General features: G+C 33.0%; 9 protein-coding genes across 17 annotated transcripts; 3 read left to right on the top strand and 6 right to left on the bottom strand.

Moving 5' to 3' along the window:
• Positions 1–9,593: 9,593 nt before the first annotated feature.
• LOC103501968 (putative respiratory burst oxidase homolog protein H) lies at positions 9,594–12,435 on the top strand. The gene is made up of 5 exons (XM_051079285.1): positions 9,594–9,768; positions 9,857–10,022; positions 10,527–10,689; positions 10,976–11,776; positions 12,313–12,435. The coding sequence occupies exons 1-5, from the start codon at positions 9,594–9,596 to the stop codon at positions 12,433–12,435; spliced, it is 1,428 nt and encodes a 475-aa protein (XP_050935242.1).
• A 5,874-nt stretch (positions 12,436–18,309) lies between these two features.
• LOC103501892 (WUSCHEL-related homeobox 3) lies at positions 18,310–19,476 on the bottom strand. The gene is made up of 2 exons (XM_008465635.3): positions 19,070–19,476; positions 18,310–18,689 (listed from the first exon to the last, which is right to left on the bottom strand). Exons 1-2 carry the CDS (start codon positions 19,433–19,435, stop codon positions 18,477–18,479), a joined length of 579 nt encoding a protein of 192 aa, XP_008463857.2. The 5' UTR covers positions 19,436–19,476; the 3' UTR covers positions 18,310–18,476.
• Positions 19,477–33,300: 13,824 nt separating this feature from the next.
• Positions 33,301–35,111, bottom strand: LOC103501893 (embryo-specific protein ATS3A-like). The gene is made up of 2 exons (XM_008465636.3): positions 34,893–35,111; positions 33,301–33,971 (listed from the first exon to the last, which is right to left on the bottom strand). The coding sequence occupies exons 1-2, from the start codon at positions 34,983–34,985 to the stop codon at positions 33,522–33,524; spliced, it is 543 nt and encodes a 180-aa protein (XP_008463858.1). The 5' UTR covers positions 34,986–35,111; the 3' UTR covers positions 33,301–33,521.
• Positions 35,112–66,116: 31,005 nt separating this feature from the next.
• LOC103501895 (uncharacterized) lies at positions 66,117–70,210 on the bottom strand. Of its 5 annotated transcripts, XM_051079151.1 has the most exons (4): positions 68,952–70,210; positions 68,702–68,750; positions 67,803–68,310; positions 67,234–67,593 (listed from the first exon to the last, which is right to left on the bottom strand). In XM_051079151.1, the coding sequence occupies exon 1, from the start codon at positions 70,138–70,140 to the stop codon at positions 69,082–69,084; it is 1,059 nt and encodes a 352-aa protein (XP_050935108.1). In that variant the 5' UTR covers positions 70,141–70,210; the 3' UTR covers positions 67,234–67,593; positions 67,803–68,310; positions 68,702–68,750; positions 68,952–69,081. The 5 variants fall into 5 exon arrangements, with proteins under 5 accessions (XP_050935111.1, XP_050935109.1, XP_050935108.1 ...); XM_051079154.1 differs by lacking the exons at positions 67,234–67,593; positions 67,803–68,310 and adding an exon at positions 66,117–66,709; XM_051079152.1 differs by lacking the exon at positions 67,234–67,593 and adding an exon at positions 66,117–66,709 and having other exon boundaries at positions 67,803–68,750.
• On the top strand, positions 67,322–68,575 carry LOC103501894 (chitinase 2-like). The gene has a single exon (XM_008465639.3). The coding sequence runs from the start codon at positions 67,601–67,603 to the stop codon at positions 68,573–68,575; it is 975 nt and encodes a 324-aa protein (XP_008463861.2). The 5' UTR covers positions 67,322–67,600.
• Positions 70,211–71,168: 958 nt separating the features above from the next.
• LOC103501896 (phototropin-1) lies at positions 71,169–85,071 on the bottom strand. 2 transcript variants are annotated; one of them, XM_051079157.1, is made up of 23 exons: positions 85,012–85,071; positions 82,171–82,905; positions 80,925–81,107; positions 78,968–79,059; positions 77,961–78,282; positions 75,919–76,135; positions 75,755–75,825; positions 75,534–75,640; positions 75,351–75,400; positions 75,106–75,210; positions 74,897–74,956; positions 74,728–74,817; positions 74,428–74,504; positions 74,219–74,303; positions 73,819–73,899; positions 73,540–73,643; positions 73,272–73,321; positions 73,084–73,190; positions 72,837–72,959; positions 72,681–72,732; positions 72,011–72,123; positions 71,740–71,880; positions 71,169–71,664 (listed from the first exon to the last, which is right to left on the bottom strand). In XM_051079157.1, the coding sequence occupies exons 2-23, from the start codon at positions 82,896–82,898 to the stop codon at positions 71,557–71,559; spliced, it is 3,066 nt and encodes a 1,021-aa protein (XP_050935114.1). In that variant the 5' UTR covers positions 82,899–82,905; positions 85,012–85,071; the 3' UTR covers positions 71,169–71,556. The 2 variants fall into 2 exon arrangements, with proteins under 2 accessions (XP_050935114.1, XP_050935115.1); XM_051079158.1 differs by lacking the exon at positions 85,012–85,071 and adding an exon at positions 83,180–83,313.
• A 3,417-nt stretch (positions 85,072–88,488) lies between these two features.
• On the bottom strand, positions 88,489–91,144 carry LOC103501898 (uncharacterized). Of its 3 annotated transcripts, none has more exons than XM_051079143.1 (3): positions 90,634–91,144; positions 90,175–90,345; positions 88,489–89,156 (listed from the first exon to the last, which is right to left on the bottom strand). In XM_051079143.1, exons 1-3 carry the CDS (start codon positions 90,896–90,898, stop codon positions 89,032–89,034), a joined length of 561 nt encoding a protein of 186 aa, XP_050935100.1. In that variant the 5' UTR covers positions 90,899–91,144; the 3' UTR covers positions 88,489–89,031. The 3 variants fall into 3 exon arrangements, with proteins under 3 accessions (XP_050935100.1, XP_008463865.2, XP_050935101.1); XM_008465643.3 differs by having other exon boundaries at positions 88,489–89,153; positions 90,634–91,137; XM_051079144.1 differs by having other exon boundaries at positions 88,489–89,074; positions 90,634–91,134.
• A 165-nt stretch (positions 91,145–91,309) lies between these two features.
• Positions 91,310–95,919, bottom strand: LOC103501897 (probable serine/threonine-protein kinase PBL5). Its single transcript, XM_017047614.2, has 5 exons — positions 95,782–95,919; positions 94,384–94,640; positions 93,236–93,425; positions 92,495–92,886; positions 91,310–91,729 (listed from the first exon to the last, which is right to left on the bottom strand). The coding sequence occupies exons 1-5, from the start codon at positions 95,861–95,863 to the stop codon at positions 91,517–91,519; spliced, it is 1,134 nt and encodes a 377-aa protein (XP_016903103.2). The 5' UTR covers positions 95,864–95,919; the 3' UTR covers positions 91,310–91,516.
• A 12,378-nt stretch (positions 95,920–108,297) lies between these two features.
• LOC103501899 (uncharacterized) lies at positions 108,298–115,449 on the top strand. 2 transcript variants are annotated; one of them, XM_051079043.1, is made up of 11 exons: positions 108,298–108,635; positions 109,024–109,170; positions 109,273–109,505; positions 109,669–109,753; positions 109,884–110,078; positions 110,216–110,346; positions 110,498–110,749; positions 110,875–113,363; positions 113,463–113,568; positions 114,212–114,292; positions 115,154–115,449. In XM_051079043.1, the coding sequence occupies exons 1-11, from the start codon at positions 108,437–108,439 to the stop codon at positions 115,226–115,228; spliced, it is 3,993 nt and encodes a 1,330-aa protein (XP_050935000.1). In that variant the 5' UTR covers positions 108,298–108,436; the 3' UTR covers positions 115,229–115,449. The 2 variants fall into 2 exon arrangements, with proteins under 2 accessions (XP_050935000.1, XP_050934999.1); XM_051079042.1 differs by having other exon boundaries at positions 108,299–108,635; positions 113,460–113,568.
• Positions 115,450–116,563: the final 1,114 nt, after the last annotated feature.

The following is a 116,563-nucleotide window of genomic DNA, read 5'->3' on the forward strand; positions in this document are numbered from 1 at the left end:
ATCAAGGGAACATAGTTTTTAATAGAATTTCTTTCTTAAGTACCATCCACACCTAAAAAGAAACTTGAATTTTCTCAATCTTATTTCTTTAATTAGCTTTCTAATATGAATGAGCCTACCTTGGCTAGCTCACTTTAAATAATAATAAGAAAAGACTAACACTATACTACCTAACAACCTACAAAACTAAGTCTTTGAATGAATACTTCTTTATTATTGATGACTTGACTTAACTATAACTAGAACTTCCATGGTGCTAGAGGTTGATTAGATTTTGTTCAAAGCTATAAAATAGCATTCCTTTGGAGACTTTTGTTCTTCTTTTAATGTTTCTATCTATGTGGTGCTGAAAATTTCATCATCCGATGATACTTTATGGCATTATTGCTTCCAACTCATGCAAAGTTGGTACATTATAAGATGAGGAAAACAATTTAATTACTATCAAGAAATTCACTATTTTTATTATCAATCTTGGATCTATGTCTCTAAAAGTTACTGGGATTTCTATGCTTTCATTGTGGATTCACCTTTTTTCCTTCAAAGCTTCTTAACTGTCGTTATTTATTTAATCTCCTCTTGTTTAAAGCTTTTAAAGTAAGAACACTTGTATGCATAATTTCTTCCCTCAATTGGAACACAATGAATAAGGGTTTAATAACTTTTTAAATGTTTAAGAGTATTTTTAAAACAAAAATTTAACGGTCTCTATCTAAAGTTAATAGTAAAGAATTTTTTTTTTTATCTATTTTAATATTTTAAGAGCATTTCTGAAACTTTTGAAAGTTCAAAAATATTTTTGACACAAAATACAAAGTTTGGTGATATCTTTTTTATAATTTAACCTTATTTTTAAAGTGTTTGAAGCATATCACTTTCTTGAACCTTTCAAATAGGAGACAACAACTCTTTTAATATTTTGCCCAAAATCCAACAGAACAATCTATCCATGGAATATATGCAATACCAAATGAGAAAAAAAAAAAAAAAAACTCTGGCATCTAATGATTCAATGGCCTCTCAAGACAACCCCACAAACTCTTGGGTGAACACAAAGCCAACGAACACCATGCGGTCACAATAGTTCAAGAAAAGTAGAGAAAGAAGAAAATCACAAAGAGGAAGGTGACACAAATAAACTGAGGATATTTTGGTAGTGTTGGTTCATGGCGATGCAAGTAAAATCACAAAATTCTTATATTTCAAAAAGTATGGGAAAATCCTTTTTTTTTTTTTGAATAGTTTCGATTTAAATTGAAACAATTATTAATTTAAAGTTTAAATCAATATCATCCAAACTTTTTGGATATAAATCAATATTTTCTTTATAAACCTTTTGGATATAACTTTATAACGTTAATAAAAATTAACAAATATGCCATGTCATTACATTTGCATCGAATATTCAAATGGTAATATGATAAATCCATTAGAACTAATTTTCAAGAAAGACTAAATAAAATATCAATAAAAAAACATTTTAAACTATTAATAGCAAAATATAATAAAAATTTATTTATCAATCACTTCTAATAAAATTTAAAATTTTGTTATATTTTATAAATTTTTTTTCATCTATTTTACTTTTTATATGAAAAGTATTTTTTTCACTTTCCAAAAAGGTTGGGAAGAAAATAGGAAGAGGCTCTTCAATGCTCTTCTTTAAAAATGTCACATTCACATAGTTTCAATGTTATATTTTTTTTTCTTTTTCTTATATATATATATATATATATATATATATATATATATATATATATATATATATATTTTTCTTGTAATTCCATATTTCTAAACTTTGAAAATTACATTTATTAAAAAATTGAAATAATAATTGTATCAATTTAAACGTGTTAAACTTTTATGGGTGTATCAATTTTTAATCACCTCCAAATTTTATTCAATCAACTAAATCTATAAGTTAATTAATTTAGATCATTCATTATAATTATATTTAGAAATAATCTACTGATTAAATTCTATCTTTTCATATGTGAAATTTTAGAAAATAGATGACAAATTAAAATTTGAAAGGTTAGAGGCTTTAGTTGATATAATGATAAAAATATGAAATTTATGTTTTATTAACTTCTAACACGTTCGAAACCATCGTTTAGATGCTGGAGATCTAACCATAAAAGTATTGAAAATGACTTATTGAGCTTGACCCAAATAGCAAAACCATCAAGTTTGTCCCACATGGATAAATCTTGTAGTAGGATGAGGAAATATAAACTCCTATCTTTCAAGAGGACTACAAACCAAGTTTAGTGGTGATAGCATAACCCTGTCACACACGCGCGCCGCCGTCGCCGTCCGTTCGGTCGGACGGGCTCAGGCAATCGCGAAAGATGGGAATATAATTTTATTTTTTACTCTTTGACCGCTAAGGGACACGTGAAACGTGTCCCCTCTCTTCCTCTCATCCGTCCTGTGTTCTGAGCCCTTATAAGCCTTTTGTTTCTATTCCCTGTACTTACGAGTGCACGTTCGTACCAGGGAAGCTGTGTTAACCTTGGGGAGCAAACAGCATAACGATTAGCACCACGGTCAGCCGAAATTGCTTTCAGGGCAGTGGTTCGTCACGGCAGAGCAATAATTCTGATTGACCTTATCTTCTAACAATCTGAAAGCATATTATGTCGATCAAGACTTCCAACAAAATCCTACCGGACCTGTCTAAACTTGAGCCACTCGACGGAACAAACTACCGCCGTTGGTCCCAAAAGTTGCTAATCTTCTTTGAGCAACTAGAAGTCGATTATGTCCTCACCACAGATCCCCAGACATCTGACCCCCCAACTACCACGTCAACATCCTCTGATCCAGAATCATCTACGGGGCCTCTTACAACTGTTGCTGTCACTGATCAAGTAAAGAAGGACCAAGTGATTGATCCTGAAAAATATGCAAAGAATAACAAGACCGTTCGAGGACACCTGTTAAACCATATGTCTGATCCGATGTTTGATCTCTTCGTAGTCCAAAAGTCTGCCAAGAACATCTGGAGCACCCTGGAATCACGGTATGGAGGAGATGATGCTGGACGGAAAAAATATGTAGTTGGAAAATGGCTACAATTCCAGATGACTGATGACAAACCAGTCGTGGAACAAATTCATGAGTACGAGAACTTGGTGGCAAATGTCCTGTCTGAAGGCATGAAGATGTGCGAAATACTTCAAGCAAATGTCCTGTTGGAAAAATTTCCTCCATCCTGGAATGACTACCGTAATCATCTCAAGCACAAGAAGAAGGATCTAAAGCTTCAGGAACTCATCAGTCATATGCGCACGGAAGAAGCCAACAGACTGAAAGATAAGTTAGCCTCCCAAAATTTAAATTCAGTTAATGCTAACTTAGTCGAATCATCCTTTGTGAACAGAGACAGAACGAAGCAGGAAAAAGGACATAAAGGGAAAAACTCTGAGAAGAGACAATTCAAGACTACTGGGGGACAAATTAAGAAGAAAAAGCTGGTCTGCTACGTGTGCGGAAAGGAAGGGCACAAATCATACCAGTGCAACCAGAGGAAAGGGAGGCCAAGTCAGAAACCAACACCTCAAGCCAATCTAGCAGAGCAAGACAGTGAGATCATAGCAGCCATAGTAGAAGCCAATCTGATAGAAAACAAGACGGACTGGATTCTCGACACTGGAGCCTCGAGACACTTCTGCACCAATCGTGAACTACTCCATGACTACGAAGACACTGCTGATGGAGAATGCGTGTTCATGGGAAACTCAGCCACTGCAGGAGTAATCGGGAAAGGGAAGGTTATTTTAAAGTTAACTTCTGGCAAAACTTTATCTTTAAGTAATGTTCTATATGTCCCTTCCCTACGTAGGAACCTGGTGTCTGGGAGTCTGTTGAATCGGGCCGGGCTTAAAATTGTGCTAGAAGGTGACAAAGTTGTCCTCACCAAAAATGGAGATTTTGTCGGTAAGGGGTATCTGTCTAATGGTCTGTTTGTGCTAAACACGATTTCTATGAATGCAAATGCTTCCAGTTCTGCTTACTTGATTGAATCTGCAAACTTATGGCATGGTAGACTAGGACATGTGAACTTTGCATCAATTAGAAAACTTAAAGACATGAGACTCATTAATACCTCTGAGACGCATGAAACTGGTAAATGTTCTATTTGCATAGAAAGTAAATTCCATAAGAAGCCCTTCAAACCAGTTGAATATAGAACTACTGAGCTGTTAGAATTAATTCACTCAGATCTAGCCGACTTTAGAACCACTGCCAGTAGAGGTGGTAAAAACTACTATGTATCCTTTGTTGATGATTACTCTAGATTCACTAAGATATACCTGATAAAAACAAAAAATGAAGCTGTCAGTATGTTCGTAAAATTCAAGGCAGAATCTGAGAATCAGTTAGGAAAAAGGATAAAAAGATTAAGATCAGATAGAGGTCGTGAGTATTCCGATAAAACTCTTAAAGAATTTTGTGAATCAAATGGTATCATCCATGAATTTACTGCTCCCTACTCACCACAACAAAATGGCATAGCAGAACGAAAAAATAGAACTCTTAAAGAAATGATGAATGCCATGTTATTAAGCTCCAGTCTATCTGATAATATGTGGGGGGAAGCCGTGTTGTCTGCATGTTTTATTCTTAACAGGATTCCCCACAAAAGGCTAGACAAAACTCCATACGAACTCTGGAAAGGACATGCACCAAATCTTTCCTACCTAAAGGTCTGGGGATGCTTGGCTAAGGTACCACTTCCTGCATTGAAGAAAACTACGGTAGGACCTAAAACCTTTGACTGCATTTTTATCGGGTATGCTCAAAATAGTGCTGCATATAGGTTTATGTGTTTAAATGACAAAACTATAAACGAATCTAGAGATGCAGAATTCTTTGAGCATGTTTTTCCGTTAAAACAATCATTGTATGCTCCTAGCCTATCTAACAGAATGCATGATCCTGAAATCGTTAGTGAAACACTTGTTTCTGAAACTGTTGATACTCCAAACCTAAGTTGTGAATTAGAACCTAGGAGAAGTAAAAGACAAAGAACTGAGAAAAGTTTCGGTCCAGATTTCCTAAGCACCTTCCTAGTGGAAAGGCGTGATGAAATTGACTGTAACTTCACAAACTTGTTCTTAATAGATGAGGATCCTAAAACTTACCAAGAAGCGCTAAACTCTGTAGATTCAAGTATGTGGAAAGAGGCCATTAAAAGTGAATTGGACTCACTGGCCATGAATCATACATGGGAACTGGTGGATCTTCCTATGGGAAACAAGCCAATTAGATGTAAGTGGATCTTTAAAAGGAAAACAAAACCAAATGGATTAATAGAAAGATACAAGGCTAGATTAGTGGTAGTAGGATATACCCAAAAACAAGGTGTTGACTATTTCGACACCTATTCCCCTGTAACTAAGATAACCACAATTAGGGCCTTGATTGCTTTGGCCGCAATACATAATCTTCTTATTCATCAAATGGACGTAAAAACAGCCTTTTTAAATGGTGACTTAGAAGAAGAAATTTATATGACACAACCAGAAGGCTTTAAAATCTCTGGGCAAGAAAACAAAGTGTGTAAACTGAGAAAGTCCCTATACGGTCTCAAGCAAGCTCCCAAACAGTGGTACGAAAAATTTAACAACACGTTGATAACCAATGGATTTAAAATAAATTCCTCTGACACGTGTGTTTATTCAAAGATGGTTGGAGCTGATTGCATATTAATATGTCTATACGTTGACGACATGTTAATCTTTGGAACAAACATGGAGCTAATAACTGACACTAAGTATTTTCTCTCGTCACACTTTGAAATGAAAGACCTGGGAGAAGCAGACGTAATTCTAGGTGTTAAAATCAGGAAAAACAAAACCAGTTTGTCTCTATGTCAATCTCATTACGTAGAGAAAATACTAAAGAAGTTTGACTCCTTTGATGTTTCTCCTGTGAGAACTCCCTTTGACGCTAGTAAACATCTTAAGAAGAATAAAGGAGATAGTGTGTCTCAACCAGAATATGCAAAGATCATCGGCAGTGTGATGTATTTAATGAACTACACTAGACCAGATATTGCATATGCTGTCAGTAGATTGAGTAAATATACACACAATCCTAATAGATACCACTGGGATGCCTTGCGCCATCTGTTGAGATATCTTAAAGAAACGATAGATTACTGTCTACACTTCAAGAAATTTCCTGCCGTACTAGAAGGATATTGTGATGCAAACTGGGTCACAAACAATGATGAGGTTAACTCCACTAGTGGGTATGTATTTTTACTCGGAGGTGGAGCTATATCTTGGAAGTCTACAAAACAGACTTGTATAGCCAGATCCACGATGGAATCCGAGTTCATAGCACTAGAGTTGGCAGGACAGGAGGCTGAGTGGATCAAAAATCTACTAGGAGATGTACCATTGTGGGGGACATCTGTACCGGTGTCCATACAGTGTGATTCGCAAGCCGCGATATGTACTGCCAAGAACAGTGTTTATAATGGTAAAAGTAGACACATACGTCTTAGGCATGCAGTAGTAAAACAACTGCTAAAGGAAGGAACCATCTCCTTGGAATTTGTTCGATCTGAGAAGAACTTGGCTGATCCTTTAACCAAAGGACTAACAAGGAAAATGGTATTAGATTCCTCTGTGAACATGGGCCTGAAGCCCTTCGGAGATCCATAGCACTTGATAAAAGGGTGGTATATTGCAATAGACTTGATGGTCCATAGCCCCTTATTGGGTGGTCTGTTGCGATAGACTTGATGGTCCATAGCCCAGGGTGTGGACAGTCCTTAAATGGACTAGATGGATAATCCAAAACCTGTGAGTTCATAATCAGTATGGACAATGAAGTCTCCATAGCTCTTTTGAGTGGTTTGACTTGACAAACTTGATGGAGCATATAACGTGACAGTGAAGGTGGGGCCGCCTTCTATGAAAGAGTTTAAAGGTCTCTTTCTAGAGCTCTCACGACGACCCGAGGTTCGGTCTATGTGCATGGCCAAAAGGCACAAGTTTATGATTGCAGAAACAAAGGCTTTTCCCTAGAGATAAAGCGTGTCGTAAGGGTCTCAACCAAGGGTTACAAGGAGTTCAAGATATAATTCACTCCCTCTAACCAAGGTTGTTGCCTTACTTCACTACGCATCAATTCAAATCTTCGGATATTGGTGCCTAAGCTTAATATCTCCTCTATGCTCAGAACACATCTCATTCTTTTCACTTACCCGAAAACTTTTGCTATAGCAGTCATTTGTGGGGGATTATTGGAAATGACTTATTGGGCTTGGCCCAAATAGCAAAACCATCAAGTTTGTCCCACATGGATAAATCTTGAAGTAGGATGAGGAAATATAAACTCCTATCTTTCAAGAGGACTACAAACCAAGTTTAGTGGTGATAGCATAACCCTGTCACACACGCGCGCCGCCGCCGGTCAGACGGGCGGGCTCGGGCTCGGGCAACCACGCTTGCGCGAAAGATGGGAATATAATTTTATTTTTTACTCTTTGGCAGCTAAGGGACACGTGTAACCTTTTCAACGTTCTGCCAGACTTTTGCGAAGTTCACTCTCGTCCCCTTCTTCCCGTTAAAGACTCTCATCCATACACTTCCTCCCTCACCCCTCTATAAATTGGAGAGCACTCATCCATCAAAAACACAATTTACTTCAATCCTCTCTTCCTCTCTTCCTCTCATCCGTCCTGTGTTCTGAGCCCTTATAAGCCTTTTGTTTCTATTCCCTGTACTTACGAGTGCACGTTCGTACCAGGGAAGCTGTGTTAACCTTGGGGAGCAAACGGCATAACGATTAGCACCACGGTCAGCCGAAATTGCTTTCAGGGCAGTGGTTCGTCACGACACAGCAATAATTCTGATCGACCTTATCTTCTAACAAAAAGTAAACAATTTTCATGGCTATATCCGCTACGATGATTTAGAAAAAAAGAAGGAAAAAAGTTCACTTTGACTAAATGGAAATGAGGTTATTAGGCCTCAAAGGGAGCTCTTCTAGCAAAGAATAGTGGAGGGTTTGAACCAAAAAACAGAAAGAAAGAAAAGAAAAGAAAAGCCAAACTCTCCATTTTAAGTCCACGGTTGTAGAAAGCAAATACTTTTGTCCACAACTCAAATTTGGGGAGTGAAGAAATAATGGTAAAAAGATGACAATGTTTCTCCCAAGCTAGACCACCAACTTTTTCATCAAACCATGATTTCTTATTTAACTTACTATTTAAGATGAAATGTCAAATTGTAATTAAGTAGGTGTTTGGAAGAATGAATGACTTATTATAGTCTTATGCTATTATAGTTTAAATAAAATAATTTGTGTTTAGGGTGTAGTTTATTTTAATTTGATAGGCAAATAGTAAACATTGTAGTAAAGAATAAAAAAGGATGAATATCAAATAATAAAACTAAAATTTTCTAAATAATCTTTACCCAAAATGGTAAAAAAGATAAGGTAGGATGCCAAAAATCTTCTAATGGAATAGTTAAATTATTGAGAAAATTTTGAAGTTGACTTGTAATAAATTTGCCCATTATAACAAAATGAAAGAAAGAAAGAAAAAAAAAAAAAAAAGAATACTATTCATCTATTCATTGTTTAGTTGTAGTTTTAAAATTTGACTGACTATTTATTTTTTAAAAAAAATAAAATTTCAATTCACTCTTTTTCTTTAGGTCTTCTTTCTTTCTCAGAAAAAAGCACAATGAATGGTTAGTAAGAACTTCAATTATAGGAAATATATATATTGAAAACTAACTTTAACAAAATGAAACTTAAAAAATTATTAGTCTAACGAATAGTTAAAGAATTAAAGAAAAAAAAAACTAATTTAGCTCTGATTTGTTTTAGTTTTCTTTAGTAAATATCTATTTTTGGTTTTTGGACATAAATGGTTTGGTGAGCAGTCATATCTCCAACTTGTTTTGATTTTTCTAAATATAATTTTTTAAAAAATAATTACAATTTTTAATAAAAGCTTAGATTGCTTTGTCATTTGATAAACAACTTTTTTTTTTTAAAAAAAAATGATATAATCTTGTAGTACAATTTAAGAACAGAAAATTTGAATTTATTAATACGTTCAACCCAGGCAACAATTTGGCATTAGCTTTAGTCTAAGTGTATAGAGTAATTAGTGGGGATAGATTTTTTCTTTAAAAAAAAAAAGCCACTAAGTTTTAAAAGATTTGTATATTTTAATTTAGTTAAAATTATAGATTTTTTTTTTGCTAAGATCCATACATGAATACATGATTTAAAACTTAAAAATTAATCCTGGAATCAGTGGTGAGAATCCATAATAGAGAAACCGTAAAGTTCAAATGGGGAGATGGAGATGAAACTTGTTTATTAAATAGAAAAAGGAATGTCGCTTTGCTTAATTGCTGCAGCTATCCATACAAAAATATTACTCTTTAAATTTTTGCTGTCCTTCTTCTCCGATAATTAATTTCTTTAACAAGAACTAAGCAAGTAAGCAATATATTCCTAAAAAACAATTCAAGTTTGGTATAGAAAACTAACTGTTATTTAAGCTCACACTTAAATCTTTTCAATTCATCATCATCATCTTCCAAGATCAAATGGCCAATGAAAATTTAACACAACAGCCTTCTTCACCATTTGATCGAAATAAAACTAACCTTTTGAGTTTTCTGGATGGTTCTAAACTCAAATCATGGGATGATGTTGAGAAAAAATTCCACCTACAGATGGTCAATGGAAAACTTTTCAAGGAACATTTTGGAGCCTGCATTGGTGAAAATTGAAATTCTTTCTTTTATCTCTTTGATTAATCTCCATTTATTTTTCATTATTGTTGAATTTCTGTTGTCTGTGTTTTTAGGCTTTGAAGAGAGCTCTAAAGATTTTGCCTATGAACTGTTTGATGTACTGTCAAAGAGAAAAAAGATCAAGTTTGAGGATGGGATTACTCGGCAACAGTTGAAAGAGTTTTGGGATGAATTGAAAAAGGATGATCTGGAAACTAGGCTTGACATTTTCTTTGACTTGTAAGTTCTCTTATGCATTCTCCCCAAAATTCGGTTTAAGTTACTTTTGATATGTTGATCACCGCATATCTACAAAATAGTATGATTTTATCTGCTTTAGTATATAGGCCGTTGCGGGTTTGATTTTGTTATCATTTCTATTTGTTAGAATAATAATCCTCCACATTTCTTTTAAAATATGTCATTCTTGTTCGATTAATATTGATAGTTGTTGGAATGCCTTGAATTTGTTATCTGGCACAACAAACAACCAAGTATAGAGATCTTGTTAACTCTAGTAGTGTCTTTTGGTATTAAGAAAACATATTCTCTCTAATAAAACTACTTTTCCTTTGTCCCGTGGACATAACTAACATATTGGTAGTAAATTGCATGTATCTATATATATTTTTTTTACGTTTTTATATTCTTGACTCATTGATTACATAACAACCATTAAGTTATCGAGTAAAAGTAAGGAAGTGTCAGATGTATGAATTAAAGATAATTTACTTTGTTTTCAAGGTGTGATTTGAATGATGACAATAAGATCTCAAAGGAAGAGATTGAGACCATACTGAAGTGGACTGCTTCTGCCAACAATTTGAAAAGTATTGAAAACCAAATTGAAAACTACGCATCTCTGATCATAAAAGAGTTTGATCCAGACGGCAATGGTTCCATTGAGGTACTATAAAATGAAAATTAACAATAAAAACTTCCATTTTGGTTCGTTTTTAAGATTGTTTCTCTTTAGTTTCTAACTTTTAACATATATCTGTTTCTGTAACGCTTGAATTCATCAAGGATTCATAAATGAGTCGAAAGTCAGGAAGTGTCTGATCATCAAGCGCTGAATCCTTGTCAGTTTTGATTCTTGTAGGTTGAGTGATTGTATTTTTTAAAACAAAAAAGACAAAAAGGGTAATTTAATTAATTTAAACCTAATGAAAAAAATTGATGTTTTCAAACAGAAAAAGCACTTGGAACTTCTAGTCAAAGAGCTAAGCAAATCTAAAGAGGCCAACGTGTTGAAGGGGGAAGTTGACGAAGAAGTATCACATTGGCCAGATGTTTGCACTCTTGTAAGAGAAACATTAGAAATGATCAAACAGAACAGAAAACAAATCTGGTTTTCAACACTGTGGTTAGCCATAAATGTGAGTCTGTTTATTTGGAAATTCAATGAATACAAGGAGAAGAAGCCATTTGATTATGAACTAATGAATTATTGCATTGGTATTGCAAAAGGATCAGCTGAGACTCTGAAATTCAATATGGGTTTAATTCTGTTTCTTGTTTGTAGACGCACATTAACAACACTTAAATCCACATTTCTCAGCTCCATATTCCCATTTGATGATTATATTTTCTTTCACATGATGGTTGGTTTAGCCATTTCCATAGCCACTTTTATTCATATGGCTATGCATTTGGGATGTGGGTTCCCGTTATTATCAACATTATCTTTAAGCTACAAGCTCAAGGGAATTATTGAGCCAAGTTTTGATCACTCCAAAAAACCAAGTTATTTTGATTTGATTTTGAGTGTTCCTGGTGTTACTGGAATCCTCATGTTCATTATAATGGCCTACACCTTCATACTTGGAATTCCTTGTCTTAGAAAACGTAGTAGGGCTACAAGGATATTCTTTCGCCCTTTAAAAGGTTTCAATGCCTTCTGGTATGCACATCATTTGCTTTTTCTTGTCTATGCCTTGCTGATTCTTCATGGCTACTTCGACTCGCTAGCTTCGGACTGGTTGAACAGAACGGTACGTAGTTCTATCGCTCTTGGTCTGAACTTATCCTCTTACCTTCATTCATTCTGTTTTTTTACTATAACAATCTCGAGGAAAATAATATATGCCATATTATCATTTTTTTATCAGAAAATCAAATCTTTAACTTCGAAATTGATAGTACAACACCGTACCAATTGAACTATGCTCATTTTTTACGTACATCAATACATTACGTATTTTCAAACCGTAAAGCCTCTCAACAATAAGTTTTTCTAATTTCTTTGTATGCAGACATGGAAGTACATTGCAATCCCAATCCTTCTATATACAAGCGAGGGAATTTATACAATAATCAAGAAACAAATATATGAAGTAAAAGTACTAAAGGTACAAAGAAAATGTCAACTTTATTCTACGAAAGTTCATTATATACTATGAGGCTTCATCACAGAATTAATAGGTTCCAAGAGAATTAGCTAATGCATCATATTAAAACCGTGAGGTCTCTTAATTTATTTGTTGTTTTTGTTGTCGTCGTGTATATGTATCTTTATCGGATTTTGCAGGCAGCAGTATATAGTAAAAATGATCTAGTAGCACTACGCTTGGAAAAACCTGAAAGATTCAAGTACGAAAGTGGGAGTTATCTGTATGTGAATTGCAAGGATATAGCACTATGTGAATGGTAATACATCTCATGTTTTAATTACTTAGCCATGGGAATGATATAAGTTGGAAGAAGTTTAATTTGATTGAGTTGAACAATAATTGGAAGTATTTTTCTTAGATTTTGTACAAATGACTTAATTCTCACTTCTGTGTATAAAACCTAGCATTATGTACGCTTTTTATACGCTTTTACATTAGAACCGATCTGTGTATCATAGTCTAATTACATAATGGTCTTGTCTACCGTGATCCTTATTTTGTCAACTCAAGTGTGATATTAATGATGAAAGAGCACAATAAAGTGTGATAAAGCTAAAAGTCGCAATAGTCTTTGAATCTTGATCATGACGTTGGGGTTACACGATATACACGGTCATCTCTGCCACGATAATGTATAAAAAATGCTAGTTGGATCTAACATAACGAGAATATTAAATTTCATATATTTTTTTTAGAAAGAGGCATTAATTATACAGATATCAATACAAAAAGGCTCAGGTTTATTTTTTTCACTTGGAATGATATTATGCAGGCATCCATTTTCTATCACTTCAGCACCAAAAGATGAGTATTTAAGTCTTCATATACGTAATGCAGGAGATTGGACAGAGGAGTTAGTAAAAAGATTTGAAAAGGTATATTTTTACACTTACTTTCTGCTTGATTAATTAAAACTTATTTTCCAAATTAATCCCAAGTTCTAATGTAGAGTGTGTGTGTGTGTGTGTGTGTTTTAGAGGACATATACCTTAAAGAGTTGGAATAAGGCAATATAACACTAATTCTTTATTGTAATTAGTTTTTATTAATTACTTCTGAAGGATAGCAATTTTTATATTATTTTAATAGACAATATATATTACATAAAAAAGCGAAAAAACAATGAGATAGAAACATAATATGCTAAGAAATAATACTTATTATCTTTGTTTAAAATATGATATGTTAATAATAAATGAAGTAATAAAAATTAACCACAATAAATCATTAACTGATTATAATTAATTATAAAAAATAATTACACGTTCCTACTGAATTGATTATAAATAACCAATAATAACTATACGTGTTCATAATAATTGATAATATTAAAATTAATGTCAGTAAATAACTTTTAATTATTAGAAATATTATTGCTGAAAAATGAATTATTGTACTAATTAAATATATTTAGTATGTTATTAGCTAATTAACTAATACTTTTAATTTGCATTCACACGTAATAGTTTTCTTATAAAAAATAAGTTAGTAAATATTTTAATAAATTATTATTAATTTATTGAAACCAATAATTATATTAATTTTGTTAAAATAATGTTAATTAGGTAACTATATTCAAAACTAATCATATATAAAATGAAAACTAGAGGAAGCTAGACAGAGAAAAGAGAAAATAAAACTCTTACTTGTGAAAAAAAAAAAAGACAAAAAGAGAATGTTTGAAAATAGCTTAATATCAATCAACCAAACGTTTTACATGTCTATGCCAATTTTCGTGACCAAATGAAACAATCTCGTATTTGTTTTTTGTTTTCTTTTGCCTTCTTTTTTGGGTTTTTATCCATTTTTAGATACTAAATGCAGGCGGTTGAAGGAGGAAAAATTACAAGAATAGGTGGAATACCTAAACAAGAAAATATAAATGATTCCAGGTGAGTGAATTACAATACATTTCGTTTGGTAATCATTTAATTTATTTAAAATATTATTTTTATAAGTTTGTTGAATTTGAGTTTATGCATTTTTAACATTGGGAGAATCGGTGTTTTGAACCTACAATTTTTTCATCACATAAAACTAATAAATATTTTTCTTTGAATTATCATTTTGTTTCTCATATATTTAAACTGTTTTCTCTAATGCAACTTTTTAAATCCAACTTCACTTTTAAAGCATGAATTTCATTTTTCCATTTTGTTGTTCATCATGTTTTTTTCTTCTTCTTCTTTTTTTTTTTTTTTTTTACAAGTTTAAATCAATATTTGTGATAGGTATGTTGTTATTTTTTAAAAAAAAATATCCCTGCAAGAATACCCTTAAATTTAAGTTTTTTAAAAAAAAAAACTTAAAACACATAATTAAGGAAGAAGATTCAAATTGGAATTTGGTAAAAGAAATAAGTAAATGCTAGAGCTTATGTGAATTAAAAAAAATATCCCCTTGCAAAGAATCCCTTAAATAAAAATTTAAAAGAAAAATGGAGTTTTTTTTTTTTTTTTAGAAAAGGTTGCTTTTAGTGTTGAAAATTGACTAAAAACTTAACTGATTGAGATGAAATAGATTTAGTGATAAAAATTAAATTAATGAATTGATGTTTGTATATGTAGTGAGAAATATCCAAAGATTTTGATAAAAGGACCATATGGAGCCCCAACCACATTCTCTTGCTCATAGGCTTTGGAACAGGGGCCACCCCAATGATTAGTGTCTTGAAAGATGTATTAAACCAAATCAAAACAAAGGTAAGTGCAATTATCTTCTATCTTCTAACTATGTGTGCATTACGATTCATACTATATCAATTTCTTTTTTTATTTGTTATAATATTTATTGTTCGTTACGGTTTAATGACATATTTATAATTATTTTTTTTATTATAAATATATAATAATTTAATAATCGTAAACTTATATTGCAGTCAGATGAAAAGGATGCATCGTTAAAGATTCCAAAGAAAGCTTACTTTTATTGGATAACACGTACACAAGAATCATTTGAATGGTTTAAAGGGGTCATGAATGACGTGGCAGAATATGATAATGGAGTATGTTGTAAATTATTCATCCACTGTTACTTTGTGTTTATTTGGAATAACTTAAAAGTAAAGAAAGGCTTTATAAAAAAACCCATTTCTTTAGCATATATATATATATATATATATATATATATATATATATTTGAAAAAGATTAATAAATTAAGGAATGTTACAACTAAAATTGTTTTTTTTATATATATATATAATTTTGATAAATAGAAAAACAAATTGTTGGTAATATTTTGTCTTTGCTTTTTTTTGCTTTTTAAAATTAAGCATATAGACATTTTTGAATGTAAGTTAAAAATTCAACTTTTATATTTAAGAAAAACATCAATCATTTCCAAAATTTGTAAAGAAATAGATTTAATTTTCTATGATCAAACGATGCCTTTGAAACCATTTTTTTTTCAATAATTCATCTTTTAAAAGCCTCTTAACAACAAATTTTATAGCTTTTAAAGTGCTTTTTATTTATCAATGTTTCTTTTAAAGAAAAAAAACTATACTAAACACGCTTTATAGTATTAGAGAACATTTATAAAATATAGTAAAATTTTAGATTTTGTGAATCTAATGAACTGTAATATAAATAGAGTACATTTTTAACAATTTTGTCTTTTAAAATAATTATAAAAAAAAAAAATATTTCATATTATATTCCAACGCATATATCATAGCTATTGTATATATTTAAACCATTCTCAGGAAGAGAGAGTGATCGAAATGAACAACTATTTAAGTAGCATCAAAAGGGAAGGAGATCCACGCTCCGCCTTCCTCACCATTTTGCAAAATATACAAACTGAAATCGCTGAATTTGATTTCATCTCTCGAAGTCGGGTAATATACTTAGTTGTCTTGAATTTTTAAACCATTAATAGAATAATGTAGATAACAAATGAACGAAAGTTAAAAAGGTAACTCAATCTCTATAATTTTCGTTCAAAGCATTATAATAAACTTTTATCAAACCATAAGACTGCTTGCGAAGATTGTGTATTAAACTACAGGGGAATTATCGGAAGAGTGTTTTAAGTTAATTATAATTAAATTGATGATAGTATCGTAATTAAATTATGACAGATAAGGGCTCGCTATGGAAGACCGGATTGGGAAACTGTTTTCTTAAAGTTGAAAGAGGAACACAATGGTACTAAGATAGGTGAGAATTAATTTAAATTATTAATTAAACCCATTTTTAAATAGTGAAGATAGAAATCAATAATTTATTAATTGTTTTTTGTTTGGGAATTTGTAGGTGTTTTTTTTTTGTGGAAACCCTGCTTTTAATGAAGTACCTATCAAATGCAGAAAACATAGCGATGATTCTACACAATTTGAGTACCACCATGAAAACTTTTAGCAACGTACTTCAAATTCTTTCACGTACTACAACCCCTTCATAAACATAAATAATTACTATCCAATAAAAATGGATTTCTTCTTAAGAAAAGAAAAATAAATTAAATGTGTCCGTATCTATATTTGTATAAGTATTCTATATATATATATATATATATATATATATATATATATATATATATATAATAAAATATCATATGTTCTTCCTTTGTTAAAAGGTGATTTAAATTCAACCAAAAAAAAATATTCATGCAAATAAATTGAACTTAGTAAACAAGAAATTACTAATTATATAATACTTTAAACCATATTAACACGCATATAGAAATTTAAGAACCACCAACTAAAATAAACAAATGTGAGCAAACAATTTGAGTAATAACTATTGTAAAATCAATTTAATATAATAGAAATTAATCATAAAATTAAATATAAGAATAATAGAATAATATTAGAAATTTTATTGTGATTCGATCCAAACAATCTACTTCACTTCTTAGAAATTTCAATTTCGCATACTCAACTTTCTACATGTTTTTGCTCCCATCTCTTACACCAATTTTTTTAAAGTTTGAAGACCAAACTTTATCAATTTCACGTATTATAATCAAACGTACGGTTACAACACTCTTATAATATGTTAAAGAATAACGTAACCCCTTGCGATATGTTTGAAAATAAACAACATTGATGAGAAAAGCTATTTCAAAAAAGTAAATTTACGAATTATAACTCTCAACGGATCAACCATTACACAAGATAGATATGTGTGTGGGTGTGAGTCAGAAGTGTCAAATCAGATGGGGGGGGGGGGGGCAATCGTAGAAAATAGAAATGGGTATGGAAGGGATATTATTATCATTATTATTATTATTTGTCAAAAAAAAAAGGCAGATATTGACTTTAAGCTCAGCTCTCTCTGAAAGATTCTAAGTCATTCCAAAGCCTTCTTCCCATTAGCTAAGCAGCACTTTGTTGCTGCTGTTTGTTTCTACACCCTTCATTTTATCACTTTTCTCGAATGTCATTCACTCACTTCTTAAATTTTTATTCACAACTCACTTCGCACACATATATATGTTAGGATCTTTCCTTTTCAGACTGAAAAATCAAATAACCAAAGTTTCTTTTGTACTACTAATTAATCAAAATTGAACTTGCATCATCTATTTTGTTTTAGGTGTAGTTTATGGGGAGCGGATGTGTTTTGTGAGTTTAGACTTGGTCAAAAGATTATATTTACTTGTTTTGTAAATAACTTAGTCCATAGTGAAAAGTCATTGACTTGGTTAATAAGAGATTATTCGAGATCGAGACTAACATATAGGTTAGTACTAGTTGAGTGAAATGTCCTTTAATATATGTTCAAAGTAGACAACAATCAACACATGAAAATATAATTATGAGACTTAATACAATAGTTCAATCTTTACTCACATTTCTAATACGGTCATTGTCGTTTAGAGTTAAAATACATTTTGGAAAAGATAAAAGAAAAGTATTGTGTTGATATCTAACCTAGAAATATATTAGGGGGAAAATTTTGGTAGAAGGATAGGGTTTTAGGGTTTCTTCCCCCACATTTATCAATAATATATATTTCTCCAAATATTATTTTGACTATTTATTAAATATTAATAAGGGGTATTTGTGTTTTGTAAATTGATATAATGAAAATAATAATATACTATTCATAATAATAAAAATATTTAAGAAAGACACCATTAATGAGAGAGAGATTGGTTGAGGCAGGCAGAATATAAGTAATGGAAAAGGTGAAACTGCAAATCAGATTTTTCTCCTTCTAAATTTTTACAATAACAATTATTATGACACACCCAATTTTAAAACCCTAACTACTACTTACCCTACGCCTGACCCTACCCTATTTTTCCCTTGAATATTTTCTTTTTTCTTATTCTTTTTTAATTTAATTTCCATTAATTTCCCCATCCACCGTTTCCACTCGTCCCTTCTTCCTCCTTCACCCAACTCCCTCTCACCGGAAACAACTCCAACGTCCTTAAACTCCCATTACCACATGTCGTTTCTCCATCTTCCTCCGCCACCGTCGTTCCGTCATCCCCGCCCAACCACCTCCTCCCTCCACCACCCTCCACCTCCGTCGCTGCCTCCTCTTCTCCCAGCTCTCTCTGCATGAACAAAATCTCATTAATTCATTACACTGCATAAATAACCTTGGGGAGCAAACATAGCATCATTAATGTAATAAAAACCATAAAAAAAAAAAAAAACATTTACACATTAATATTATAAGAAGAATACTTTTGACTTTCTATACCTCCAACCACACTTATCTTTGCATAGTTTTCAATAATTTATACATATATATAAAAGAACAGAATACAATGAAGATGAGTGCAATTAGAACTTTCTTGTGTCATCAGTATGTATTATTTCCCTTGACTTTTGAAATTACTCCAATTTTTCTACCTAAGTTTAATGTACTAAAAAAAACTTAAAAGTCAAACATTTGAATATGAATAAAGTCAACAAAGAAAAGAGTAAGTACCTGAAGAGAAGAGGGAGAAGGAAGCTGTGGGAGTAGTTGGGGATCATGGTGAGGAAGGAAATATTGAAAGAAGTGATGATGATCATGATCGTCGTCAAAACGTTGTCGTTTCATAAAGAAATGATGTTGTTGAAGCTGCTTATAGAGTTTCCTCCTAAGCTTTTGGCGATCTCTAGCCTTGTGATTTTGGAACCAATAGAAAACATTTTTGCCTTCAATTTTACCATAGAAAGAAAGATGAGAAGTAATATGTTGAATTTGAGTGGCATTAGGAGTTTTAAGCCCATTTCTATAAATCTCTTCCAAAATCATCACTTGTTCTGGTGTTGGACACCATCTTGAAGGAGTAATACTTGATGGAGACATAACTTTTGTTTTTGTTTGTTTTTGGAATTTGGAGGTGAGAGTTTTGTGTTTTGTGTTTGTGTGTATATATAGAAAGATTTGTTGACAAAAATGGTCCAATGGATAAAAGGGGAGAGAGGGACAAGGAGGAAGAATGATGATAAAAACAAAAAATAAAGTGGGAAAAGGGCTAAAAAGTCATAATGAAATTTAGTGGAAATTAAAAGGGAGTGATAATGAAGGAGTGTCATGCTATGTTTCCTTTGGAGAGGCATTCATCTCTAGATTTCAGGCCCTACTTAGTACACACAATAACAGAACACAACTTACACAAATCAAATATTTTATTACATATGTGTATATATATATATATATATATATATAAATACATTTATTCACCAACAACTCTAGTTATTTGGGTTTGATTATTGATATGATATTAAATTTATCTTTATCTATTAAGTTTTTCTTTTGATTCAATCGATGATTTGACATGGTATTTATTGGAAAGTCTTTGAATATAATATATGTTACGTTATTTGGGATATCTATATTACATATGATTTTTCCTAGAACCGTAGAAAAATTCTCTATATATACTCTCTAATCTTGGAAGCATCACTACTAAGAATAAATTGTTCTTCTTTTTTCTATGGACATAGCTAATACACTATTAGTGAATAATATGTGAATTTCTATGTCAGTTTTCTCTATTGTTTTATGTTTTCTGTTTCTTAATTTCTTGTTAAATTGGTGATTTCATATGAATCCACAATCACCATTTTTACCCCAATAATGAAGACCAACACAAATGTGTATGCTCCCTCTTCCTTCTTTAAAGAAATTTTGCTTCAAAACTAATTAGCAAGTAGGAATGATAAGTCGTCTATCTCTTAACTTAGTTATCTTTTTGGTTGGGTTTATCATTTTTTTAATTGCTGGATTTCAATTCTTTACCCCATAATAGTTGAAACATAAGCTATAGAGAGAAAGCTAAGGCTATACTTGTGCCTTGTGATGACTACATTTATGCATTAAAACTTGTATACCTATCGAGTCATACTAACTTTCACCAAGAAGTTGTGATCAATAATTATAATATTTCATTTACCCATGTGCTCAAATAATGAAGATCGTATCTATTTAAACCGTAAACCTTGTATAAGTATATATTTAAACACTCCTTTAAATGAATAATTTTTACCTTTGCAAGTACAAAGAATTAATGGCATAGATTAGGGAAATTTTGAGAGAACAAAGAAATGGCGTTTAATAAATTTTCATTAAGCTCATACTGCTTTATTTCTCTCTACTTATTCTTTTTAAAAATGTTATCATATAGTTTTTCTACTCTGGTGAGTTTTGAAGGACAAACTTATTTACATGTAGTTTGAACTGATTTTGTAACAATATTACTATTACAAACAATATTAACTTTAAATTCATCTACTCGTAAAAATTTGGAGAATTGGGCTATTGAAGTCCACATCGGCTTTAATTTGTTGTTATAACCGAAAGTTAACAACAATATTACTATTATAAATAATATCTATATTTGTTGTAGGGTTCAATAATTGTTATAGCATTTACTAAATACTTTTCTGCACATCCCTCTTCCACTCTTTGTTAGCGTATTTACTATTTTCCTTCTATGTTTGTTTTTGTTGTATCTACCAAACAAAAATAGTTTACATTTCAAAAAACAATTTAATATTATCTATGTTAAACTAATTTGATCCTCGAATACAAACAAATATAATGCTCATTATCTCATATGACTTATTATTATGGTGTAAATTGAAGTTGGATTTTGGATTCATTATTAAAATAATGAATACAATTGTTTATTTAAATGGAAACGTTAATATATATATATATATATATATATAAAATAATAATAATAATAATAGAAGAAAGAAAGAAAGAAAGAAAGAAAGAGGAGGAGTGTGAAAATAGGAAAAAGAAAGAGGTATTAGAAGATGATTATGTCATCATCACCTCGTAATATGGCTACTACTTTCTCAACGGAATGAACAAGACGGCCAGTCCCTCCCTTCTACTGTCAATCACTCCACCTCTGCAACCAATAGTAACACGCCAACTCAGATCGTCTTGCCAACTCCTCATTAAATTCAAATTCCACCTCATCAAACATAGTAGTTATTTTGTTTTACTTTTCCCCGGTGGAAATTGGAAAACTTCGCCTTATTGGATAAAGCGGTGGATCAAAATTCATTAAATGCAAGAGGGTCCACACTAAGCAGCGGAGCTTCTCTGTCTGTCGAATAATCACAATCGTCCGTTTGTCGCCACTTCACGACGATCCTCAACATTAAAATTTGTGGGGCTGCCGGCCCTCTTTTTCACTCCTTAAAAGCACGGTAAAAAAATTTTGACTCTGCAAAAAAAAAGAAGAAGAAGAAGAAAGGAAGAAGGAGAACCCAAACGACATCGCAGACTACATTATCTTTTTCTCCTTCTTCTTCTTCTTCTTCTTGTTTGTTTTTTGTTCTTTTTTTTTTTTACTGTGGATTAATATATATATTTTTCTTTTAAACAGACATTGGTCGGCCTGGCTCTGGGAAAACGACAAGGGCAGAAATTCAAATCAATTGGACAGAACGGTAATTTCTCTCCACTGAACTATAGACAATGATCCTGGTCGAGTTACGTGGGCCCGGGCCCACTCATGCGATTCCATGGGCCCCACGAAACCTACCCTTTCGTGTCTCTTCACAAATTTGATTAAATGTGGGTTTTTTTCTTTTTCTTTTTCTTTCTTTCTTTCCCCTTTTTTTTTTTTTTTAAGAAACAGTAAATTTCGATACTTCTCTTGAATTTTTCTGCCTACGCTTTTTTTTTTCTTTTAATTCATTTGGGTTTATTTTACTTTTTACAACATTCATTTTCTCCTATATACTTTTGTAAGTCATCTGGGTCATCGTCTTTCTAACTTTTATTTAATTTAGTTCATATTCTTCTCTAAAAAGTGATAATTTTAATTCATTAAAAATAAAATAAAAAAGATTATGTCAAATTTTAAAAATATAAAAAGCTAAAATAAACATTTTGTAAGAATATGGATCAAAATAAATCAAATTTGAAGTAGAAAGACCACGATGTTGAGTACAAACAATGACGTGGTTTATAACATTTATAAAATTATAGGTTTTAAAAAAATGGATTGGTAAATGAGAATTAATTTTAATTGAAAAAAGATGGTAAGAAGAGTAAGATAGGAGGAGAGGTATGGTCTAATCAAAAAATGAAGGAGTGGGGGGTCGTGTGTTTTGCATGAGACTAAATTGGATGATTGGACGGTTCATTATGTCAATCAGGCTGTGGTCGTCTCTTTCTGACCATTACCACTCCCCCTCCCTCCCTCATCATTCCCTAATTATAATCTTCTATTCCTTTTTTTTCTTCTTTTTTATTATTATTATTATTATTATTATTATTATTATTCCAATCATATTTATATATCGTCTTTTTTAAGTTTCAACTTGTATATAAAATTCTCCATATATAAAATATATTTTTTTCTACATTACAGATTTAGTTTTTACTAAATTTTGAAACTTATTTTAATGTTTATTTTTTTTAACTAAACTCTCACTCATAGTCTCTTGTGTTGTTTTTTGGTAATTAATTTTGTGAAAAAAATATAATCGATTAAGTTTTACTCTTTTTCTAATCCTATTTTAAAATTAATCTTATAAATTCACTTCATAATTATTTTAAATTAATTAATAAATATTATTGTAAAAAGTTCAAAAGTAATTTTTTTAATTTAAAATTAAAGTTAAAATTTGAATTTCGAAAACGAGAGATATTTAGAATAAAATAAAATTCTAAAAGTAAAATTATAACAATTTAATATTTATGAATTAAATTATAATCAAACTAAAAAACTAAGAATCAAAATATATAAGTGGGAACACCAAATGGAAACTAATCAAACCTAAAACCTAGAGGAAAAAAAATGCTTTTCTCTATTTAAAATGGATAATGTTAGATGTTAACTTTTGAAAATAAATAATATTACTTAGAAAAATAGACAAAATAGCAAAATAAATAAAATATTCACTTCATTGAAAATTATTTGTCTGTCCTAAAATAAATAGAAAATATAGCATATAAATAAATATTTCTTATTAAATTAAAAAAAAATGTGGATTTTGATAAATTATGCAACATAGTGAATAGCAATAGTAGAATTGAAAGAGAGGAATTAATTAAAACCAATAACATATATCGTACAATGTATTTACTGTAATATGTCATGTCTTAGCTTTCATGTTAATGTATAGCTCTGTTGGGTTAATTATGACCATGCAATATTACATACACAATAACACTAGACATATCTATAGGTCTACTAACATTTTGACATAAGTTCTAACTTATAAAAATGTTTGTTGCATTATTCAATTCAAAAAACTTGTACGTGTCATTTTTTCATTATTATTGTTTGTTTTAAGACATAATCTTAAGGTTTTTCCTAATTTTTGGGACAAGTCATAAAATGCTTAAATTTACTAATATACAATTTTTGTGTATCATTGCAATGCCAAGTTCATCTAAGACTTTGATATTATCCTCTCTTAAATGTGAATTTATCGATTGTGAGTTAAAGAAAGGTTAGACCTTGCTCAATATAACTATATGGATTTTTTATTATATTGCTTTCTTTTTTAAGAAACTAAGCTGATGAACACCAATTTCTTTCAAGATAGATTAATTTTTTTTTTTTTTTTGTTATGTTTTGTATATATGTTAAATCGTATTGCCATTTACAATAATTAATCTATTAAAAAACCAACATAATTTTTAGAAGGCAAAAGAAGATAGAGTAGCAGTAGTAGTAGTAGTAGTAGAGGTACATAAAGAAAATAAGGTAGGGTAGAAAAAGGAAGAGATTTTGGGGATATAACTGAGGTTGATAAGACATTTGTTACTATTGAAAAAGTGAAATTGATATTTTATATTCCTAGGGTAGCAGCTAGAATTGATGATCTGAAATGGAAAAACAATAAGAAATAAAGTTGAGGTGGGCATGCATGGAGTGATTGATTGGGCAGGACGGGGAAAAAAGAAGTTGGTCAGTTGAGCTCAATCAACACAGAGCCGTACTCCGGTCATGCCCAAACCCATGCTTACCGCTCCCTATACCCTAAACCCTTCTACTTCTCTAATCTAATACCTTCCCCCCACCACCTACTTTAGTTACCACCCATTTATATCTATATCTATATCTATATCTATATATTTGTTTCCTATACCAAATTTTCATTTATTTCTTTTACTCTCTTTTCCAATAAAATTCTTTAAATTTTTGTCTCCTCTCCATCTTTTCTTAATTACTTTTTAAGGGTATACATTTACTATTAAGTTAATTTTAGATCATTATATATAGGTGGTTTTGTCTATGTGAAAGTTACTCTTAGATAAATATATCTGTATATGTATATAGGAAGCGTTTGGTACAAAAAGTTTGTTATTATGATTCTATGTTATTATAATTGGATTATAATAATTTATATTTATTGTGTAAACAATTTTAATTTGAGTTATAATAATATGTGTTTGAGTTGTAAATGATTTAAGTTTGAGAATGAAATAGTAAATATTGTTACAAATTGGGGTTTGAAACAATAAGTATTGACTATAGCTAGTTAATTAGAGAACACAAAATAGCATTTGTTAGGAGAGGTGATTGTTAGGAGTTGTTTGGAGTGCTGAGTTGATATAAAATGTCTAGAGTTCATATTTTTTGTGTTTGAGGGTGCATAGTTGTTTTGTCTTAGTTCATATATCTATGACTTTGTGTTTGCGAAGTAGAATTGAATTTATGTTAAAGCCATATGATTTTATTTTGTGAACTCTTCATAATTCGTTTTCATAATCACTTACCAATCTTTATTTGAATAAGATATGAATTACAATTTTTTAAAAGTTTTTATTTGTTTGATTTTTTTAAGGTAACGAACAAGAACAATAATAATTAACCAACTACATTTATCTAAATATAGTCGTTTTTTTCTCTAACGCTTATTAAGTTTCATGGACTTTGATATCATATTAGAGTAACTTGAGATTTTACTTTTACAAATGGAGGAAGTAGTAGTTCAATTTATTTTTTAGAGATGGGAACAAAACATGAGATTTGATTTTCTAAAATTTTTAACATAACTCATCAAGGCATGCATGATTAAGTTCATTATTTTTGTTTTTCTATCATAATGGTCTAAACTTACGTACATTTTGACAAAACAAAATTAAGGTATAAAAAAAATTCGTAAGATATTAAATCTTAGATAGGTATCTATACCATAAATTGAATATTTGATCTCTTATTTTTTTTTTTTAAATGAAGAGATCATACTCTTATCAATCATGATAGTTAAAAATGCAACAAATATATACATTTATTCTTTTTAGGTCATCTCCTTGCCTTTTATATTTTAGAAGTTTGAGTATATATATACATGTTTTAAGTAGAACTAATCTAATTCACTTTTACTTTGCCACTTGGTGAAATTCTTGGATGAAACTAAAATGAAATGTGAGTAGAATACATTATTGATAATTTTGATTTAATTCGGATGAATTTAGCTCTCAATGTACACCACGTTTACACCCGTTAAAAAATATATGTAAAAAGTGAGTCCCAGTTGATTACTTTTGTTATTGTTTACCTGCCTTCCGTAATGAAATCTTTAGCGCCTATCTATACACATATTCTTCCAATAACATGAACTAAAACAAATTTAATTCGTTGAGTGAACCTATATTTATATTAATTTAAGTTGTACAATCTTTAATGATCCATGGATACTTTCTCTAAAGAAAAATAAACTTATTTTTAAGGTTTTGCAACTTGGTTTAGATGTTAATTTGTCTGGTGGGTTTCGCAGCTTGTTTTCAAAATTATAGTTCTTTTGTTTGGAATTTAACTAATTGATCTTTGGAGCTTTGGTCTTCTAATTTCTAAGGGTGCGTTTGGGGGAAGGGTTGATTTAGGGAAGGGTTAGTGTTAAGATAAAACTAGTGTTAAGTTAAACCTAGTTTTATCATAACTCTTGTTTGGGGTAAGGGTATAAAAAAGTAGTTTTATGATAATATGTGTTTGAGGGAAGGGTTAGGTGAGAAGAGTTAATGGGGATTTTATAATAAAATGTGTTTGGGGGAAGGGTTAGGTGGGGAGGATTAATGGGGATTTTATGATAAGATGTATTTGGGGGAAGGGTTAGGTGGATAGGTTTATGTGAATTTTGTGATAAATTTTATTTGGGGAAATTGTTAAATGGGTTGGGTTAATTAATTTTTTATGTGGTATAATATTTTTAAATTAAATTGTAAATATCATTAAAAAATTATTGCATATTTTTTTACGAAACCCTCGAATCCGTCTTATTCTCCTATTTTATTTGTTGTATGTGTAATGTTATTAAATTAGTACATACATTTGCCCAAATTAAAATAAATTTGTAAACATATTGTGAGAAATTTATTACAATTAATTTTTTAGAAAGAGAAAAAAAATTATTGAATATTTCTAATCGGCGATAGCGAAGTCATCAAATTTTAAACCTATATAAATAGCCGTTATAACGCTTTTGGAAAATTGTGACTATTTTCCTTAATTTAAAATAAACATTACCAATGAGGAAAATAAGTTGTGTTGACAATAGGAAATGCATAAATAGTCAACATCATATACAAAAAAATGTAAGGAAATAATAAGCAACGCAGGTCAGTAGAAACATAAACTATCTCTCTATGTTTCGTAGGAGGACTCTACAAAATCCCTCCCTCTCATCCTCAGGCATGAGTACGAAACCCCGAAGGTCGTCCATACGAGACAAAAGATGCCTTTGCAATAACGCCCTATATATCCAAACTCGTAAGTTCTGGCATCTCACGCAGTATGCGGAAAAATTCCATGCGCACGTGGTTGTCATTTGCAAGGTTACGTGCTGGCCACTCCGCAATCTACCTGAGTTGCTCGTTTGTTTGGTCGAGCGCCAGATGTATCGCTTCAACATCGAAGTCTCGCTAACTTCCCATCTTCCTCTTCGATCCACTTGATCCGGTCCTACCCTCTGAAGCGCGAGAAGGTCGGGATGCACGTACATCGTCCTACGAGAGGTCAATTCCCTGGCTATACACGGGCGGGAAGTCCTCGTTTCCATCCCCCATATTAAATCTGTCATATTTGCCACCAGGCTCGTTAGACCCCACGTCCGCGAATGTCTCAGCGAACCGATCGGTCGCCCTATCGCGACCGAATACATATGTAAGTTCGTCGTAATATGAGAATGGTTTATTCAGGAGTCTCTTCGCTGCAGGATGTGACTGCGGGCAAAAAAAAAGTCACGTATGAGTACTGATTGAAAAATTGTTAACTAAATGTACATTGTGAACGTTGTTTGACGTTTAAATTATATTCCATACCCTAACCCAATTATCAAATTATTCCTTCTCCGCAATGATACATTTCTCTTCATTGTTCCACCCAAAGCCACTGCACACTGGGCCCCGCATTTCGGCAATGGCCTGAAACGTTCGTTTCAGTGTCTTGATCCTACAATCAATTACAGTTGTTGCTCGTACCTGACATCCAGGTAGTTTCTCCGCCATCATGCGTACCAACTGCGCAAGGTATCCTGGGCGAAACGTACCATTATCTGATTTCCATCCCCTCATTGACACTAGCTCCATTAAACATTCTACAAGAGTCCTCTCCTCCTCCTTCGTCCAAACACGTCTCGGGACACGATTTGAGGTTGACATACTGAGAAAGAGAAATTAGAAAAAATACATGGAGTACGTAAGTAATTTGACCATTAAACTCCAAAATAAAATAGGCATGATACAAATTCATGGCACGCGTACATTTCATATGCAACAGCCCATATTACTTTTTACAGTACATGTTAGACATGATAGAATTGCGACCTTCCAATCGAAAACTTGTTATGTAAAATTGTCTTAACTAAGCGTTATGCAACTGCCATTCGGTGAACATCGATTCGGCTAGGTCGTCGCGCCACTGAGACCACTCGTTTGTTGTCTCAATGTACTGAATGTCTTCTGAAGTGGTGGTCGTCGGTACGTGGAGTCCCCCTCGTCCTCGTCGTCAACGTCGTCGCAATATGTCATTTCCCTGTTGATCAAATTGTGAAGCAAGGCACATGCTAGAATGGTGCGACACTAAACTTGCAGGGGATAGTACGACTTTCCACGAAGAATGGCCCAACGACCCTTGAGAACGCGCGCTCAATAACATTCCTTGCCGAGGAGTGCTTCATGTTGAAGTACTCCTTTGCATTGTTGGCGCATTTGCAGCACCACGCCACTCTTGCAAATGGTACCGCTGGCCTCTGTACGGGGCGAGAAACCCTTCCGCGTTTGGATATCCCGCATCGCACAGATAATAATATCCTGTTATTAAATGGTTTGTTTATGACCTTTAAATAGGTAAGTAGGAAGCGACGGTGTTTTATTATAAAGAAGATATACCCTTTGGCACTTGTAGTCCATTTTCTCATGATATCGCATCACGTAGGGTCCGCGAGTCTGCTGTGGATCCTTCCCAACCGGCGAGAACATAAACGAAATCCCCTTTCGTGTCACAGACCCCCAGAACGTTTGTGGCAATTTCCCCCTTACGCATTCTGAATGTAGGCCGATCTCCTGCGGGGACGTTGACCTTTATGTACGTCCCGTCTAACGCGCCAAGGCAGTTTTGCAGGTTGAAATAAACACGTTGAATTAAGTGCGATGTACGTAAAGGTGAAATATAGTCAACTTCTATGATGCCCACCTCGAAACACCTCCAACGTTGATCATTGCAGTTACTTGTTACCGGAACACCTCCAACGTTGATCAACAAATTTTACAATGTATTTTAGTTCTCAAATAAGTATTTTAAAAATAGAAATAAAATTGGTTGAAAATAAAAAAAAAATAAACAAAACATAGAAAAGGTTAAAAGAAAAGAAAAATATAAGAAAAAAGAAAAATAAAATCGAATAAAGACAACAAGAAGTACTTATTGAACAATAGTACTTATTGAACATATTTCAATTTTTTAAGAAGTTTATGAAGTAGTTTGAAGAAGTTTTTTTTAAAAAAAAAAAAACCTAACAATAGTACTTATTGAAGAAGTTTGAAGAAGTTTATGAAGAAGTTTGAATAAGTTTGAATAAGTTTGAAGAAGTACTTATTGAAGAAGTTTGAAGAAGTTCGAAGAAGTTTCTTTTTTTAAAAAACCGAACAATAGTACTTATTGAAGAAGTTTGAAGAAGTTTATGAAGAAGTTTGAAGAAGTACTTATTGAAGAAGTTTGAAGAAGTTTATTAAAGACATATTAAAGAAGTTTATGAAATGTGTATTCCCTTAATATAATTTAATTAATATCAAAAGTTGTGATTATATTGAAAAAACACTATTACTAAAAAGTTGTTCATATTTCAATTTATGATGATATTAAAAAACCACTATTAGGGAAGGGTTGTTCATATGGAGTTTTTGATATGCATTACTCAAATTTAAACCGAATTATGATATTGAAATTCCCTTTATTATCATAGTTTACCGAATTAATTGCATATTTTGTTAATGCAAATTGTTATTACTATATAGGAAAAAAATAGTTAAAAAACAAAAAATTAATAGGATACAATATGTAACAAAATTAAACCGAATGTTCTATATACATATTATAAACCCAAAAAAAATGTTAATTATAAAATTATATAAAACCGAAAAAAATAAATAAATAAAAAATACATTATAGAAAGCCTACAAACGGCCATTACAAGAGTACCTCTTGAAATATTTTCCAACTCGTTCGTCGCAACGTCCTACATAAGAGACATAACACACAATATAGAAAGTATGAAAAAAAATATTACATATACATATCTTTTATGACGACAAATGTTACTCGAAATGAAGATTGAATCGGGAAACTGAAAGAATAAGTTTATTTTTAAATTAGTAGCCTCAGAGTTTTGATTCCATTCAAAATAATGAATGGAATTTCATCATAGTTATAGACAAAAAAATAAAGGACAGAAAGGTATACAAAACATATCACAAAAACATAACAGAAAAGGACACCAACCTAAAAGAAAAGTTGTGCATAAACATATATAAAAAGGAGAACAGAATGATATAGGAAAAGGGAAATTACAACATATATGCTAATAGTAATGAAGAATCAGCAAACAGAAAAAAAGAAAAAGAGAACTTACAAAAGATAAGTTAGAACCACAGAGAGGATACAAAGAGAGACAAGAATACAGTGAATCAAAAGAGGAAACGTGGTAATATATAGGGGAATGATGGGGCAAGTTGAGAGGACTTGAAGGGAGGTAAACCAAAAAATAAAGACCAAAGTAATGGACTGCAACCTATCTATCAATAAAAGACAGGGAATCTCTCTGCTACAACTGATATAAAGCATAACAAAGTCCAAAGAGTCAAAGGCTATATACTGAAACCTATACCAAAACCATACACTAAAAACAGATGGAAGAGACAACACTGGAAGGTTAAAGCAATAAAGACATGGCAACAATACAGAGAGATAAGAATACACTATGAAAATAATATAACAATCTAACAATAAAGAGAGATAAGAATAGAAGAAATGTAACAAAATTTGTAAGAAAATAATATGTAACAAAAGAATACAGAGAAGACATACAACAATTGTACAGAGAGCTAAGAATAGAAGAATTGGTAAAAAAATAGAACAATTGTAACAAAATTGGTAAGAATACAGAGAAGACATAACACAATTGTAACAGAATTGTAACATGGCCGGAGAAATTTAACCAATAACACATAACACATGGGTGCAATAATACAGAACACATGGCCGGAGAAATTTAACCAATAACACAGAACACATGGGTGCCAAAGGTAAAGCAACGACATGGCCGGAATAATACAGAACACATGGCCGGAAAATGTAAACAAATAAGACAGAAGACACAACAGAATGCGAACAACTACATACATTACAAAAGAATTCAATTTTACACAAATTCGAACTCATCATCGGCTTTAAAAAAAAAAGTGGATTCAAAACTCCAATACCTCCCTACCAGGCTCCATCGGCATCCAATGGCAGAGTGAAGTATCTGTCTTATTGCCAAGCGAAAGACCGGACAGCATAATGGAACCGCGAGCGGCAAGGAGTAAAGAAGGAGCCAAAACCCACGATTCCAAAAGGAAATCGTGTTCGGAGCCAACGAAATCGCCGGCTTCAACAAACACAGAAGTCCTTTCGGGAGTGAGAGAGACGGATGAGAGAGATGCAGAGAGAGATTCGGCGTAACGAAATTCGGTTTCATCGCGAAAACGCAACAGCGGAATGGATTAAAGGATGAAGACGAAACCCTAGATTCGTTGAGGGAGAAGATTTAAGAAAACAACATGCTGTCGATTCGTTGAGGGAGATGAAACAAATGGACAAAACGATACAAAAGGAAGGAATGGATTAAAGGATGAAGACGAAAAAAACGAAATCGACCGGACAACACAAAACCAACACAAACCCTAGATTCATTGAGGGAGAAGACGAAACGAAACATCAATTCGTTGAGGGGAGATGACAGAAAGAAGAGAAAAACGAAAAAAAATTCGATGAAGAAGGGTTGAGGAGAAGATTGAAATCGGTTTCAACGAGGAAATGGAACACGGATTGAGGGGAACGACGAAACCGGATTAACGAAAATGGGGGAAGACGCGAATCGGCGTTGGAAGGGGCAGACGAAAACGGGTTAAGGAAACCCTAAAACGGGGGTTAGGGTTAGGAAACCCTAAAACTAGGGTTTCCTTAACCTTGGGCCCAAACGGGGGTTAGGGTTGGGCTAACCTAAGCCCACAGTCCCAACCCTAACCCCAAACGGGCCCTAAAGTTTAAAAAAGAAGTTGGTGTTTTTAAGATATTCAAAGCTTTGTTCTTTACGAAATTGAGAGTAAGTCTTCTGAACTTGAAACCTTTGAAGTTTCAAATTTTAGATTTCAAATGACTCTAATTCTCTTAATCTTTCTAAAAATGAACGATAAGAGATTTGGGTTTGATTTTGTTGGGCCCAATCGTTTGAATTTTGAACTTTGTTAGCTTTTGGATGAAAAGAGCCTAAAATAGTTGCAATGAAGACAAATATAGTAGGTATTATCCAAATTATCCAGCTTTGTAACTTTAATCCAATTTAATTAGGATATGATGTGTTGCCTACCTTGTAATTAACCCCAATTTTGACAATATATAATTTCATTATTAATTTATCAAATAAGGTAGCAATCTATGATCCCTTCAAAATTTCTCAATCAACAATACAATACATGAAGTACTGGAAAAGCTCAAACCAATAACCTTTTGATAGAAGAGATTGAATTAACTAAGATAAGTTGATACCTTAGGTCAAAGTTTATTTAGGTTTATAATTTTTATTTTAAAATGGAAAAGAAAATGAGGGAGACAAAGAGAATTAATGATTAGTCACATCTAAGGGTACGTATACACACAATACAAGTAGTAAATATTCTGAATCCAACTTTCCTTCACCGTTTCACCAAATCTCTGTAGTCATCTGTCTATTTTCCTTTCTTTTTTCATTTTTTTGAAAGAAACATTTCTTTATTTTCTTTTTCTTATTATCATTGAAGTTGAACAATAAATGCCCATCAAATTGCATTATTTAATTTCCTTCTCATCCGTTTTTTCTATTTATTGAGATGCAACATTTCATAATTCCCCAACTTCCCATTTCAATTTATTGATTTTAGTAGATTTTATTTGAAATTTTTAATTTCCAATAGAAAGATTTTAATATTGAATAATAGCTAAACTAACATAAAAATTGACACAAACAAAATCAATAAGAATGAAAATGTTTGCAGATTTTCGTTGTCCTTATCAAAACGTTAGATGTTCGACTTCTGGGATCGACATCATGTAGAAAAGAAAAGTAAAAAAACAATATATATATATATATATATATATATATATATATACTTTTATTTAATTGACATGGTAAAGAAATTAATGAATCCATTTGATTAAACAAAGGCTAAATAAAGTTTAAACCTTTCTATTGCGTTTGATGCCAAAAGGAGTGACTTCACCAGGACACGTGTCAAATCCATGCCAAACGTGACGAGGCAATACACGTCGGAAGTAGAAATAATTGGAGCTGAGATGTGGGCCCTCCAACGAGCGGACTTGGACGAAACCAGGGCGCCAGTCGTCGGCACCGGAGAGTTTAAGGTAGAGGTAACAGATGGGTGAGGTGACGCATTTTCCGGTCACTTGAAACTGATCGACCATACAAACTTGAAAGGGTTTTCTCGAAATGTCGTCTAGAACTTGAGGTTCCAAAGGATCCACTCTTCTCACGTGCTTCGAATTCAAACGTCTTACCACAATGTCGTTGGAATTCGTGTCCCCGAATCTCAGACTGACGTGGTTCGATGTGTCCGCTCCTTTCGTGCAACTTGTTTCCACGGTCACCGCGTACATACAATTTTTCTCCTATTTAATTAACATCATTATACTAATTACACAAAACATTAAATTACAAACTATATTCAAAAATTCTATTCAAAATGATAATAAAATTTTATAATTACCTTTCATAATTTTAAAATAACAAGAGAGAGAAAAAGGGTTCTACAATTTTGAAAGGATTAATTTAGTTGATATAATTTAAGTTTATCAGTTTTACTTTTATTTAATAATATCTATAATCTAAGATGCATATAAAATTATAAATTAGTTGAATTCTACATATACCCTTTTGTTTTTGTTCATAAGTAGTTTTTGCTAAGATGAAATTTTAATTATAAAATGACATGGATTAAATTCATACTTTAATTTGTCTAAATTACAGAAACTATAAATTTACAATTGAACCAAAAGAAATAAATATCTATGACCTTAATGGTTTGTTACAAAAATACCTATTTCTTCCAAAAATATTGTAATATTATTTTTTACACGTCAAAAACATTTGAATGCTTCGTTGGGAGTAAAAATCTTCTACAATTTTGGATAAAAGAATTGAGACCTAAGAAATTTACTACCACAAGATGTTAGGCCCCAATTGTTGTACAAATTTCTAAATGATTTCTACCCCTAAATGTAGGCTTAAAATATTAAAAAGTAAAAATTAGTTTTGAAAAATAGGACTACTTTATGCGAAATAAAAGAGCGAAGTTAATTAGAAACATTTTTATAATTTAAAAAAATAGTAGATATAACAAAATTTAGATAAAATTTTCCTAATCCTAAACTATATCACTAGCCATCTTTCACCAGTAGAAATGTATCCGCAGCAACGAAAGAATTTACGTCCGAAAAATTTTAGTATATTTATCATTCAAACTAACTTTAAAATTTGTATTGATTGTAATTGCCCTAAAAAAAAAAGAGAAAAAAAAAAAGGTTGATTACCTTATCGTTACCGAGGAGACAATGGGTGGCGGAGAGTAGAGAGAAGAGAAGAAGAGCGAAAAACGGCGGCCATGTTCCGCGGGTATAAGCCATGGGAAGGGCCGGCCTGATTTTAGGAATGGGAGAGAAAATAGAAAATGGGTTTGTTGTAATAATAACAGAATTGGGTAAGAACGTTAGATAAAGAAAAGAAGTGAAAGAGAGAGAGAGAGAGAGAGAGAGAGAGAGAGAGAGAGAGAGAGAGAGAGAGAGAGAGAGAGAGAGAGAGAGAGAGAGAGAGAGGGAGGTGCCATTCTTTTCTTCAGAACGTAGGTTTCCTATTTTGCTTTTTCAATCCTAAATTTCTCTTTATTACAGCAAAGCATCTTCATTACCTTAATTTAATTTAACTTAATTTATTGTTTTTATTCTTAATACCTACATTCTTTTATTAATATTATTGTTTGATGTTATATTCAATTTATTTTAAACTTTTAAATTTGATAATTTAAGATAATACGAAGAGATATTGTATTAAATTTGTCATAAATTTTTGGGTCGATGTAAGGATCATATAATTTTGGTTGCATGTGTGTAACTTTAAATCCTATACTCAAAATTATTTAAACAAATTATTCCGATTAACGTAGGGCACAATTGATTCCATTCTTATTAATTTTATCCATAATTGATCCACCATCATAGTCCATATATGTATAAGAAATCCTATTAATATTAAAGCATTAACAATTTGCTATAAAGAAATAGTATTAACGGAGTTTCTCGTGATATTAAACCTAGTCATTTTATTATACTAGTAAACAACGTATGCGATGCACGTGAAAATTACACACAAAAAAAATTATAATTTTAACTTAACTTTATAAAATTAGAAAGGTCATTTCAATATTTTTCAAATTCATCATCTTCTCCCATGTCTCTTTGTTTTTCCTTTGATTGAATATTGAATTTAATATGTTTACCCAATTAAAATTTTATTTCTTAAATTCTTGAGCTTACAAGTTGCAAACTTAACCATCTAATCTATATATATCTAAATAAAGTAAAAGATATAAAGATTATTAGTTATGTAATAACATATAGCATTATGTAATATCAATTACAATGTGAAAAATAGAAAAGTTACATTATGGCCCTAATAACATAGAACAATAACTAATATCAGTTATGAGATCAATTTTTTTTTTTTTTAATGATGAGATGAAAAGCTAACAAAGTGTAACTTCTATCTTGTTGAATGTGAAAATGATCGCAAACATTAAATCTATGTAAATAAGAAAATTACTACTAAAACAAAACTAAAAAAAAAAGTTACAATGAAAAGGTAAAAACATCCATCAAAATCATATTTTTTTGAAATTATAAATGTGAAATCATAATTTTTTTAATGATTTTGTAGGTAAAAAATTAAAGGAAATGCTTTAATATATTTTGCTTTACACATTTTATTACCTTTATGTATATTTTATAAATTCTAACAATATTTACATTGTTTTCACAAAATCAAAATATAAGTCACTCAACTATTTTATTAATAAAATAGCTTTGGTAAAAAAACATGAGCAAGATTCCTATAGTTAAAATAAAAAGAAAAAAAAAATTCTCAATATTACATTACTTAAACATAAAGAGCAGACATATATACATGCCAAAGTTGGTGGTTCAAGTTTTTCTAACTTCTGTTATGTACTAAAAAGAAACCTACAAATGAAAGAATATACACAGGCATACTTTGATATACAAAAAAATAGGCCACAAAATAAGAAAAAAAAAATTAGAAGAGAACAGAAAAGCATGGTTTGATTTCTTCTCCACCTTTAGCATTTTGTTGTGACTTGTGAACATGAATGAAAAAAATGAGATATTTATACCCAAAGATTTGAAAAAGAAGAATTTGGAAAGGTTGCAAGAGATCCAAAAGAGTTAATAGATAATGGAATGTGAATAATTGGGAGATGGAAGATTAAGGAAGAGAGAGGAATGTGAATGAATTTAGATAAATTTAAATGATATAATTAATTGGAGAGAAAATTTTAAAATTTTGAAAAAAGTTATAATAAAGAAATGAAAAGTTAACAAATAGTAACTTCTATCTTGTTGAATGTGAAAATGACCGCAAATATTACATTTATGTGAATGTCACTAACTCAAGACTAAAAAAAGTGATAACGAAGGAATAAAAGGAAGCTAAAATGTTTCTCCACTTTCATCCATTTTATATATATACACACTTTTCTAATGTTTAATTTTGAGAAAGGGAAGAAATGATGGATAACACTCAAAAATGTGTTATTGATAAATGAGTTTAAGAAATAAGTTGTCTTCAGTGGAAGGGTTATTGAATCCATGGCCATGTTATTTTAAGAAAATAATACCTTTTTTTTTTTCTTAGTGTTTGAATGACCAAAATAATTCTAGACATTCGCATTACGTACTCTGGTGTATGTGAGAGTATCATGAATTCAAATAAATTCCATAACAAATATCATTACTCTCCTGATGAACTAATTAAGATCTATCCAAAATTAGACTTCAAATAAGTGTTGTAAAATTTACTTTTAACACTAAACAAGATATTTTGCAAACTTACCCTATCTCCTATTCTGAACAATTAAATTTCACAAAACAATAAGAGTAATAATCACACAAAACTAGTTAATTACCATTCAAATTCCAATCCAACGCTAAATATTTTCGATTAACTACTTAAAAGGTTAAGCTTCTTTGAACATATTGTGATTCTTTTTTTTTTTTTTTTTTTTTTTCCTTTACCTAAAAGCTTTATTGATTTGATTAATTTAGTTAAATTTATCCACTAATTAGAACAAAAGCAATAAATTAATCTCCTAAAAACTCATCTGTTAAAGAATAGGACAAAGGGTTCTTTTTTTGAAGTCTAAAAATGTAACATTTAATACATATATATAGTGTAAAAAAGGTATTTTGAAATACCTTAAGGATAGTGATCATATTAATTATTATTATTTGCTTTGTTATTTCCCATTTCTTCTCATACCTAAACAGATCGAACATGCGACCAGTGGAATCAGCAAATGAGTCTGCCTAACTCTGCCCTCCACATAGCCAACAAAGTCACAATCTGTTTTGGTGCTTCACCAACTACACTAAATTTAATTATATGCAAATTCCCTATTTATTCCTCCAAAACATTAAAACTGATAAGTGTTCATAATTTCAGAATTTATTCATTTGTGGCATCAATTGTAATATAATAAATAGGAGGGCAACCAAAAAACTGAAAATTTCGAACCAATTATCCTTCATATTTGGTTCAATTCCTTCCTTGAAAAATCAAGCAAAATCAAATTCAACCAATTTAGATTATTAATATTAAAAAAAATAACTTTTACTCCTTAAGTTTTAAATAATATCTATATATATATATATATATATATATATATATATATATATATATATATATATATATATATATATATATGCACACACATGCATTTGATCTCTCGTGTTCTAAATAATTAGTCAATTTAGTGTTCGAGTTATCGAGAATTAATTTAAAAGTTAAATTTAGACAATTAAAAAGAAAAGATGAAATATGAATTGAAAAAGGAATTAATTTTTAATAATGCTCTTTATCTCTTTTTTTTCTCTCTCATGTTCTTCTTCTTCTCTCTCTCGTTCCTTTTTCTTTGATCTCCTGCTCTTATCCTCACTCCTCTTTCCTTATTGTTAAACTTCTGGAGAAAAATTATAAAATCTTTCTGTACATGAAGAAGTCGAATTCAAAAACAACCGTTATTATTCAAAAATTAAGTATTATATCAAAGTATTCAACCTGAATATATGTGTTAGAACAAGAAATTTTTACCAATTAAACCATGCCACGTCATCACATCATAATTGAGATGATTATAATTTGATTGGATTTAGATAGTCAAGTTTTCTCATATCCAACCTAGTTCAAGCCCCCGAAGAAAAATCGGACCCAAGAAATAATGGACCCGAGCTTGTGCAAATAAGTGGGCCCGAGTCCGAACCCACCAAGCAAATGAATCCAAGTCCAAACCCACCGAACAAATAGGTCAAAGCCCAAGCCTGTCAAAAAAATAGGATCAAGCCCAACAAGCAGATGGACCCAAGCCCAAACCCAACAAACAAATGGGCCCAAGTCGACCTAAAGCCACAGAGATTCTCAATAAATAGAGACCTTCCCATTCATTTTGAGGATCTTTTGGGTGGAAGGAAGAATCGAAGCTTTGAAGAATTGAAGACAAAAACTTCTGAAGGCTCTCAAGACGTGCAAGTTATTATCAACCTCGAGATCATCCTTCTGAAAGATCGAAAACTTGGAAGATCAAACTTTCCTTGAATTTCAGAAGATTTGCTCGAATTGACTTGTAATTACAACTTCCTAAAGACCGAATATCAAAAAGTTCTAAATTTAAATTGTATGAGAGAGAAAGAATCAAAAGAGTAAATATTAAAGATTGTATCCACGATACATAAATCAATACAAAGTTCAATTCCACGAATTAAATTTCTTCTAAAATCTCATGTGAACAATATCCAATCAATTACGTAATATTTAATAAGGCATTTTGAGACATGCATGCGTTATTACTGTCGTAGTTGTTATAGTTAAGTTATAATAGTTTGTACTTAGGGTGTAAACTAATTTAGTTTATGTTATAAAATTAGCATATATATTTTTGGTGTGAAAACTATTTTAGTTTGACATTTGGGAATAAAGAAATGATGAATGTAAATTAAAAACTATAGCAAATTGAGGTTTTGAAATAATGTTTCCCTATCGCTAATAATTAAGGATTTTTAAATGTTACTTAATTACCATAGCATCGTGTGATTATTGTAAACACCCTAGCTAATAATTAAGGATTTTTAAGTTGTATATAGCTACTCTAAGTATACCGCTAAGATTACTCGATGTGTAGTCTAAATCAAATTACACTGATCTACATATATTAAATATATATATAAAATTTTGGACACATTCTCCGTTTCATATTTTTAAAACAATTAGACACACACATATATATATGGCATCATGCAAAAATGAAACTAACAAATTTTGTTCTTTCAAAAAATAAATATTTGTAACTGATAAATTAATTTTCGATGGATAATTATGAAAATATTACAACTCACTTTTAATGGTATGCTATTATAATGTTGAAACCGAAAACTATCAAAATTCTACCCGAAGTAATATAAATACACAACACTAGAATCAAATTGTTGCAGATTTATGTAAGGGAAACCCAAGAAAGTGGGATGAGAGAAATTGAAAATTAAAATCTAAGGGAGATCAAGAAGGAGGTGGTCAGTGCAGCTAAAATACTTATAGTTACGTCTATTTTTTCCACTAATCTAAAATTCATTCTTTTTTTTTTTTCATGATTATTATTTGGAAATTGAGCTTACATTTTTCTCTTCTTTATGATGTGAACAACTTCGAACAACCTCAACTAGGCAAGGAGTTATCTACGATGTTGTTCGTGTTACTATTGTTATTAAATTTCTTTTTATAAATGCATGTTGTGTTATGTGTTACTATTGTTATTATTATTATTAAAAATATAGATGAGTCAAAATCTTCATTTTTTTATTCATTTTTATATTAATTTCTTAATTATATAGTATAGTATATCTTGCAGATTATTTTAATTTTCAAACAATGTTGCTTAGTAATCTTCGAATTGGCTAAAATGAGAGGTATAAATCTATCGATCGTTCCAGAAATATAAAACCATGACAAAGGATAATAAAGTAAAAAAAACTGATAAATATAATTAATAATAAAAAAAATTATGGAAAATAATTATGATTAAGAGTTTTTCTTTTTTCATTTTGAATTATTATGATTATGTTTTAATAATTTTCCAATATCAAGAAAATAATAAACTAACAAAATTAGTTATAATTTTACTCAAAACTTTTCATACAATTAAATACGATAGATTTCAATCTAATCTATAAATTATTTAATTACCATGATTTCAAATAAAAAAAAATAAATCATTTTCATATTAAACAATTACTAAAGTTAAACTTGACTTCGAGCTTATACGAACAAAAACAGAAAACATTGTGTGCCCACTCACTTCAATGACCATGGAAAACACATTTATCATATAGTTAGAAATTATTTTAGATACTACCATATTATTAATTCTAATTCTATTTTTTAGTTGTCATTTTAATTTTTTATATTCCAAAAATTTAAATGTCAATATGATTTTCTTTTATTTTCTATGACAAAGTCTATCAAATTTTCTATAATTTATTGAAGTTTATTGCTATCATATAATACCATTTTCTTTCATTTATTTTTTCGTTTTATTTTTATTAGATTGCTATAACTCAATAATTTTCTTTGTATGTTGTCAATTTTTTCACCAAAATAAAATATAACTCCATAATTTAATTTTCTTTCTTTTGGTTGACCAAAATTGTATTGATCACTCATAGAGAAAATGTAACGACCCAACTTTCCGGACTAAGCTGAGGTCACTACTCAATACCAAAACCCGACCACACAACATAAAATTCATAACGGACCGGTTACGATTTCTTAAAACGTTAGAAATATTACAAAAAAACAGTATCGGGCCCTATTTTAAATCACAGTCACAAAAGTTTCAAATAAAAAACTCAGGTCATCAACTCAAAATCACAAAACCAAATATTCTAACAAAATACATCAGCGGAAGCAATAAGAAAACCAGACGCGTCCATATGGCCTTCACGCGTCCTTCCTGCCTCTCGTCGGTCTGCCCCTCGTTGTGCCCTTACCTGAAAAGTTTAAGAAGAGAAAAGGGTGAGTATAAACATACCCAGTAAGGGACCCACTACTGGGCCCGTTAGGGAACAACAGTTAACTTCCTATTCAGGGGTACCCTACATAACAGTCTAGTGGTTCCGTAGAATGCACATATCAGTCTAGTGCTCCCGAAGGATGCACACATCAGTCTAGTGCTCCCGAAGGATGCACACATCAGTCTAGTGCTCCCGAAGGATGCACACATCAGTCTAGTGCTCCCGAAGGATGCACATATCAGTCTAGTGCTCCCGAAGGATACACATATCCGTAAGGCACACTACCCCACAGATGAAGCTAACCGTTACCCCTCAGTCTATACTAAACCGTCTACAACAGTCATACCCCAACGACATTCATATTACAGTTCCGCCATAGGCTTTGCCAGTCAGATAGTATAGGTTTAAACAACTACACCCGCAGATGCTATACGCATTTCCAATTCGCACACCATTAATAACCCCTAGACCCAGTCAACTAATCAATCAAAATCGGACTCACCGTCCTTCCCCGACCAAACTCCGTGATAAATGTCCAGACCAATGACTACCACGTACCTAATCGTAAACTTCAGGGTCCATCGACATAAAATCCCAATCTACAACGTAGCCCATTAACATAACCACTCTATACCGAACATCCAGCATCGGGGTCTATCCGCAAGCAACTCCTTACACTCGATAGCACACAAGCTATAACTAGCGGTCGCGTTACCTTTACATCAGACAAGAGTATAGCAACAATACTTAAAAGTCAAACACACATACTTTTATTAGGTACAGTTACTAACGTGTAATCCCCTGTGGATTACTACGTTTCCAGCCTCGATCCGAGGTCCAGTAGTAGGAAAACCCTTACCTGAAATTCGGTTATGCCCCTCGATCGAGTCCACGCTCAACGGATCCACCTAAACGAAAACACGAAGGTTTTAATCGATGACACTAGTAGAAGTCATTTTAAATGGTCCTAAGCGACATCCGTTGACTTACCCGAGGAAAGGAAAGCTATCTCCAAACAAGCCTGCCGCGGAACCCGAGAACTTAAACGTCAACTCCTTAATACCTTCAAGGGAGAAAAGGTGGGACCAAATCTTATTCCAATATTCAAATTCGAATCGGACGTAGCAACATTAGGAAGTTCATCAAAATAATCCTTACCGAAGACTCACCGTGACCCGAAGTGGAGGGAGGAAAATATGGCTTAGGTGGCTCGGCTCGGCTTGGCTCACCTTCGGCTCATGGCTCGGCTCACGGCTCGGCTCGGCTCAACTCGGCTTGCGGCTCGGCTTGCAGCTTGGCTCAAGTCAGCTTACAGCTTGGCTCGGCTCGGCTTGTGGTTCGCGGCTCGGCTCGGTCTTCGGCTTGACTCGGCTCGCGGCTCGGCTCAAGTCAACTTACGGCTCGACTCGGCTTGTGGCTCGCGGCTCGGCTCGGATCTGCTTGTGGCTCGCGGCTCGGCTGGAAGCGGGTCTCGGGTCGGGTCAGCTTGGAACCGGGGCGACCACGAACATCGGTCTTCGGCGTTCGACGACGGAATGCTTCGCGGCTTGGAGGAGTTCGATGACCGGCTCCGTTCCAATGCGGCGGAGAGTGACAGGGCGTCGGCGGACACGGTGGAATGAAGGATGCACGGCGGCGTCCGGGTGCGTGAGGTCGAGAGGGCGTTCGGAAATGGATGGTCGCGGCAGACGAAGGCTGGAGCGGTGAGATTCCGACGACGGAGACGAAGAAGGCGAAGCTGGCGCTGTCGGAAAAGAAGAAGAAGATCGACGAGAAAGGTGGCGTCGCTGTCGGATGGAGAAGAGAATGAAGAAGAAGGAGAAGACCGTCGGGGAAAGGAAGAAGAAAAACTGGGGGGGCGGCGCGCGCGTCTAGGGTTTTTTAAAAAAAAATTTATAAATTATATATATATATATATGTATATATATATATATATATATATATATATATATATATATATTCTAAATAATAATAATAATAATAATTATAATAAAATTTTTATATTAAATAATTATAATAATATTAAATAATAATACTAATACTAATACTAAATAATAATAAGGGTATTGATGAAATTATAGTAATAATAATACCTAATATTATATTATTATTATATCATTTTTTTTACAAAATCTTAAATTTCTGAAAAATTCACATAAAATGCTAAAATTTTACCTCGAAATTCGGGGCGTTACATTCTTCCCTCTTTAGGGAACTTTCGTCCTCGAAAGTTTTATTCCTCGAACAGTTCGGGGTAACGAGACCTCATGTCATCTTCTCGCTCCCATGTAGCCTTTTCTACCCGGTGATTCCGCCATAAGACTTTAACCAAAGGGATTTCTTTATTCCTCAACGTTTTCACCTCTCTAGCCAGCACCTCAACGGGTTGTTCAGTATAGCTCAAGTTTTCATCAATCTCTAGTGGCTCGTAATCCACTACATGGGATGGATCTGGCACGTACTTCCTCAACATAGAAACATGAAACACATCGTGAACTGTCGAAAGTGATGGTGGCAACGCCAAGCGGTAAGCTACAGGGCCAATCCGTTCCAGAATCTCAAATGGCCCAACAAAACGGGGACTCAGCTTTCCCCTCCTTTCAAATCGTAAGACACCTCTCATAGGTGCTACCTTTAAGAACACCTTGTCCCCTACCTCAAATTCGAGATCCTTCCGCCTCACATCTGCATAACTCTTCTGCCTACTCTAAGCGGTATGCATGCGTGATCTAATCTTCTGTATCGCTTCGTTAGTAGACTGAACTAACTCAGGACCCATCAATCTCTGCTCACCCATCTCACCCCAGAAAACCGGGGATCTACAACATTTGCCGTACAAGGCCTCAAATGGTGTCATGCCAATAGTAGCCTGATAACTGTTATTATAAGCAAATTCCATCAAATGTAAGTGGGAGTCCCAGCTACCTGGAAATTCCAATGCACACGCTCGCAACATATCCTCTAAAACTTGGTTCAGACGCTCAGTCTGACCGTCAGTCTGTGGATGGAAAGCTGTACTAAAGTCTAACCTCGTGCCCATAGCCGTCTGCAAACCCTTCCAGAATTTGGAAGTGAAACGGGCATCTCTATCAGAAACAATCGACACTGGCACTCCGTGTAATCTCACTATCTCAGACATGTACAGCTGTGCCCACTTACTAGCAGTATAGGTGGATTTACCCGGAACGAAGTGCACTGATTTGGTAAGTATGTCCACCACAACCCAAATCACTGTAAAACCCCTCAGAGTTCTCGGCAGTCCTGTAATGAAATCCAAGGACACGTTTTCCCACTTCCATTCTGGTATGCTCAATGGTTGTAATAAACCCGCTGGTTTCTGCCTTGGTGCCTTAACCTGCTGACACACCAAGCATCTACTAACAAATTCTGCTACCTCCCTCTTCATGTTACGCCACCAATAAACCCGCTTCAGGTCCTGATACATCTTCGTACTACCTGGGTGCATGGAAAATGGGGAACTGTGAGCCTCAGATAATAATTCTGTCTTAACCGCACTATCTGACGGCACACAGAGGCGTCTCTCAAACAAAAGTCCACCGTCAGAGGATAATGAGAACTCAACCGCTTGCCCTGCCTCTGCTAGGCCACATTTTTCAACCAAATAAGGATCGTTACCCTGAGCATCAATGATCCTTTGCCTCAAAGTCGGCTGTACCGTCAACTGGGCTAACTGCATAGTGACTGCCCCCACTGACACTGCAATCTCAGCCCGCTCGAGATCCCGATGCAATGGGGCCTGTCAGGTAATAAGTGCTGCTGAATGTGATACCTTTCTACTAAGAGCATCAGCTACCACATTTGCCTTGCCTGGATGATACAGTATCTCACAATCGTAATCCTTCACTAACTCAAGCCATCTTCACTGTCTCATATTCAATTCTTTCTGAGTAAAGAAGTATTTCAAGCTCTTATGATCCGTGAATATCTGTATCTTTTCACCATATAAGTAATGCCTCCATATTTTCAAAGCAAAAACCACCGCTGCCAACTCTAAATCATGTGTAGGGTAGTTCTGCTCATGACTCTTCAACTGACGAGACGCATAAGCGACCACCTTACCCTGTTGCATCAAAACACAACCCAAACCCTTCTTGAAAGCATCACTATAAATCACAAAACTGCCAGAACCATCAGGTACAGTAAGAACCGGTGCGGTAACTAGCTTCTGTTTAAGGTTCTGGAAACTGTCCTCACATGCCTTGCTCCAAACAAAAGGAGCTCCCTTCCTGGTCAACTGAGTAAGAGGAGTAGCTATACGAGAAAAGTTCTCCACAAACCGTCGATAATAACCTGCTAAACCCAGAAAGCTACGAACCTCACTGACTGTGGAAGGTCGGGTCCAACCGGTGACTGCCTCTATCTTAGCTGGATCCACCGAGACTCCAGCCTTAGAAACCACGTGGCCCAGAAAGGACACCTGCTTCAGCCAAAACTCGCATTTCGAGAACTTTGCATACAACTTATTATCCCGAAGTGTTTGCAAAACTATACGTAAATGCTCCTCATGTTCGGCCTCCGTCTTGGAGTATATCAAGATATCGTCGATAAACACGATCACAAAAGTATCTAGGAACTCCCTAAACACTCTGTTCATCAAGTCCATAAACACTGCCGGAGCATTCGTCAAACCAAAAGACATCACAATAAACTCGTAGTGTCCACACCTGGAACGAAATGCTGTCTTTGGTACATCACCATCCTTAATCCTCAGCCGATGGTATCATGACCGAAGATCAATCTTAGAGAACACTGTGGCTCCCTGCAACTGGTCAAATAGATCTTCGATCCTGGGCAAGGGATATCTGTTCTTAACGGTTACCTTATTCAACTCCCTATAGTCAATGCATAGACGCATCGATCCATCCTTCTTCTTAACAAATAAAACTAGCGCACCCCAAGGGGACACGCTCGGTCGAATGAATCCCTTATCAAGCAATTCTTGTAACTGCACCTTTAATTCTTTCAGCTCTGCGAGGGCCATCCTATAAGGGGCTCTGGATATAGGAACCGTGCCCGGCTCCAACTCTATGGCAAACTCAACCTCTCTGTGCGGAGGTAACCCTGGAAGTTCTTCAGGAAAGACATCCGGATAGTCCCTCACCACCGGTTCTGATGACAGGGATACATCGACCTCTCTAGTATCCACCACGCTCGCTAAGATACCCCAAGTACCCTGACTGAGCAGTTTACTGGCCCTGATGGCTGAGATTACCTGAGGCAACGACCTTGACCCTCCTCCCTTAAATTTAAAACTGGCCATCGAGGAAGGGTTAAACGTTACCTCCTTACGGGAACAATCTATGCTAGCGTGGTTAGCGGCCAACCAATCCATACCCAGGATTACATCAAAGTCGAGCATATCCAGGACTAACAGCGTTACTTCAATCACATGGCCTGCTATCTCAATCTGGCATGCTTTCACCTTTTCCTTCGACAACATACACTCCCCGGAAGGAGTAGATACTGATAGAACATGGTGTAAGGGCTCTACCTCTAAGCGGGCATGCAACAAAAATGCGGAAGAGATAAAAGAATGTGACGATCTCGAATCAAACAAAACTAAGGCGTAATGCCCCAATACTGGAAGCGTACCTGTCACCACCGTGCCTGCCCTCTCAGCCTCAGTCTTGTTGGTAGCAAAGACCCTACCCTAATGTGGAGCACCTGCTCCCTGATTCTGCGCGTTCCACGTAAGCCTCAACGAGCATCTATCAGCTGTATGACCCTCTTGCCTACACTTAAAGCAAGTCCTGGTCCCGAATAAGCAACGGCCCAGATGGTGCTTTCCACAAGTGGTACACAACGGCTTCCCTCTGGCAGCTTCCCCTGCCTCAAAAGGTCTCTGCTAGAAGCGGCGAAACTCACCACCTGATCTGAAGTTCCGCTGTGGCACTGGAACAGGCTGTTGCTCAGCCTTCCTCTTCTGTCCCGATGTTGCACCTCTACCAGCGGTCTTAGACGAGTTAGCCCTCTTCTGTAAACTGAGATCCACTGCCAGGCGCAGTGCATCGGCATGAGTAGCGGGTCGGAAAGCTCGGACCAAACCCTGAATGTCCAGTCGGAGGCCTCTAACAAACTTATCAGCTCTGGCCGCCTCGGTCGCTATCATCTCGGGAGCGAAACGGGATAACATGTCAAACTCCGCATCATACTGCTCCACTGTCATGTCACCCTGCTCTAAGTTCAGGAACTCCTGCCGCTTGGCATCTCTCAAACTAGCAAAGAAGAATTTCGCATAGAAACTCTCCTTGAACTGTTGCCACGTGATCTGGCTCACATCACCACCTAGCATTCTCTCTGTAGTCTCCCACCATGCAGTACCTCTGTCGGTCAACATGAAAACAGCACACTGAACTTTCTGATCCTCAGGGCACTTCATGTATCGGAATATGGTCTCCAAAGACGATAACCACAGCTAAGCCCTAGTGGGGTCCTCCAAAGACCCATCGAATGTCGTGGGATTATACTTCCTGAAATCCCTCAGGTGCTAAGCCTCTGCTGACAGCTGATCCGGCACAACCTGGGGCGCAACTGGTACTGGAGCCAGAGCTGGAGCAAGAGTCGGTGCTGGAGCTGGCGGGGCCGGCTGCTGCTGCTCCCGCATCTGCATAATCAAATCTCTAAACCTCTGCTCCATGGTAGCTAGATCCGCGTGAGTAACTGGCGCAGCCGGGTCAGTGGCTTGGGCTACAGGCTGCACCTCAGGCTGAACACGTCCTGCTCCCCTTCCTCGGCCTCCTCGGCCACCCCTACGTGCACCTCTCCTTGGCGGCATTTCCCTAACAACCACCAATGATCCCTTTAGTCATGAATGGTAATTAACTTCGCAGTTTAACCTAGGTAAGGTAATGCATATAGAGTTATACATGTAATTTCGTGAGAGCGTACCTGACGAGTGGCAAGGATCGTTTTAGCCATAAGGATACAAAACACAGACTCACATTATAAGTCAGTCTACAGAACCTAAAACTTAGGCTCTGATACCAACTGTAACGACCCAACTTTCCGGACTAAGCTGAGGTCACTACTCAATACCAAAACCCGACCACACAACATAAAATTCATAACGGACCGATTACGATTTCTTAAAACGTTAGAAATATTACAAAAAAACAGTATCGGGCCCTATTTTAAATCACAGTCACAAAAGTTTCAAATAAAAAACTCAGGTTATCAACTCAAAATCACAAAACCAAATATTCTAACAAAATACATCAGCGGAAGCAATAAGAAAACCAGACGCGTCCATATGGCCTTCACGCGTCCTTCCTGCCTCTCGTCGGTCTGCCCCTCGTTGTGCCCTTACCTGAAAAGTTTAAGAAGAGAAAAGGGTGAGTATAAACATACCCAGTAAGGGACCCACTACTGGGCCCGTTAGGGAACAACAGTTAACTTCCTATTCAGGGGTACCCTACATAACAGTCTAGTGGTTCCGTAGAACGCACATATCAGTCTAGTGCTCCCGAAGGATGCACACATCAGTCTAGTGCTCCCGAAGGATGCACACATAAGTCTAGTGCTCCCGAAGGATGCACACATCAGTCTAGTGCTCCCGAAGGATGCACACATCAGTCTAGTGCTCCCGAAGGATACACATATCCGTAAGGCACACTACCCCACAGATGAAGCTAACCGTTACCCCTCAGTCTATACTAAACCGTCTACAACAGTCATACCCCAACGACATTCATATTACAGTTCCGCCATAGGCTTTGCCAGTCAGATAGTATAGGTTTAAACAACTACACCCGCAGATGCTATACGCATTTCCAATTCGCACACCATTAATAACCCCTAGACCCAGTCAACTAATCAATCAAAATCAGACTCACCGTCCTTCCCCGACCAAACTCCGTGATAAATGTCCAGACCAATGACTACCACGTACCTAATCGTAAACTTCAGGGTCCATCGACATAAAATCCCAATCTACAACGTAGCCCATTAACATAACCACTCTATACCGAACATCCAGCATCGGGGTCTATCCGCAAGCAACTCCTTACACTCGATAGCACACAAGCTACAACTAGCGGTCGCGTTACCTTTACATCAGACAAGAGTATAGCAACAATACTTAAAAGTCAAACACACATACTTTTATTCGGTACAGTTACTAACGTGTAATCCCCTGTGGATTACTACGTTTCCAGCCTCGATCCGAGGTCCAGTAGTAGGAAAACCCTTACCTGAAATTCGGTTATGCCCCTCGATCGAGTCCACGCTCAACGGATCCACCTAAACGAAAACACGAAGGTTTTAATCGATGACACTAGTAGAAGTCATTTTAAATGGTCCTAAGCGACATCCGTTGACTTACCCGAGGAAAGGAAAGCTATCTCCAAACAAGCCTGCCGCGGAACCCGAGAACTTAAACGTCAACTCCTTAATACCTTTAAGGGAGAAAAGGTGGGACCAAATCTTATTCCAATATTCAAATTCGAATCGGACGTAGCAACATTAGGAAGTTCATCAAAATAATCCTTACCGAAGACTCACCGTGACCCGAAGTGGAGGGAGGAAAATATGGCTTAGGTGGCTAGGCTCGGCTTGGCTCACCTTCGGCTCACGGCTCGGCTCGGCTCAACTCGGCTTGCGGCTCGGCTTGCAGCTCGGCTCAAGTCAGCTTACAGCTCGGCTTCTCGGCTCGGCTTGTGGCTCGCGGCTCGGCTCGGTCTTCGGCTTGACTCGGCTCGCGGCTCGGCTTGCGGCTTGGCTCGCGGCTCGGCTCAAGTCAACTTACGGCTCGGCTCGGCTTGTGGCTCGTGGCTCGGCTCGGATCTGCTTGTGGCTCGCGGCTCGGCTGGAAGCGGGTCTCGGGTCGGGTCAGCTTGGAACCGGGGCGACCACAAACATCGGTCTTCGGCGTTCGACGACGGAATGCTTCGCGGCTTGGAGGAGTCCGACGACCGGCTCCGTTCCAACGCGGCGGAGAGTGACAGGGCGTCGGCGGACACGGTGGAATGAAGGATGCACGGCGGCGTCCGGGTGCGTGAGGTCGAGAGGGCGTTCGGAAATGGATGGTCGCGGCAGACGAAGGCTGGAGCGGTGAGATTCCGACGACGGAGACGAATGAGGCGAAGCTGGCGCTGTCGGAAAAGAAGAAGAAGATTGACGAGAAAGGTGGCGTCGTTGTCGGATGGAGAAGAGAATGAAGAAGAAGGAGAAGACCGTCGGGGAAAGGAAGAAGAAAAACTGGGGGGGGGCGGCGCGCGCGTCTAGGGTTTTTTAATATATATATATATATATATATATATATATATATATATATATATATATATATATATATATATATATGTATATTCTAAATAATAATAATAATTATTATAATAAAATATTTATATTAAATAATTATAATAATATTAAATAATAATACTAATACTAATACTAAATAATAATAAGGGTATTGATGAAATTATAGTAATAATAATACCTAATATTATATTATTATTATTATATCATTTTTTTACAAAATCTTAAATTTCCGAAAAATTCTCATAAAATGCTAAAATTTTACCTCGAAATTCGGGGCGTTACAGAAAACCAAATCGATTCACTCATTTCACTTATAAATGATTCACATGATTTTGAATGATATATAATCCATGAATAATTCTTAAATTAATAATATAGTCGAACGTGAAAAGAGTTTGAGAATAAAAGTATGTGAATGAACATGATTTTGCAAACATATATACCACCCACAATTTAAAAAAAAAAATCATTGGATATTTTAGTTTTAGTGTTCATTCTTTATTTTATATGTATATTTCTTTAACAGCCATTATTTTTTATTAATCAATTAAAAAGTATTCATTTCATTGTATCAAAATCGCTAAAAAGATTCATTTAGTTTAACCTTTTCACACTTGGCATTCATATTAGTTTTTGGTATTATGTAAACATATCTCATTACAAATATATTATTGAAGAAGTACCGAGAGATATGAGTCTTTTTATCATTTAACGAGTTAATAGAGTTTTTTAAATTAAAAAAAAAATATATGAAGGAAAATTTTCAAAAGTTTAAAAATTCAAAAAATTGTACTCTGAGTGTATACTAAACACAAAAATGTATTAACATACAAATGAACAGACATAAATGTTAATTTGAATTAGTTGAAACTAGTACTTCATAATGTTTTATCCAAATGTTAAATATATAATTAAAGTTAAAAAAATATATATATACACATGCAGGGCACAGGGTAATAAACTAGTATATTAAATTGTAATCTTTATCTTTAATATATATAAAAAGGTAGAATGTTGAAAAAACATTTTTAAGACACATTTATCCATTAATTTTTTTTTTTTTAGATTCCATCTATACCCTCTTAGACCATCAAATGGAATTAATAAATATCGTTCATCACAAACTTATTACAAAATCTAAACCGTTCCCACCATAAATCTAAACTTATGGCAATTAAACTCTGAATTTATTATATATATTATATATTAGTAGTTAATACTTCAACTGTTTTTTTTAAAATAAACCATTAAAAATGTGTTTTGAGACTTTAAAAATTCTTAACAAATAATAATAAGTAATTAATACCTAAATCGTATAAATTCATCCACCAAAAATAAAAATTGAGGAAAGGTTTGCAATTGAACATGATAGTTACATATGTATATTTCTTCTTTTTAGTACATCTTTTCTTTAATGATCATGATTTGAAATTTAGAATTTGATCTCTCCATTTTTATTGACTTCCCCATCATAATTAATTCCTATTTTGTTGAATTGCAGTATAATGAAAATTAACGATGGCTTATGTTGAAACATATGATAGTTTTAGAGGTATATTTCATCTTTTAGTGCATTTTTTTCTTTCATATGATTATGATTTGGATTTTAAAATTTAGTTTTCTCCATCTTTTATTGGTTATAGATTTGAAGAGTGAAGAAATAAAGGAAGCTGAAAAACCAAACAAAGTGTGTAAGGATATTATGAATAAAGTTGTGTGGATAACATTTGGGTAAACAATGAGAATCTAATTATATGAGATGGAGAAGATAATGTTTGAGGGAATTGTGTCCTAAATTATGAGGTTGGAGAAAGGAGAAGATGGAGATGGCGAGATGGTGAGATTGCAAAAGAGAACATACAAATTTTGTTTATTATTTTTTAATCGTTTAATATGATTATTTTTTATAGTAAACAATTACCCTACCAACTTAATATCATTTTGAGTTTATTTTCTTATAATCTACCAATAGAAAATCACATGCTCTTAATAATAATGTAAAATAATTGGCTATAGGTGAAAAGGGAGGAAAGAAATTTAGAGACTTTGAGAGGAAATACAATATTTATTTAAATTTCCTTTATTCTACTTTATTTAAAAGGTATCGTTACTTTTTATATTAAAGAACTATCACATCATTTTGTATTCTTTTTCTCTCATATTTTAACAATAGAAAAAAAAATTATCTTTAAATAATAGAAGTTAATATTATTAGCAAAATTTTTAGATTTTGTGAGTGAAAGTTAGAATGTTTCTTTTCATTTAAAAATAATAATATTCAATATATTTTTTATATTTATTGTCTTATTTAATCAATGAAAATTGACCAATATTCTTATACTACTTTAAAATATATTTTCATAGTATAAATTTGTGTAATATTAAAAAAAAAAAAAAAAAGCTTAGACTTTACTTCCTATCATAGAAAAATTAAATTAAACAATTTATTTTTATTCAATAAATCATAACGAGATAGAATTCCAAGAGTTTGACTACGAAAAGTTTTATTTATGAATTGAAATATATTTATCTATGATGAACATATAAGTGATTCAAAATGCATCAATTAATATTTTAAAATTTAATTTTGCGACATTAATATTTCACTTTGATGGAATTATACTATTTGTGTGGATTTAAAGATTCAAATTTTGACTCGATAATATAGGTCGAAATTAGTAGAGTTACATACATGTTTGGTTGTACAATGATAAATGTGAGCTATTGTCAAGTAAGAAATAAATAATATTATATTTTTAAAAATGATAAATATAATTTTTTATGTAAAGAATAAATATATTATTAATTTGTATGTATCTATCATAACAAGAATTTTGCATGTAAAAAAATCGTAAATACACTTTAAAGAAGAAGTTTGCATGTATATATCATAATACAATCATTGTTTTGTCTTTTTTCATTGTTCTTACGAAGTTGTCAGATTTATATGCTTAATTTATTGTTCAATATATGCTAACAATAGTTGGAATTTAAATGTTACATGTTTTATTCTAATGACCAAGATAATAAATCTAAGTTTGTTATCCATAAAAATAACACAACATTGAATTGTAACTTACATATTGTAATTATGTAAATTAAAGGAAAATTGTCAAAAATAATAAATTTAATAAAATATTTACAAAATATAGTAAAATTTCAGATTCTATCAATAATAGACATAGACACTAATATGTTTCTATCAGTCATATTGATAGAGAGTAATAAAAGTCTATCAATATGGATAGACTCCAAAATTTTGCTATATATTATAAATATTTTAATTTACTTTACTATATTTTACTTAAGGTTTAAGAGATATAGAAGGTCGAAGGACAGAGGTAAAGGTTTGAGATGGCTAACTAAGGTTGGTTGGGACTAACATCCAAATGAACAATCAAATATGGTATTAGCATAGGAGAATGAGTAGATTGGTTGGACCCGTGACGGGACATAAATGTAGCTTATAGATCTTATGAAAAGCCTAAAGAGAGCTTAGGTGACTCACACGAGAGCTTAAAGGTAGCTCAAAAGACCCATGATGGAAGCTCAGAGGTAGTTCACTTGTACTAAAGAGGTCATACATATACCATGGAAAGATCCATGTACTATAGATGTCGATGAGCGGGGCTCTGTCCTCGTCCCATCGCTATTTTTGTCTTCATTCTATAAAATTCTATGCAAGGATTGGATTCCTCGCAGAAATTTTTTCTCATTTATACTTTTTAGATTTATTCGTTTTTTAAACTTGTAATATAATGTTATTCTCAATATTATATACTTTTGTGTATTAGTTCTTTTCAATACAATTAAATCACTATAAACTTTCCTAATAAATTAAAACAATAATATTTTATATATAAATACATAATTAAAATATTTAATTCCATGATTTTAAAAATATAAAGTTATATGTTATTAAGTTATAAGTTTAATTTTTCGACCTAAATATAAAATCTTAAACTTATTTAAATTTCAAGATTTAATTGGACGAAATTAAAAATGGATGGTGAACAATAGAGAGTCTAACAAAATACCATTTTCAAAAAACAAACCTTAATATTTATTTGTTTCCTTTAACATGTAAATTCATTTAAAAAAAAAAAGAAAGAAAAAAAGTGACAAATTAATGTTACGGATGGAAGAAAGGAAAAGTAATTAAAATTAATAATTAATCATTAACTCCTTGGCTGGAATTCTCATCACTCATGCACGCACGACGCACCTGAACTGACCCACCAAGCACGCTGACTACTCTAATCTCATACGCCGAATCCCTGCAACAACAGCCGTGAGCCGCGCCCTTACCCACGAGCCGTTAGCTGTGAGCCGAGCCCCTTTAAAACGAGCCGACCTACATCCATCCGAGCCGTCAGCCGAGCCCCGCCACACGAACCGTGAGCCATGAGCCGAGCTGTCAGCCGAGCCTCTGCATACGAGCCGTAAGCCATGAGCCGAGCCCTTCTACCCGAGCCGTGAGCCGCGCCTTTGGAGCCGAGCTGGGAGCCTAGTCTTCCACACGAGCCGAGCCCATATAGTCCGAGCTAAGCCGCGTCCGTTTCCGATCGAGCCAAGAGCCGAGCCACTTCCTTCTGAGCCGTGAGTCATAAGCCGAGCCCTACTACCCGAGCCGTGAGCCATAAGCCGAGCCCTTCTGTCCGAGCCGTGAGCCAAGCCCCTACCAACCGAGCCGTCAGTCGAGCCCTTCTGTCCCGAGCTGTAAGCCGCGCCGCTTGTCCGAGCTGTGAGCCGAGCCCCTACAATCCGAGCTAAGTCGTGCCCTTTCCGACCGAGCCGCGAGCCGAGCCACTTCCATCCGAGTCGTCAGCCGAGCCTCTGCCGCATGAGTAGTGAGCCATGAGCCGAGCCCTTCTATCCGAGCTGTGAGCCAAGCCCCTTCCTCCAGTCGAGCTTCTTCCGCACGAGCCGTTAGCCGAGCCCTTTCGTCTGAGCTTAGCCACACCTCTTTTGTCTCCAGCCTTGAGCTGAGCCCCTTCAACATGAGCCGTGAGCCGCACCATCCGCCGCATCTTCTTTCTTATCCTAACGGTCTCTAATTTAACCCAACACTCTATTTAGACCATAAAACTTCCAAAAAAAAAAAGTATTGTAAATTTTACTTTTAACAAAATATTGGAAACGTTTCCATATTTCCAATTTCGAAAAATTTACCCACTACCTTAAGTTTCAAGCAAATAATAAAAATAATATCTGGTCATATTTTTTAGTCACTAAATTTTAATATTATCTCTGTTTAATTGTGAATTCTTTTTCTTTTCCCAAAACTTACGACTCCACATATAACAATTTTATTAATTTGTTTAGTTTAGTTAAATTTGCCCCTTATTTAAAAGCAATATTATAATATAATCTCCTATGGAAAATTTTTTAAATATAGTAAAATCAATTAAAATATAATAAAATTTCATATTTAACATCGTTAGACATTGATTAATTTTTATTAATATTTTTCATTAATGGAACCTATTTTTTATATTTCTAAATATTTTTAATATTGTCATTTAATAATAATTTTTAATTTAGTTTTTAGTTTTAATCATTTGATTTCAATTCAATCGAGATAAAAATATTACAATTTTAAATAATATGAAATGAAATTTTAATTTTAATTTTAATAGTGATAAAAAATAGTGAAACTTTAACTTGAAAACGAGAAATAAGTATTTTACGAAAAATTATGGAAATAAAAGGGTAAAACTTATAGAGCGTATTAACTAAATTGAAAAAGAATCCCGATATCCAAAATAAAATCATAAAATTTCGAGGGCAACACATTAAATATAGTGATATCAAATTAAAAACCTACAAGATGAAAACTAAAAGTGCATATAATATACTCTTTTAGAAAATCGTTAAAATTGAGCTTAAAGAAACAAAACTTATATAATTATAATAAAGGAATTTTGATAAGAAAAACTTTAATAAGAAATCTGAGAGCTTTCCTTTCTAATTTTTTTTTTTTTTTTCTTTTTCTTAAAGAAAAAGGTATTTTGAAATACCTTAAAGATAGTCACCATAATAATTATTATTATTATTATTATTGTTTCCCTTCTTTCTTCATACCCACACAGATCGAACCAGCGACCCAGAGGAAATCAGCATTGAGTCTGCCCCCAACTCTGCCGTCCACTAAGCCAACAAGCCACAACCTGTTTAGGTGCTTCACATACGACACCCAATTCCATTATATCCACATTTCTTTTTTTAAATTTATATTTCCTACTATCAAAATGTTTTAGTTTTTTTTTTTTTTTTTTTAACTTTTAGGTTAAGTTCTAAAACTGTGTTTCCTCCATATCTTATTGCAAACTTACCATATATTCAATTTCGAAGTAAATTCTCCATCTTGTTTTATGCAAACAATAAGAATAATAATCACACAAAAGCTCATTATTTTTAATAGAAATCCAACTAATACAAACACATTCTTGGTTAATTTTATCGCATTTCTCGTTCCTATATATTTTTATGGGAGTAATAATTTAGTTCCTAAACCTTAGTTTGTGTGAGTTTCACAAAATTTACCCATATACTTTTTATTAAATACTCACTTTTGATCTTTGGTGTTAGTGTTTATTAATTAATTTTAAATAATTTTACACAAAAATTTACTTTTAATTTTAATAGTACTGAAAATTTGTGAAACTTAATTTACTGCCATTTCCTTAATTCTTTTAAACAATTCCACATAAGAATTTATTTTCTTTTAAATTATTTAATAGAAAATATAAAAAATAATTATTTTAAATGATAAAATTTTAAAAAATATTAACAAATATAATGCAACAAAACAAATATTATAATTCATCCTGTTATATTTAAAAACAACCCTAAGCACATATGATCAAAAATAAATATTTAATAAAAGAAAATAGAATGTAAATTTATTTATTAAAACAAAACTGAAAGAGAAAGGTTTTTAGTTTGCCTCTTTTTCGTAAAAAGGTATTTAGAAATACCTTAAGGATGGTCACCATTTATTTATTTGTTTGTTTGTGTTGTTGTATACCTAAACAGATCGAAGCTGCGACTTGCGGAATCAACATAGAGTTTGCCTAACTCAGCTGTCCACTAAGCCAACAAGCCACGACATATTTTGGTGCTTCACCATCCACTCTAAATCTAATTCAACCCAATCTTTCTTTTATATACTTTTTTTTTTTTTTTTAATTTATATTTGAGTAAATTGAAAGTTTTTGTTTTTTAGTTTTAGAAATTTTACGTTTGGATTTCGGTATTTAAATTCTAGAACACAGCTGATAAGTGTTTAATGTCTTGATATTTCTTTTAAAAGTTGATCGGATTCTAAATTAGTCAATTTAGTCCATAAATTCTTAGGAATAGATTTCAAATTAGTTCCAGATTTATTTATTTTTTAAATCATTAAATTTGAAAAAAAAGATTGAGGTGATAAAGATAAATTAGTCCAAAATAATGTTTATTTTGTAAATAAAAAGGTATTTTTAAATACCTCAAGCAAATGGTGTTGTTGATATATATTTGCTTTCTATCCATTCCTTTTCTATACCGAAACGAATCGAACATGTGAGCAGAGGAAAGGCAGGCACCAACGCCCCCACTCAGCCAACAAGCTACCAACGTTTCGGTATCTCTAACCATACTCATAATGTTATTTAACTATTTTTGCCCTTATATTTTAATATATATCTTTTACTTCTAAAATTGAATTTTGTGATTAATAACATAACATCCACCTTCTCAATTTTGTGTGTAATATGAAATTGTGATAGATGGCTAACATTTTATTACAATCTTTTAAATTTAGCTAATTACGTTACTCTTTTGGGTTAATTAAATGTTGTAGAAAGGTGTTATATAATATAACTCACAACTAATTTTAAAATTTTATGCTTAACCAAGAGATGAGAGGTTTAATCATGAATTTTATTGACCATTATAAACAAATGAGTTTTTTTTTTTTTTTTTAAATTAAAAAAAATTACATATTCTTAGTCAAGAAGCTATGAATTCTTTAGGTGGTTCAAAGCCTCTTTTAAGTACACAAATCCTAATTTTGGTTTTTTTTTTTTCTGGTTTATCAATAAACTTTATTTTTAACTCTTATTTTCTTAAATTATAATTTGCAAAAATAAATTTTAGTTAAATAAGACAGTGAGTTTTCTAATAGGTTTGTGAATTTTAAATTTCGATAGTGTCAATAATTTATTTAAATACTTAAAAACATACTAAACACAATTATTTAAAAAAAACAAAAATCAAAGATGGTTAATCCTTTTAACTATTTTGTAGTTACATTTAATGAAAAAATTATTTTTCAAATACCAATAGTATATTTGATTCTATAAGTTTTCAAAATACGTATCTTTTATTCTCAGTTTTATAAATAGGATTAAAAGATCCCAACAAATACTTTATTTATTATTAATGATATGACATTTTAAATTAAAAAAAAAAAAAAATTTAAAAAATGATGCAAAATTGTTCATTGTATTGTAGTGGCCTTTAAAATTATTATTTATTTAAAAAGAACTTTATATTCTTTCAAAAGTTGTCTAAGAATGTCCATAAATGCCTTTCACAACTATACTACAAAAGTAGAAATATGTCATTTAAAACGTTTTGACAGAAAATTGGACCTTAGCTAGAATCGTGAGACTGTAGAGAATGAGAATTTTAAATCACCACTTACTTTAGTTTTAGTTTTATTCTCTCTTGTTTGTTTATAAGTTTCAATTTGATTCTTATCATTTAATTTAATCGAATCGGTATATATTCCTAAATAATGAGGTGTATAACAATATTTTAAAAAAGTGTAAATATTGCAAAATCAATAAATGATATACTTTAGATTTCTACTGGTGATACGATTTATCATTGATATATTGAAAAAATTGGATCAAATTGATAGATTTTGAGAACTTGATTTAAACTCAAAATTGATTTAAATTTTGTCATATTTGCAAATATTTTTGCATTGTCCTTTTTTATTATTATTATTTTTTTGATAAACTTATCTATTCTATTCAATTGATTGCGTTAAGGATATTGTAACGAGGAGCATTTTTAGAACTAATAATTAAATACATAAAGAATTGTAAATATAGTGATAGACTAGAACCACATCCTAATATCTTATGGTTTATCATCGATGGAATCTAAATTTTGCTATAATTTAGGAACTTTTTTTAATTGTGTTATATTTGTCAATATTTTAGATATGATTTCTATGTTTGCAACTACTCTATTTGGTTTCCATTTCATTTTAAATTTGTACTTTAAAATTGTTGGTTCCGTTTTTTTGTTTTATTTTAAACAAATATCTTTGGAAACTATAACAATTGTAAAATTAACACCATATTCTAAAAGCAGTTTGAGGTTACAAAACTTTAACAACGTTGGAAGTTTGAGTGTTTAATATCAATTAGAATTAGCACCATATTCTAAAAGCAGTTTTTGCAATTTGTCTTATAACTTTCTTATTTTTAATGCCAAATTTGTAAAGAAAAACAGAATAAACACATGATTGAAAGTTGAATAATAAAGAAATTAGGATGATGCAGATTCTTAGAAGCTGAAAGTAGAAGCAGGAAAAACATATCTTTCTTTTACGAATCATCGACGCTGCACTTAAATGACCATTTGTTCTTCCCTATTGCAAATCACAGTCTCACAGTCATAGAAGCCGATGCTAATTATGTTAAACCCTTCCAAACCAATACTCTTCTCATATTTCCAAGCACAAAACCTTTTGGCCAATGCAGAATGATCCATTTCTTGATCAAATTGATTAGCTTTTATTGTTTACTCAAAAGAAAAGACCAACAGCTTACAACAACAATCATAAATAAGCAACAAAGAGAACACTAATGACATCAAATCATGTATGATGTACCTTTGATAATATCTTTGAATATATATGCCTTTCACACAGTTCTTCTTCTTCCCTATAAATATCAGAGATCAATAGGCTTGCTCATTCAAACAGATGGCAAAATAATCAAGATCTCAATAAGCTTTCATTAATTAAATAGTCCTAATTTCCAATTTTCACAAGAATGAAAACAAAATTAGCTTCCTAAATAATGAGGGATAATGCTTTGGTATAAAACAATCAAAATTGGAGGTTGGTATGAACCATCAAACAATTACCATTCGTAGCAATTTGTAAACAGAAGCTTTGGATATGACAGACTTTCCATGAAACTGTGAGCCAATTAATGGAATCTTCCAATACAAAGACTCCATCTTCTGATAAATGATCATCCACCAAAATTGTTTAAAGTTCATACTTTTCTTCTCTTTGTACTATGTTGCTTCTCTGACCCATCAACATGCCCTTCTTTTCCTAACTCTCTATTCTTACTCTTTTTCTTCTCTTTTCTTTTCAACTCTTTGCTATCCAAAACCGGCACTTCCTCGTTCACCATAGCTTCTCCATTGTTCTTTTGAAAATCATCATCTTCTTCCCTTTTCTTCTTATTATTTTTCTTCTTGGTCGATAGATCCACAAGATCTGTTCCATTATCATAATCATTATTTGTGCTTTTTTCCTCTTTAATGTCTCCTCTTCTCTGATCTTCACTCTTTACTCCTTCACATCACCCAAACTCTTCTTGTCCTCAAGCTTCTTTCTACTTTTCCCCTTTGCTACATTGTTCTCAACAAACTCCCCAGAAGCTTCAGCATCGCAATTATTATCAGTATTTTGCAATTTACCATGTTTGAGCCTGGCTCCAGATTCACGTTCGTCATCTTCAATGTCACCATGTCTATCCTCACTCTTTTTCTTGTGTTTTTTTTTTCTCTTTTTCTCAACTGCTACAACATCACTTGATTCCACGTTCATCTCAACTTTTCCGCTTGGTTTATCCTCAATTTCAATCTTCAATCCACCGCCCTTTCTCTTTCCTGATACATCCTCCAAATTACCATTCCCACCGTTTTCCATTGCTGTTTTCCCAATCTGCTCGTCATCAAATTTAACTCTAAGACTCGTCTTATCCGTAGTTCGGTCCTTACTATCTGGTCGCTTCTTCTTCTCGGAGACTGAAGAATCCTTCTTGTCGGCGTCTTCGAACCGATATTGGTTATCTATGGCAGCCTCGAACTCGTTTGAAACTTCAGATCCGTGATGCAAGTGCTAACGGACGGAACGAGAAGACTTCAGCTCCTTGTGGAGCTGCTTTAACTCGTTGAAAGGGTCGGAGGCGCGCCGTGAGCCGTGAGCCGAGCCCCTTCCGTCCAAGCCATGAGCTGAGCCCCTGCTAAACGAGCCGTGAGCTGAGCCCCTTCGGCAAGAGCCTTGAGCCTTGAGCCGAGCCCCTTGCGACCGAGCGAAGCCGCGAGCCACAAAGAACGAGCCGTGAGCTGATCCACTTACAGTCTAGCCACCACCTGAGCCGTCAGCCGTGAGCCATTAGCTGAGCCCTTCTACCCGAGCCGTGAGCCGCGCCGTTCGACCGAGCTGTGAGCCGAGCCCGTAGAGTCCGAGCCTAGCCGCGCCCCGGCTTATGGTTGCCGAGCCACTTCCTCCCGAGCCGTAAGCCATAAGCCGAGCCCTACTGTCCGAGCCGTGAGATAGAAGCCGAGCCCTACTGCCCGAGCCGTGAGCCGTAAGCCGATCCCTACTACCCGAGCCGTAAGCCGTAAGCCGAGCCCTTCTGCCGGAGCCGTGAGCCAAGCCCCTACCGACCGAGCCGTCAGACGAGCCCTTCCGTCTCGAGCCATGAGCCGCGCCGTTATCCGAGCTGTGAGCCGAGCCTTCCCCACTAGCCGAGCCCCTACAGTCCGAGTTAAGCCGCGCCCTTTCCTACCGAGCCGCGAGCCTAGAAACTTCCATCCGAGCCGTCAGCCGAGCCTCTGCCGCACGAGCCGTGAGCCATGAGCCTAGCCCCTCTATCCGAGCCGTGAGCCAAGCCCCTTCCTCCAGCCGAGCTTCTTCCGCACGAGCCGTTAGCCGAGCCCTTCCGTCCGAGCTTAGCCGCACCTCTTTTGTCTCCAGTCTTGAGCCGAGCCCCTTCAACACGAGCCGTGAGCCGCGCCATCCGTCCGAGCCGCGCCCCTTCCGTCTCCGAGCCATGAGCCATGGGTCCCTTCCGCCCGAGCCGTTTTGCGTTGTCCAGCCGCTGCGTCTCCTTTCTTATCCTAACGGCCTCTAATTTAACCCAACACTGTATTTAGACCATAAAACTTCCAAAAAAAATAATGTATTTTTAACAATATATTGGAAGCGTTTCCATTTCGAAAAATTTACCGACTTCTTTAGTTTCAAGCAAATAGTAAAAATAATAACCGGTGATATTTTTTAGTCACTAAATTTTAATATTATCGCTATTTAATTGTGAATTCTTTTTGTTTTCGTAAAACTTACTTCATATATAACAATTTTATTAATTTGTTTAGTTTAGTTAAATTTGTCCCTTATTTAAAAGCAATATTATAATATAATCTCCTAAAAACTCAATTGTAAAAGAAATGGACAAACGTTCTGATACAAAATAAATTTAAGGTAATTTCTTTGGTTTACTTTCGTTTTTGGAAGATTTTTAAAGATAGTAAATTTAATTAAAAATATAATAAAATTTCATATTTATCATCATTAAATCTTGATTAATTTTTATCCATGACTTTCATTTATCAATCACTTTCATTAATAGAATCTAATTTTTATCAATTACTTTCATTAAAAATTTATAGAGCATAATAATTAAATTAAAAAAAAAAATCAATATCCAAAATAAAATCATAAAATTTCGATAGCAATACGTTAGTGTATCAAAATTAAAACCTAAAAGACCAAAATTAAAAGTGCATATAATATACTCTTAGAAAGATCATTGAGCATTCAACTCACTTTAAACCTCCCTTATTTTTTATTAAAATAAAATAAAAAAGAAACAAAACTTATATAATTATAATAAAGGAACAACCTAAACTCCATGAACAACCTCAATTAGGCAAGAGCTATCGGTTTATTATTGTTATTAAACTTTACTTTTAATTTTAATAGTAATAAAAATTTGTAAAACTTAATTTATTGCAATTTCTTTAATTCTTTTAAACAATTGTACATACGAATTTATTTTCCTTTAAAAAATGTAAGAAAATTATATTAAATGATTAAAATTAATTTAATTAAACAGATCGAAGCTGCGACATGTGGATTAAAACGCCGCAGAGTCTGGCTAACTCAACTCTGTCCTCTAAACCAACAGCCAACAAGCCACGATATGTTTTGGTGCTTCATCATCTATCCTATATTTAATTAAACACAATTTCTTTTGCATACTTTTATTCTTAATTTATATAAATTTTTACGTTGGGATGGGTTTCGCTATACATATATATATTATAAATTTGATTTTGTAAGAAAAAGGTATTTTTAAATACCTCAAACACAATGTTACACACTTGCTTTCCATCCATTTCCTTTTCTACACCGTAACGAATCGAACATGTGACCAAGGGATAGGCACCCCCCACTTAGCCAACAAGCTACCAACGTTTCGGTAACACTACCAATCTCCAAAATACTCTTTAACTATTTTTTTGCTAATATATTTTGTTAGTTCTAAAACTGAATTTTGTATGTAATACGTTGTTGAATTTAAAAGTTGTTTGACATGCTAATAATATATTTAGCACAAAATTAAATGAAATTGTGATAGATAGCCAACGTGTTATTACATTTTTAAATTGTAGTTAACTACGATTAATTACATGTTTTAGAAGGTACATTCATTGTGTTTTATGAAAACCAAAGTAAGCATAACTCACAACTAATTTTAGAACTTTACGCTTGACCAAGAGATTAGAGATTTGAGATTTGAATCATGAATAATATTGACCATTATATGGTTGATCATCGTCGTATTATTATTATTATTTTGGTGAAGGATGAACAAATGAGTTTTTCTTTAAATTAAAAATTACTTTTTTTTTTTAAGTTAATTGATTAAAAGTAAGTAAAATATATAACTTTAAGTTTCCCTGGTTATACTAAGTATAGATACTTTTAGTTTCTAACCCTTCATAATTTTTAGTTCTCCAAGATTTTCAAATGTATTTGTCAAAATGTATATATTTTTAAATCCCAAGAGTTTTAAGAAGCAACTTAAATTATGATTAAAATATTTTGTTACTATGAACTACTAAAATAAGTTGAAAATAATTCTTGAGGGAAGAGATAAATTTTGAAGATATCGTTTTTAATTTAAAAATAATAAAAGATATTGTAGGACTAAGAAATGATTTTTAAAAGACTAAATGCACCACTAGTTTTTTTCTCAAATCAAACATCATTTACACCTCGAACATATATTATTATTAAACTAACTTTTCATCTCAAAGCACTCATAAAATGATAATATTTTCGATAATAATATATAATCTAGAAAGTAAGACTTTGAAAATCGAGGATTATTTTGTAAAAAAAAAAAAAGGTATTATAGAATACCTCAATTGGATGGTAACCAAGATTGGTTGTTTTTTTCTTTCTTCTTTTTCTTCCTTTCTCCGTACCAACAAGCGGATCGAACCCGTGACAAGTGGCACAACTGCCTACTTAGTCAACAAGCTACGAATTCTTTTGGTGGTTTAAAGCCTCTTTTAAACGTACAAATCCTACTTTTGGTTTTATTTTAACTCTTATTTTATCAACTCAAGAGTTGCAAAATAAATTTAGTTAAATAAGTTAGTGAGTTTTCTAATAGGTTTGTGAATTTTAAATTTTGATAGCGTCAATAATTTATTAAAGTACAAAATTAAATAATTTAGAAAAATACTGTACACAAATGTTTTTTTTTTTAAAATCAAAGATGGTTAATCTTTTTTGTAGTACAGTATATTTGATTCTATAAGTTTTCAAAATATATATCTTTTTTATCGAACTCAAGTATTTGGTCTCTAACTTGTTTACATGTATTTTTTATTCTCAAACTTAATAAATAGGATTACAAGATCCACAAAACTAACATATACGTTCTCGATTGCACTTATCTTTGTACGTTCTAAGTCATGTCAAATCATATAGTTAGCTTGAAATATATATACACATGTGTATATATATATATATATATATATATATATATTTAATTTTATTTAAAAAATAATAATTACAGAGGCATGGAATTGGTCAATTTAGAACAGGTTGGGCAGATGGACCAGCATATATATATAACACAATGTCCAAATTCAAACTGGAAATTCACCATTATTGGTCAAAGAGGAACTCTACAGTGGCATTCTCACATTTCTTGGCCTTAGAGCAACTCTTTTATGGTCCATTTATCATTCGTCCCAACCTTCCCCTTATTCATTTCCTAACCCATTCATCCAAGTCTATCCCTTAATCTTTGCTAAGCCTCAAAATTTTCAAATAAAAAACTCTTAATCCTTTATGGTCCGGTTCCTCCCTATTGCAAATCACTCTCAGTCATAGAAGCCGATGCTAATTATGTTACACCCTTCCAAACCAATACTCTTCTCCAACCCCCAAAACGACGTCGCTTTCTACATGCTTGCCTGGCCTTTCTCCAACTCTCAACCCGGTACATTCGACAATTTCACGGCCGCCGGAGTCTTACAATACCACCCACAACAACAAAAATCGATCACCATCGTTTTCAACCAAATTCCGCAGCTTGCCCAGCTCTGATTTCCCTAAGAAAGTGGACAAGCAATTCTTTTTCACAGTGGGCCTTGGTACGAGCCCCCATGCAAGCCTGTCAAGTGTTAGAAATTTTGTATTTTTACTTGAACCTTTGAAACTATGACATTGGCATCGTAGGGGATCAAGATGCTCCAACATTTACATATTCTCCTAATAACATTTATCTATCACCATGCAAATTTTATAGTTTGGTAAATAAAACTTATTTATTGAAGATATCATACTTGAAAACATTTCGGAATTATTATGTTTTCTATCCCATATAAAGTTGCAATCATAGTTACTTGACGTGCATAGTCATTGAAATCCTACAGTAATTGCAAGTATAGACATGAACAAAAATCGAGGTCAAACACACATATGAGAATTCGAAGTTCTAGTAGTTCAAATACTAAATTGAGGCCAATAATTTGTACACTCAAGCATTGTCTATGATTCATTTCTTTTATTATATTATTTAACTAAATAAGCATAAGTGAACAAGTTAAAGCACGTGTCAATAACTAACCAATACATGTCAGTTTTGGTGGTTGACTCACTAATATCGCCAAATCATCTATACACTAAATATTGATAGAGGCCTACAATGAGACTTTTCAAAAGATTGAGATATTAATACCAAAAGAACAAACAAAATATCTGAACTAACAAGGGCAAAGAACAAGAAAAGACAACACAAAATTATATATATAGTGACGTGTATTTTTCCCCAAACGACCAAGAAACACTTTTCTTCAAACAATAGGCCGATGGTTAAATCCTAGGAACCTTTGTTGTCTAAAACATTATGACAAAAAGTTCTTGAGATAAGACAAGGTTCTAATAGACCTTAAATGTAAATTATGTAGTTCATAACAGACAAAATGGTTGCCTAGATGGCGTCTCGTTGCTGGTGAGGAATCTCATGATTCTCCGGGCCTTTATGTGCAAATTCACCTAATAAATGCATCAATGTTTTAGAAATCGAAGAAGTATCATTAAGCTTCAACCAATCATCATGGGTTCAAGGATATTCTTCCTATTTTCATTTCTAGGATTCCTATTTGCCATACTTCCATCAGTAAAGGCAGAGCCCTTAAAGAACACAAGACTATTCAGAGAATACATAGGAGCTGAAGACAAAAATGTTGGATTTTCAGATGTACCTATTCATTCAGATGTTGAATTCCACTTCATTCTCTCCTTTGCTATCGATTACACAGGATCATCTTCTCCTTCTCCAACAAATGGCAAGTTCAAAGTCTTTTGGGACGAAAAAAACCTCACGCCTTCTTCTATTTCTTCCATCAAGGCCAAGCATTCGAACGTCAAGTTTGCCCTCAGCCTCGGAGGTGATACAGTAGGTGATGGAATATTTGTATTCTTCAAACCCAAATCCATTACATCTTGGGTTAACAATGCTTTTAAGTCCATATCTGATATAGTGAAGGAGTATGATCTAGATGGGGTTGACATCGATTATGAACACTTCAAAGCATCCCCTGATACATTTACCGAGTGTATAGGGCAACTCCTACAACGACTCAAAAGTCAAAATATCATTTCCTTTGCATCCATTGCACCATTTGATGACGACACTGTGCAGTCACATTACATGGCTTTGTGGAGAAAGTATGGAGATCTAATAGACTATGTCAACTTCCAGTTCTATTCCTACGGAAAAGGCACAACAGTTTCTCAGTTTTTGAACCATTTCGATACCCAAAGCTCTAATTATGAAGGTGGTAAAGTTCTAGCAAGCTTTGCAACAGATGGAAGTGGAGGTTTGAAACCAGAAAAAGGGTTCTTCAAAGCATGCAACACCCTTCAAAGTAGGGGCGAACTTCATGGCATATTTGTTTGGTCAGCAGACGATTCGAAGAAGAACAATTTTCGTAATGAGATACAAGCACAAAACCTTTTGGCCAATGCAGAATGATCCATTTCTTGATCAAATAGATTAGCTTTTATTGTTTACTAAAAAGAAAAGACCAACAGCTTACCACAACAATCATAAATAAGCAACAAAGAGAACACTAATGACATCAAATCATGTATGATGTACCTTTGATAATATCTTTGAATATATATGCCTTTCACACAGTTCTTCTTCCCTATAAACATCAGAGATCAGTAGGCTTACTCATTCAAACAGGTAGCAAAATAATCAAGAACTCAATAAGCTTTCATTAATTAAATAGTCCTAATTTCCAATTTTCACAAGAATGAAAACAAAATTAGCCTCCTAAATGAGGGATAATGCTTTGGTATAAAACAATCAAATTGGAGGTTGGTATGAACCATCAAACAATTACCATTCGTAGCAATTTGTAAACAGAAGCTTTGGATATGACAGACTTTCCATGAAACTGAGAGCCTATGGAATCTTCCAATACAAAGACTTCATCTTCTGATTAATAATTATCCACCAAAATTGTTAAAAGTTCATCCTTTTCTTCTCTTCCTACTATGTTGCTTCTCTGACCCATCATCATGCCCTTCTTCTCCTAACTCTCTATTCTTACTCTTTTTCTTCTCTTTCCTTTTCAACTCTTTGCTATCCAAAACGGGCACCTCCTCTTTCACCATAGCTTCTCCACTGTTCTTTTGAAAATCATCATCTTCTTCCCTTTGCTTCCTCTTCTTTTTCTTCTTGGTCAATAGATCCACAAGATCTGTTCCATTACCATTATCATTATCTGTGCTTCTTTCCTCTTTAATGTCTCCTCTCCTCTGATCTTCACTCTTTACTTGATCCTTCACATCACCCAAACTCCTCTTGTCCTCAAGCTTCTTTCTACTTTTTCCCTTTGCTACATTGTTCTCAACAAACTCCCCAGAAGCTTCAGCATTATCGCAATTATTATCAGTATTTTGCGATTTACCATGTTTGAGCCTGGCTCCAGATTCACGTCCATCATCTTCAATGTCACCATGTCTATCCTCACTCTTTTTCTTGTGTTTTTTTCTCTTTTTCTCAACTGCTACAACATCACTTGATTCCACGTCCATCTCAACTTTTCCGCTTGGTTTATCCTCAATTTCAATCTTCAATCCACCGCCCTTTCTCTTTCCTGATACATCCTCCAAATTACCATTCCCACCGTTTTCCATTGCTGTTTTCCCACTCTGCTCGTCATCAGATTGAACTCTAAGACTCGTCTTATCCGTAGTTCGGTACTTACTGTCTGGCCGCTTCTTCTTCTCGGAGACTGAAGAATTCTTCTTGTCACCGTCTTCGACCCGATATTCGTTGTCCATGGCAGCCTCGAACTCGTTTGAAACTTTAGATCCGTGATGCAGGTGCTTACGAACAGAAGGCGAAGACTTCAGCTCCTTGTGGAGGTGCTTTAACTCGTTGAAAGAGTCGGAGGCGCGCCTCAGGTAGGCACAGAGGGCTTTTGAAGCGCCATTGTCGGCGGAGAGGAAGGAGGAAAGGGTGGACGCCGCTTTCGAGATGGAGATCGGCTTCGAAGAAACGACACTTCCGGTGACGGTCTTCATCGCCCTCCGCTGTCGTTGTTAGGGTTCAAGGGGAAAGGAAAATAATTGCCAAATATTAAACAAATTTTGAAGGGGCAAAGATTTATATGACCAACAGTTTAATTTATATGACCTTTTTTTATGAATGAAAATACTTTATTACCCTTAATAAACTTAACCCTAATTCCCAACTCTCTCAAATTTTGCCAATAGGAAATAACCAAGAAAAGAAAATAAAGGATTTAAACTAAATTTGATCTATTTTCTAAATTTTAAGATTTACTCCTACTCGTATCATATCTATCTGAAATGATCAAAATGTATGATTGTCCTCCTAGATTAAGTTACACGTTCTAGATTTATGTTCTCACATTTCAGTTTCTATAAACAAATCCATTCGGTTCTTACACTCTTAATCTTTCATTTCAACACAAAGGAGAAGGATTAGGGGAGAGACTTGGGGAAAAAGGCTAGGGTTTTCATAATCCGACTCCAAACAAGGAATGAGTATAGCCCACTTCACTTCTTACAAATCTCGAGTCCAAACATACCTTGAATCTCTACATAAATCTAATCGAGGATGTTCTTATTGCCAATTGGCCAATGAAAATTTTTGGTTATAATTTGATAGGTTTATGAAACAGTTATATTTGATGTCTTATATGACAATTATTAGTGAATTACTATCTAGTTTCATATGTTATTAAGGTGTGCGCAATTTTCATTCATTGCTAGATTTAAGGTTTAGGGGTTAGATTTGTTGTGTTTCCATTTTGTCTAATTTGCATGGAATACTGGATGTGAAGTAGTGATGAGTTTTAATAAAAGTAGTGCATATACTAACTTTGGATGAAGTCAAAATTTTCCAGTTTACCACGTGTTTAATGATAATTCAACTAACCTCTTGCTAACACATACCTGTGTTAATTGAAATATGTTATAAACATTAGAGAAAGAAAACAGGTTGCAAAAATTAAATCGACTCGGTCTAGCGTATGCATTATTAAAATTGAAAACGTGGGTAAATTGTTGAGTCTTGAGGTAGAAAGTTCAGAAACAGATTATCGTATGGACTCTACACAAGAAAAAATATATATAGTTTACATGGAAAAGACCACATAAAATTAACACATGGCAATCTAAAAAAATAACCCAGGACACTGGACAGAACAAAATTATTCAAAAAACAAGCAAGAGCTAAAAGATTATCCCACCATTACATACACTACAAAACATTCTTATTACATTGGGTAATATTAAAATAAACACTAAATTTAAAGCCCTGAATCCTAAAAAAATTCACAAGCTTCCAACGCTCCACAATGCTGCACAACTCGGAAGGTGATTTTGATCAAAACAAATGAACCATAAAAGAATTATCTGAAGAGAACCATTTCTTTGTGAACAACAAGCCAGAACCAACAAGCACACTTCCGATCAGAAAACACTGAGTTCAAGTTCTTTTGGATCAAAATCTGATGCTTTATTAGCATCTTTTTCGCCATCAGTGGTCTGGAAAAGAGGCGCTTCGAGCTCGGGAGGATTCTGCAAAACAATCAGATATGTTAGGAAATGAAGCTTCTCATTAAGATGTCTCTTGAGGTTGAGTTTTGAGTTTACCATGCAACGGACGAGCGCCCAATTGACGCCTCGGAAGAAAGGATGTCGTTTGATTTCACTGGCTCCTTCTCGAGAACCTAATCGATTTTTGGGGTCTCTATGCAATAACCTAAAAATTAACTGCTTTGCATTGAGACTAGCCTGAAACACAACTCTCACATCTTAGATTTGTATATACATAAGAATATAAAAGACTTTCTAAACATTGATATATTTAATAGCGAGTGAAAAGAGATTTAATGAGCTCAGATAACTTTAAAAAAGTATTTACCGATATACTTCTTGGAAATTTAAGATCCTTATGGAGAATGTTGGCAAAGGTCTTTTGCCTTGTCTTCCCCCTAAAGGGTGTGTATCCATAAAGCATTTCATATAGAAGGATGCCTGAATTATAAACCATAAAGGAACACAAATATTATCAATCGCAAGAGATCATAATGAGTTTATAAGGAGTTGAGGCAACTTGTTTCGTCAATCAGAGGATTTTTGGTTCAAACACTATAGATTGTGGAATGGGTTGCTTTACAATTGAAGGTTGGTTCCTTATTCGCTGATTTTGGATGTTTTAACTAACGGGTGGCGGTTGACCTTTCCTGTTGGAAGATTTTAGAGTATGAGATTGATTGTTTCTTTTCAAGTTTCTCAATGCTAGTTCATCAAAAGCTTCTTTCTTGGACTGTACTTCGTGCATTGTCGAAGAGTTTTCAGTATGCTTTGTCAGCTATTTGTTGGTTGTTCTGACGATGGTTTTCCGGATTTCTCTGGTAGTTGTTGTAGTAGCCATCGTTTTTTTCCGCTAAAGACCAATGGTTGATTAAAGTTGTTTGAAAGTTTTTCTTTGATTTTGAGTTTTTATGTCCTAAATTTTGTGGTCATTTTCATTGCATCAGTGAGAAGTTGTTTCAAGAAAAAAGAAATATAGAGAACATAACGAAAATTACCCAAAGCCCACCAGTCCACGGCACTAGTATGGCCAGCCCCAGTAATGATTTCCTACAAAAGGAAAAAAAAAGGTATAGGATTTGTTGTTTCGATTTGAAGTTTGCGAATGAAGTAATTATCCTCTTATCTTATTAGTGGAAAAGAGTTGTACAAACCGGTGCTATATACTCTTCAGTTCCAACAAAGGAGTTCGAAGCTCGCATTGGTTCGGCCATAAAGATCGGAGTCTGTTGAGCTTTTGATTGTTTTTTCTTCTCATTTGCTGTTGGAAGCAAAAGCTGCAGAGTTGCAGAATTAACATCAAGAAAAGTCCTATGACTAGTAAATGAAAACTTTATATCGTTCAAAGATGATTGGTGATCTTAAATGCTTAATAACTCAAGTCTAAAACGTTTGGTATACCTGAGGTTTACAAGAAGTCAAACATGACAAATCAAAATCCGTCAAGGCAACGTGGCCGTTGCTCTGGAGTAGAACATTCTCAGGCTTTAGATCTCGATAAATTATCCCTGAAAGAACAGAGATAAAATTCACAGCAAGAAACATGAAGGTTCACTTTATCACCTCCTCAATCACTGACAAGACCTTACCTTGACAATGGAGATACTCCAATGCCACGACAACTTCAGCAGCATAAAATCTATCGAGGAAGGAACGTAATTCTGGTCAACAAATTTCTAAGATTTTGATTTTTGTTTTCGAAAATTTTGCTTTTTTTTTTTCTCTAGTTTTTTTAAAATGACTTTCAAACATTGAAATTCTTTCCATAAACTTGTTTTTGTTCTTTAAATTGGACTAAGAACTTAGATACATCTTTTAAGAAATGAGGAGATTATACTAAACAAATAGTGAGTTTACCTAACAGCATCTTCCTTTATGACCTTTGTGGGTTGTCTGTCCAAAAGCAGAAAGAGTTCTCCACCAGGGCAGTAATCAGTTATAAGACAAACATGTGTTTTTGTCTGCACAATTGCTCAAATTTTTTTAATTTAATTTATTACACCATAGAAAACCAATGAGAAGGTAAATAAAGAAATCAATCAACAGTCTGTTTAGTTTTAACAGCTAAGCTGTTCTACCTGCTGTCAACGTTTACAAACATTTAGGTAGTTTTCGGAATATATCTAACTTCCTAACCTGAAACGAAGCGTATAACGCAGGAAGAAAAGGATGATCCAGCATGTCGAGTATTTCCCTTTCGGCACAAGCTCTATGCACCTAGCAAAACATAACAAGGATCCTAAAGCAAAGTAAAAGAAATCCAAAATAGCTACACTTCTAAATACTTTACCTATCAAATGAAGCATTAAAGAGAAAATCTTCCTCAAATATCGACTCAACTACTTTGAAATCCTATATATTTCTTTCAGATTCTTCCACAAAATATTGCAATGCTTCCGAATTTCAATGGATCCACCAGAGAAAGGAAAGCATATCAAGGTCTCATTCACTTCCAGGAGTAAAGTGAAATGTCTTTGAATTTCTAATATGAACCAAGGGAAAATACTGATGAATTTAAATCAAATTATTTCAAAACCTTGTTGCGGTTGAGCATGACACCCTTATCCATTGCCTTCATTGCAAAGTATTGATCAGTCCCACACAGTTCTACCAAATGCACACTGCAGCCAATAATGTAAACAAGTTCAATAGTGATTTGTGCTCACTATTGATACACGGGTTTGTTCGAAAAATTAACATCGATTAATTCTGAACAGAATCAGTAAAAATGGGGGGAAAACGAACCTGCCAGTATCACCAGATCCCAAAGGCTTCACTGGCTTGAAATGTTTCAGTCCTATCTGTTCTCCGCTGTCCAAAATCTGTAGCACAGAAGAAGAGAGCATCAGTTTTACTAAACTGACAATGGCAGAAATTTAAGAAAACATTACACAACGAGCTGGCTATAATGTAAAAAATTAAAGTATCTAGAACTTGGAAGACATACGAGTCTGGTTGCAAGAAGGATCAAATTACTTTTGAAAGTATTTACGTTTTGAAGGTGATATAATTCAGGCAAAGAGAACAGAGCAAAATGAATAATACCTTCTGGATAGCTTTCCAAGAAGGACTATCCTTTCTGTGAGGTTTTGGTTGAACCAACTTAGAATGATTTGCCCATAAATCTTCTGGTGTCTGTAAGTTGCAGAAATTTCGTGTGAGAAACAGAAACGTTCAAATTGTTGCAACAGATGCATACAAGAATTCGTCATACCAAATTGGCATCAGGAAGTTCTCTGGCTGCCAAATCAACATTTTCAGCAGTTTCTTTTATCTGCCAGTGGACAACAAGCAACACGTCAAGTTAAATGAATTGCAAGCCATACTTCAACGTAGAGTACTTTTTACTCATCGTGTGCACAATTCAATTATGAATGCAGATAATCTTAAAGCATGGTGAGATTCATATTAGAGACAACCAACCAGTTTTTCGCCCTCCTTTGCAGTAGTTTCCGCTATGCAATTGCTTAGTGGTTCCACATGTTGACTACCGTCGAGTTGAACTCCAATAAAATATTGGACTTCACCCTGTTTGCAAAAGCAAGTACTTACTAACTATAGCCATGTTATTCATAAAACAGCATCTTGATATCCATACGATACAAGATATAAATATCAAAAGTTAACAAGTCAACTTCGTATAGAATCTCATCTTCGGAAAAGGGTACCTTCTGGTCACGCATAGGTTGTAGATGAAACAGGTTCCAAAACTTCTTACCTGAATTCAGATTCAAAAACAAAAACAGAAAGAGTCTTGCATAACTCGAACAAACATCAAAGTAACTAATGAATAGCTCCCCATCCAAAGCCAGCTTATTGGAATTCACAGATTCCATGAAGAACAAGCATACCACTTTTTGTGTAGTTAATAAGCTGCACTGTAACGTCTGTTTGATTGTCGATTGCATCTCTTATTTTCTTGACGGTTGCTCGATCGGTTTCAGGACCTTGTAGAAATCTACAACATACATAATAATAACAGATATTGTAAGTTTGATTCAACTACAATTTCCATAGTTATATGATCCAAATCATTTGAGGAACCATCTAAAGTGAAGAAGTTTGAGCATACCTGCAATTTCTTCCCAAGATTTCTTCTCTACTGTACTCGGTTAGCTCCAGAAAGCTATCAGATGCAAATATCTGAATATGAATAATAAACAATTAACTCCCTTAATACTTTCATTAATCATGTGTTACTTAAAATCAATATAAGAGTTGAAGTAAGAATCTTACAATGGGATTGTCAGGCAATCTAGGATCAGTAATCACAAAGTTCTTTTCTATACGTTCAAGGGTAGTAGCTAAATCAATACCCTTCCTCATTTCCCTCTGCCTTACTTTGTCGTCAACACTATCGGGTCTAACATCGTCATCGGACTCATTATCGTCATCCGAACCTTCTTCAATGCCAAAGCTTTCTTCAACATTTGATTGACTTTTCCTCATAATCCTTTAACCATAAGACAGAAATCATATGAGAAAATCCTAAGTCTAAATTTGTATTTAATGAGAGATATCTGTGCAGGCCACTTAAAACTCACAAACATACCATTTTAACTATGAACAAGTTATCTGTCTTTAACATAGTAAAAGAGTTGAATTCAGAATCAGTTTTGGATGATTAATTCCCATACTTTTTTTTTTAATTTAAACGTATTGCTTAAATTACCTTCGATTTGATAAGAGTTTTAAATCATGTAGACAAATTATGAGGTGTTGATAAATAAAATGAATGTTTGAAATCCAATTATTAGTTAGTTTGTAAACAATTAAACTAAATTTGTTTCTTCCTAAACTATTTCTATAAAATCCCCCCATTATTATTTACTTGTGATTATTAATTAAATTTAAATGATAAATTTCAATTTCAAATAACTAACATAAAAATTTTAAGAAAATAAAAATAAATACTGAATTTTTAGTTTACATAAACTCAATTTAAATTTCTTCAATTAATTAAATAAATAAATAGCCAAATGAATCAAAATATTTATAAAAATAAATAAATTTTTAGATGATGATGAATGACAATATTATAGTTTTTAACTTTTTTTTTTCCTCTTTTAATAAGTTATTAATATAGTTGATATCAATTTTAGCAGCTTACAAACACTTGTCATGAAGTGTATGAAAATTCATATTTTTCTTATAACAAGTAACAACTAAATGGAGCCTAATTATTATTATTAAAAAATTAATAATTGTCTTAATATATTTTTTCAATATGTATAATTAAATTAAAATTTAAAGGACTAAATTTGTGAGACTAAATTTTTGTAAACTGTTATTTTAGAAAGAGCAAACATATACATCCTACCCACTTAATCATTTTTTCGAAAAAAAAAATAGTTGAAATGTGCCAAAATTTTAATTAAGTGCAACCAAAGATATTTTCCATTTTTCAAAAAAGAAACCCTGAAAAATTAATCTTTAGAAAAAAGAAAAAAAAAACCCTCATAAATCAGTGTTATTTTTTTAATTTTTTTTAAGTTTAAACCAGTCAATTTGTTCGTGGCAAAAACAAACGCTTAATTGTTCCATAAGTTATAGATTATTCTAAGTAATAAAACTTCTGAAAAATACTTGCAAATATACCAAAATATTACGATTTATCTGTAATAAACTATTATACGTGACTATCTGTATCATGATAGACACAAATAGTAATCTATCACAATCTATATTGATATTTTGCTATATTTTGTAAATATTTTAGTTCATTTTGCTATATTTGGAAATAATCATTTGTTAATTAACCGTTAAATATTTAGATTTTATTTATTAAAAATAAAACTCTTTTTTTTTAATCTTTCTAAATATAAAAAAATAAACCAAAATAATTATAAAATATAGCAATAAACACATTACAACATCAGTTGTTTTTACTATACTTGAATTTTTGAAACATTTTGTCATTTAAAACAACTATTTAAAAAGAAATAGTACAAATCTTCATACCAGGAAATTTTCATACCAGAAAATTTTGAAACAAAAAGAAGAGAAACTTTTATTACAAAAAAAGATGTTAGATTATAATAACTTAAGGAAGAATGATAAAAAATAATAAATTTGACAAACTATTTATAAAATATAGAAAAAATTTAAATAATGTCAATAATATATATTGATAGAAACTAATATAGTGATTGATAGACAGATGGATAGAATCTAAAATTTTACTGATTTATTTTACTATAAAAGTAAATGCAGAAGTTGTAAGACTTACCAATTAAATATAAAACATATACTATTCTATGGAAATACATAAAACGTACCCCATAAAGGAACGACGGGTAGACTTTTTGGGTTTTTTGTCGGGCAGCTCATTAATACGCTGCATCGACCTTCTACTTCCTCCCTGCGATCTTCCACCGGTTGGAGGTGCTGCACTCTCTGACTTTCGTCTCACCATCGTACTCGGTTCAATTCTGTCCTCCTCATCGTTACCCCCGTCACCCCCGCCGCCGGACTTTCTAAATAACCTCCGGTTCATAGATTCACTTAGAGCCCGAGGCCTATGTTCACTTACAGACCGAGGCCTTTTCACCGCCTGCACAAGCTCCGTTACCGAACTCGTTGCCATCTCCTTTTGACGGGCTGCCATCAAAATTACCCATTTTTTAATGCTTTTCTTAGTTCAGACAATTTACTTACCCTTTGATTTAGCTAAATTTTATTCATATGTTGGGAAACCATTCCAAATTTTCAAAATTAAAGGAACTCTTTTTTTTTTTTTTGTTTTTATGTTAAAATGTTAAATAAAATAAAAAAGAGTATGAACTATTATAGTAGAAATTTTTCGGTTACTTTAAGAGGGGTATTCACATTTGTTCTAGATAGATGGTTACAGATACTTTAGAACTACTAAAATAACACACTTATCCCCGCCATAGTATTTAACTTATATAAAATACTAAAATAGAGTTACGTCAATCAATATTTTTTTTTCATTTTGTTATATTTGAAAACATTTTAATTTTAAAAAGAATAATTTCTTTTTTTTTCTTTTTCTCTTCTAAGGTACAAATAAATCAAAATATTAATAAAAAAACAGCCAAACATTACTAAATGACTGTGACACACAAAAAAGACATTTGTATAAAAATATCATAGGTAAGTTGGAAGCTTCCACAATTAGTTCCTATTCTCTATCAGTTGGGCTACCAATAAACATCAAAATAAATTAGATGGGATGGAAGTTATGAAAATAATGGGGTCCCAAATAAAATAATGAAGGGAAGAGAGAGAAAAAGGGAAAGAAAAGAAGAGGAAAAAAGAATACCATCATAGCGAATCAATGATTCTGGCAATCCATTGGGACGTAGCATCTTATCCTTGAATCCTTCCGTGTGTTTGCTTACCTCCACTTGCATTCTGCCACCTCACCCACACATACTAAAAATCAAACTTCTTTATACTACTCAGCTTCGTTGTTATCTAATACATCTCCTACTAATGTCATATTAATATATATATATATATATATTCACTATAATTCAATTTTCCTTCCAGAAATTTAAAAAAGAAATTTTCAAAAATAAACAACCCTAAATTCCAAAAAAAAAAAAAAAAAAAAAAAAAAAACTAAAATCTAATTTGATAACCAATTTACTTTTTTTTTCAAAAATAAAACCTATAGAGTCCACTTTCACCTCTCAATTCCTATGTTATACAGTTCAATATCCATTATTGTTTTAAAAAATAAACATAAACAAAAAATTAAAAATAAAAACTTCACAATTATTTTCAGATTTTGACTAAAAAAACTAAACGTTGAAAATCAAATGAAAAGAAGAATCCTAAATTTAAAACATCAAAATCCAAAAACAAAATAGTTATCGATAGATCATCAAATGGAGTCTCTTAACTGAGAAGAAAAGGTCAAAGATAAAGCATCTCATTATCTCCTAATAAATTCACACTTAAACCAAAATTCTTTTTTCATTATCAATCACAGTCCATCAAAGATGAAATGGTGAAGAAGAAGATCTAACAAAAAGTGGAGAAAAAGAAAGGCCCACATTCCATCACAATCAAGCATTGAATCAATAAGCAAGATGGACAAAGACAGGTACCCCAAATGGACAATAATAATAATATACAAAAATTAAATGAAAAAAGTTAGTTGATAATTTAATTATTAGAGGGACTTGGGAAAATACCTACTTCTAGTTCATCATGTGATATGTTTTTTCTTTTGTAAGTTGCAACATAGATCAAACTCTTTCATCATAACTACTTGTATTTTTGGCAATTCCCCATATGCCAAAATCTTCCTCTTCATCAGACATTGATCATATCCAACTCACACTGCCTCCTTATTTCATGGCTTTGGAATTTTTTTTCCATAATTGAGTTTTTCTTTTCTCACTCTCAAAAAAAACTCGAAAAGTACACTCTCGTGAATTCATATCCATATCTTGTCACTCCTTTTATAGCTATATCACTTCAAAGCCCTATTATGAAATTACTGTTCAGTCCTTAATTGAAACATCACGAAAACTTTTGTCATAAAGGAAGTTGTACATAAGTGCTAAAGTTACATAGAGTTTAGACAAAAAGCATTGATGTTTAAAGAGATAGTGGCTGTTTGAATAATTTGTTTTTGAGTTAAAATTCACTAATTAAAAAGGCAAATGGTTAAAAGTTTAGTGTGGTTGTATCAAACATGAACTTCCAGTTCAGATTTGTGAGAAATCCGATCAAAAAAACACAAACTTCAAAGTTCATAAATGAAACTTGTAAGTTAACCAAAAGTGCTTCTAAATGAAATCAAAGCGGTCATTCCTAACATGTTCTTAAACTGACTCATTCCAACAAGACAATGACAATTTTTCTCACAACTAAATGAGTAAACAAAGCATCGTGAGTTCATAAACATTTAAATTTACAATCGGCCACTCAAAATAGAATTATTGTACCTCCTTCTTCAACCTACCGCTAAAGGGGTCATCAAAAGTGAATGGGTTCAATTCATAGTGGCTAAGTCACCTACCAAGAATTTAATATACTAAAAATTTTCTTGACACCAAATGTTGTAGGGCTAACGAATTGTCTCGTAAGATCGGTTAAAATGCACTTACTTAAGCTAACATATATATAAAACTAAATGAGTGAGTAGATGTGAAGAAGATTAAACAGGGAGAAAATGCAGAGAATTGAAAGGCAAAGACAGGAAGGAAATAGAAAAAAGTAAATGAAAAATCAGAAGAGGATGTGAGGGAGAAATGAACACTGACCCAATAAATTTGAGAACTTTGCCATCATCATCTTTGATTGGTGAAATAGTAAGAAGGTTCCAAAAAGGGGTCCCATCTTTCTTGTAATTCAACAACCTCCCACAGTAACTTGTCCCAGCTTGTAAAACTTCTCTGATCTTAGCCACATCTTCTGGGTCTGTATCTGCACCTTGTAAAAATCGACTGCAATATCCAATTCCAATATTTCCCATTTTAATTTGACCCTTAAACTTCTTACTTTTTTTATTCTTTTATTTGAAAAAAAAATATTCTCTACCTTCCAACTTCATAAGTTCCAAGGCTTTGTTGTTCCTTTAGTTTTTTATCTTAAAAAATTAAACCTATAATAAACCACTGCTTTCAGATATAAATTTATACGTTTTGTTATCTATTTTCTACGAATACTTTCAAGAATCAAACAAAGTTCAAAAAAGTAAAACCAAAATGGTTTGTGTTTTTAATATTTGACTGTAAATGTAAATGTTTTCTTAGTAAAAATTATAAATTAAATGAAAATGGAAAAGAAAGAAGTATAAATTAAACAAAAAAAAAAAAAAAAAAAAAGAAGGATTATTTGAGCTAACCATTTTGTTTTTTTAACATAATACCTATTTTGTCTCTAACAATAGTTTTCATTTTAGATCAGGGAAAGAGTTGAGTTCTTAACCAAATTCCAAAAAACAAAACAAGTTGTTAAACATAGTTTTTAAATTTTTGTTTTCTTTTCCTAAAGAAATGGCAAAAGGTTGATGACAAGATAAACAAAATTTAGAAAGGAAATCGGTGTTGTTTAATTTTTAAAAATTAAAAACAAAAAAAGTGATTACCAATCAGAGGCTTGATTTTTTATTTTTGAAATTCGTGTTTTGTTCTTTCGAATGTCTTTCATTCTCATCCAATTTATAAAAACAAAAACTACTATAGTTGGTTACCAATTTGAGTTTTCAAAAACTAAAAATCAAAGAATTACCAAATAAGTAGAAGTACAGTAATGCACTTCCTCCAACTGTCAATTTCTTTCTTCAATTTGATAATTACTAAACTCGTTCTAAAAGCTAAAGGATGAATTCAATAGAAACTTGTTTACAGACATCTTTATAGTTTATATAGAAAGTTTGGCTTGCTGTTTCTGAAATTTGAAATCGAACATTATTCAGGAAGAATAAGAAAACCTATAAATGGATCTTTGTTGAAAGAAAACAAAATTTGAAACAGCAAAAATTGGGGATTCGAAGAAGAAACTCACCAATTTCTTCCAATAACTTCCTTGGAAGTATAGCCAGTCATCTTGAAAAATCCAGCACTAGCATACATAATAGGATAATCAGGTTTAGTAGCATCAGAAACCACAAATGTTTGTTGAAATGTCGACAAAGCGTCTTTTAAGTCTTCAGAAACTCTCGGAATCCCCCTTTCTCTTGCCCCTTCTTCCGACATGTCGCCCGAACTCCGCACCGAATTATTCGAAGTCCTTCGGGAGTTTTCCTGTTTTGTATTCTGTTCATCGCCGCCCGAAGTTCTAACCCCAACGCCCTGCGGCTTCCCAGTTTCCGTATCGGTTTTCAGTACCAATCCCCACTCGGCGGCGCGTAAGGCGGCGGAACCCACTTCGTCCGCGGATTGCGATTGCGACTTCCCCGACGTCGATTTTTCGCTCAGAATCGCCGAGATGGTTTTTTGAGCGAGTGGGGATGAGGGTTGTGGGGAAGGGTTTGAGTCCTTGAAAGCCATCCATGACGTAATCTCCTCGCCGGTTTTACTCGGCGGTTTAGCGGCGAGTTTGGTTGAATCCGATTCAGCACTGCTACGTGGCTCTGCCCAATTGGGCCACGTTGGGTTCGTCCGAGGGATGGAATTGATCGATCGGGACGAGTAAGTGGAGGAGGGATTGAAAACCTCTAAGGATCCTCGCGAGTCCCGAGGGAATGGCGCCAGTGGGGAGGACTTGGGCGCTGGTTTATCCAACGGTTCCATTGGAACTCTGCATGAACATTCACAATATCAAAATGTGGAATTATTTATAAAAATGTGGAATTATTTATATATAAATCATCAAATTTAATTACTTTAAAACAACATTAATTAACTATACTAGGTTGGGGAAAAATATAAATCATTTTTAAGAAAAAAAATATCATGTAACCTATCCTATAAAACCCGATTATCTTCTTTCTTTCTTTAATTCCTAATTATGACTTTTATTTTCTTTTTCTTTTTTTTTTTTTTCTTTTTTAAATGTGAAGATAGATAATTACAAAAGTGAAGTGAAATTGATAGATATTGAGGATTCAGTGGAGATAAATGAAGAGTTGTTGAGGTGGAATCTTGATATGGTTGTTCTTATGTGGAGTAGTCATGGAAGGGTAGGAGGGTAGATATGAGACGACGAGGTGTTGTTGATTTGATGGAGGATGAGTTATGGCAATTAATTAAAAGAATTATTTGAAGGGTATTAAAGTCATTTCAAAGTCAATTGCATAAACTGTCTCTGTGGTAGTTGGCCGGACACAACACTTCAAGTTCAACTCAATCTATTCTACCCTCCTTTTATCTTGGAGCCTAGTATATTCAAAAAATGAATAAACAAATGCAAGCTCCATATTCACAAAATGTATTTAAATAAGTTCAATTATCTTTTCTTTCTTAAATTTATGTTAGAAATATTTACATCATTTTTTATACGATTTAAATAAAATACTTTATTATCTTTTAACATGTTAATTGTTGGATCCCTTCAAAATTTATAAATATCCATATATATATATATATATATATATATATATTGAAAGAAATGTAATCTTTTGATATCATGTTGTTTGAAATTATTGTTTTTCAGAATTAAAATAATTAAACCACCTTTTTATAAATGGACTTCCTAGATATAAGCATGGGTTAATTAAAACAAATCTCTAAATCATGTTTTTTTTTCAAGAAACATTTGTGATTGTGTTTAGTAAAAATTTGTAAACAAATTACTAGGATTAACTTTTTAAATCACATATTCTATCGCACCATCTTTATTATAACTCATACAAAAATATCTATAAAACTAAAAAAGTACACAAAACCTCTCAAAGAGATACAATATTAAGAGAATTAATTTACCTTTGCATACTAAAGCTTGTTTTTCTTAATCATAGTTACTACTACTACAAACTAATTATTTTAAACCTAAGTCAAATCTCAAACAAAAACTTTAATGACTAGTAGTCATAATGTAAAGTCACAATAATTAAAACTTCAATATGAAAAGGAGTATTAATAATTCATGAAAACATAATAAATCCATAAATTTCAGTTTATATGTTATGATCTTCTAGAATTCATAAATGAAGAACGTACAAAAAAGACAAAAAAACAAGTGATTTTTGCAAATTCCAGGTAACACTCACATCTATGTGGTTGTGAATTTTTTATCTTAGTTCATTGTGTTTGCTCCCATAGTCCCACTGGAAGACAAATAAAACTAGAGTCTATATTTGATATGACATAGGAAAATTGAGCTTGACAGCTAAAAAGTTGATGTGCAATCCACAAAACTGCCAAATTCAAAACCAAAGATCTTTTGGTTTTATGGTCAATATCATATTTCAGTATACACTATACTAACTAACGGATCTCGACTCTATGCAATCCAATATTTAATCCAATATTATAACATACATTTGAATAAGAGAAAGAAAAAGGATAGAAAAACAGTGAATTCAAGAGTGTCAAGGATATGATATTTGAAAAAACAAAAAATTCTTATAATGTGTATAATATTTGTTGGCCTACTACGTTGAAGATCATACATTTTGAAAAAAAATCAAATAATTTCACATTCTTTGTTAGATGGATACGGGTTATGGTTTACGCTTCATTAGTAGCCAATTAATTTGGAGTTGAAACTTTATTTTAGTTTAATATAGCAACAAAACTTATAAAAGGAAACTAATAATTAAAAAGAAAAAGAAAGATTTGCATTAAGAGGATATAATTTGATATTAAAAGAAGGGTTTGATTAATTTTGAATAGTAAGACGACTAATGTTAGGTAATACATTTTAGGCCTTCAAATTTAAGTACAGTAACGACTGATAGCTTACCTGGAAGAAAAACTGGTTTGAAAGTGGAAATGTGATAGAAATATTGAAGTGAAAAAGAAGGAACAAAGAGTGGCGGTGGGAGAAAGGGAAAATGGGACTTTTTTAAAAGCGCTTTTGGAATTAAAAAATGAAAGAAGAAAAAAGAATAATGAGTGGAAAAGGTTAAGGTTCTCCCATTCCTCAATGACCCCAAAATTTCACACATGATCACTTGTTCCAATCAAATTTCACAAACTTACGCTATATAATTTGTACATATCTCATTAATTCAAAGTTTGACACAATCATTTAAAAATGTATGGTATTTTTTGTGTGAAAAAAATAATTTGGTATATGTTCATGTAGATTAAGATAGGTACTTATATCAGCTTATTTATCAACTTCTTTTCAATTTAAGGTTTTTGATGGTTCAAATTTGATGTCTTCATTTTCAAACATCCATGACTGTTTTTGATATTATCATATGTGTTGCAAGTGATTCACTCATTTCATGGTAAGCCAAGAACAGATATTAAGTCTTAATTCATAAACCGAGACTAAGTAAAGGGCCAGGTAGGTTGTAGGGTTGTTTTTATTTGGTGAGAGTTTGAAAATGGAGATGGGGGGAGGAAGATGAAGACAAAGATGAATGGTTGGTGGATGAGATTTGAGTGAGGTTTGTGTGTGTTGTGAAGAAAGGCACATTGTGAGTTGTTGGCTCTCCCGACCGGTTCATCTCACTACCATTGGCCCTTTGTATCCCCTTGTCCCGCTGCCTCCCCTCTCACTTATTACTTATTACTTATTACTTACATTTGGATATGAATAATTGTTTTATTATTTAAACTTCTTTGATGTGATTTTTTCTTTTTAATTAATTGCATTCAAAACACTCTTCTACATAAAACTCATTTCGTTTCATATCATCAAGATTCAAATGGAATTCATTTTAGAGTGTCAAATTTTGAAATTTTAATTATACTTATAAAAACTATTAGTTAACTCAATAAGAAGGGTTTTATTACCAAAATCTCTATACTAATTGGTAATTAAATTACATGTCTAGATTCCTAAAATTTCTAAATAATTATCTCTATCTCCTACTATATGTACTTTAACTTTAAACATATTTTCTAAGTATCTAAATGCAAATTTAAACTAATTGTTCTTAATACTTATGTTGAAAAGTGTCCATTACTTCTTTCTATCAATTACTTTTAATTTTATTTCATAAATAAACCAACATGTATTATTAACAAATGGTTAAATTTAGAACTACAATTATTATTTTCAATATAGCAAAATGAATCAAAATATTTACAAAATAAAATAAAATATCACAATCTATCTACGGTAGACAATGATAATTCGTCAACAAATAATCATCTTCTTCTAAAAAAAATCGAAGAATTTTCCCATGTGGGAGGAAGGATAAAATAGTCAACATGTCAGATAAGATGATGAAGAACCCCTAAACTTTTGAGGTGGAATGTGCCTCGTTTAGTCAACTAAAAGAGAATCGAAAGATTCTACTCCACTCAATATATATAGTAGTCTATATTAATCTATCATGATATATCGTAAATAGATTATGATATTTTGTTGGGTAATCGTAAATATTTAAAAAAGCTTTGTGATTTAAAAAAGTTTATCGAATTAAATTATTATTATTATTATTAAGTTGAGAAAACAATAAAAAAAAAAAAGAAGGAGTGTTGAGAAGAGGACATCCTCGTCCCATCTCTATTTTGAAACAAGATTTTTGTATTATATATGTCCTATAGGGATGTTGATTCCTTTCAATGTTCTACCCCATATTGTGAAATTAAAATTGACATATCTATGTCTCAAAAAGAATCAATTCAAAATTATCTAATCTTTTTATCTCAAAAAACATAAAATATATATATATATATATGTGAAATGATTTTTGAAGATAAACAAACATATTGTAGAAGGCACAATCCACATTATGGACAAAAAAATTCCCTTCATAATTATTGAAACTTCGTTGTCCTAATAATGAAGGCTGAGAAACTATAGTCTATAATTTTGACACAATTATTATTCATCTTGTGACATTTAGGAATCTCATTCCATCATGAAGTAACATTATTTTCACATCATCAGTTTTCATATCACGTAAAAGTAGATTTTTTCAATGTGAGGGAGGGATATTACTTATAACTTTTGAAGAAATGCGAGAATGGATTTTTTAGTTATTTTAAAAATATTTAAACTTACGTTGTTCCGTTTATATTAAAGATATTTTTTAATCCTATTGTTCTCATGTTTAAGGGTATGGTTGAAGAACTATTCTAGCAGGGTTCCAATGTTTAGGGTTCTAATTTTTGTATTGTTCTAATAAAAGTTAAATAATTTTTATGGTTCTAATGTTTAAGGTTAAAGAGTAAGGTTGTTTCTTTATTTATTTTAAGAGGATAATAATTTCTTTATAAGGCAATGACAATAATTGACCACTGCAGAAAAAAAAAAAAAAAAAAAAAAAGAACAGCCTAGATAATAAAACTTATCACTAGAAGTAAAAACACTAATTATTAGCCATGAAAATTCCGCTATTACCCTCATAATTAACGTAATAACGTATATTTCTTTCGGAGATAATGGAAATTTAACGGTAGACAGCCACAGCCTCTCCCACAATATTTTTTTTTTCTTTCTTTCTTTATTAAGGATGGAATTAAAGAAATCAAAAATAAAATATTGATCGAATTTTTAATTTATAGAAATTTCGATCAATTATAAAACTAAAAATAAATTTAAACTAATAAATAAACGTTATATGATTTTTAAATAGTTAATATGTATATTATTTATATTATATTTACATTAGTAAATTTTTTCTATTAGTGCATGCTTTACGGTTTTTTACGATACTATGAAAATATCGATTTTGAATTTATGCGAATGTGAAAATATCGACAAAAATATAATACTATATGCTTCTATTATTTTCTCCAAATTCCATAAGAAATCAAATCTTGAGACACTGTCTTTTTCATTGTTTTCTAAACTAAAATTGATTAAATATCAACTATAATTTTTTCACACAAAAAAACGTCATACATAAATATTGTTGAAATGTCTTGAATATGTTATATGATGTTAAGAACAATCCAATACGTGAGTCTCGTTGTCAGTTCAATGAGCTAGGGTCCAAGGATTGCACGTCCTGGTGGGGTTTAGGGGCGTTGTCCTCAAAAGCTCTTTAGTTCTTTCGTAATTGTACATATGTAGTTCATTCACAATCTTGACCCTATATTTTAGAGAAGTGTATATCTTAACTCACTAATCTAATGGTGTCATGCAGTATTTTGAAAGAGTTCTTTTTAATAAAATTTTCTCTCTGTTTGTTGGCGTAGTTAAGACACGATTAGTGAACTAGGTATATTTGTATGTCGATGTTTACGTTTTTATTTTGCTTAATTGTTAATTTCGTAACAAATACGATCTTCATAAAATTATACGTAAGAAGGATTAAAAAAAAAATCTACTATAAAGCAGTAATAAACATTAATTTAAAAATTAGAAATAATTAAAAGCTAAAAGTGAAGAAACTATAGATGGCGGAATACCTAAAATGCCAATGGTGGAGTGGAGGAGGAGTGAAAGAGACGAAGGAGGGAGTGGAAGCCCCACATGTGGTAGGGCCCACATACCACGTGAAATTACCTTTTTTTTTTTCTTTCTTTCTTCTTCTTCTTGTGTTGTTGTTGTTGTTGTTATATTTCATTTAGCTTATCCGGTCACGGCTTTGAGTGTACAGATAGGATGGCCCAAATGTGGAGTCACATCACTTCATCAAAACCCCCCTTTCCTTATATTAATCTAACACATATCTACACACTCATACATATACAATATACAATATACAATATACAATATACAATATACATTTTATTTCTTTATTTATGTAGTTTTTAATTCGGCCCTAATATGGTCCCCTCCTCAACTGGCCGTGGTTGTTTGAGGTAGGTTTCCATGGAAGGCCGATGGAATCACATGCCTCATGTGCAATCACTAAAATTGACTACTAATGGACTCTGGCCCACCCTTCAATCCTCTGCTCCAATGGATCCGCCCATCAGTTTTTTCTTTTTCTTTTGCAAAAGTATTGAAATTAAAACACGCAATCCTCCCTCCTACTAGGAGGGATACTATGTTAGTTGAACTATGTCTAAATTGAGTATTCTCTTAAACCTATTTGATTTCTTTTTTTGATTGAGATGAAGCCACTTGATTATAATTATTCCATAGCCAAAACTTGTATCATCTACGTTACATCTAATTCACTAATAAACTCATAATTGATATTCATTCCCTATTCGAAGGTTTAATTTTTAAATTTCATAATAGTTGTAATAATAATACTTTAATAATAACAATTTTTATCTCACTCAATTGAACTTCTCCCTCATGCAACTGCTGCTAGAATCAAATTATAGTAAATACCTTCCAATTTTGTCACTTGTTTCAAAAGTACCAGCATATTTTCAAAAATTGTAATGTTCATCCATTTTTCTATATCTCAATCTTCATCCATTTCTTTTTTTAAATTATACTTCAAAGTTGTCAAAGTTCAAATGTAATAATGGTATTTTTGAAACTTTAAATTTAAGTTTTGAAAAATTACTTTTTTTATAATTTCACATAATTAGTAGGAATACTTACTCCTTCTTTTTTTTTCCAACTATTAGATAAAGAACAAAAATTGAAAGGAGAAGATAAATGGTTTTCTTATAAGCCATTGGTGAATTCCAAAAAATGCTAAATACGTGACAGAAAACTCTTAACACAATTTATGAAAATGTTGAATTCTGGGATTTGAGAAACATACTAATCGACAAATACCGTAAATCTACCACTCTATCAATTTTAAAATGAGATTAAAAACAATCTATTGACAAATATATAAAATTTTTCAAGAATGGGAAAGATCGGTATCAAGTTTCCATAATATTTTCATTGAATTGCTACTCTACTATGCGTTTCTGTTCTTCTATGTATATATATGGTACGAGTAAATCTGATTGATGTCAATGCATTCTATGGGGATAGTTCCGTAAATTGCCAATCTCTCATCTCCTTCAACTACTTGATTTTCAGTGAAACTAATCTTAGATTCCTAAATGGGGAAAAAAAACAATTTTCAATCGATCTTACTCGGTATTATCCGTGAATCTCGATCGCCAACGCTGGTTAGATTCAAAGGACTCGAAGCAATATGCATTCCAGCATCTCCTAAAACGGCAAGTTCGGTATGATCAACGTACTTCGGCACCTCCGGAAGCCGTTCCTTCTCATAATCTGCCCTAATTCCTCCATCCTTGATCACTAAATTCATGTGTTCGCATGAGAATAAGAGCACAAGTATTAGTAAATCGATTTAGAAATTACCTGATCAACAACAGAGGAGGCAAGAAAGAACAAGATGAAATCAAGAAAAAGAGTAAGAACTAGAAAATTCTTGATAAAATCAGAATCGGAAAGTGAAAGAAACAACTAAATTATATATGCAAGAAGAAACAGAAACGAATTGTCAACGGATGAGATTAATCGATTGAAGAAAATTATGTGAATGTACCTAAGAAACAGAATAATAATATTCTTGAGGAAATTTACCTGGATAAGATGACCACCAGAGAATAAAGAGAATGAGGAGCAGAATCAAAGGAATCAAATGAATCCAATGCACGTGGAATCTGTAGCGTGAATTGCGATCTCGCTTCCTTATGCTGAAACGAGGATCGGAAATTGGAAGAAGATCACCAGCGGCAGTGAAATCGTCCTCCATTGATGATCTTATTCCTTGAGGCTCTCGGGATGTGGTGGAGATCATTACGCTGCAATGATTGTCGGTTGTTGGACGGAAAGCTCTCTGCTGCATTTTTCAACAAGGGAGATAGAATGGAATTGGGGAAATGAGGATGTAGCGTTGATCATTGGGTTGGCCTCCATTAATTTTGTGTATGCTTCTTTGTATTTATATTCTGTTTGGTTTTGTTAGGCATTGGTTTTCGGCGGGAAACTTCACTATTCGTGCCGTGCACGTGATGATCTATATCTAAAACATGCACGTGATGATCTATATCTAAAACATTCTTTCAAAGTTTTAAAATCCTCTATTTATGACTTCAATTCAATTGGATCATTATAGTCTAGTTGAAAAAAATTCACAAACTAACGTTTTAAAAATTGGTATATCATATCAAAATTTAGAACTACATAAAACTAACTCAATCTAATTATTATTATTAAAAAGGAACCAAAAACGAAACCAATATATATAGAATCATAAATACAACTCAAACATGATCCTATCCCTTCATCCTACCCCAACAAACAATCCTATAGTGGGTCACATAATTAAAACCAATATGGATCCTACAGTGGGTTACATATAATTAAAACAATTCATACTTCTTAGGGAGATAGACCAATGAAAAAAAATATATATGATAATATATAATATATTCCAATTGGATAATTGATGTCTAATTATAAACTAATCACTCGTTCTTTGAGGATATTTTCGAGAAGCAAGAAAATTTAAAGCTGCGACAACTTCTGATATTGATGGTCTCATTGTAGGGTGTTCTTGGAGACACATTGCTGCAATGGCAAGAGCTTGATACAATCCTCTAATAGGAAATTGACCATCTAACCTTGGATCTGCCATTACTATAAATCTCTTTCGGTCTCGGTACAATGGTCTTGCCTACCAACACAACACAAAGAAAATACTAACTCAAATTTCAATCTTTTAATTTGTGTAACCTAATAAAATTATCACATTTTGTGAATTAACAAAAGTTAATATACTTACCAAATGTATATTACTACTTTTTTTTTTTTTTTTTTTTTTGTATGTTTGAGAGCTATATTTAGAGTATAATTTTTTTTAATTGTAGATAGAAACTACAAACTAAACCAAGAAATGAGTGGCCTACAATAAAAATCTATATTTTTATATCATTTCAGGTCATTATCACATCATTTCATGTTCTATTTTCACATGGAATTATACAAGAAATATTTATGAAATCCTTCGAGGATAATTTATAATATTTGAAAAACTAAATAATACTTTAAAATTTTTAAAAAGAATAACAAAGAGAAAAGTTGGTGAATTTTCTTTTGCTTGATGACTTAGCCTTACGGGAGAAACATACTTTTAAACGCTACCATTTCTTTAGAAAACATCAACATTTCAAAACTATCATATCAATCGAATAGAAAATCACTAAAATTTTAAACAATAACTAAAACAGTACAATGAAATAGTGACTTGAACAATGTTGCAGACATAGTTTACATTTCAGGTCATCCGTTTTTAATAATCGATTCTAATTGTTTTTCCCACATTTTAACGGACATCTACTCCTACTACTACTACGTCAGTCTTAAAATAAATATTAATATATGAAAATAATTTGGTTAAAAAATAAAAATAAAATAAAAAAAAAATAAAATAAAAACTCACCCATGCTACCAAACTGAGCTCATTTGAAGGTCTGGTATGATCGATAGCTTTTCTACCGGTGATGAGTTCCAATAAAACAACCCCAAAACTATAGATATCAGATTTGAATGTCAATTGGCCAGTCATTGCATAATCTGGTGCACAATATCCGTAAGTGCCCATAACTCTAGTAGACACATGAGTGTTATCACCACTTGGACCAACTTTTGCTAGCCCAAAATCTGAGAGCTTTGCCCAATAACCTTCACCCAACAAAATATTTGAGCATTTTAAATCTCTATATATAACTGCTGGACTCATTTTGTTGTGTAAATATTCCAATCCCTTCGCTGCTCCTACTGCTATATTCATTCTTGTATTCCAATCAAGCACTTTTTCCCCTGCTGGAACATCTACATATACATACATATATATATATATATATATACCCACAACCAAATCAAACTCTTAATTACTCATTGAGCATTAATTAATATGGAAATAATATATTTTTTAAAAATAAAAAGTCTAATGGTTAATTTGAATCATATAACTTTGTATAATTTACCTTTAGAGCACGTTTATGTTTATTTAGAGTGAGATTCACATTAATAAAATCACTTTTGTCTCGTTCAAAATTATTTTATTTTTTTTTTTTTTTTAATTTTACAATATATGTTAATATTTTTAATTTGATTTGCTATATTTGCAACTCTTACTCCATATGTGTTGAAAAAAAGTAAGAAGAATTAAAGAACGTACCGTGCAAATGTCTATCCAATGATCCTAATGGCATGAACTCATAAACCAACAATCTTTGGTCACCCTCAACACAATAGCCTATCAATTTGACAAGGTTTGGGTCATTGGCCAAACTTAATGTTACAACTTCCACCATAAATTCTCTTATTCCTTGACCTCGACTCCGATCAAGTTGCTTTATAGCTACAAGCTATATCAAAATTATTAGAGTCCAACAAACAATATATCGATATCAATTTCTCTTGCTTTCTTTTCTTTTCTTTTTCTTTACATGTTAAATTATCAATCATAACTTCACTTTAAAACAATTTAAAAAATTGTATCATTTATTTAGAAAATCCTTATATACTCACGCAAGTGTTTCAAAAATATTATTGAAGTACATAAATGGTGTGCTAATTACCGTTATAAAGAAAGAAAGGTTAGATTACTGCATTATTTTAAGTTATTATATTACGTAGAAATTTCTATTCCAAAGATAGTTTTGAAATATTTATGAAAGTGCAGGGGTAATATTACAACTTTATCCAATATAAGGTAATTTCAAAGTCAAGTGTAAGATTAAAAGGTATTTATTAATATTTTTAGTTAAAAAAAAAAAAGACTCTTTCATTTTGTTTTAATTATTAGAGTAAACTTATAAATACTAATTTTTATCTTTTTATCATTGAAAATTTATTTTGGTTTTTAGAATTTAGCTATTCATATATTTAAATACTTTTAAACACAAAAATCATGGTAAAAGATTAAATTATGGCAAAGGTAATAGAAATTGGTATCAACGCATAGTGTTTATAATATAGATATTAAGTGCGTAGAAACATTTTTGAAACATTATAGCTATGGTAAAACCTATCATTGATATATTCTAAGAATTAGACATAAATTTTTTATATATCTAAAAATTCTTTTGTATTATGTGCTAATAGATATGTTTATATCTACCCGTTTAGCAAAACAATCACAAATTTTAAAAAGTATATCATTATTAAAATGAAACTTAACTGGAACAAGATTCTTAAGATCCACGGTTGTTGTATTAAAATTATTTAAATATCATATAATTACATGGCATTTGATGAATATGTATATATTATTTTTATTAGCTAGAGTGGATGAATTTGAAAAGTGATAATTAAAAAATGTACCTTGTTAATTCTTCTCAAATGGCCCTTGTAAACTTTGCCAAATCCTCCTTCACCTAGAAAGCAATCCGACTTGAAATTTCCTGTTGCTTCTGCTAACTCATGGAATGTAAATGTTCTTACCTCTTCCTTTGCTTTTGCTTCACTACAAACCCCTTTGTTTATATTTGAACCCAACCGGTGGTCATTTTCACAGACCACCTCTTTTGCTTCTTCCCTTGTTTTTACTTTCAATTCCCTTCTTACTTTTACTTCATTGGCTGGGTAATACATAATTCATGATTAGCAAAAGCAACACCAACATGGATTCTTCCTTGTTTCAACTTTTTATATAATAAAAGAAAATGAAGTCGTGAAGTAAAAAGTGTTCTTTTACCTTTTTCTTTATTATTATTATTATTATTATTATTATTAAAGCACACATCAAAAATTTTTAAAGAGATATTTGAGACAACAGCTATTAGATTTATAATATAAGAAGTTATTAAGTCGTGAATTTAATTAATGTTCTTTAGTCTCGAATTTTCAGTACTTTTGTTGTACACTGCTTTGACTAAAAATTTAACTTTATAAACACTGATGTCTATGGACTCTGGACTATTTTTAGAACCATGCTCACATGACATAGATTAAATTAAGAAAATTAGGTAAAATTATTTATTAGAATTGTATAGAAAAATGTTTATGATATACTCTTTCAGCCAACTTAGTGTAAAAGTTTGCTCTTGTTTTATAAGATATGAACAGAGGAGTCCACTACCGACCTTAAAATCAATAACAATGGTTTTATGTCATTTGAATCATGCTTATATTATTGTACCTTCAACTAAATTCAAATTATTGGTTTTACGGATCTTATAAACCATGCAAAAATTCAAACAATGTAAACTAAAAGTTTAGAAATCCAATTCTTCTGTTATAATATTGGTCTTCGCAAATTAAAATCTTTACATCGAAGATTGGCTGCGTTTTGGACAAAGATAAATCTCTAAAAAAAAAAAGAATTGTGCACCAGAACCTCCTTTGATTGATGCACAAGAAAAGCAGAAATCCCAATATTTCCAGAATTTGAAAGACAAAATAGAGGCAAATTTTTAACAGATTGGGTAAAATTTTCTTTTCCAAGCAAACATAAAAGAAACAGAATCAATCATAAAATTTTATGTGAGAAATTTCTTTTTACTTTCATGAGAATTGTTCAATCCAAATCTAAAAGCACACTAAAAGTAATCAAGAAATAAAATTAAAATAACCAAAATCAATCGTAAATTAAAAATTGTCCCTATTGAAGGACATTTTCTGGACCCATGTGGGGGAAGGGAACAATATCAAAACGACAACGCTTCAGCCTTCAAACCAAATGGACCCCTTGAATAAATTTGAAAATGAGATGAAAATTACCTGAAGAAGCTGGTTGAATGCTTTGTAATTTGCTCCCTAATAATCTTTTCCTTTGTTTTTTGATATGGCTAAAGCAACCCATTTTTCCAGCCCAAAAGTGAAGCCAATCAACAACAAAGACAAGAAAAGGAGAGGAGTTCAGAATTATCTAAGGAATTTATTATAATTAACTTTTTTTTAAAAAGAAAAAAATAATAATTATTAGTGAATTTGATTACAAGACGCGTAAACAACTATAATGTTTGAGGTTATCATACGTGGAAAAGTATTTGTGTGCCACGTCAGTGTTAGGGATTTGTTTAATGAAGAAAATTTGGTTATCTAATGTCAGGATTTGTTGGTAGTATGAGATTTGTTCTGTGGGCTTACGTGGCGTGGGTTTGATTGTGCCCAACTATTTTGTTGCTGGGTTGCAAAACAGATCTTTGTCCTTTTCTGTAGGTAAAAACGCTCTCGTCCAATGTGAGTACGCGTTTGACGCTGAGAACGCGGTCTCCCACGCTCGCCGTTTACTTGAGAACTCCCGTGTGAATAATTGACAGGAAATGACTCACTCGGGACCTTCACCCAATCTATAGATATACTGACCTTGACAATGATATATGTATATATTGACAAAATACATTTTTTATCTATAAAATTTCAAAAATCAACAATCTAATTTCGAAGATTAAAATGTGTGCATAATACTTTTATTAATATTTTTATTGTTTTTTAATGAGTTAAACTTTCCTTCTCTTTTTCTTTTTCCTCTCTCCACTTTCCGCCTTTCTCATTTCTTTCTCCCCTTCATCTCTCTAAAACCAGAAGCCTCCGTATGAAGCAAAACTCATTTCACGGTAATCGGTTGAAAATTCAATTTTATTATTATTATTATTATTTTACTTTTCATATATAAAAGAGTATTAGTTTATCAAAAAAAAAAAAAAAAAAAAAAACAAATTAACTGCTTACAGAACATAAACAAAACGTAATATTTGTTTTTGTGAACAAATTTCTAAGTAAAGTTTGTTTGCTTTCGAATTTTTAATGATTGTCGTCATTTGTAGTTCTCACTGTTTAAAAAATCATCTGTTAAGTTTAGACATTAAATTCTGAAAACAACCGTTGAAGCATCATGCTTTGGCAGTAGCCATACCCTTCGTCACTTGTATAGATCACAATATTGAACATTATTCGATAAAATATAGACTAATTGGTGAAGAAATGGCAAGGGATGTGGAATATTATTGATTTAGGATTTTTAGAATCTAAGATACAATTAGGTTCAGCATTATCCAAACTGAAAACCAGTTTTGCTTCTGTATATCATAAATATAATAAGCTTTGAGAAAATGGTGATCGATGGGTTGAGAAATAAAAAACTATTTTCATTTAACAATATCAGTTTTTCAAAATTTTGGGAGGAAGGTGCTTTCGTGAGAGAGAGAGAGAGAGAGAGAGGAGGGGGAGGAGAGGAATGGTAAGGGAGAAAGAAAGAGAAGAAAGTAGAAAACTCCACCTCATTAAAAAATGCAATAAAAATATTACTAAAAATGTTACCTCATTTAAAATGTGTAACTTAATATGTCATATTTGTTTTTTTCTTAGTAAACTAACAGTCAACTTACTACAGAGACTGTTTAAAAATATTTTTACAAATCATTTTAAAATTTCACAGACCAAATAGATACTGATCTCAAATCCCATGATTGATTTTATAAGAAAAATACTTACACCATTTATTTTCATGCTTTGTGTTAAATTATTTAATTAAATTTTGTAATTTAGCAAATTATCTGTATTTACTTTACTAAATGGTGTAATTATTTGTTTGATGTAATTGAAGAGAAAGAGATGCACTAGAGTATTACATTTTTAAAGTGTATCCAAATATTACTTTAATACAAATGTTAAAGTGAATAGTGATAAAATGTCGATATCGATAAATATCTTTTAAAAAATTATAAAAAATCATTAACATTTTGTTGGGTTGAGGATTACAAAAGGGGAGACTCAAAGCTCAAAAGAAAAGGTCAAAACATTTCGAAGGGTGGGGTCGACAAACCAGACGATGCATGTTTACCATTAAAAAAAATCAAATTAGATTTTAACCTGCACTCTATAATATAGAGCATAAAAAAAGGTAGTCGACATTATTTCTTTCTTTTTCTTTTTTTTTTACTTAAATGAATTAGTAACTATTTGTACTATCTTAGGAAGCGTTTGGGCTACAAGCTATTTATAGTTTGTGTTTGAGATATAAATTTATCTTAATTTATATTGTAATAGTAAGTGTTTGAGGTGTAAATTGTTTTAGTTTAAGAAACAAATAATAAACACAATAGTGAACAATAAAAACTACAATAAATAGCGTTTTGAAATAGTATTGATTGTATTTACTATATCTAGAAGTGGATATTATAATCTTATGATAATCCCTGAACACTCCCTTAAATATCAAAGTATAGTAGGCTTGACACTATCACTAGTACTGTGATCGTCTTTTATGCAAATCTCCTTAATTAAGACAACTCAAAAATCAAATTAGGGATAGAGGACTAAATGCCATAGCCAAATTAACCGAAATAAATCTAAAAAAGAACGATATCTAAACTGCAACTCATTGCTTATTTGAGTAGGTTTCGTAAATTTTTCAACGATATAAATTCCTTGCCATGTTAACGTCAAATCAGTGAAAGTGTAAGAAATATTGGAATGTAAAAATTAATACAATTGAAGTAGAAATAGAATATTGATTTAGAATTTTTCAAATTTACTAAATTTATGTCGATGCAGATGAATATTCAAGCTGATTAGATGATTGTTTAAAATAATAATTTAGTAGTTTTTATTTCTACCGTTTGTTTACAATAATTTTTAATGTAAGTTATTTATCTTTTCTTAATAAATGCATATCTTCTGAAATAATAGTGAGTGTCTTTGTTGAACAGGAAATTTTGACCAATTAAATCACGCCACGTCATCACAGCAAAATTGAGATAATTATAATTTGATTGGATTTGGGTAGTCAAGTTTTCTCATATCCAACCTAGTTCAAGCCCCTAAAAAAATTGGGCCAAAGAAATAATGGACCCGAGCTTGCGCAAATAAGTGGACCGAGTTCGAGCCCACCAAGCAAATGGATCCAAGCCCAAACCCATCGAGCAAATGGGTTCGAGCCTAAGCCTGTCAAGAAAACAGGTCCAAGCTCAAGCCTAGGCCTAAGTCCGTCCAACAAGCAAATGGGCCCAAGCCCACATAAAACCCATTGAGATTCTCTATAAATAGAGACCTGCTCATTCATTTTAGAGGGCCTTGGGTTGAAAAGAAGAATCGAAACTCTGAAGAATTGAAGACAAAAAAACTTCTAAAGACTCTCAAGACGTGCAAGTTATCATCAACCTCGAAATCATCCTTCTGAAAGATCGAAGACTTGAAAGATCAAACTTTCCTTGAATTCCAGAAGATTGAAGCTCGAATTGACTTGTAATTACAACTTCTTGAAAAACGAAGACCACGAAGTTTTAAATTTTATTTTTCGTATTCGAGAGAAAGAATCAAAGGAGTAAATATTAGAGATTGTATCCACAATACATAAATCAATACAAAGTTCGATTCCACGAATTAAATTTCTCCTCGGTGGCTTCTTTGGTGACAACAGAGATGTTTAATTGTCTAACTTCGTAAGGTGCGGTTTCGCCTCTTCTCCAAAATGTTGACCAGCGAACTCTACTCCTCTTTGATATGTTGCAGACAAGGATCTTTCCATGTGTTATGCCCAAGAGGATCTTCATCTTCATCTTCTCACATGTATTGCAGCCGAGAGGATCTTCATCTTCATCTTCTTCCATGTGTTGCAGCCGAGAGGATCTTCATCTTCATCATCTCAAATATGTTGCAGCCAAAAAGATCTTCGTCTCAAGTATATTGTAGTTGAGAATGTCGTCGTCTCGTGCAACCGAGAAAGTCGTCGTCTCATAATATTGCAGCCGAGGATGTCGTCATCTCAAATATTTTGTCGCCGAGGAGGTCGTCCCCTCAAATATGTTGCAGCTGAGAAGATTGTCGTTCTTAAATATGTTTCAGCTGAGAAGATCGTCGTCTCAAATATGTTACAACCGAGAAGATCGTCATCTCAAATATGTTGCAGCCAAAAAGATTTTTGTCTCAAGTATATTGTAGCCGAGAAAGTCGTCGTCTCATATATATTGCAGCTGAGGATGTCGTCGTCTCAAATATGTTGCCGTCGAGAAGGTCGTCCCCTCAAATATGTTGCAGCTGAGAAGATTTTCGTTCTTAAATATGTTGCAGCAGAGAAGATCATCGTCTCAAATATGTTACAACCGAGAAGATCGTCGTCTCAAATATGTTGCAGCCAAAAAGATTTTTATCTCAAGTATATTGTAGCCGAGAAAGTCGTCGTCTCATATATGTTGCAACTGAGGATGTCGTCGTCTCTAATATGTTGTCGTCGAGAAGGTCGTCCCCTCAAATATGTTGCAGCTAAGAAGATCGTCGTTCTTAAATATGTGGCAGTAGAGAAGATCATCATCTCAAATATGTTGTAGCCAAGAATGTCATCGTCTCATATATGTTGTAACCAAAAATGTCGTTGTCTCAAATATGTTGTCGTCGAGAAGGTCGTCCCCTAAAATATGTTGCAGCTGAGAAGATTATCGTTCTTAAATATGTCGTAGCAGAGAAGATCATCGTCTCAAATATATTACAACCGAGAAGATCGTCGTCTCAAATACGTTGCAGCCAAAAAGGTCGTCGTCTCATATATGTTGCAGCCGAGGATGTCGTCGTCTCAAATATATTATCGTCGAGAAGGTCGTCCCTTAAAATATGTTGCAGCTCAGAAGATTGCCGTTCTTAAATATGTTGCAGTAGAGAAGATCATCGTCTCAAATATGTTACAACCGAGAAGATCGTCGTCTCAAATATGTTGCAGCCAAAAAGATTTTTGTCTCACGTATATTGTAGCTGAGAAAGTCGTCGTCTCATATATATTGCAGCCGAGGATATCGTCGTCTCAAATATGTTGCCGTCGAGAAGGTCGTCCCTTCAAATATGTTGCAGCTGAGAAGATTGTCGTTCTTAAATATGTTGCAGCTGAGAAGATCATCGCCTCAAATATGTTACAACCGAGAAGATCGTCGTCTCAAATATGTTGCAGCTAAAAAGATTTTTGTCTCAAGTATATTGTAGCCGAGAAAGTCGTCGTCTCATATATGTTGCAGCCGAGGATGTCGTCGTCTCTAATATATCGCCGTCGAGAAGGTCGTCCCCTCAAATATGTTGCAGCTAAGAAGATTGTCGTTCTTAAATATGTTGCAGCAGAGAAGATCATCGTCTCAAATATGTTGTAGCTAAGAATGTCGTCGTCTCATATATGTTGTAACCGAAAATGTCATCGTCTCAAATATGTTGCAGTCGAGAAGGTCGTCGTCTCAAATATGTTGTAATCGAGAATGTCGTCATCTCAAATATGTTACAACCAAGAAGATCGTCGTCTCAAATATGTGTAGCAGCCAAAAATGTCATCGTTTCAAATATGTTGCAGCAAAAAAGATCGTTGTCTCAAATATGTCACAGCTAAGAAAATCATCGTCTCTAATGTGTTACAGGCGAGAGGATCATCATCTTCATCTTCTCACATGTGTTGTAATCGAGGAGATCATCATCTTCATCTTCCCACATGTGTTGCAGCCGAGAGGATCTTCATCTTCATTTTCTCACACATGTTGCACCTTAGAAGATCTTCATCTTCATCTTCATTTTCAATGTAGCGTGGCCGAGGCATTCCTCATCTTCATCTTCAATGTGGCGCGGCGCAGACAATCATCATCTTTATCTTTAATGCGGTATAGTAGAAACGATCATCATCTTCATGGACCATCATCTCTATCTTCAATACGGGCACAACAGAAATGATAATCATCTTCATCTTAAATGTTGTCATCATCCTTATCTTCAAAGTGACACAGTAGAAATGATCATCATCTTCATCTTTAATACGACGAAACAGAGGCGGCCATCATCTTCATCTTCAATGCGGCGCAGTCTAGGCGATCATCATCTTCAATGTGGCACAGACGATCATTCTCTTCAATGCGGCACACACGATGATCATCTTTAATGCGGCGTAGTCGATCTTCATCTTCAATGCGACACAGTCGAGTCCATCTCCTCTTGGTTGATTTCTATCAGAACTATAAGGTGTTAAACTCCAGACAATCATCATTCTGTGAAGTAAACCATCGTTCTGCAAATGAAGTTCGCTAGAAGCAAGTTAGCGTTGATGATATCATCTTGGAGCAAAGAATATATAAAAGCAAAGTAGACGGAGAATGGCGTCGAGGAAGAAGTAGGGCGTCATGATAGAGTTGCATCGTCTATCATGAACAAACCCTAGGCGTCGATGAAGCAGCAGGGCGTCATGATAGAGGTACATCGTCTATCATGAACAAACCCTAGGCGTCGATGAAGCAGCAGGGCGTCATGATAGAGTTGCATCGTCTATCATGAACAAACCCCAGGCGTCGATGAAGAAGTAGGGCGTCATGATAGAGTTGCATTGTCTATCATGAACAAACCCCTAGCGTCGATGAATAAGTAAGGCGTCATGATAGAGTTGCATCGTCTACCATGAACAAACCCCAGACGTCGGTAAAGCAGTAGGGCGTCAGGATAGAGTTGCACCGTCTATCATGAACAAACCCCAAACGTCGGTAAAGCAGTAGGGCGTCATGATAGAGTTGCATCGTCTATCATGAACAAATCCCAGGCATCGATGAATAAGTAGGGCGTCATGATAGAGTTGCATCGTCTATCATGAACAAACCCTAGGCGTCGATGAAGCAGCAGGGCGTCATGATAGAGTTGCATCGTCTATCATGAACAAACCCCAGGCGTCGATGAAGAAGTAGGGCGTCATGATAGAGTTGCATTGTCTATCATGAACAAACCCCTAGCGTCGATGAATAAGTAGGGCATCATGATAGAGTTGCATCGTCTATCATGAACAAACCCTAGGCGTCGATGAAGCAGTAGGGCGTCATGATAGAGTTGCATCGTCTATCATGAACAAACCCTAGGCGTCGATGAAGCAGCAGGGCGTCATGATAGAGGTACATCGTCTATCATGAACAAACCCTAGGCGTCGATGAAGCAGCAGGGCGTCATGATAGAGTTGCATCGTCTATCATGAACAAACCCCAGGCGTCGATGAAGAAGTAGGGCGTCATGATAGAGTTGCATTGTCTATCATGAACAAACCCCTAGCGTCGATGAATAAGTAGGGCGTCATGATAGAGTTGCATCGTCTACCATGAACAAACCCCAGACGTCGGTAAAGCAGTAGGGCGTCAGGATAGAGTTGCACCGTCTATCATGAACAAACCCCAAACGTCGGTAAAGCAGTAGGACGTCATGATAGAGTTGCATCGTCTATCATGAACAAATCCCAGGCATCGATGAATAAGTAGGGCGTCGTGATAGAGTTGCATCGTCTATCATGAACAAACCCTAGGCGTCGATGAAGCAGCAAGGCGTCATGATAGAGTTGCATCGTCTATCATGAACAAACCCCAGGCGTCGATGAAGAAGTAGGGCGTCATGATAGAGTTGCATTGTCTATCATGAACAAACCCCTAGCGTCGATGAATAAGTAGGGCATCATGATAGAGTTGCATCGTCTATCATGAACAAACCCTAGGCGTCGATGAAGCAGTAGGGCGTCATGATAGAGTTGCATCGTCTATCATGAACAAACCCTAGACGTTGGTAAAGCAGCAGGACGTCATGATAGAGTTGCATTGTCTATCATGAACAAACCCCAGGCGTCGATGAAGAAGCAGGGCGTCATGATAGAGTTGCATCGTCTATCATGAACAAACCCCCAGGCGTCGATGAAGAAGTAGGGCGTCATCATAGAGTTGCATCATCTATCATGAACAAACCCCCAGGCGTCGATGAAGAAGTAGGGCGTCATCATAGAGTTGCATCGTCTATCATGAACAAACCTCAAGCGTCGATGAATAAGTAAGGCGTCATGATAGAGTTGCATCGTCTATCATGAACAAACCCTAGACGTCGGTAAAGCAGTAGGGCGTCATGATAGAGTTGCATCGTCTATCATGAACAAACCTCAAGCGTCGATGAAGCAGTAGGGCGTCATGATAGAGTTGCATCGTCTATCATGAACAAACCCTAGACGTTGGTAAAGCAGCAGGGCGTCATGATAGAGTTGCATTGTCTATCATGAACAAACCCCAGGCGTCGATGAAGAAGCAGGGCATCATGATAGAGTTGCATCGTCTATCATGAACAAACCCCCAGGCGTCGATGAAGAAGTAGGGCGTCATGATAGAGTTGCATCGTCTATCATGAACAAACCTCAAGCGTCGATGAATAAGTAAGGCGTCATGATAGAGTTGCATCGTCTATCATGAACAAACCCTAGACGTCGGTAAAAGCAGTAGGGCGTCATGATAGAGTTGCATCGTCTATCATGAACAAACCTCAAGCGTCGATGAAGAAGTAGGCCGTCATGATAGAGTTGCATCGTCTATCATGAACAAATCCTAGGCGTCGATGAAGAAACAGAGGTCATTAAAGAAGCAGGACATCAAGGAAACTTCATATATACTTGCATGAGACTACAAAAAAAAGTCAACTTTGCTATAGCTTCAAGTTGGTGCGGATCTAAAAAAAGAGTGAAAAAAAAACAAGAAAAGAAAAAAAAGTTATAAAAAGAAAGTAATTAAAAAAAACGTTAGAACAAAACAATTTTAAAAGAAAAAAAAAAAGAGAAAAGAAAACTTTTTCTAAAAAACAAAAAAAAAACAAAAAAAAGTTAAAAAAAAAGGACAGGAAGAAAAAAAATGAAAATGAAATAAGAGTAAACAAAGAAAAAAAACTAAACTAAAAGAAGTAAAAATGTAAAAAAAAAACATATATGTATATTGAAAAAAAAAAGAGATGAAAACGTGAAAAAAAGAGGGGAAAAGGTAAATGAAAAAAAAAAGAAGTAAGAAAAAAAAAACAAAAATGAAAAAGAAGAAAGAATATATATATATATATAAAAGAAAAGAAAAGAAATAGAAGAAAAAAAAAGAAAAAAGAAAAAAAAAAAGAAAAAAAAAAAAAAGAAATCTCTCCAAAATTAAAAAAAAAAGTAGAGCATAAAAAAAGGTAGTCGACATTATTTCTTTCTTTTTTTTTTTTTACTTAAATGAATTAGTAACTATTTGTACTATCTTGGGAAGCGTTTGGGCTACATGCTATTTATAGTTTGTGTTTGAGATATAAATTTATCTTAATTTATATTGTAATAGTAAGTGTTTGAGGTGTAAATTGTTTTAGTTTAAGAAACAAATAGTAAACACAATAGTGAACAATAAAAACTACAATAAATAGCGTTTTGAAATAGTGTTGATTGTATTTACTATATCTAGAAGTGGATATTATAATCTTATGATAATCCCTGAACACTCCCTTAAATATCATAGTATAGTATGCTTGACACTACCACTAGTACTGTGATCGTCTTTTATGCAAATCTCCTTAATTAAGACAACTCAAAAATCAAATTAGGGATAGAGGACTAAATGCCAAAGCCAAATTAACCGAAATAAATCTAAAAAAGAACGATATCTAAACTGCAACTCATTGCTTATTTGAGTAGGTTTCGTAAATTTTTCAACGATATAAATTTCACGCCATGTTAACGTCAAATCAGTGAAAGTGTAAGAAATATTGGAATGTAAAAATTAATACAATTGAAGTAGAAATAGAATATTAATTTAGAATTTTTCAAATTTACTAAATTTATGTCGATGCAGATGAATATTCAAGCTGATCAGATAATTGTTTAAAATAATAATTTAGTAGTTTTTATTTCTACCATTTGTTTACAATAATTTTTAATGTAAGTTATTTATCTTTTCTTAATAAATGCATATCTTCTGAAATAATAGTGAGTATCTTTGTTCAACAGGAAATTTTGACCAATTAAATCACGCCACGTCATCACAGCAAAATTGAGATAATTATAATTTGATTGGATTTGGGTAGTCAAGTTTTCTCATATCCAACCTAGTTCAAACCCCTAAAAAATTGGGCCAAAGAAATAATGGACCCGAGCTTGCGCAAATAAGTGGGCCGAGTTCGAGCCCACCAAGCAAATGGATCCAAGCCCAAACCCATCGAGCAAATGGGTCCGAGCCCAAGCTTGTCAAGAAAACAGGTCCAAGCCCAAACCCAGCAAGCAGATGGGCCCAGGCCTAAGCCCGCCCAACAAGCAAATGGGCCCAAGCCCACCTAAAGCACATTGAGATTCTCTATAAATAGAGACCTTCTCATTCATTTTAGAGGGCATTGGGTTGAAAAGAAGAATCGAAACTCTGAAGAATTGAAGACAAAAAAACTTCTAAAGACTCTCAAGACGTGCAAGTTATCATTAACCTCGAAATCATCCTTCTAAAAGATCGAGGACTTGGAAGATCAAACTTTCCTTGAATTCCAGAAGATTGAAGCTCGAATTGACTTGTAATTACAACTTCTTGAAAAACGAAGACCACGAAGTTTTAAATTTTATTTTTCGTATTCGAGAGAAAGAATCAAATGAGTAAATATTAGAGATTGTATCCACAATACATAAATCAATACAAAGTTCGATTCCACAAATTAAATTTCTCCTGAAATCTCGTATGAACAATCTTTTTTCCCTCGATTTTGTATGCGGGACTAATATCACAAATATGATGCTTTGAAAAATAATGACAAAAATTATATAGTTTGAAAATAAACGATAATAATGAGGTAGATGGATATAGTTTATATTGATATTTGATTTTTTTTATTTGAACTCTACGATTAGTCTTTTCCACTTAATATCAAATTTGATATTCGATGATGTTAATTTATATTAAGTAGTTTAATTTTCTATCATTATTCAAATTAATTAGTTCTTTCATTGTCTTAACTATTTCAAATAGTTTACCAGATCAAAGCATTTCAGTACTTTACATTTTTTTTTTAGTACAAATTAAATGTATCGGCAAATGTAAAGGATTGGACTTAGTGACTAACCAAAACTAATTTAAAAGATGTAAAATTACCATACAATTTGATAGAAACCATATCGAGAAAAGACACTATTGAACTTTTTACTTTTTGTGTAAAAGTAAATTTTTTTAAATAATAATTCTTATATTAATTAAATTATTAGTATTTATTTCAAAACATTACCTAAAAAACTCTTAGGGTGTGTTTGGGGTGGGATTTTAGGAAAAAAAATAGAAAATTAGGCCAATATTTGGCCCAAGGAATACGATAAATAATCTTAATCCCTAAATAACTCTATCTTATCATATTTTTATTTTCTTACAACCCTACATTACCTACCCAAATAACCTAATCTAAATTATATTATTATTATAACACTACTATCATAATCTCTCCCCAAACACATACTATTATAATGCTACTTTTTATATTCTTCTCCCAAAGACATATTATTATAACACTAGGATTATCATAATCCATAATCCTAGGATTATTATAATCATTTTTTCCCATAACTCTTTCTCTTCCTCAAACACCCCCTTAATGTTATTCTATTAGAAAAAACATTGAAACACTCTTGCAAAAGTATCTATGAACTTCCACTATTATTTACACCATATCAGGACTTTTGTGATTGTGGAAAAGAACAAAAACACGTGCATGATCAAATTTAGAATATTAAAACTATATCGATCTTTTTGCCATTCAAAAAGTATTGTGTGTTTTGTGATTAATTAAGAGGTTCATAGCGATTGAATGTGATATTCCTTTGGTATTTTGTGAAATTTATGCTTTAAGCTTAAATTTTGTTTGTTTGTTTGTTTATTTTCTTATGTTTGATTGTTGAGAATTTTGGTATAAAATTTGGATAAATAGTATAGATACAAAAGTTGCTTTCAAATATAACAAAATAACTAACTTATTTTGAAACATAGAAAAATAACAAAAAGTTTTCTTAATTCACTTGAACAACTTCAATTTTTTTTTTTATTATACTTCAAAAACATTTCCACTGATTTTTTCCATTTAAAACCGTTTTTTAATCTTTTAAAATATGTCTCTTTCTTCCATTCAAAATAACTTCAACAAAATTTACTATACTACCAAGATAGTCATTTGTAATACCTTTGTTTGATTAATAGTATTAATGTAATTCTTCAAAGGTCAAATATATATATTTCAAACAATGTATTGAATGTTTTCCTTTACTAACAAAAAAAAAAGTCTTATATTTTCATTTTTTTAAAAAAAATTAAGAGCATTATTCTAAAAATTTAAGAATATTTTTAAAACAACAAAATTAAAATTTTGTATTAGGAAAGCGTCAAGTCGTCGGTTGATGGGCCTCCATTTTGCGGCCCACTAACTGGACCACGAGATTCAGATTCAAAATGTTGAAATGAAGGTCCGCTTAGGATCCGATCACGTGGTCTGTGGTCTCTTTTCTAACTGATCAAAATCACTTCCCGCTCGCATATCCTTTCAAATCCAAATCGAAGATCCAAAACAAACTTCCTTCCTCCATCTCCAAATTCACTCGCTCATACTCATTTCTACTCCCAAATTTCGTTCCCTCATTCCGATTGCCGTCGCTGGCGTCATGGAGTCCGATATTTCTCTCATTGAAGTCGCCGGTGAAGACGATTCTCTACTGCAACAGATTCCAGAAGACGATCTTCTAAACCTTGAACGGAAAATGGAAGGGAGTACAGCTGGAAACAGCGGTTTCTTCTTGTGTTCGCCTCTCTTAACTGACAGATCCAACGCCACTATTGCTGGTTCTTCTACTGCTTCTGCCGGTCAGTTTGATTATATATATTTTCTTTTGTTTAGAACCTTTGCCCTAAGGTGCTGCACCTTTATCTGAGGTTTAGATACCGTTTCCAGGCGTTTATACTTGTTAAATTTGAATTATGCGTAATTAGGTTGACGTTGGAAACTGTAATTTATCGGAGAAGTTTTGTTGCTGAATCTCGAGAGCTTGCTCTCTCTGGTTAGATAAACCGGCAATTGCAATCTCTCTTTCTTAGAATATAGTTCATTAGGTTATTAGTATTTTCATTCGAGTAAATTAGGATTTCTTAACCTCTACATATACTCTACTATTGTTCATTAGTTTACACTTAACGTTCGAGGATAAGTGCAAGTTCATGTTGGTTAAATGATCGGTTCTCTTTCTCTGTACAGATTATACGGATAAAGAAAATATTAATGCAAACAATATAGAAGGTCCTAAGCTTAATATTATGCCGCAACAGATGAAGAAGAAGAAAGCAGGAGGATATAACTTACGGAAAAGCTTAGCATGGAACAAAGCTTTCTTCACCGAAGAAGGTTTCTACATGTTGTTACTTAATGGATTTGTTTTATTTCTCATTTCCTTTTTCTGCAAATTTAACAGTAAAACATTGATTGAACTGTATATACTTTCATCAGGAGTTTTGGATTCCGTTGAGCTATCGATGATCACTGGTAGTACTAGTAGATCTTGTGGTGAAGCATTGGGAGCAATCGACGAAGAAATACCGGCGGAATCTAGTAGTGGCTGTTATAATGATTTTTCGTCGAAAGATAAATTATTCAAGGATACGTCAACTTGTACTCCAAGTGCTGGTAGAAAGAATGGCCGTTGCTTGTTGCCAAAGCGTGGTTCATCAACTAAAGATAATGTATCCCAGCTTCTGCAGTCAGTACATTTCCAAGTTTAATTGGAAATTTTATCTTTCTGGTTCTATATAGCTTTGGATATAGAGAGACTAAAAGATTCTAACTATCTATGTTTTTAGGCGGACTTTTTACAACATTGTCATTTTGTTTTAAACTATATCTCAGGTCAAGTTGAAGGAGCCATCAGCCAAAGATTTCAATAGGAGCGGATCAAAACGAGGAAGCTGTCGGCGACCTGCGGCCTCATCGTCATATCCTTTAAGTGGTTTCTTAAATTTTGTTTGAATTTTGCAGTGTTATCAAGTTTTCTTTAGCAGGTTGATCGATCATAAACTCACTTATAATTGTGTTTTAAGTTAGATTTCCTTGACCCTTTTATACTGTCAAAAGGCCTATAATCTCAACTGCAACAAAAACTGTGAACAAAGAAGAGAGAATTTCCAGAATTCCAGTTCCAAAACGTGATCCTATTTCCACAACTATCTCTAGGGCTCCAAGGAATGCTGCTTCTATACGTGCAAGTGACGCAAAGAGTAATCCGGTTGTTCAAAGAGTTAATCAGGTTGCTCAAAGAGGTAATCGTTGTAGAATCGCACGGTAGTTCTGCTTTATTTTAGTCATAAGTGTAAGCATCTAATACTATCACATTCAATATTTCATCTTGTTTCGATGCTGGTAATTCCATTGTGATGTGTTGAATATTTTTTTTCAGCTGGCAGTATTCCAAAAATGACTACGTTAAAGGGCCCGTTCATCAACGCAAAAAGGGCATTAAACAAGGACGTCAATGCAAGTAAATCTTTGAAGGCTAAAAGCTCACTTGAACAACCGAGAATAAAATTGGTGAGAACTTCGAAGTTTAGAACTCTATGTCTTTATCATCTGTGTATTCAAATTGGCAGAGGAGAAGATGATTAGAAAATTTTAGTGGCCGTAAAAAAGTCCTACTGATTCGGAAAGCTTATACATTCCAGTGTTCACTTCTATTTTACAGGCTAACCCAGTATTAAAAGTGAATTCCTCGCGTTCACAATACGGATCTACTGATTCAAATGAGGGGGTAAAGGCGGCGACAAATTCATTAATTTCAAAACCTAGTTCTTTAAATGATGACGGCACCAAGAAAGTTTCTGCTTCCATTACTCAAAACGCTGCCTCTGATGGTCGCAGCATACTTAATCAAACCCAAATGCCAAAGCCGTCTGGTCTTCGAATGCCATCACCGTCTATGGGATTTTTTGGTCAGGTATGTATAATCATCACCATTCACCAAGCTTCATAGTGTGCTATTAGATATATTTTAGATAAATACTTTTTTCTTCAAATCTTGGTATTTCTTATTTTCTTTGCATTTGTGAATTTCTATTCCAGAAAAAGGTTTCTTCATTCCAAAGCGTGCCCCCAGATAATTCAGAATTCCACGATATATCTAAATCCAGTATTCCCAATGTGAGACTAGCTGGTCCTTCAAACCCTATTTGTCAGTTGGCAACACTTGTACCTAAAAACGTTATGAAAGCACACCATGGTGAGGCTTCTGGAGAAACTAATGTAGTTTCCTGCTTAGGCTCGGGTAGTTCACTAGAACCTGTTTCCCATGATAAAGCGAAGTCCGCCTTGAAAGTAGCTAACATTCATTCAGGGAAAATGAATGTATCTGGCGCTTCTACAATGAACAAGGTTTTGAGCATCCATGAACTTGAGAAGCCTGATGTTCGGTCCCTTTCTAATGCTGTGCTGGATCATCTTGGAGATGTTGCTAGAATAAATGATGAGATTCACGACCAATTAGATGAGTGCCAACCCCATCGTGTGTCATTTAACTTTGGTGATTCTACCGAATCACATCTTGATGAAACAAACGATTTGTGCTTGCTAGGGATGCGAAAGGCTCTTGATGATCCTTTAAGTGGGGTGCAAGATTGCTATGACCAATCTTCCGAGCAAGTTGAGCTTACAAACTCTTCTAATTTTAAGATTGAACGAACTTCTCCTGATCACGAGAGGTTGGGAATTGGAATTTCTAATTCACTGAAGAGAAGTAGAAGTTCGATAGAATTCGACCATGGTAGATTTGAAGATGTTAGTAATGAATCCAACGGTCAGGAGAGATGTTCATTTGAACAGGATGAAGCCTTCGAAACTCATAAGGTGAGAGTATTACGGACGAGGAAAGCAGAAGCTTCTGACTTAGATCATTGCATTTCAAATGAATGCAAAAACTCTATGCAGAGCACTTCTGTACTGTGTAACTCAGACTCGATGCATATTGATGATGAAATAACAACCGGTACAACGTCGAATAGTGAAGCAGTGCAAGGAAACAGTTGTTCTCTAGCGTCTCAGAACGATTATACTTCCCGTGAGAACAAGCATTTGACAAGAGAAAACAATGACGTCAGTGAATGTAAACTGGACAGTGAGAATGATTGTGCTTCGATTCCACATTCAACAGGAGATGCTTGCTTAGATAGTGACCGGGTCAACAGGAATTGCAAAAGTCGTACAGATGAGATGGTAGACATTGGATCAGATATGCAGCAGAATAACGCTTCCTTGGAAGTAGGAAGGAATCATAATGATCGTGGTGGTGTAGAAATTGCCTGCTATGCTGAAGCTGCTGAAACTGTACCAATAAGCCGAGATTTACGTTCAAATGATACGGAAAGTCAGCTGTATGAAGCCCATATATGCATTGAACCCGAGCATGTACAGAATGAAGACAAACAAAATTTTCCTGTTCTATCCTCAGTTAGTGATTTTGATCAACTACCTGGATTTTCTGCACTTCAAAATTGTTGCATTGACCAGGTAGAAGATTCCCCAAAAAACAACCAAGGGAACTGCTCAATTGATGACTTGTTGCATAGAAGCAGTTCTGAAGAGAACAACAAAGAAATTATAATTGATAGTGTCATTGATAGTTCTGAATCTTCGGATGTATGCCCGCCAGAATGTCCAACCAATTGTGACCCACCCAAGGATAATTGCAGTACACATGAGGAGATACGTGAAACAAGGACAGGAGACAACATTTTAGGGTCTTTGGAGATTGAAGCGTCATTAAGACGTTCAAGTTGTTCGACTGCTAAATCATCTGAGTTTGGCAAAGTACCAAGTGGTGAAGGTACATCTGAGACAATGAGTAAAGAAATTGTTTCTGAAGGAAGAACGACCTACGATGATAAGACGTTTTGTTCTCCAACTAAAGATTTGTGTTTGTTAATAGCCAACGATGACATATCGGCTTGTGAAAATGTTCAACAGTATGGAAGAGATAAAGAACTGGACAATCTTAAGTCTCCAGAGATGAATGGAACCACACTATGTCAAAACAAAAGCGAGCTTAGAAGCAGAAACAGTGAAATGCATTATGTCAACGACAATGCACAATTAGAAACTGAAATGTGCAGTACGTACAACGACAATGCACAATTAGAAGCAGGAACAATTATCGAACAGTATATGGAAGCAAAAGAACTCGAGAATCAAGAGATGACCAGAAACACATTATGTCAAAACGAAAGTGAAATCAACAGTGCAACATATCATCTACTTGACACTGAGATGTGCTGTACATACAACGACAATGCACAATCAGAAGCAATAACAACTTGCAACGATTCATCGCTTTGTCGATCAACTAAAGATTTGGGTTCATCAATACCCAATGAAGACGTATTATCAAGGGAAAAAATTGAAGTATATATGGAAGCTATAGAAGTGGAGAATCATAAGTCTCCAAAGATGAACGGAAACTTAGTGTTTCAAAATGAAAATGAGCTCAACAGTGAAATGCATCAACTCCTCGGTACCGAAACATGCAGTACACATGACGACAATTCACAATCATTGGAGCTGTAAGTAAACTGATTTGTGGATGAACTTTTTGCTTCCTTGCGTTTTCACTCTTTTAAAGACGCTTGATTGATTGAAACTATAAATGCTATTGGCAGTAGAAAGTCCGAGGCTGTCGGGAAGCAAAATGTTATGGGAATTAATACTTCAACAAATGCTGTTCCATTTTCTGAAGAATGGTTGGCTGCACTTGAAGCTGCTGGAGAAGTGAGATATTTCCTTCAATTTCTAATACTTTCTTCCAACCTTGTGTGTTTAGGTGTTTGGAGGGTGTTTTTGAAGTGGTCAAAAACTTAAAATCACTCTATCGTGTTTTATATCACTTCAAAACTCCCATAAAATCATGCAAAACTAGTTACTGTTTAATTTTAATTTTCATATCATTAAAATTGATTTTGATGGATTAAAAACATATTTAAACGTAATTTAAAAAAAAAAAAAAAAAAAGCTGATTTTTTTAACCATTTGGAAGTTACTTCAAAACAGACCCTAAGTTTAACATTATCTTGCCTTTGTGCTATATATTTTGTGCTTTTTATAAAAGTTGAAACTGATGAGTAACAACCCACCAAGCTTGGTGGCATGGCATGTTTGTGTTTTCTTTAATGCACTTATCCTGGTGCATCCAAAGTATAACCCAATAGAATGCTGTCATGTGTTATTTTCTAAAAATAACTTTTGTCTATTTACTTCTTTTGTGGGGTAAAGAACTGGGAAGCACAAAAAATAATGCATCTTACTATTTCTTCGTAGCTACCATTTTCAATTAATGGTTGACTATTTTCTTCTACAAAGAAATTATTAAACTAAAAGATTGAATATAATGAATTATATTCATTTGAAAATGTAGGAAATCCTGACCATGAAAACCGGAGCTGTACAAAATTCACCTCCCGATAAGTCTCAACCTGAACCAGGCCCATGGTCTCCGGTATGTTCTCTCTCACCCTACTTCCTTTCTTTCAATTATCAAGTTTTTTAGTCCATAAAACTTTTAAGCTTGTTTTAAACATGTTTCATTGGTTTTTGGACTTTACGTCGGCAGTTCCATAAATTTTTCAATATGATCCATCGATCATAAACTTTAAACTTCAAAAGTTTATTGAACCTAAAGTGAAAAACTTAAAAGATCTATTAGACATAATTTATAAGATTAATAGATCAAATAAATTCGAACTTAAGACTAAGGATTAAACCTAGTTTAACCAATTAAGATCTACTGACATTACTTTCTACATATTTTACTATTTTTCTCTTGTCGAGAATGAACTTTAACGAAAGAAATTATTTGCTTGTTCTGTTTCCGGATGCTTTGTGTATTAAAGGAATAACTTGGCTAATAATGTTTACGGGGGGAAATTATGTAATTTTTATTTATTTGGAAAAAGAAACTGTTTTTTTAAGTACAAATTTTGGGCAACAGGGAAATTATGAACACACCTATCAGGCTCTCGTAATTTCATACACCAAGTGATTTCAATTGCTTTTAAAATAAGTTATTCATTAAAACAGTTTTTTCTTTTCATATTTAAATGTAATATTCATAAAAAAAACAGTTTTTTTTTTCTTCATATTTTTAAATATTGACGGATTTCACGTTGATTTTCTCTCTTTTGACTCTTTTTTCTCTTGTTTCTCTATGTTACTGTATATTTCAGTTTGTGTACTGTTGTTTATTCTAATTGCTATATTAGCAACCGATGCTATGTATGTTTGTTTGTTTGTTTGTTTTTCTTTTTTTTTTTAGTTTTTGTGTAATATTAATTATCTGTTAATTGATGAAATTGAACAGGTGAAACGGAAAAATAATCAAGGGATCGGACCGTTCGATTGTACAAAATGTACCAAAGCGGGCCTAACTCCGTGAGTCTCTGTTAGCTAAGAATGCCTTCCTTCCTATTTTTCCCACTAACGGTCTGACTGACTACTCCTTTTGTTCGAATACCGAGACGCACCTTGTGGAGGTAAAAACAAAAGTTATCCTGTTCAGTTCCTCCTCCCTATGTTGTTGAACCCCCAATGACAAACATTAACCAAGAAATATTCTTTCTTTAGAATTCATTCACAATCGAATAACTTTTAGTTTAACCGCTACGCATCGGACAATATTTTTTTCTAGAGATTAAAAATTACAAAGGTTGAAATACTATTTTGGCATTCATAGAAGTTTGTTCAATTTTAATAACTAAATTTTAAATTGTTTAACTTTAGTTTTTATATTTTCACTTAAATTTAATTTTTTATCATAACTGATCAATAATAATAATAAACTTTCATAAAAATATTTTACTTTTGATTAATAATTATCATGCAAGCTAATTTAATACCTTCTCATTAATTTAAAATAATATCATGCAAAATATTTTATTTTTTCATTAAACTTTAAGGGTGTGTTTGGAGTGAAGTTTTAAGGGAAAAAAAAATTAAGGTTTGGTCCAAGGATTATGATTAATAGAGATTAAGGTTATCCTAATTCCTAAATAAACCTATTTATCCTTTCTTTTACTTTCTTACGACCCTACATTATCCTATCCAACTAACCTAATCCAAATTCTATTATTATTTTTTAAATTACTACAATCATAGCCTTTCTCCCAAAAATATATTATTATAACACTACTATCATAATATTATCTTTTTATATTCTTTTCTTCGAACACACATTGCCATAACACTATCAATAATAACTTTTCCTCCAAACAAATATATTATTATAACTTTTCCCTTTCCTTCCCCAACGCACCCTAAAATTGTCAATTTTGCTAACTGGCGCATAAGTTATATTTAGGTATTAGTACAAGTTTGATACCGATAAATGTTTAAGATATGACACACAAGTTACTACTAATCAATACTAAAGTTTTAAAAAATATCACACAAGTTTTAAAACAAAATTAAATTTTAAAAACATAGCTTACTTTTTAAAATATTGATCATAAAAAGTAGTACAATTGAAAGTAAAAAATCTCAAACGATAGAAAAGAGAGAGTTGCACACTTCATGTTGTAACTTTACGATTAAGTTTATTTTTTACAAGTATTATGTTATTTTAATTAATTTAACAAAAATGGGTGATATACATTCATTATATACGGCATACAAAGGGTGGTAATATGTTTTATACATACATCATAAAAATACTCTCAAAAAGTTTATCTACACAGCACAAACCATTTAAATTTAAAATAAATAATTCTTTTTA

The sequence above is a fragment of the Cucumis melo genome, chromosome 11, assembly GCF_025177605.1.
Source record: "Cucumis melo cultivar AY chromosome 11, USDA_Cmelo_AY_1.0, whole genome shotgun sequence".
NCBI classification, from domain to species: domain Eukaryota; kingdom Viridiplantae; phylum Streptophyta; class Magnoliopsida; order Cucurbitales; family Cucurbitaceae; genus Cucumis; species Cucumis melo.

What these genes read in the sequence shown, in the direction of transcription:
- LOC103501893 (XM_008465636.3), bottom strand. Translation starts at nt 34,985, where the DNA reads ATGGCTTATACCCGCGGAACATGGCCGCCGTTTTTCGCTCTTCTTCTC. An exon ending in GTCTCCTCGGTAACGATAAG is followed by an intron (nt 33,972 to 34,892) that starts GTAATCAACCTT and finishes TTAATTAAATAG; the next exon opens with GAGAAAAATTGTATGTACGC.
- LOC103501899 (XM_051079042.1), top strand. Translation starts at nt 108,437, where the DNA reads ATGGAGTCCGATATTTCTCTCATTGAAGTCGCCGGTGAAGACGATTCT. An exon ending in GCGACCTGCGGCCTCATCGT is followed by an intron (nt 109,754 to 109,883) that starts CATATCCTTTAA and finishes GACCCTTTTATA; the next exon opens with CTGTCAAAAGGCCTATAATC. An exon ending in CACTTGAAGCTGCTGGAGAA is followed by an intron (nt 113,569 to 114,211) that starts GTGAGATATTTC and finishes TTGAAAATGTAG; the next exon opens with GAAATCCTGACCATGAAAAC.
- LOC103501895 (XM_051079154.1), bottom strand. Translation starts at nt 70,140, where the DNA reads ATGAAGACCGTCACCGGAAGTGTCGTTTCTTCGAAGCCGATCTCCATC.
- LOC103501894 (XM_008465639.3), top strand. Translation starts at nt 67,601, where the DNA reads ATGCATCAATGTTTTAGAAATCGAAGAAGTATCATTAAGCTTCAACCA.
- LOC103501897 (XM_017047614.2), bottom strand. Translation starts at nt 95,863, where the DNA reads ATGGGTTGCTTTAGCCATATCAAAAAACAAAGGAAAAGATTATTAGGG. An exon ending in ATTTGAGAAGAATTAACAAG is followed by an intron (nt 93,426 to 94,383) that starts GTACATTTTTTA and finishes ATTTTGATATAG; the next exon opens with CTTGTAGCTATAAAGCAACT. An exon ending in ATTGGATAGACATTTGCACG is followed by an intron (nt 92,887 to 93,235) that starts GTACGTTCTTTA and finishes ATGTATATGTAG; the next exon opens with ATGTTCCAGCAGGGGAAAAA.
- LOC103501898 (XM_051079143.1), bottom strand. Translation starts at nt 90,898, where the DNA reads ATGCAGCAGAGAGCTTTCCGTCCAACAACCGACAATCATTGCAGCGTA. An exon ending in CTGGTGGTCATCTTATCCAG is followed by an intron (nt 90,346 to 90,633) that starts GTAAATTTCCTC and finishes ACATGAATTTAG; the next exon opens with TGATCAAGGATGGAGGAATT. An exon ending in AGATTCACGGATAATACCGA is followed by an intron (nt 89,157 to 90,174) that starts GTAAGATCGATT and finishes TATCCCTCCTAG; the next exon opens with TAGGAGGGAGGATTGCGTGT.
- LOC103501896 (XM_051079157.1), bottom strand. Translation starts at nt 82,898, where the DNA reads ATGGAACCGTTGGATAAACCAGCGCCCAAGTCCTCCCCACTGGCGCCA. An exon ending in GATTGCCTGACAATCCCATT is followed by an intron (nt 75,826 to 75,918) that starts GTAAGATTCTTA and finishes ATTCATATTCAG; the next exon opens with ATATTTGCATCTGATAGCTT. An exon ending in AACCTATGCGTGACCAGAAG is followed by an intron (nt 75,211 to 75,350) that starts GTACCCTTTTCC and finishes TTTTGCAAACAG; the next exon opens with GGTGAAGTCCAATATTTTAT.
- LOC103501968 (XM_051079285.1), top strand. Translation starts at nt 9,594, where the DNA reads ATGGCCAATGAAAATTTAACACAACAGCCTTCTTCACCATTTGATCGA. An exon ending in ACATTTTGGAGCCTGCATTG is followed by an intron (nt 9,769 to 9,856) that starts GTGAAAATTGAA and finishes CTGTGTTTTTAG; the next exon opens with GCTTTGAAGAGAGCTCTAAA. An exon ending in ACGGCAATGGTTCCATTGAG is followed by an intron (nt 10,690 to 10,975) that starts GTACTATAAAAT and finishes GTTTTCAAACAG; the next exon opens with AAAAAGCACTTGGAACTTCT.
- LOC103501892 (XM_008465635.3), bottom strand. Translation starts at nt 19,435, where the DNA reads ATGTCTCCATCAAGTATTACTCCTTCAAGATGGTGTCCAACACCAGAA. An exon ending in CTTCTCCCTCTTCTCTTCAG is followed by an intron (nt 18,690 to 19,069) that starts GTACTTACTCTT and finishes TTGTTCATGCAG; the next exon opens with AGAGAGCTGGGAGAAGAGGA.